Source organism: Lepidochelys kempii, chromosome 1, assembly GCF_965140265.1.
Source record: "Lepidochelys kempii isolate rLepKem1 chromosome 1, rLepKem1.hap2, whole genome shotgun sequence".
Taxonomy (NCBI): Eukaryota; Metazoa; Chordata; order Testudines; family Cheloniidae; genus Lepidochelys; species Lepidochelys kempii.
Window position 1 is genome coordinate 243,313,806 of NC_133256.1, and position 144,179 is coordinate 243,457,984.

The 144,179-nt window shown below is 44.3% G+C and overlaps 2 protein-coding genes across 11 annotated transcripts; one reads left to right on the forward strand and one right to left on the reverse strand.

The window, feature by feature from the left end:
• The first annotated feature begins 1,975 nt into the window (after positions 1-1,975).
• ETFBKMT (electron transfer flavoprotein subunit beta lysine methyltransferase) lies at positions 1,976-33,853 on the forward strand. Of its 5 annotated transcripts, none has more exons than XR_012155987.1 (6): positions 1,976-2,137; positions 4,740-4,882; positions 6,868-7,326; positions 12,807-12,937; positions 16,225-16,885; positions 30,760-33,853. XR_012155987.1 is itself a non-coding variant. In XM_073321549.1 (6 exons), exons 3-6 carry the CDS (start codon positions 7,007-7,009, stop codon positions 32,026-32,028), a joined length of 543 nt encoding a protein of 180 aa, XP_073177650.1. In that variant the 5' UTR covers positions 1,976-2,137; positions 4,740-4,882; positions 6,868-7,006; the 3' UTR covers positions 32,029-33,853. The 5 variants fall into 5 exon arrangements, 4 of the variants coding, with proteins under 4 accessions (XP_073177650.1, XP_073177618.1, XP_073177631.1 ...); XM_073321549.1 differs by lacking the exon at positions 16,225-16,885 and having other exon boundaries at positions 30,760-30,775; positions 31,953-33,853; XM_073321517.1 differs by lacking the exon at positions 30,760-33,853 and having other exon boundaries at positions 16,225-22,715.
• On the reverse strand, positions 27,891-88,772 carry AMN1 (antagonist of mitotic exit network 1 homolog). Of its 6 annotated transcripts, XM_073321503.1 has the most exons (9): positions 88,491-88,577; positions 76,726-76,858; positions 73,685-73,817; positions 72,926-73,109; positions 67,357-67,501; positions 46,559-46,776; positions 36,423-36,479; positions 30,877-30,988; positions 27,891-28,185 (listed from the first exon to the last, which is right to left on the reverse strand). In XM_073321503.1, the coding sequence occupies exons 4-9, from the start codon at positions 72,959-72,961 to the stop codon at positions 28,112-28,114; spliced, it is 642 nt and encodes a 213-aa protein (XP_073177604.1). In that variant the 5' UTR covers positions 72,962-73,109; positions 73,685-73,817; positions 76,726-76,858; positions 88,491-88,577; the 3' UTR covers positions 27,891-28,111. The 6 variants fall into 6 exon arrangements, with proteins under 6 accessions (XP_073177604.1, XP_073177576.1, XP_073177594.1 ...); XM_073321475.1 differs by lacking the exon at positions 72,926-73,109; XM_073321493.1 differs by lacking the exons at positions 72,926-73,109; positions 76,726-76,858 and adding an exon at positions 77,154-77,544 and having other exon boundaries at positions 88,491-88,572.
• Positions 88,773-144,179: the final 55,407 nt, after the last annotated feature.

Genomic DNA, 144,179 nt, shown 5'->3' on the forward strand with positions numbered 1-144,179 from the left:
TAATCGAGTGACCAAAGAGATTGAAGTGTTCTCCGACTGGTTTGAATGTTATAATTCTTGACGTCTGATTCGTGTCCATTTATTCTTTTACATAGAGACTGTCCAGTTTGGCCAATGTACATGGCAGAGAGGCATTGCTGGCACATGATGGCATATATCACACTGGTAGATGTGCAGGTGAACGAGCCTCTGACAGTGTGGCTGATGTGATTCGACCCTATGATGGTGTCCGCTGAATAGATATGTGGACACAGTTGGCAACGGGCTTTGTTTCAAGGATAGGTTCCTGGGTTAGTGTTTTTGTAGTGTGGTGTGTGGTTCCTGGTGAGTATTTGCTTCAGGTTGGGGGGCTGTCTGTAAGCAAGGACTGGCCTGTCTCCCAAGATCTGTGAGAGTGATGGGTCGTCCTTCAGGATAGGTTGTAGATCCTTAATGATGCGTTGGAGAGGTTTTAGTTGGGGGCTAAAAGTGATGGCTAGTGGCGTTCTGTTATTTTCTTTGTTGGGCCTGTCCTGTAGTAGGTAACTTCTGGGTACTCTTCTGGCTCTGTCAATCTGTTTCTTCACTTCAGCAGGTGGGTATTGTCGTTGTAAGAACGCTTGTTGAGAGACTTCAACAAAGAAACTTCAAAACCGGACTCCAAGGAGAGACTGCTGAATTGGAATTAATTTGCAACATGGATACAATTAACTTAGGCTTGAATAAAGACTGGGAGTGGATGTGTCATTACACAAAGTAAAACTATTTCCCCATGTTTATTCCCTCCCCCCACTGTTCCTCACACGTTCTTGTTGTTGGGGACACTGGGGCATGGCCGCTAGGTAACTCGAGGGGATGGAAGACCACGAGTGTCGATGAAGCCCCCTCGCACTAGGCCCAGGTGTCCTTGGCCCCCCCTCCTGCCTGGAGGCACTTGCAGCAGTTCTGCGTACTAGGCCCAAGTGTCCTTGGCCCCCCCGCCTGGAGGCACACACAGCAGTTATGCTGAGAATCTGCAACAATATGTTGCAGAGTCAGACTGCCTGAAACTAAGCAAGGCCACGCAGGCCAGATATGGAAAAACAATGCTGAATAAAGCAGCTTTATGTATAGTTTAACAAATGATACAGAGAATCAGGGAACTAGCTGGGAACTGGATTGGCTGGCTATATGGATACTTGGGGCAGCTTGCTATTGGATAAGTATGCTGGGAAAAAGGATGTATAAAAGCCTGTGTAACTTCCTGCTCGGTGTGCAGGATTTGAGATTTTATTCTCCCTGTACCTTTTTGCAGCTGCAAATAAACTTTTCTGCTTCTCCACCCCATTGTGATTATTGGGTGTAGCACACCGGGTAACGAACCAACTCAAGCTGTTGTTCAGCCTCTCGGCACTGGGTGCCGGCAACATTGTCAACTGCTGGAACTGGCCCACCTTGATTATCACTACGAAAGTTCCCCCCTCCCCCCCCGGCTCTCCTGCTGGTAATAGCTCACCTTACCTGATCACTCTTGTTACAGTCTGTATGGTAACACCCATTGTTTCATGTTCTGTATGTATATAAAATCTCCCCGCTGTATTTTCCACTGCATGCATCCGATGAAGTGAGCTGTAGCTTACAAAAGCTTATGCTCAAATAAATTTGTTAGTGTCTAAGGTGCCACAAGTCCTCCTTTTCTTATTACTGATTTTGTAATCTCAGTTGCTCTCTTTCACATCAGGAAGAACATCTGGCTTTTTTAAAAAATGCAATTTTTAGACAGACTATTCCTATATATAATCCCAATCTAACCTCACCAAGAATCACAGAACTTTAGAGATGGCAAGAGGCCTGTCTGATCTGTCTCCCTGCCATCGCAGGATTTTTCCTTTACACAGGCATCTCAAGGCAGATCCAGCAGCAGTTCTACTATATCAAACACTGCCCCCTTTAAGGGATGTAAGGGAAAAATCATGCACGTGGCTTCCAGAGCAGAGCACGAGCCTGATGATCTCACCATGCTGGTGCATGTGAAACAGGAAACAGAAAGCCAGGCAAATGCTATTTGCTAACCACAGCAACAACACAAGGTGCAAAAAAACAACAACAACAAAATGGAGAAGGACAGATTCACTGGGCAGACGGACTCCAGGTTTAAGCTGTCACAGTAATAACAAAGGTAGGCTTTTAAAAAACATTAAAAGTTAAAATCTTTTCTGCACTAGCATTAGCACAGTGTTAGCAGCACCTTCCTAAGGAGGACTGCTTTTACTAGCTCAGTCCCTACTCCCCTGGCCCACGAAGACAGGGGTGGAACTGTTAGAAGACTGTACAAAGCTCTGCTGAGCAGCAGGCTCGCTGCTCTCGAAGCCGTGAGTCTTTTAAGAGAGGCTGGGAAGAGAGGTACATGGTCAGTGATACAGACCTGGCAAGTCTCAATCTTTTGGATTAATTTTAAGGCAGTTTTAAGAATCCCTTATTTTTGGATTAATTTTATCCGAAGAACACAATTAATTTGAAATCTAATCAGTTAAAAAAAAGGTCGTGCTATTTGAGTCCTTCTGTCAGCGTATGTGGTTTTACGCTCACATTTCTTATATTTAAAAACCGATATTTTCCCTCTCCTGTTGCTGTAGGAGAAATCCATACAACTCGGAAATCTGACTAAACGGGAAATCATGAAATTGACCATAAAACAAAGTGCGGTCAAATGCACTGTACAAACCAACTGAAAAAAAAAAAGTCCTCTCTTTTTGATAGATTCGAAGATTTTAAGGACAGAAGTGACCATTAGATCATCTAGTGAGTCTGACCATCTGTACAACACAGACCACAGAATTTCACATAGTTGTGTACTGTCTCTCAGCTTCATAGATTCATAGAATTTAGAGCCGGAAGGGGCCATATTGTCATGTAGTCTGACCTCCAGTATATGAGCCATTAACGCTCACCCAGCTACTTTTATCCTGAGCCCAATAACTTGTGTCTGTCTCAAGCTTAAGTTATGTTTGACTAAAGAATATCTTCCAAAAGGGCATCCAGTCTTGATCTGAAGACATCAAGATATGGAGGATACACCACTTCCATTGGTAGTTAGTTCAGTGATTAATCACACACACTATTCAAAATTTGTGTCTAATTTCTCATTTGAATCTACCTGGCTTCAGCTTCCAGCCATGGGTTCTTGTTATGTCTTTCTCCGCTTGATTTAAAGAGCCCTTTTGTACCTGGTATTTTCTCCCCATGAAGGTATTTATACACAGTAATCAACTCACTTCTCAATCTTCTTTTTGATATTCTTAACGGGTTGGGATATTTAAGTCTCTAGCCCCCAAATTATTTTTGCAGCTCTTTTTGGAATCTTCTTCAATTTTGTTACCTTCTTTTTAAAATGTGAACACTGGACATGTACACAGTACGTGTCTTACATATGCTGTATTCAGAAGTAAAATCACTTTCCTACTTCTGACTACTTCCTTGTCTATACCGAGGTAAAATTACCTCCCTATATCTCAGTAGTGGCCAGTGATGCCAGTTCCCATGATTTTGTCATGGGTCTCATGATAATTGTTTTCCTTAAAGCCCCAGCTTCTGGATTCAGGTGGATATGTGATGATTTCAGCCTTCATTCTTAAAGAAAAGGACGTTTCTAGTCCTCGTGGCTATGGAGAAAGCTTCAAAATGTGACCCCAGTACACTGCATCCTAAAGGCTCAAAAAGCGGGAGGCAAATAAAAACAACATTAAATGTATTATTTTTACATAATCTCATTATTTTAAAGCCAATCTCATGATTTTTGGTGAGCCTGGCTCATGATATTTGACGATTTGGGGTTGGCAATACTGGAACTCCCCTATGTATACATCCAAGGATTGCATTAGCTGTTTTTAACCACAGCGTCTCATTCATGTTCAGTGGCTTGTCCACTACTAGCCTACAATGATCCTTTTCAGAGTTACTGCTTTCCAGGACACAGTCCCCCATTCTGTAGGCATCACCGGCATTCCTTGTTCCTAGATACATAGCTTTGCATTTGACTGTATTAAAGCATATTTTATCCCAGGTTATCAAGTGATCCAGATGGCTCTGTATAATTGTCGTGTTGTCATCATTTAGTGCTCCACTAATTTTTGTGTCATCTGCAAATTTTATCAGCAGTGATTTTATATTTAACTCCAGCTCATCGAGCAAAGTGTTGAATAGCATTGGGCCTACTACCGATTCCTATGAAACCTCACTAGCAACATCCCATTCAATAATGATTCCCCATTGACAATTACTTTTTGAGAATTGTCAGTTAGCCAGTGCTTAATTCATTGAATGTGTGCTCTATGGATATTGTTTAGTGCTCTTTCTTAATCAGAATGTCATGCAGAACTATACAAATGCTATACAAAAGTATATTATACCTATATAGTTACCTTTATCATCCAGACATAATCTTCTTAAAAAATAAAATCAGTTAATTTGATAAGACCTATTTTCCATGAAAGCATGTTAACTGGTGCTGATTATATTCCTGTCCTTTAATTCTTTATCGGTTGTATACTGTATCAGCTTTCCCATTATTCTGCCTGGTGTTGATGTCAGACTAACTAGCCTATAGTTACCAGGTCATCCCACTTGTAATAATATTAGCTGTAACTTGCAATACGATGTGTATAACATATTTTAGGAATGTAGGTTTTAAGTTAACAATGTCCCTTTAATGATTAAACTTTTGGCCTGTGTTACACTGATAGTTTTAAAACTAAGAGATTTTAAATGTCTCACTCATTCAGATTGTTCCCACCGTTTGACAGCCCACTCAGTGCAGGATTTTAAGCAACATTTACATGGAAATCCACAGGAGATTCAATAATAGAGCTCTTTCTTGAATGGAAAATAAGGTGCGTTGTTCCTACACCTGGAAAAAAAATTAGAGGTAAGAAAGACTTTAGATTTCCATCAACTTCAAAGGCAGCAAGAATTTTCAGCAGAGGTGTGAGCTAAGTGATAGTAGCATAGTCATTGCTCTCCTTAGTGTCCTGATTTGATTTTGACCGGAGGTTAAAAAAGCTTAAGGCATGAATTAAGATGCACTCAGGGCCCAGTCTTGCACTCCAGTGGCACCCCTGGGCACAGTTAGTGTTCTGGGTGTAGCAGAAATGGATAATCATGCCCTATGTGTACATTTTGGGTCAATTAATGCCTGTTCTACGCCTGCCAGGGACTTCCTCTACATTGTTGAAATTCCATAGGGTACAGAAAGGCAGCTTTTTGGCCCCTTTTTGCTGGCAGAGCTGGTGTAAGGTGGTTGTGGGGCATCAATGAATTGGGGTCCTCCTCCCAATGAGTAGTTCATATCTGTCCCACTTGGGGGCAGTGTGAAATTGACTGGAGTCACGCCAGTGTTGCTGCTACCCCCACAGTGTTTTGATTGGCAGCAGTGTTGTTCATTGTACTCTGCTGCTGCTTGGTAAAGCTACGAGCCTCAGCACAAGTGCTGAAGCCCTCCCTTTGCAGACCGCACTACAGTGGTTTTCATTCAGCTCACATATGGCTATCTCCACAACCCTGTGGGTTGGAACCTGCTCTTGTTTTAGTGAAAGCTTAAAGTCCCCAGAAATTGATGGTTTAATGCCCCCCCACTTGCCAGGGAATACTTCTTACTCACCCCTGGAGAGTAGATTAGTTAAGTACTGCACTATAAATATCTTAACAAAATTCAAAGCAGCCATTGAACCTTTAATTAGCATTTCTATAGCCACTTTAAAGTTCATGCCACATATAACAACAACGTGGGCTCTCTGCCATGCCTGTGCATAATTGCATAGATTGAACATTCACTGAAAAGCAATAGGTGTGAACATCCTGCTGTTGTGTTTATCTGTGGGGAGTAGGGAGGCAGACGCTAAAAACTGTGTGTATTTAATCTTTAAATCTGTCAATTCAACCACTGACATTGTATGTCCTTGGAAGTGTTTGAGACACTTCCCCATATGCAGTTCCCTGATTTGATTACTTTAATGGCTCATTCCCTTGAACGCCACCACTCCCTTCATGGATTTTATTTTAAGTATCCAAAGACACTGTAGTAGAGCACAATTCAAAGTAATACCCTTCCCCAAACCTTTTCACGGTTTTGTAGCAAAGGTGCCATTTCATGTTCACTCTCTTGCCTTCCCTATGGGAATACCTGCTGCAGAATGTGAGATTAGTAGCCGAGCCTTAGACCAGGTCTATGCTAAGAGCACACTGCCAGTATAGCTACTCTAGCATACTATACTGGACGCAGCCCCCTCCGCTTGCCCCCTCCAAGTAAAATAAGCTATGGTGCCAAACCACAGTTTTATTGGGAGAACTGCGTCTACACTAGGGACTTTTGCTGGCACAGCTCTGTCGGTCAGAGATTATACCTTCACACCCCTGCCTGACATAGGTATGCCAGTACCAGTTGCCATCCAAGGCCTAAAGTTGAAATTAGAAATCAAGTCCATCTAAACGGCAAGCCCAGCAGTAACAGTATGTGGTGTAATTTATGTTCAGTGCATGTTTATGTTTCCTTAGGGCCACTGAAGTCAATAAGAGTTTTGCCATGGACTTTAGTGGAGCCATGGTTTGGCCCATTGGGTTGACTTTGTCTCCTCCTGCCATAACAGAACTAGAGTAATGAGCTGTCACATGAACTGTTGCTTTCCATCCAAAGAAACTCACCCCACTGTCCTCTAAGTTCTCCACCCCTGTGTAGGATTTGCCTTTTCTGGAACTACATTGTAGACCTGTGACATGGGGAAATATGAGCCTGACAAACTTGAGATCTTTCATCCACGTATAGCAACTCCCATCCAGCTGCCGCCTCTTGCAGCATTGATGGTTGTTAACCTTGAAATAGATATTTTATCATTAATACGTTGCTCTTGCTTTCAGGAATCGCCATCCATTGCTACAAAACGAGACCGCTTCTGAGTTGGTTTCAAACACGTCTCCTCACACACTTACAAGATCAACCTTCGCTGTGCAGCTGCTTTGAATTCAGATCAGGAAGGATTTTTACCAAAGGGGAGGCATGGTATTCTGCTACTTGAAGTGGTTTATAGGCTTTGTCAGTAGGGATGTCCTCACAAAAGCTTCAAGGAGCAGTAACAGAAGCACCTCTTTGGTATGGAGATGCTGCTATCACAGGACTCCAGGAAGCTTCCTGGATCCTGAGATGAGAGCATTTCTGGAGGAGAACACTGAAGTCAGTAGCAGTGGGCACCTCACACCAGAGATACGACTGCGACTTCTGACGCCTCGCTGCAGATTCTGGCAGGAAAGAGCTGACTTGTGGCCCTATGGCGACCCCTTCTGGGCAATCTACTGGCCAGGAGGCCAAGCCCTGTCCAGGTACAGTGCCCAGTGACCACTAGAGTAAATATGTACTATCACCCCATGCTGCATCGGATACCAGATTTGCTTGTGATAGTACTGCTCTCTAGTGGCTGCAGCCAAAGGGGTTTGTAAGCCCTAGTACAAGTACACCTAACACAGATTCTCCTTCAGCTCAAGTGATAGAAGCCTGTGGCTTTGGAATAGAAGGTCCCAAGTACTATCTCTGCTGATGACTATGAAGTCTGTGCAGCTGCTGTATGTAGAATAACTGTTGGCTGTTAAATCTGTTGACTTCAATGGAGTAGCATGTGTTTACACCAGGGCTGAATTTGGATGTGTGGGAAAGTTTTGCATTTTCCACAAAAATATTGCAAGGTATTTAATCACATCATTTAGTGTCACTTCAAGAGGGGAATACTTAGTTCACAATAACTCAGGGTTATTCCAGGAGGAGACAAAACATGCTCATGGAAGCATATCTGTGTCCACTGAAAAGGGTAGAATTCTGCTGGTGCAACCTTTGAGTGTAGACAAGGCCTAACCTATATCCAGACTGGTTCTAAAATCCTAAATAAGGGGGCGGGAATGTACACAGACAGGATTATTTTATATTTATCTGACCGTGTTGCACTCATTTACAAACTGTATGCCATATTTTATTTCTGACAATTTTGCAGTCAAAATGCAGATGCTGTCTCTGATTCCCAGGGGCTGTTAATGTTCTTATATCACCCAGAAGTATCTTCTCCTACCTAAGAAGTCATGAGTCATTACTGCAAACAGCCAACCTTCAGCCATCTCCCATTAAGTTGAAAGGGAAAGGTTTGATTTGGGGTTGGGTTGGGTTTTTAATACTTTAAATTTTTATCATTTTATTTATTTTTGTCTGCAAGAAAGCAAAAATCAGAGGCTTTTTTAAGTTGGAAACAATATGAGTCTCACAGCTAAGTTATGAGAGGTGATTAGATGGACCTTCAACACAATTAAAGTGCTGCTAAAAACAGTAAGTCAATTAGGTACTGTAGTTAATCTCATCTCCATGGTTTGTTATCAAATGGTGCCTTTGCTACCTAACCATTTGGTTAGCAACATTAATTAATGCTCTGGCATTTCACCAGCAGATTTAACAACGATTTGCTGTTTTGCTGACCTGAGAACTTCAGTAATGAATTGCATAATCTGAAAAAGTGAAAAATGGACGGTGCGTAGGGGGGGAAATGCTGCTTCCGCAATTGTATGCTCTTTCAACAGTGTCTGTTTCCCACAACATCTGAGCTCTCTGATGACAAAGTTTCAGAGTACCCTTTTCAATATAACCTGAGATACCTTATTAACCTAGCCTTGCAGACAACTGTCTCCAGCACTAAGGCAATCTATTTCCACGCTGGGCTAGCATTTAGGCCCTAACTGTTTTCTGAACTTCTAAAGCGAACATCAATATTACAGGCAATCTGAGAAACACTGAGTTGGAATTAAGGTACTTAAAAATATTCTGGGCACAATCACCCTCTCTACTTGCATTACTTCAGATCCAAGCAGGGTTCTGCTGCATGCTCCTCCTTTTCTATGACCCCCCCTCCATATATAAGTTATGGGTTCATCTGAGAGAGAGCAAGGCTGCCATAGAGGAAAGGGTGTCAGCAGGGCTGGATTAAGGTTATGAGGGGCCTGACACTAATGGGAGGGAAGGGCCTAAGTATGAATTACATATTGCAAGAACAATTATGAAGTCATAAAACATTTATCGACAAACATATTTACATATTTATTTATTTATGTAAAATTAACAAGTTTGTTCTACTCTAACTACGCTCAATTCTTCAAACAACACCCCCCCCCCCCAGCTTTAGCAGTGGCAAAGTCATGAATGATGTCATTGTAATTCAAAGACCTGATGATTTCATTCTCAATGCTCAAGAGGGACAAAGCACTGAGATGCTCTTGAGTCATGGTGGATCGGAGGACATTTTTGACCCTGGTTAGAAGACAGAAGGAACATTTCTCCACTACAGTTAGTGATCATTAATGACAAATACAGCCGTAATGCAGTTTCAACATTTCAGAAACATTCTATCACATTGGTTTCAGTGATAACTCAGTACATCCAAATACAATTTGCTTTCATCATCTTTTCTCTCTAAATCTGAGAGTGATGCGAATTCAACAAATTGAAGAAATTCTTTAGTAAAATCGACAGGGAGATCATCTGGGTCCTTCTGACACAGACGTCTGAAACCTTCACTGACTTCAGAACTTGAAATGTTAGGCAAAAAATTTGTCAGTACACTATAGTACAGTTTTGTCAATATTTTCGTAAGCCTTGATCCAATGTCCTAATGAACTCTTCAGTTTGTCAATGATTGTGATGAAGGTATTAGCTCTGAAGGCCTCCTTGTCACTGAATGAGTGGGAAGCTGCATCGTCGCATGTCTTCTGTCTTTTGCGGCGTTTGGCTGACTCTTACTCATGGTTAGCAGTCTTTGCAGCCCCCTGAATTTCATACACATCAAACCTATCCTGCATTCGTTGAAAAACAGTTCCAAGACTCCTCATTAGGTTTACCGCAGTGGAAAGGTCAATTTGAGCACTTTGCAAGCATACACTGCACCTGCTGAATGGCTGAAGTATATCATTCCAGACCTCACACAAAATAGCAGTTTCCAAAGGGTGCATTGCATCACTCAGGATCTTCGCATCTTTTCTTGTTGCTGATTTTTGAGATTCATCTTCCTCGATGCTCTCTAGTGCTTCAAGGATGTTGGGGTATCCCAGAACAACTGCATTCTCAGCTTCAGTGTTAGTGCTCCACCGTGTCCCTGAGAGTGATTTGGGCACCCCTTTGGTAGTGAATCTCTAAGAATCATCCAACGACTGGTTGATGCAGAGAAAAAAGATTGTACAATTCTTGGACAAATCCAAAAAAAGAAACTGGTTCAACACAACAATCCACGGCAGATTGGCCAACAAGGCTGAGTGAGTGAGCAGCACATGGTATGTAATCAACCAAAGCACTGTGCTCTTTTATCTTTGCCTGCATCCCTGAATATTTGCCACTCATATTACTTGCATTGTCATAGCTTTGGCCACGACAAAGGCGGATGTCAATCCCATTTCTGGTAAGGAAATTGAGTAGGTGCGAGACAAGTTTCTCCCCTGTGTAGCTGGTGATGTTTATGAAGGTCATGAAACGCTCAACTGGTCCGCTGGGTAGCACATAACGCAAGATGACAGTCAGCTGATCTACGTGTGACACATTCGGTGTTGAGTCGACAGACACTGAAAAATATTCCACATCTTTGATCTCATCTATAATCACTGATAGTGTCTTTGCCAGCAATGGCCTTTTCCATAATTTGCATCTTCATTGATGTGCTGAGCTAAGAAAGGGTCGAACTTAGAGATTAGCTCTAGAATGCCAAGATAATTGCCATTGTGTTTCAATCCAACAGTCTCATCTGAGCCACGGAATGGCAGACCACGCTCAGCAAGAAAAACTATGGTTTTAACGACGCATCTGAGAACATTCTTCCAATAAGCACGAGCTTCCAAAAACTGATTTTCCATTTGTGTATCAATTCTGCCACTTACTTTCTTTCGGGCGTGGTAGCTGCTGGCGATGTATGCTGCTCACTCATTGCATGATTGATAATGTATGCAGTATTCTTCCAATCATTGAAGCCTTTGCAGAACATTCCCCACTTTTTGGTATGAGAAAACAGGCTGCAATAAAAACAGTACACTTTCTTCTTAGAAGGTGAATAGATGAGCCATTTGTTTGCCAATCTGTTTGTTAGACTTCACATATTCAAACATTGACTTGGTCAGGTAACAATTCTGATTGGTGTACTCTTGCTTTGTCAATGACAAGTCAGCATCTAGATTCTGGCATTTCTGTGGGCCCTTCTCTGTCCAATATGCAATGAGATCTTGAGAAGTCACGTCCCACGTGCCTGGATCGTTGGAGAAGGATATTTTTGTCTTACTATCACTGGGAAAGTCTTGAGAGGAGCAGGGTGAGACTGCAGCTAGAGAAGTCACAGGAGGCTGCTCCTTTTCATCAGACGCAGGCGCAACAGGGTCACGTGGGCTGGTATTCGCCTGGACTTCCTCACCACCAGACTTAGCAGGAGGAAAAAACGTTAGGAGCAAAGGAGATCTTTTCAGTACTGCATCTTGTCTTTGCCGTCTGTCTTTGGCCTCCTTCAATTTCTACCATCCTCCTTTCTTCAACATGGCTTCTATTGTTCAGTGTAGGCCTACTGTGTACAAAGTTCTATGTTGCTCGGCCCACAAAGACAAAATCACAACCACCGTAAATTGAATTCACAATCTTGATAGATTAATTTGTACAAAGCAATATCTAATGAGAAAAAATTTCTGATGGCCCCGTTACCGTCGCTCAGCTGTTACTTCAGTGTGGAATGGAGGGCCTAAAAATGAGAGCCTAAAGTAGGGCCTAAAAATAGGAGGGCCTAAGGCTATAGCCTTATTAGCCTATGGGTTAATCTGGCCTGGGGTGCCAGGAAATAGTGCTACTGGGCCATCACATAAATTCCATTGCTCTTTTTGTTGGTGCCCTCTAAGCTACAGAATATCCCTGTGGATCTCAGAACATCTGCACATTAGGAGGGTCGTGCTGCCTGCTCATTGTATGGAATAAGGGGAGGAGGGTTGGTTAAACCCCTTCCCCATGGCAGAATAGTGAAGAGTCTCACTGTTGTATATTGTCATAGCCCCTATGAAGCTAGGACAACTTTCATCCCACCCCCACACATAGGGGAGAAAATGACGCGCTGTATTTATTAATAATAATAATAATACCTGGCTCTTATATAGTCTTCAGGCTTTTCCTCCTCAGATCCAGGTTAGAGGTCTTTGTTTGCTGACTCTTCACAGCACAATGGTTCTGGCTGTCATGGTGCCAAGCATAATCTCACATTCACTGTTAATTCGTCTTATTTTTCCAGTCACTCTGGTGTAGCGTTTCAGTGGAATATGAGCATGTGGCTCTTTAAAAACCAGAAAAGGAGCTCGTGTTGCAAGTTGTCAGATAAATCATGTGGCAAGACATGAGTTGCTTTGAAGTTATAGAATTTACATCTCTCAGAGGCTGAGTGCTGCATCAAACTATCCAGACATTGCTGTTAAAACATTCATATTTGTACTGATAGTTGTAACTTTAATGTCACTACTATCAGCTACAGTTGTTCCATTTCCTGCTTTGAGTGTCAAGTTTCATAGCCACCATCCAATTTTAACCCATTCATTCCATGTTTTAAACCGAGAGAATGATCTGATTGATTGAAATGAAGGATGTAGCTTGTTGCTGTTGTCGCATGCATGCACCCTCTGGTGGTTTTTTGTGTTAGCACAGACATGCTGGTTTGCAGGAGAGACTGCGTGCAAGGCTTACGTGGAATATCTTCTGAATTAATATATCCTGCATCATTACGTCTATGAAGTGGACTCTCACCCAGTTTTCATTTTATACTCAGGTATATCTTAGATAACCCGGATGCTGTCAGAATGGGATCAGTACTAGATCTCGGAAGTGGATGTGGAGCAACAGCAATCGCTGCTGTGATGAGCGGTGCATCCCAGGTCCTTGCGAATGACATCGACCCCAGTAAGATACCTCTTTCCAAGCCCTGCAAAAGGACATTTTTCAAGCACATTTGAGGAGTAGCATTTCTTTCAGTTGTTCAGAGAAATTCCTGGTTTCAAGTAAAATTAGAAGGAAGCAAAAACGTTACGCGGGTCCTGCCCAGTGCTTCAGTTTACAGCGCTATCGGCAGAGCCGTTCCTGGGGGATGGTGCATCGGGGTGACCGCTCCGGGCGCCACGCTTTCGGGGCCCCTGCGGGCTGGTGCAATTGGCCGGTGCCGCACGGGCGGCAGGTGAACTGCTGGCTGGGGGAGGCTACCCTCAGCCCTGCCCCTTCCACCCGAGGGAGAGCGCGCCGGGAGGGTTAGAGTGCATGGCAGTGCGACTGCAGCCTCCCCAGTCCCAGAGCGCCGGGACGGAGAGCGTGTGGCACCGCCGGAGCCTCCTCCCCTCCCCCAGGAAGGCGGGCGCCATGGCCCCAGCCCGCTGGAGCCCAGGAGTGCTACCAAAGCAGTACCCTGGCAGGGCGGAGTGTAGGCTGGGCCACGCCTGGCTGTTTGGGGAGGCACTGCCTCCCTCAGCCTCCCTTACCTGCCCTCGGCACGGTCGGTCCCGGAAGTGACGTCACTTCCGCCCTGGGCCCCGCACCCCCTTAGGGAAGGCCCTGACTATCAGTCTAGCATCTTTGGCAAACATTAAGGACTAGATTCTGCCATCCTTACTCATGTGACTGAGGCCATGTCTACACTACAGAGCTTACAGCGGCACAGCTGTACCGGTGCAGCTGCGCCCCTGTACGGTCTCTCATATAGAGCTCTGTGCTGAGAGCTCTCCCATCAGCAGCCTGAAATCACCTCCAGTGAGCAGCGATAGCTTCTCCCGCCAACATAGCGCTGGGCACACTACCACTCATGCCGGCATAATTTATGTCGTTCAGGGGGGCGGAATAGTCACACCCCTGAGCAACAAGTTTTGCCGACATAAGTGGTAGTGTGGACATGGCCCAAGTAGTACCTCACTCTGTGCTCATGCCCATTGAAATGAATGGGAGAGCACATTTTCTAACGTACTGTCCCTAGCAAGAAGACCCTCCAGGGGAAGTGGGTAGTTTAGTCTCTATGCCGAATCAGGCCTTGACCTCTCTGCCAAGCCTGCCAATTTAAGTGTTGCTTTTTGTGTTGTGGGCACCAAGTCACTAGGAACTGGACTGCAGTGGAAGCCTGTCTCGCAATAGATCATAGGATTAGCAGGAGAACTGGGTTCTGTTTCCAGCACTTGCATTGAGTTGCTCATTGACCTTGGGCAAGTCACTTAACTACTCTGTGTCTAGTTTCCCTGGATGTAAAAATGGGGATAATATTTATCAGACTGGTGCCATGAGGCTTAATGTTTGTAAAGCTCTTGGAGTTCTCTGGCCAAAAAGGAAGTATGAGTGCACGGTAATTTTACACACACCTCTATTATTTTTTCACAATTGCCCTTGCTACCATCTGTCATGGGATAACAAGTATAAGTCATTAACAGCCTGGATCATGTCAAAATTGGTGATGCCTTTAATGTCTTCTGCGGCATTACAACTTGATGCAAAACTAGACCTGTGAATTTGCTCAAAGCCTCTTGTAACAATAAAAAAGTGAGACTTAGTATGTTATTTCAGATTTTTCACAGTCACCTTCAAACCTGACAGATACTTGGATGGTGATTTCTTTTATAAGAGATGTCAAAAATCCTCCCTGCCTGCCTCGCATACCTTGGCAAGTCTCTGCTTCTGTTTTCTGGCGATCTTGCCTAAATGTCTGCGTTCCCCTGGTAACTTGTGTATGCAGCTTTTTAACCACAGCAGTGCTGTATCTGACCTCAGCCTTGTGTAACACTCAGCATACACCATTGGTTAGCGGCTAAATGACTTCACCTAGAAGGTCAGTCAACAGGTGAACTTGCATTTATGAACCTTTCTTTGCTGATACCTTTTGGTAAAGAAATAGTTCTGTTCTCTCCAAATTCTACTGAAAACAATCTATTCAGTTTTTATCTCTATATTATCTTAATCAAATATTTTTTGTATCTGTTTTGAAACAGCTTATCACCTCTAGGATGGGATAAGTCTCGTCCTTAACAATTTGTTCTTTTCATACTTAGGTCAAAGAAAGCCAGACTCAATTTCTAAAGTATGTGCAAATAATCCAAGTTAATATTTGAAAGATGACTACTGATTATGACTACCAAAGCGTTCCCCACACTCTTCAGTCTGCTAGATTACACTGCTGTGGACTTGTAACAAAAAAAAAGTTTAATCATCAAGAAATTAAAGTTAAAGCAAGATTACACACGCATGCTCCCCTCCCTGCCAACACACACAACTTCTAGAGGAATTTAAAAATTAACACATTTTACATAGAAAATGTAGAACTACATATTTATTCTTTAAGGCTTGATTTATTTTCAAAGTGATTGATTTTGAGTGTCTCAGTTTTGGGGTGCCCAATTCGAGACACCTTAAAGGACTGATCTGAGTACCCATCTTCTGAAATTGGGTCCAGTCACCTTTGAGCATTTAGCTCCTGATTCCTAACTTTTATGCGCTTTATTCAGCACCTAAGTGAGTGACCTGATTTTCTAAGGGGTTGCACACCCAAAATTTTGACAACTGGCCTGTGTTTTTAGTTGCCTTACTTAGGGAAAGAGACTAATGAGATTTATTTTATGGATTTTATTTTTGAATAAACCACACTGATACTGTCTCTATCCCTGGGGTAAACTCTGACTTCTGGGAAGTTACACCAAGAATGATCTGTCCCATGTTTACATGTTTTGATAATTATTTTCTGATTATGTGGCTAACAGCAATTTACATGTCTTATTTTTACTTGTTTTCCCCTTGGCACCCTTTATATTTGATTTATTCTTATTAATTTACTTAACATTCTTGGTTGACTGGGGAGAAGGTATTGTCTCGTGGCAAAGGCACTGAACTGGGACTTGCACAAGTGAGTTCAAGTCGTGGCTCTGCCACAGTGTCCTGTGTGACCTTGGGCAAGTCATTTCATCTGCGCTGTGCCTCAGTTCCAATCTGTAAAATGGGGATAATACCTAACAGGGATGGTATGAGAATCAAATTCACCAGTGGTTGGGAGGTACTAAATTACTACCTTAATGAAGGCTATATAGATACCTAGTAGAATAACACTGATATTTAAGAGATTATCCAAACAAAGAATTTGTGAAAATATTAGAAGAGTTTACCACTACAGATGGCTTTTAAGTATAGAATTCTAAATCACTTCTCATGTATTTTGTGCTTGTTCTCAGTTGCAGGAATGGCCATGGTATTAAATTGTGAGCTGAACAATGTGAACCCCTTTCCTATTCTAACTAAGAACATCATTGATACAGAGCTGGACCACTGGGACCTCATTGTTTTGGGGGATATGTTTTATGATGAACAACTTGCAAACAGTCTTCATCGCTGGTTGAGGAAATGCATCAGTATCCATGGAACTAAAGTGCTAATTGGTGACCCTGGGAGGCCTCAGTTTTTAGGCCACCGCATTCACAGTCAATTGCACCAAGTGGTAGAATATTCACTTCCTGAATCCACTAGGCAAGAAAACAATGGATTAACCTCAAGCATTGTCTGGAGTTACCAGCCCTGACCTCTCGGTTTCTTCAAAAACTGGATTTAGAAGAAGTATGGCCTTTAAAAAAAGAAATCTGTTCTGTGTTTATAAAGTACGAAAATGGAACATTTGGGCAGATCCTCCCCTGGTGCAAACTGCTGTAGCGCCACTGAAGGGCACACAGTTATACCAATTCACTCCAGCTGCGAATTTGGCCCATCGTTTGAGAGAAGCCTTACAGGCAAATTCCACTCTTAGACATGCAGATGTCCCCCGCCCTGCCCCATTGAAGCCAATGGAAGCTAAGTGTGCGTGTTCAAAGGCTGAACAGGATGTAACCAAAGAAAATAAAGGTAAATGGGGAGAGGATAATAGAAATTCAGTGTAGCGGCATGCAGCTTAGTGGGCTACCACAGAATGTTCCTGCTCACTGCTGCACCAGTTGATAAGAATATAGTTTTCAATGTCTAGTGAAGATAAGTTTCAGAGTAGCAGCCGTGTTAGTCCGTTTTCGCAAAAAGAAAAGGAGGACTTGTGGCAATTTGTTAGTGAAGATAAGTGTGTTGAACTATCTGGCTGCTTCACAAATTTCCTTTGCTAATTATGAGGCTATTTTGTCCCAAGAAGTCACAGTTTTATCCAGCAGCACGTGCCTGCAGTTCCTCTGGGGGATTTAAATCTCCTTCCTGTGTGTAATCCAGTTATACATACCCTGGTGGATATAGCATTCTTGTGAGCTTTCTGTTCTCTGCAACTAGGATGTATTCACGAGAATAAAAATAGCGTAGTCCTGTTGATGTACGTGTTAATAGCTCTGCAGACGTCCAAACAGTGTAGCACTAGCCCTTTTAAGACCAGTGCATCTGTACTGCATCAACTGGCCCATATTAGGCTTTAAAAGAAGGCACTTGGGCCTGAGAAAGAGAGACACCAGGTGAGTCAGAGCTAAAAGCTGCAGGAAGCAGCAAGACTGTCAGAGTCCCCTGGCAGGAGAGACAGTGAAAGCCTGAGCAGTGAAGGGGAAAAGTCCCCTGGGGATTGTAGCTCAGGGTGAATTGAGGAATTGGGCTTGCTTGTTTTTTGTTTTAAGTTTGGTCAATAAAACTGCCCCAAAAGAGCCTGTGGACATGGCAGTGGATCCTAAACAAGCTGGAGAGAAGACGGGCCTCGTTACACACGTCTTCTGGATTGTGCTTAGGGTGAAAGTAGAAAAAATGGGAACACCATGTCTTGGGAGCGTTGGTAAATTGTGTTCCTCTTTTAAATGAGCTCTCCCATTGACCTGTGGTAAAGTGGCTTTAGGCATGACATCACTACTACTTCCTTGCATTAATCCCATCAAATGGGGTCTGCTTTATGAGTCCTCTCCCTCTGAAGTGCTCTGTTCAGTACCATGTCCTGTATCATACTACATGCTATCCAGTCTTCCTTTATGACAGCCACCACTGCTTCTTGGGGCGGCCTCAGTCTTTGTCTTTCAGTCTTGATCTCTTGGACTCTCTCACCTATGTCATTGTCACAGCTGCACTTTGCGAGACCAAACCTACTGTGCCTGCACCCCCCCCCCCCCGACCTCATTTTCTCATGTATGGATATTCCTTTGAGCCTGCATACACATTCCTCACATGGTCTTTCTTGCTCCTCCCCACTCATCCTTCTCAGCATTCGCATTTCTTCTTTGTTGCCCAACACTCGTTGCCAGGACAAGCCACCATTTTATAAGCTGTGACTTTTAATCTTGCTGGGTCTTGGCACGACACTTCTTTCCTAGGAACTTTTTTCCCAGCCTGCCTCTCTAGATTGGGCCTTTGAAGTCTGCAGCTACTTGATTTTGCCAAATTTAAAGTGATAATTCTGCACCTGGTAAGAACTTCTGTGTTCCCTCTCTTATGAGTGAAGAGCTGGCAAATTCTTATGTCAGAAGAATCACTTTGTCAGCATACAAGTGCTGCCTTGCATAGATCCTGCAGAGGCAGGAACTTCTGGCCAGAGATGAAGGGGCTGGTTCCAGGACCATGTCTGGCCCCTGTTGCCTGATTTTTAGAGATTAGTAGATTGTTATAGGCTCTCCAATTGATCTGACCAGAAGATAGGAAGGTTTTGTTCTAGAATCAGGCTACACTGCGTTCTATATCTTGTAAGGACCCTTTGGGGGCCTTAAACCTTGGGGTGCATGGCAAGAACACTCACACTGAGGACAAATCAGCCTTAGAAACTTTTATTAAAATAAGTGAAAAGGTTATCAAAGTTCCAAGCCACAGAACCAAAAGGAAATAGTACATTTCTGGGAGTACCTTGCAGAAGTTCCTAGATTAGCATACTCACACCCTTCCTTGGGGACCTGGTGGTAAGAGACGAAGGACCAGCCTCATCCCTGGAATGCCAACTGAGTCTGATGTTCCAGGTTCCTGAATGCTCAAGATTGATGGTGAATAATAGAGCGGAAGGGTCATAGAATCATAGAATATCAGGGTTGGAAGGGACCTCAGGAGGTCATCTAGTCCAACCCCCTGCTCAAAGCAGGACCAATCCCCAATTAAATCATCCCAGCCAGGGCTTTGTCAAGCCTGACCTTAAAAACTTCTAAGGAAGGAGATTCCACCACCTCCCTAGGCAACGCATTCCAGTGTTTCACCACCCTCCTAGTGAAAAAGTTTTTCCTAATATCCAACCTAAACCTCCCCCACTGCAACTTGAGACCCTTACTCCTTGTCCTGTCATCTTCTACCACTGAGAATAGTCTAGAACCATCCTCTTTGGAACCACCTCTCAGGTAGTTGAAAGCAGCTATCAAATCCTCCCCCGTTCTTCTCTTCTGCAGACTAAACAATCCCAGTTCCCTCAGCCTCTCCTCATAAGTCATATGTTCCAGACCCCTAATCATTTTTGTTGCCCTTCGCTGGACTCTCTCCAATTTCTCCACATCCTTCTTGTAGTGTGGGGCCCAAAACTGGACACAGTACTCCAGATGAGGCCTCACCAATGTCGAATAGAGGGGAACGATCACTTCCCTCGATCTGCTGGCTATGTCCCTACTTATACATTCCAAAATGCCATTGGCCTTCTTGACAACAAGGGCACAGTGTTGACTCATATCCAGCTTCTCGTCCACTGTCACCCCTAGGTCCTTTTCCGCAGAACTGTTGCCTAGCCATTCGGTCCCTAGTCTGTAACGGTGCATTGGATTCTTCCGTCCTAAATGCAGGACTTTGCACTTATCCTTGTTGAACCTCATCAGATTTCTTTTGGCCCAATCCTCCAATTTGTCTAGGTCCCTCTGTATCCTATCCTTACCTGCCACTGTATCTACCACTCCTCCTAGTTTAGTATCATCCGCAAATTTGCTGAGAGTGCAATCCACACCATCCTCCAGATCATTTATGAAGATATTGAACAAAACCGGCCCCAGGACCGACTCTTGGGGCACTTCCAACTAGACATGGAGCCATTGATCACTACCCGTTGAGCCCGACAATCTAGCCAACTTTCTACCCACCTTATAGAGCATTCGTCCAGCCCATACTTCTTTAATTTGCTGGCAAGAATACTGTGGGAGACTGTGTCAAAAGCTTTGCTAAAGTCAAGAAACAATACATCCACTGCTTTCCCTTCATCCACAGAACCAGTAATCTCATCATAGAAGGTGATTAGATTAGTCAGGTATGACCTTCCCTTGGTGAATCCATGCTGACTGTTCCTGATCACTTTCCTCTCGTGTAAGTGCTTCAGGATTGATTCCTTGAGGACCTGCTCCATGATTTTTCCGGGGACTGAGGTGAGGCTGACTGGCCTGTAGTTCCCAGGATCCTCCTTCTTCCCTTTTTTAAAGATTGGCACTACATTAGCCTTTTTCCAGTCGTCCGGGACTTCCCCCGATCACCACAAGTTTTCAAAGATAATGGCCAATGGCTCTGCAATCACAGGTCAAAAGTGCTCATTCTCAAAACCTGTTACATCTTGCCTGAACTGATTTCTGTTTGTTACTTCTGTGTTTCTGCAGTGTACTCTGTTGAAGGGTTCATGTTTAGTTAATCCACCTGGAAACAGTCAGGGCACACCCTGACTGTTTTGTAGAAGCAATGCACACATTGCTCTATCCAAGGACAAGGACTAGATATGAACCATGAGAAGTTGATTAAAAGACAGTGACCGTGGGAAGCTTTTTTAGCCTGGGCTCAAGGCCTGAGAACCAGGATTGTAGTAGATAAAAGTTGGTAAACAAGTATATTAATCAACGTCATACATTCCTTTGTGTGTCTTTTTGCGGTAGAAGTACGTAATGCATAGGGGGGAGAAATATAATAAAAGGGGAAGGTGGAAAGCTGGGGGGCAGCAGCCCATTTCAGCTGACCAGCCTGCTTGCTTGCATAAAGCTGTGTTCTGTCTCATCATTGAACCGCCACACTCTGTGGTCACTGTTAAGCCTCGACTTTCTTAGGTAAACACATCTAGTTCCCCAAAATCTCAAAGGGTGACTGTTAGGCCAGTTATATATGCCAAAGGTCACAAGCCTACTTAACCATACTTATGTTAACTTCCTTAAGATAATCATGCAGGATACAGGCCTGCAAGTTCCTTGCATTACAGACAAACAGACTAATTCAATACAAAAATACAAGCCAAATAAAATAAAATAATCAAGCTAGTAAATGAAGGCAAAATATAATAAAGCAAGCCAGCAAATTAACCCTATAAAGCAAGTCAGCGGCTTAAACCTATAGGCTACACCCCTTCCTGACAGCTCTAGGGGTTTGTCTACTCTACCGCTTAAGTAGATGTAACTTAAGTTGCTCAGGGGTGTAAAAAGCGAGTGCCCCTGAGTGACACCCGTTATACCAACGTAAAGTGGTGTCCACACTGTGCCATAGCCATGGAAGACACCCTCTCGCCGACATAGCTTCTGCCTCTCCTTGAGGTGGAATAATTATGCCCACAGGAGCGTGTTCTCCCATCAGCATAGCATGTCTTCACCAGATGCGCTACAGTGGCTGGTATAGCACACTAGTGTAGACTAGCCCCTAAGCGTCTCCAAGGACGGGACCCGATCAGTGAGTAAGAGTCAGTGGACATACTCGCTCGAAGGGGAATCTGATATTTTCAAAGAAAGCCTAGCACTATTGAGCAACCGTACGATAATAAAACTATTGTGCAAATACAGTGGAGGAACAATGATCGGAGCAGGAAATGGACCTTCTGTTTCAAGCTCCCACACAGTGATTACTGCAAGTTTAAAAAAAGCGGTGAAAATATTTGTCATTTTGATAACCATGCTGTCTGCGGTGGGAGCATCTGCCAACCTGACACACTGTTCTGGGAGGTGTGCTGCCTGCCAGGACCCTGTGTCTGAGATATTATGGAAAGGTTGCTGTGGCTCACCCATTGCTACCCGCTGCTGCTCATCCACCTGGGTACTAATAATACTGCCAGGTCTGTCCCTGAGCAGATCAGCAGTGACTACAGGCCTTTGGGAGCTAGACAGAAGGGATCAAGGGTGTAGGTTGTATTCTTGTCCGTCCTCCCAGATGAGGGTAAGGGCCCAGGCAAGGGCACACACATCCTGAAGATGAATGCATGGCTCTGTAGATAGTGTCAAAAGGAGGGCTATGGCTTCCTCAACCATGCAATGCTGTTCTGGGAAGAAACAGGGGGCCACCTGACCAAGAAAGGGAAGAGCATCTTTGTGCACTGACTCACCAACCAAGTGAGAGCTTTAAACTAGGTTCAAAGCCCACAAGTAAATATAAAAAAGTGATGTTAATGGAGGTTAGTTGTTGGTGGGACATGGAAAATTACAATAGGGCCATAGGAGCAAGAAGAAGGAAATCAGTGGGGGAAGCTGCTCAACATCTCAGATGTCCACACACCAATGCAAGGAGTATGGAGAATAAATGGGAAGAACTGGAAGTATTAGCGTACATAAGCTAAATTATGACTTAATTGGCATCACAGAGACTCAGTGGGATAAATCTCATGACTGGAATATTGGTATAGCGGGGTAGAGCTTGTTCAATAAGGACAGGCGGAGTAAAAAAGGGAGCAGGTGTAGCATTATACATCAAGAACGTATACACTTGTTCTGAGGTCCAGAAGAAGGTGAGGGGCAGACCCGTTGAGAGGTTCTGGTTAAAAATAAAAGAGGTAAAAATAGAGGTTAAAAAATAGATGTCATGGTAGGGTTGTCAATAGACTACCAAATCAGGAAGAGGAGGTGGATGAGGCAGATCTAGAACAAACAAGAGAAATATCCAAAACTCAAGACCTGGTGGTAATGGGCGATTTTAACTTCTGGGGTTATAGAGGATCACAAATTGAATGAGAGTCAACAATCTGATGCAGCTGCCAAAAAGGCTGGTATAATTCTGGGGTGTATCAACAGGAGTGTTATATGTAAGACGCTGTAGGTAATTGGCCTGCTCTACTCAGCACTGGTGAGATCTCAGCTGGAGCAATTCTGTCCAATTCTGGGCGCCGCACGTCACGAAAGATCTGGACAAATTGGAGAGAGTCCAGAGCAGAGTAACAAAAATGATAGAAGGTTTATGACAAATGGATGAAAAAACTGGCCACGCTTAGTCTTGAGAAAAGAAGACTGAGGGGGCGACGTGATAGCATTCTCCAAATATGTTAAGGGCTGCTATAAAGAGGACAATAATCAATTGTTCTCTACATCCACTGAAGGCAAGACAAGATATAATGGGCTTAATCTGCAGCCAGGCAGATTTAGGTTAGATGTTAGGAAAAACTTTCTAACGATAAGGGTAGTTAAGCTCTGGAACGTGCTTCCAAGAGGAGTTGTGGAATTCCCATCACTGGAGGTTTTTATAAACAGGTTGGACCGTATGGGGAGATGTCAGCAAACCAGTAAAGTGCCCGAAACCACTGTGGCTTATTGCTAAAAGCAGCCAAGTCAGCAGGCTGCAAATTGGCCATTCAGCAGTCTCAGCCCGACCAAGCCAGGAGGGGAGGGAGTTTTGGGTGCCACAGAAAGGGCAGCTTGACCCTGCGTCCTTCCTGATAAGAATTGTGTTAAAGTTGCTGATACATGCATTTTAGAAAAGCAGGATGTGCCCCATGTCTATTAGGGCTTCAAGGCTGCAAACTCTGGAAAAACCCACACCTGGTTAATCAATAATCAGAAGGAAACCTCTTGCTGACCACTGAAACTGCTTACTTAAGTTTCTTTTAAGGGACATGTCGTTCTATTACTAATGAAATAAGGCGAAAAGTTTGAGGTAGTTGGACTCTTTTGGACTCTCCCTCTGGATACATCTTGCGGTCCCCACCAGCAGACGGAAGATTTGGCCAACAGAAGCCTGCCGCTGTGTCACTCGAGAGCCACCCTCAAGGGTTGGGGATGTTTTACTAATCTGTTGCGCACGTGTGTAAGTGCTTGAGACTAAGTAAAGTTTAGCTTTAAGTGAAAGCACTCTTTTGTTGTCCTGTTTGTGCCAGCCATCTATCGATCGGACGGCCATGTCTCCCTTGATTTATTTCCTGACACCACCTCACACAGAGTAAAAGTTACCAAGAGCTTTGGGTTGAAAGAACCCTGGGTAACAGGACAAACCCCTGTCAGGGATGGTGTTTATTTGGTCCTGCTACAGCACAAGGGGCTGGACTTGATGAACTCTGAAGGTCCGTCCCTTGCAGCCCTACATTTCTATGATTCTGAACTGCTTTCAACTGCTTGGAAGTATACAAAAATGTCAATACACTTAAGCAACCTTTGAAAAAATACTTATCCAGCCCATCTAATTTAAAGGATTTAGTTTTCAATACAACACAATTTTTTTTTGCAGTGCTCCTCTCCAAAGTGCATAACCCAACACAACTTATCATAAGTAACAACAACTAGGGACAAAATAGAATATGAAGAATTAAACTAAATCTTCATATAAGTGCAGACAGTAGGCTAGGTTTCCATCCCCTCCCCCCCGCCCCAAAACACCAACATTTGTATACACAAGTATTTTATAGTGTAATCGCTGATCTCTGTTCCTGTGCAATGTATTAGTTACACAGGTTATGGAAGACCATGTTCAGTTCAATAACTCGCTTATATGTAACTGAGGGAACAATTTTTAAAGTTTGTCGCCTAAATCCCTATTTATTCACCAAAATCAGCACTAAGGCCTTGTGTACAGTGGGGAGTTGCTCTGATTACAGCCATTGGCATAGCTGCACAGGTGCCAACCCCCCTACTAGTGTAAGCAGGTAAAGTCGCTATTTGCACTCGGGCAGCTATACCCTTGGCTGGACCAAGATGGCTATAATTGGGGCAAATCTCCACTCTAGTTAAGTGCTTCGACGTCTGAATCTACATTTAGGGCCCTATAGGCACATGAATTTAAGTATCCAACCTTGAAAATGAGTTTCTTCCTATTTTGGGGCCTACTGATAGTTTATTGCCCTGCCACATGGGATTCCTGGCATTGATCTGGGCACCATACTCCCTGATGGGGAGGGATGTGCACTAGAATTGCCTTGCAATACATCCTGTGTGACTGCTGCAACCGATTAGGTTGCAGCATTTTAGAGCAGTGAACCGCAGCCACTGGGAGCTGCGGGTGGCCGTGCCTGCGGATGGTCAATGTAAACAAACTGTCTTGCGGCCCGCCAGCGGACTAACCTGACGGGCTGCATGCGGCCCATGGGCCGCAGGTTGCCCACCACTGATTTAGAGGCTCAGCAGGCATGAGAACCAGTAAGGCACAAGGATTGGTCCATCTCTGCTTGCATAAAGTAGTGCTCCCTAGAAGAATGAGCAGCTGCAGTAAGGAGCACTAACCGCTGTGAGGCTGCTATTCTTCCAGCTACTGAGCCAGGGAAGAAAGCTGTTATACAGAACCCCAGGATGGCAGTGAAAAGCCACCAAAGATGGGAGCTCCTCAAAGCTTCAAACAGAGGAGGAGCAATCTGCAAAGGGGGTGAAAACATTCCTTTCCAGTGGGACAGAAATGCTGCGAATCTCACAATAGGTTTGTTTGAAATTATTCACCATTCTTTGTTCTCATAGTGGGGCATGGAGTCATGTTAAAGGAAGATGCAGCTTATACTTGCTTTTAAATTTTGCATGCAGATCTGTTATGGTCTTCTATCATCTACCTCTAGTGTTTGACTTGGCGATATCTTGTCAACTTGTACTGTGTACAAATGCCTGCACGCCGAGATGAGCAAAGTCTCTTTCGAGGACACCCCCCCGTCCTGAGGATACTACTTTGACAGGGCAACACATTTTATTCAAACACACGTACGACCGGAGCCCGATCCTGACCTCTCACCAAGTTTTTAACCGAGTAACTCCATTGAGCCTCAGTGGAGTTATTCTTGATTCAAGCCAACGTCGCATTTAACAGCATACGTGCTGTGCTTTGGGGCGTATAAAAACCAAATAAGCTCAAATCAATGCCAAAAAGAGCAGCATTAAACGTATCTTAAGGAATAACACCTCAAGGTGAACATAGCTGGGCCTGTGGAAAACGGCAGCTACGCAGGCGGCAAACTGCGACTACTGTTTGTTAGGCAGAACATGCTTGTTTTACTGTTTCTGTCCCCTACTGTTGGGATGACCAGACAGCAAGTGTGGAAAATCGGGACAGGGGGTGAGGGATAATAGGAGCCTATATAAGAAAAAGCCCCAAAAATCGGGACTGTCCCTATAAAATCTGGACATCTGGTCACCCTACCTACAGTCACCTGTTCTATCCACCTGCTGTATCTAGTAATAGATTTAGGTCCCAATCCTGCAAACACTTATGCACGTGCTTAACTTTATGCTTGGGATTTCAAATGAAAGTTAAGTGTTTGCCGGCAAGCTCTCCAGGGTAGGAACTGCCTTTTTACCATGTCTGTACAATATCTAGTGTAATGGGATGCTAGGCATTACTGATTATTGCCCTGGGCCCCAAGGCATTACTGTAATACAAATCATAATAATTTTAAACTATTTTTTTAATGAAATACTGTTGGAGAATCAAAACATTGTAAGGTCATATTAACTACATATATTAAGTAAGAGTTAAGGCCAAGCCCAAACCTGCTGACCACTAGGACAAAGGGCCTATTGCTAAGATAAGATCTATAGTTAAGTGGACCAACCTCTTGGCAAGGTTTAAGAATAATATGTAATAATAATGTTAAGTTGTGTGGCCTTTATTAAGAGTGGATAATTTAGTTGTTTAATGTTAGCGTACTATCTGGTTTAAAATTGTCAATGTGTCTTTTAACTAAAAGTAAAGAAAAATGGATGCTTGCAAAATATCAAATAATAGGATGCTTGAGAAAAACAAACTATTGTGCACCCAAATCATCCAGGGCGCAAGAACAGATACATTGAGATTAACAGGAAACATCTGGATAACGTGAATGGGCAAGATAAGGAGTTTATTAAGCATGAACTGCATGTGATTGATTTGAAGGAACCAATTAGAACGGTTTTGTATAAAATGAAGCATGTACATAGCATGAAATATATTAAATATGGACAAAGGAAAAGAGTGATTAGATATGGGCATGCGTGATGTAGGGGTTATAAGCGTATAAAAGGATGTGAAGTGTTAAGAATAATTGGAGCAACACAGAACCCTTCCCAAAAGGCAAAACTTGTCTAGCCCTGGTGATGAAAGAAACAGCCGACTATGCACGAGGACAGGGGTCTCCAAACTTTATGAGATGAGGGCCATATTAGATTTTTGAAGGGGCTTCGCGGGCTGAAGCGACTGTGAAAGACATTAAATATATGCAAACTATATGCAAAATCGTTAAAAACACAACACTACTCTACTCAGCTGGTTGGGACTGTTTGGTTCTATTAGTGCTGTAGTTAAAATGTAACCATTATGAAATTGTTAATTTCCATCTTCTTTCCCCCATTTATTGGAGATGTAATTAAGCATCTGGCTTGTATTTTTACTCTAAGGCAGGGGTCCATGCCTGCTCGGCTGCAGCACCAACTCTCCCCAAATTGGCTACCCTTTCGTGGGGACACTGGCTCCCGGGGGCACTCACCCCTCCGCACAGCTCAGCTGTGCTGCCACCCAGCATGAGCTGCTGCCGGCGGCTCCTCCCCCTGCCTACTCAGCTGTTTGCTTCGCCCCTGTTGGTTGGAGGGCCGGACAAACGGAAGCCCCGGGCCAGATCCAGCCCATGGGCCGTAGTTTGGAGACCTCTGCACTAGGACTAGGGAACTGAGCACTCTCTGATCCTCTCCTGCTTTATCTGTTTTACATATGCTTTGTGCTATAATTAAGGCGCTAATATACTGCCCTAAATTTTTTCATAAAGCTTCAAAATTAATTATTCTCGTTAAATTGGTGTGAACTGTGTTTTTCACCCAAAAAGATGATCAGACTTGTGATGTAAAGAGAGCCGTTGCTTTAATTACAGGAAATATCATTTCACAGGGTATTGACAGGCACACCTAAGACATGAAAGGACTTGGATGCTGACAGAGAGCTCTAGTAGAAACAAAGAATGAAGGAATCTGGTATTACTAGACAGTGGATACCAGAGAGAAAGCTGTTCCCCAGAGATGGTTGTTTCCTGAAAAAGCTGTACCATCTGGAAACTTTATATACAAATCAATAAACAGTCCATGTCACTTGCTTAATTTTGTTTGGTCCAACTAATTGCTCTAAGGCTTCTCGGGAACGATCTGTAAAAAAAGCACAAGAAAAACAAACGTTATTAATTGTTTATAATGTACACAGATACTGTGCAAACAAAAGAATTTTGTAATACAATCAGATACAGGAATAATTTATTTCTTCATATTTGTTTAATTTGCCATTAGCACAAAATATGGATTTTTTTTTTGTTTGCTCCATATTCTGGGAATGGACATTTGAAAAAAAATCACATTTCAGATACTTTTATATCTGTAATAGTTCAAAATTGTGCAGTTTCTTCTTTATACCTAATAATAATAAAGCACCATCAAGAACCAGACTCTAGACTACAAGGATAGATGTTGGCAAGGTAGGGTTTTTTTCCTTTATTATTTAATAAATACACTCAACTACCCCTCAACCTATTCAGTACTAGTTGGCCTTTTTTTTTTGGTAGGCATCTGAATAGCTGTGGGTCTTGAGGTGGTTTGAAAGAGAAGAGCGTAGTGGCCTACAGATCAATTCAAGAATAGCATCCCACATACAAAGGGCAGCATGGCAGAAGGTGTGAAGTTGGTTATGGGAGGAATGAACCAATGGGCAGAGCAGGCTATCATCTGTGGTGGAGAGGAGAGGGCAGAGCGATAAAAGAAAATTCTGGGTAAGTAGTGAGGAGCGGAGTTGAGAAGAGCTTTGAAGGTGAAGACAAGAAGCTTGAGCTTGATGCAGAGGAAAAAGGAAAACCAGTGGAAGATAGAAGAGGATAGGGGTGGGAATGACACGATCAGAATGATAGGCAAAGATGATAACCTTAGCACCTTAAAAGGCTTTTCTGGTGGACTAATAAAAAAAAGATCTGCTTTTTTCTATGTTTAAAGTTTAAGTAATTCCTGGGCTAAGGCCAACATTGTATCACTATTTAACATTCATATTGTGCTAGCAGGTTAGGGCTTCATTGTTCCAGGCACCATACAATGGAGAAAGTGATAATCCCATGATAACCAGAAGGCCACATAGCACTAAGAAAAGAGCACCACCTTCTAATTTTTAAGGTAGAAACTCAAGAAGAAAATGAAAGGACCAACAAAACAATTACAAATTGAATCCAGCTGAACCACCTCCAGGGTAAATCCTAAGGCCTCGATAAAAGAGAACACTTAAGCCGGTGTTTAATTTTAAAGTATCTGTTTAAGCGCTTTCCTGAATGGGGGCTAAGATACTTTTCGTCTGATCCCCAAAGAAAACTGCTTTTTCCATCTTTTCATTGACTCAATTCAGTTCACATTGCTGGAATGACCAATTACTCTTGCACCCAGGAGTGCAACCATACTTTTCCTAAGGAAGATGCCCAAAGCTCTCCCTCCCCAGCCCTGCACCCAGCTCCACACACTGCCCCCCTGCTGCTCCCACACCAGGCTGAGCTCTCCCTGCCTCACACCCAGCACTGAGCTCTTACTCAGAGAGGTGATCAGGCTGAGGAGCACCAGCTCCAGCAGGGGCCAGAGGTCTGAGAGCCCCAGATCCCTTCCTCCTTCTGCATCTCCACTTCCCCAAAAGCCCAGATCCAATCTGCCTACCCTTCACGGGACTGGGGGTTCCCAGTGCCCATGGGTGCTGGAAGGACTGCAAAGGTGGTGGTGGGTGGGATGTGGGGGATGAAAAGCAGACACATGAGGCCACAGTGATACTCAGATTTGGTCTCGCCACCCCTCCTTGGTCATGACAGATGTGTGGCTGGGCCAAATTTCCAGCTCCAGTCAGGGGACAAGAAGAGGGGCTGCCCACTCCCCAATGCACCCCTGCCTGCATCATCAATTCCAACTGAGTTTATTCATAGCTTGCTAAGTGTTTATTCTTGATATTAGTTTTACCAAATGCAAAGCCACTATATTAATGCACAGTTAAAAACTGGCCTTTTCATAATCACAAAAGACTCAGGAAAGACAAAGTTATAGGTTCCCAAAGCAGCTGCAACAGTCCTCTTAAGCAGCCTGAATCTCCTCTCAAACTAGCACAACTTCAGTGGAGTTCCTCCTGATTTGCATCTGTGTGAAATTAGAATCTGGTTCTGCACAATGTATTTACTTACCAGTTTCTACAGAGCCAACCACTGTGTGAGGTGGGTGGTACATGGACACACCAGATAGGTCACATATGAAAACTAAGAACAAATGGGAGGTGGCATAGTCAGGTGAATAGTGGACTTGATTGGGAATCAGAAAACCTGATGTCCTATTCCCTGGCCTGCTTGGGGATCAAAAAAAGTCACTAGGGGGATATCAACCGCTATTGACACCAATACAGTTTCAGCTACATATAAGGACTGGAAACAAAGCTAAGACAAATCAAAGAGAAACTCATTAAACATGAAAGCCTTTTAAATAAGGTATCGATTTTGCACAGTAAATTTTCAGAGCAGAATGGCTCTTTAAAACCTACTACTTTTGCAATCTCTCCACCAATGCTGTGGCTACACCAACATGTGCCTGACCTGTTGTGTCTTGGTTTTGTCTTTGTTCAACTGCCAAGTCTCAGAGGCAGGAACATTGCCTTGCTGTTTTGGAAAAACCCTTGTATATTTACATCACTATCATTAATAATCATTTGTTATTTGTTTTCAGGAGCATCCACAACTTGGTAAGTGCTTTCAAGACAGAAAAAAGGCACGCTCCTTGTGCCATATGTTGGGCTGACTTTGGAGTGAATACTTTGCTGGCTACCTGCTTGATTTGACTAACCTGTTATCAGTGGGCATCCATGAAACAGCAGAATATATATCGCCGGACAGCAGGTAAGGACAGCTTCCACAGCTACATCTGTCAGAGTCACACAGCGTTCCATGTGGATTTCCTATTATGAGAACAAAAACCTGGTAACTTCTAAAGCACAACTTTTATGCTGTCCATTCTAATTTTATAGATCCGCACAGATGGTGATTATTAGGTTAAATATCCAGCTCTGTAAACTAACTATGAAAATGAAGTCCTTTTTTGTGCACAAAGATTTCTGAACAAACATATATGCACAAAGATTTATAAGAAATTCTTGGTACTTAGGTTGAACCTTAGTGGGTAACTATGACAGTCAGGATCCAGACACCCCAAGAGGAGAACAGAAGGTTTAAACTCCAAAAAAGAGCACTTGAACCAACTGATCGCATACTGTATTATTGTGCTGTAGACTTGTATTGAGCAAGGTCTTTTATGAAAGCTTATAATGTTTTGAACTTGATGATCCTTATGAGGTATGTATACAGACTGTGGCTATGTAGTTGTGTACATATAAAAACTGAGTTCATAAGTTGTGCTGCAACGTTCAGTGCCACCTCATCGTGAGGCAAGTCAGACAGGGAGGGGCTTCCTTCCCTGCCAGATGAGACTAGCTCCAAGCACCAAATATTGTACAACTCAGCAAAAGACAAATGATGGGCTATTCAAGTTAATGGGAAAACACTGAAACAACCTGAAACTGAAAAGAAACCCCAGTCTTGGAAAACTAAGGGTATGTTTGTTGTACCATGGGCACCGTGCTATAAAATTGTTTATATTTTGGCTATATACAGTGTATGTTTTATAGTAAGAATTAAGATATTAGAATAAATGAATAGGATAGTGGATACTAGTATTAGCCATTTTATTTTTATGCCTTGTAAGTAACAGACAGGATTTTGACTGTGTCTATGTTAATTAAATTAGAGGAATTTTGCAAGCCCAGGCCCCAGTGTGGGAAAGGACAGTTACAAAATTTAGTAAGGTCTAATTTATAATGCCTTTCTTGTTCAACATAAAACACTGCTATTTGTTACCTTTTGAAGGTCTCTGCAAAGAACTGTTTGTGTGAATAAGGAATGTATTCATCAGGGAAAAATAAAGCGTAAAGGTCATTTTTGAAGCCAGATGGCCCAGGAAGAAAAAGCGAAGAAACTAAAGAGACTGAAGAAACTCAAAGACGCCAGAGAACCATCAACGCGCATCCATGGTTGAGGAGGGGCAGACTGACGATTCTGGGGTAAAGGCTGGCACCCTTAAAACACAAAATAATTAATTAAATCAAAACCAGACAGAATGACCCTCTCTGAGGTGTTTTGGGCCATCAACAAATAACACCAATTAAGAAGTAACTGGTCACAAACTGACACAGCAAAATCCATAAATTTCAACTACAAAAAGACTATAAAAACAGAGTGCTTTCCCATGGGACTTTGGGTTCATCTTGCCACTACTCCAAAAGCATCAGATCGTGACCAACAGAGCCCGGCTCCCCTCTGCGACCAATCTGGCTGGCCACTAGATTGATCCAGACTCTGAACTGGTAACTATAAACAGCAACTGGCAGGACTCAGACTAAAAAGCATATGCTAATTGCTGTATTCTCAATAAATGCGGCGTGTTGCCATTTCCCCTATAAAAAAGATCTTGTCTGCTCTGTTTAAGCATAACGTGTTTATACTTAAAATGCTACAGCACTGTGGTCACACTTCAATGTAGACACTACCTACGCCGACGGGAGGGCTTCTCCCATTGGAATAGTTAATCCACCTCCCGTGGGCATAGGTAATCCACCTTCTGTTGACCTACCGTCGGATTTTTCACTATATCAGATGTAACTTCCGAGTGTAGACTAGGCCTAAGAAAGGAGGGAGTTTTCCCCACTTTGAGTATCTATAGTGGTTGAAGGAAAAAACCGTGCAAGCCATTAAAAGTGGAAGGGATTTGAACAGAAGAGTATCCAGAAATTGAGGGACAGCATGTAGGCTGGAAGCTGTCTGTAAAACGCTGGATCCTCCCTACAGTTAGGAGGTATACTGAAAAACTGTTCAAAGCCAATAGGTAACTTGTATTAGAAAAGGAATTATTAATGTAATTTAAAAGTGTAAAGCTTAAAGTTGCATTTTATGTTTGTTTTCTGCTCTTTTATATTTGTTTCCCTTGCTGTTTCATGTTTTAATCTGTGATTTTTTCTATTAAATGAACTGTTTGTTTTTATCTCAAACAGGTCTCTGGTGTGCAAACTGTATGGAATGTATGTGCCAAAGCAAGCTGGTGTCTGCGGGGCTGGTTTCACACCTTTGGGGGTGACTAACCAGAGGGGAAAAGTCCGAGTGCCTGGTAGTTGAGAACTTGGGATGGATGGATTTGGGGAGGCTTGGGACTGGACAGGCTGTTTGGATCACCCTGCCTGGGGTAACTAGGCTGGTGGAAGGCAGCGTGAGACCTATATGCGTGTGAGCTGGATACTGGTGTCCGGGCTCTGTGACATAGCAGCACAGCATTAGGACACTCAAAGTTACAGGGCAGGCAGTGACATAACCTCTTACTGGTCTGGGCGATCCCCAAAACGTCACAGTAATTAAATGAGGAAATATACATAGTCAATAAAGGAATTCGTATAATCTTATTCTCTATTCAGAATCTACTGATCTGTGAAGAATTGTGTCCAGATGTCCAAAGAGGGAACACTGGTAATTGGCAAAAAATGATGATCACACGTGTTCTGTGATTAATGAAACACCGGTGATTAACAAAGGTTGCCTATTACTAAGACTATGTTTTAGTCACGGGTATTTTTAGTAAAACTCATGGACAGGTCACGGGCAATAAACAAAAATTCATAGCCTGTGACCTGTCCAGGACGTGTACTATAAACACCCCTGACTAAATCTTAGGGGCGCCGGGGTGCTGCTGCGGCTTTTGGGATGGGGACTCCAGGGCGCTGCTGCTGCTTGGGGGAGGGGAGGGGCATGCCATGGCTGTTCCGGGGGTTGAGGGGGCAGCCCGGGGTGTTGCGGCTACTCTGGCATCTCCCGGGGCAAGCTGCCTGGGGCCATCCAAGCAGCAGCCAGTGCGGCTGACCCCAGGGCTGCCCCAGCTGCTAGGGCAGCCCTGGCGTCAGCCACACTGTGACTGCAGAAGTCAGAGAGGTCCCAGAAAGTCATGGAATCCGTGACTTCCTTGACCTCCAAGACAGACTCGCAGCCTTACCTATTACTAAAGATGTGTGCTGTGATTTACAGATGCTGGTCTGATGATCAACAAGGTCCCCTTATCAGCCACATTTTCTCTAATTGATGGGATAATGAACCACGGATTGATTTCCAAGTCAATAAGAGTCATTTGTTTACATGGATAGTTTTGGTAATAATGTATTAGTTACAGATGTCTTCTACAATTAAGTAAATAGAGACACCTAAGAGAGAACTCTCAGTTAAATCAATCATGAGAAAATAATTTCTTTGTTCAAACCCCTTCACAGGAAAAGAGTTTTGAGGCAGTTGAATTTGGAGTGAATTGTGCTGCACGCACTTCTTCGGTTGTCAGATCGGTTTGGTAAAGTACAATATGAGGCTGACTCCAGCTTTGGTCAGAACTGTTGGCTCAGCTGAAAACAGGAAGTTAGGCCAATCCACTTGTGTATTAGCAGATAATCAAAGGAGGCTGTTAAATGTCAGTGAATATGTTTGGTGTTTAAACTTCATAAAATTAATGAGATTCTGTATGTACTGTTTTCATGTACCCGTATCTTAACTTTTTGCATTGTATATGACCCCCAATATCTAAATAATCCTCCAAACATGGAAAAAGCCTTGTGTAATGCAAATAAAGTACTCTTTATCAGAAAGGTAATGCATCTCCGCACTTCAAAGCAATTGGTTATTGTGAGGGCATTCAGAGTTCAAAGACTCTAAAAGCATTCCTCTCTCACTGCTATCTAAGAAGAAATCACGGCACAGGGTAGCTATCCTGTCAGATTGTTCTAGGAGAACGAATATAAGTCTGGATATAAAGGAAATTCCTTCATCTCTGGAATGTTTGGATTCAAACAGGGCAGAATAACGGAACAAGAAGACAGAGATCCCCAGAATTATTCTGGGTAGCCCTAAAAGACTTTTGGGAAACTGGCAGATTACTACATCTCAGCTACCATTTGAAATGATAGACTGTGACTCACCTGTACATATATTTTGCCTGCTTTAACCTTTCAATAACTCTATTTTCTTTTTCTTAGCTAATAAACCTTTAGAACTGGCTACCAGTGTTGTCTTTGGTGTGAGATCTAGGATGCAACTCAGGACTCTTGGGACTGCAAGTAACCTGGAATATTTGTGATGTTAGGTGTAAGTAACCATTTATCACATAGTCCAGCTTGCCTCGGTGGCAACGTAGTATATAAGACTATTGTAGTACTCAGGGATTTCACTGGGTTGGTGAAATTAATTATAAAACATACCACCAGACTGGGGTGTCTGCCCTGCTTTTGACAGTCTGCCCTGAGGTAGGCACTCACAGTTGCGAGCCACTCCAGACAACAGGACATATACATTCATCTGAGTTCTGCTGTATAACTCTCTATTCTATAATCTCTGATTAAATATATTCCAATTAAGCTAATTATTTGGCATCTCCTATTATCATTATTCAAATTCAAACATGCAACATCAGAAAGGACTAACGCTACCTCCAAAGTCTGTTCGGGCCCTTCTTTCAGGGCACAGTTTTATTCTTCAGACGTAAAACTGACAAGGTAACACCCACACAAAGCTATCCTCCTAACCAAAGCAGGCTGCAGCAGCCGACGGGTCTTTCCCCTTGAACAGTCACAGATGAGGTTAGGCCCAACTCCCCCTAAAGGGCCAGCCACCCTGTGACATAGCCTCTTAGAGTTGTTAATTATAAAGAAGAAACTGATTTTTAAGTTTTGAATGCATTCCTATGAATTCAACCAGGCCTCAACTCTTCCTGCTCTGCTGACCCTTGTGTTGCTGAAGATTGCACCTTACTGCAGCTACACTGATGTAAAAACGACCACTGTAGAAAAGGCCTTAGTCTTTAAGAACAATTTTTTCTGTATGACTTGCTTTTTTTATTCCACTTTGGGCTGCTCTTCACAGAAAGCAGCACCAGGGCAGTGACATCACGGCAGCAGCCGGTGCCAGAGTGGCTGCCAGCAGCTGCTGGGGCTCCCCTGTTAAGCCATCCTGTCCCCCCCAGCACTGGCAACCCAGGTATCACTTCAGGCGGGGGGAGTCAGTCAGTGAACCACGCATGTGCGTTTGCCCCCACCCCCCCAAATATAGCACTCAAACTATGTCTCTGACAAAAGCTGGTGACCCGAAGGCTGCCTAATACTTGATTCATGCCCACAGTCGTGGTAATTGTACATGTAAATGTAAATGAGTAACCTGATAATATAAATAAGATTTTTCCTCTGGAATTTTAAAAATGTACAAATGTACCATATTTGCTTTTAACATTGCTTTGTGCTTGGAATAGGTTAGATGAGTTACCTTTAAATTCTTCGAACACATCCCACTAACTAGTGCTATGACACCATTATCAGTCACCTAGAAAAAAAAAATCGGTTATTGGCATATTGGATTAAAGAACGGCACGTACATATCTTTTTAAAAAGCAGTAATTTTGGAAGGACAACCAGAGAGGGTGCGATGACGCATCCAGTGCGGTAATGCAACTGATCCCAGAGAAGCAGGGAACGTATTTCCAGTCATTAAACTTACACACTTTTTACATGCCCCGTGCTTTAGACTACCCGGAAGCCACTAAAATCGTTTAGTTCTCCTCTGAACTGACACGGGAGAGTCATGCAAATATATATGTTTACTCTACTTAGTAGTTTCAAATCTAGACAACAAAGGCGTCCTGTTGTAGCATGTTCTTGCTGTCTGATCCAGGTATGGCTGCCACACTGGGGCTGTGTCTACACGAGCTTTCTGTTGAGAAATCGTCAGCTATTGAACTGCCACCAATGCAGTTCTACCAGAGGTAGCAACAACAGGAGCGCTCGTATAGCTGGAGCACGGGCATTTTTAACACAAGGGGTTGAAACATGTCATGCCGGTTTCTACCAATGGCTGAGTTTTCTGACAAAGGGTAGTCCAGGCACCTTTTTGCAGTCTTCTCTCGGCTTAAAATTTGATTTCTGCTAGTCTTGAACTAAACACAAAATTCAAATGACATGCACGCTTTTTAAAAATACAGAGCCAAATTCAAGGCTAGTTTAAGTAGGCACGACTTCACTGTCATTTACACCAAAGGTGAATTTGGCCCACTGCAGTTTTGAAACTGGCTCTTTTAAAATGGGGGGACAAGGTGGGTGAGGTAACGTCTTTTATTGGACCAACTTCTGTTGGTGAGAGAGACAAGTTTTCAAGCTACACAAAGCTCTTCTAGGTTTGAAAGTTTGTCTGTTTCACCAACAGAAGTTGGTCCAATAAAAGATCCACCTTGTCTCTCTAATATCATGGGTCCAACACAGCTACAACACTGCATACAACAATCTTTTAAAATGGGTCAGGCTGCCTTCAGCTGCCCAAACCAGGAGTACATTGTAATTTTAATCAGTTTTATAACTGGTTTGAAAATGTTTCCAATGCAGACATACATGCCCATGTAGTTCTTTACATCCAGATAAGCAGACATTTACAAGAAAGACAGTGTAATGTAAATCTTCAGAACTTTAATGAGAATTTGAAGTTTGCAAAATGTAATACATTCAATCAATGTAATTAACCTATTTATACAATACAGAGGAAAAAGACAGCCCACAAAACCATATCGGCTGCACTTGACTTATTTAAATCAGAATGTTTTGATGACAACAAACCACAAGAACCACAGAAATGCGCTTTGAGTAGTATGTATATTTCATCATAAACCAGAAGTGAGATAAAGAGATATTTATAAAAATGGTAAATTTTGCTTTGTTGATTCCCAATTAACCTAATGTTACCCCCATTTCACTCAACTGACTAGCCAAAAATATGGGATCTTGTCGATTGTTTCTGTTGGGAGGGTATCTTGGTGATGGAGCCAGGTACTACTTTAATGCAATTTTGCTTATTTACAAAAAACTGTACAAAGTCCTGTTTCCCTGAACACAAGAGGAAACAAACACCAGGAGGTTATTTCCTTGCTCACAGCCCCCAACCTCATGTAGCCAGCATCCAACCCAAAGGCACCCTTCCATGCTTCTCTCAGGCCACATAGTGGGTTTTTTCCATGCTGCATCTGGAGTTTCCTCCTTTGTTTCTGTGTGCCTCTCTGCTTGTCTCTCACCCACTCTCTTCACACTCAGAGATTACCTAGCAAGGCTCCTAGGCCTAACAATGCCAACATTGTTCAGTGGCCTTCCATGTACCTTTGTTTTGGGCAGGGACTGCTATTATTTCATCAAGGAGCTGAACTGTTTCAACTATCTTAAAGGAAGTGCAGGGGTAAGACCCACCAAGTTTAAATTAGGCTTAACCCAATTTATAACACCGTGAATTTTTCTCATGGAATTATTCAATAATGTTATATTCTGTGTATGTTAAATGAATTTGTTCTTTTTTGCTTGTCTACAAATAACACTAGTTGTTTTGCCATTTAAAACAATAAATCTAGCTCAGCTGACATTTAGCTGCTTTCGCAGTATGAGAATTTATTTTTAGTGAAAGTCTTGCCTAAGGAAGGAAATAGTAAAGACCACACAATTTGTCCGTTAGACTCTCAAAGTGTGATATCATTCTTTGAAACATTTATATGGCACATAAATCAACAGACATAAAACTGCCATACAATGAAACGAATACAAAACATTAGGGAAAGAACAAATTAAAAATTACTTAGACAAGTTATATGTCTTCAAGTCACCACGGCCTGATGAAATGCATCCTAAAATACTCAAGGAGTTGACTGAAGAGATATCTGAGCCATTAGCGATTATCTTTGAAAAGTTATGGAAGACTGGAGAGATTCCAGAAGAGTGGGAAAGGGCAAATATACTGGCAATCTATAAAAAGGGAAATAAGGATAACCTGGAGAATTACAGACCAATCAGCTGTACCTGGTTAGATAATGGAGCAAATAATTAAGCAATCAATTTGCAGATAATAGAAGATAATAAGGTGATAAGTAACAGTTGGTATGGATTTGTCAAGAACAAATCTTGTCAAACCAACCGGATAGCTTTCCTTGACAGGGTAACAAGCCGTGTGGACAGGGGTGAAGCGATAGATGTGGTATATCTAGACTTTAGTAAGGCTTTTGATACTGTCTCGCATGACTTCTCATAAAGAAACTAGGGAAATGCAACCTAGATGGAGCTACTATAAGGTGGGTGCATAACTGGTTGGAAAACCGTTCCCAGAGAGTAGTTACCAGTAGTTCACAGTCATGCTGGAAGGGCATAACGAGTGGGGTCCCGCAAGGATCAGTTCTGGGTCCAGTTCTGTTCAATATCTGTGTCAATTATTTAGATAATGGCATAGAGAGTACACTTATAAAGTTTGTGGAGTATACCAAGCTGGGAAGGGTTGCAAGTGCTTTGGAGGATAGGATTATAATTCAAAGTCATCTGGACAAACTGGAGAAATGGTTTGAAGTAAACAGGATGAAATTCAATAAGGACAAATGCAAAGTACTCCACTTAGGAAGGAAGGAACAATCAGTTGTACACATACAAAATGGAAAATGACTGCCCAGGAAGGAGTACTGCGAAAAGGGATCTGGAGGTCATAGTGGACCACAAGCTAAATATGGGTGAACAGCGTAACACTGTTGCAAAAAAAGCAAACATCATTCTGGGATTATTAGCAGGAGTGTTGTAAGCAAGACACGAGAAGTAATTCTTCCGCTCTACTCCGCACTGATTAGGCCTCAACTGGAGTATTGTATCCAGTTCTGGGCATGACATTTCAGGAAAGATGTGGACAAATTGGAGAAAGTCCAAAGAAGAGCAACAAAAATGATTCATGGTCTACAAAACATGACCTATGAAGGAAGATTGGAAAAACTGGGTCTGTTTAGTCTGGAAAAGAGAAGACTGAGAGGAGACATGATAATAGTCTTCAAGTACATAAAAGGTTGTTATGAGGAGGAGGGAGAAAAATTGTTCTTAACCTCTGAGGAGAGGACAAGAAGCAATGGGCTTAAATTGCAGCATGGGAGGTTTAGGTTGGACATTAGGAAAAACTTCCTAACTGTCAGGGTGGTTAAGCACTGGAATAAATTGCCCGGGGAGGTTGTGGAATCTCCACCATTGGAGATTTTTAAGAGCAAGTTAGATAAACACTTGTCAGGGATGGTCTAGATAATACTTAGTCCTGCTGTGAGTGCAGGGGACTGGACTAGATGACCTCTCGAGGTCCCTTCCAGTTCTATGATTCTATGATTAAAATAATAAATGAAGACACATCAACACAAATATAAAGCTAACTGAAACAAAGCAATCTGGCACAAGGGCAACACAGATAGCTCATGTGTGAGCCACCCCACCAGAAGAAAAGAAAAACTTCCCATATAACACCGGGCAAAACTGTGGCCTTTAGTCTTTGGCCTGCATAGGAGGGATTCAGAAACATCCAACTCCACGCAGAGTTTGGGGTGGGACTGTGCCTCCCTGAGCCTATCCAAGTGGCATCACATACATGGGAACTTTACATCCTGAACCATCCTTTAAGTTTGTCCCAGCTACTCTCGTCCAGAAGGCTGCGTGTAGGTATGTCTTTGTATACTCTCCCTCCCTACATGCGCCCATATAAGGGCTTAAATAATCTTACCCACAATGTATAACATGGTAGGCAGCAAATACACAATATGAGGACTGAAGAATACCTTTAGTTCTCTGAGGGGACAGCAAAGGAAAAGAATTAAGCTTATAAAAAAACTAATAATATAGTAGGCCATAGCTCTTAAGGGTGACCTGCAAGATTTTTTTAAAATTGGGCTTGTGCCTTTTTTGATTCTTTATGAATTTTACAGAAGACTTGAAAGAATTCAGTTTTTAAAATGAGGGAATTATTTTTTATCTTAGAAATATCATAAATGTCAACTCCAATCTTCCCTGATTTTGCTGGAGAAAGAAACTTCTCTACTATGCTAACTTGGGCTGGGAAAGGGAGCAATCTTACTATTATGGGAAGTGTGCATTTTGGGGTAGCCAGACCTGATGTTTTGGGAAAAGAGTGCTAAGGAGTTAGCACATACAGGTTTCCTGCTAAAAGGAGGAAACAACCAGCAATGTGCTCCAGCCAGGGACAATGTTAAGGCTGTATCTATACTGGTAACATTCAGCATCTCTCACACCATTGGCATAGCAAAGGTAGAAGTCAGTTTCTTGTGAAGGAGTTTATGCATGGTTAGATGACAGTGGTAAAAACAACACCTCCCGCCAGTCTCATAGACTTTAAGATCAGAAGGGACCATAGTGATAATCTAGTCCAGTGGTTCTCAAACCATGGGTTGGGACCCCATAATGGGTTGCAACCTGCTTTGAATGGGGTTGCCAGGGCTGGCTTAGACTTGCTGGGGCCTGGGGCTGAAGCCCGAGCCCCACTGCCCAGGGCCGAAGCCAAAACCTGGGAAAGAATTCTCTGTAGTAACTTGGAGCCTTTCCCATCTAGTGTCCCATCTTTTATGAGGTCCTCACTACTTACCAATACTAAATCTAAAATAGGTTCAGTGACTATGTGGTGAAGAAATCTGTCAGCTATCACATGCAGGACTATCTGGGCCCTACCATTAGTAGTAGCACTTGTCCTCCAATCTATATCTGAGAAATTAATCTCCCATAATCACACAATTCCCAGTTGTATTTATTTCATTAAAATATTAAATAGGTCTCTCTTCATATCCATATTGGATCCTGGGGGCCTCTAGCAGACCACAAGCACTATCCCAGTGCAGCCTCTGTTACCTGTCTTCCCCAAAGTAATTTTGACCCAAATAGAGTTCCTTTTTATCCATTCCATTGCTTCTTCTTTCTTTACAGTCTACCTCATCATTAACATACAAAGATACTCCACCACCTTTACCTTCACTTCTGTCTTTCCTGAGCAGCACATACCCTTCAATACCTATATACTCCAGTCATGGCTACTATTCCACCCTGTTTCTGTTACCCCTATGTCATCTGTTTTCACTTCCTGCACTAGTAGTTCTAGTCTTTGTTAGTGCTTCCATCACTAAGCAACAAATGGAGCTGCACTTATGCTAGACCAATGGTGGGAAAATTGCTGGTAATTCTCCTTATACCTGAGGGGACAAATTATTATCTCCAGACATCTCTCAATCAGTAGGACTCAGCTCCTACTTAATATCACACAGCACTGGAACACAAACAGTGTCATATTTCAACTTGTCTCTGACTCACGGTCCCATGCAACTGCAGGCTTGTTAGCCTTTCTGAACTAACTTTGCTTGGTAGAAACTTGAACAGAAGCCAGAGAAAGCACAAATCCCTAGCTTTCATAGCAACAGCATTTGTGAGGGAGCTCCACTGACAAATTTTTTCCAATCACAGCTTTCCCAAGATTGAGGCCAGGTTTACACTTCAGACATATCAGTATAACTATGTTGCTCAGGGGTGTGAAAAATCCACATCCCTGAACAATGTAGTTATACCAACTTAACCTCCCATGTACACAGTGCTACGTTGACAGGAGAGCGTCTTTCCTCGACATAGCTATTGCCTCTTGAGGAGGTAGATTAATTACACCGACTCCCATTGGTATAGTAGCATCTTCTTCTAAAGAGCTGTATGTGAAGACAAACCAAGAAATGATTCAGCACTTTGAAAGCTTGTGAAAGAATTTCAGATCTGACAGTGTCTATATTATTTGAAAAGTTATCAAAACCATTCCCAAGAACTATCCTCTTTAACAGTTTTGACGCGTGATAAACGAAAGCTAATTGTTTCCTTATATGGAGTCAATGAATGTTAAAGAGGAAGAGGAGTTGTAGCCATGTCAGTCCCAGAATATTAGAGAGATGAGGAGAAACGTTTCCCACACCTGAAGAAAAGCTGGTCTTTCTCACCAACAGAAGTCGGTCCAATGAAAGATATTACCTCACCCACCTTCTCTCTCTCTCTATTTCTGTTGACACTTTTACTAGTTTGAGGGTACCTCTTCCCTGGACATCTATTTTACCACAAACTTGGAGGCACCAGTCTTAACGAAGTGCAGTCTAATAATCATGTGAAATTCCTAAACATAGGTTACTCTCAGGTTATAAACCGACACTCTGGCCTTATTGTTCAAACACACTTTTTGCTAATACCATAAAGATTTTGGGAGAATAGTTAATATGTCAAGAATTAAAAACACAAAAAGGAAAAGGGGACTAAAATGGTTAATATCTACTAACAGGTACTAACAGTATTAATAAAGATACTAGAAGAGAAGTTCAGAAGGATTTCTGATTTTCTGCTTCTGGTGAAATTGAAGGAGATAAGAAGGGTATTTAAAATAAAAACCTGTTGTGTTTAGTCTCAAATCTCCGGGCTTGTCTCCACTTACTGGGGGATCGATGTATGGCAATCGATCCATCGGGGGATGATTTAGCGGGTCTAGTGAAGACCCGCTAAATCAACCACCGATCGCACTCCCGTTGACTCCAATTATTCACTTAGCTGGAGAAGCATAAGGTAAGTCAATGGGAGAGTTTCTTCCGTCGCAGCACAGTGTAGACACCGCAATAAGTCGACTGAAGCTACGTCGACTCCAGTTATTCACTTAGCTGGAGCTGTGTAAGTTAGGTCAACTTAGCCCTGTAGTGTAGACCTGCCTTCAGATTTCAACTCCATGACTTGCTTATACTCAACATAAAGAAATCCTTACATCAGTGTTGACTGAATTCCTTATCTTCCTCTGCCCCCTGCATCATGCCCTATCACAGTCCATAGTTCCACTATTCCCCAGTCACTAAGGCTTGAAACCTTGCTGTCATGTCTGACTCCTCTCTTTTCTTCTCCCTCCAAATCCAGGCTGTTGAGAAACCCTGTTGGTTCTTCCTCCACAATCTCTCCAACCTTTCTTGTCCATTCCTTCCACTAAAACCCTGTCCACGGTTTGCTCATCTCTTGCAACTTCTTGTACTCAGATTTCCAGTTTTCACCCTCAGTCTGCACAACAAATGCTGCAGCAAAAAGCAGCTCTCTCTCCCTTTCATTGCCCAGACTATGTCACTCCCCTGTTTTAAATCCTTCAGCAACTTTCCCTCACTTTCAAGACTCTGGTCCATGGCTTTGCTCTACACTATGGGTTCTCAAACTTTGTCATAGTGAGTCTCCTTAAGCTAAGGAAAAACAAAAACCAATTGTGCCTCCCCATAGTTTACTGAGAAAACACAAACTGAAATTCACATGTTCCAAACCTAAATGTGAGCAGCCAACTAGAACACCAATAATCTGACTTGTATAATATGATCTAGATGTAACAAGGCTTCCCCACCCTCCACTTGGAATGGAAATCACATGGCAACTTGCACTGCAAAACCACTGCAGGCTCCTTGCCTCACCTTTCAGTCAGATCTAGCAAATAATTCCTTCCCCCAAAACACAGAATCCCTCCATCCACTGCTCTTTCTGAGGCTGCAGGGTGCCTTGGCAGCAGCTCTCCCTCCTCCTAGCCCCCTCTCCTCACTCCATGTTCTCTTTCTCTCTCAGGCTGACGAGACTTGCTCTGCTGCTCTATCAGAAGCATGCCCAGGCCTCCCAGGCCTTACCTAGCATGGGTTTTCTCCAGTGCAGACTCCCATGCCTCCACCTCCCTTCCCCACAGGTCTGGCAAACGTCCTCCTGCTCTCAGTGCAGGCTCCTTCCCTCTCCTGCAAAGAGACAACCCACTTGGCCCCATCAATATACTTTCCAATGGTCTCAATAAATCAATGCTGTTACACAGACCAAAAATCCCCTCTCCCCCCCCCCCACCCTACTATTTTGGACTTGTTTTGCAAAACCTATTCAAATAAAATATGTTTTGTGTGTCCCTAATTGCATTACAGCTTTAATTATTACCACTATCTTAAGCACACTAGCATATGAATTTTTGTTAAGTTTAGATTAAGGGTCAACTGTCACCACTCTCCTTCCCCTGGTCTCTGAGGCAGCCCCAGTGTAGGCTTCCCACTCCACCCCCCAGACATCACAGTGTATTCTCCTCCCTTTACCCAATTATTTTTGTATGGTGATTCTCTCAGAGAGAGGGAGGGAGGGAAGGAAGCAGTGGTTTCCCCCTCTCCTCCCTCCCCCCGATTGGCAGCTGCGCCATGCCCAATCAAATTAAGGCCCGTGGTGGACTGGTCTAGTTGCCAGACCAGGAGATGCTCTCTCCTCTTTGCTCCAGCAGAGGGCGAAGGACAGGAAATCAGGGAACTGAGACATCCCTTGCCGCACATGAGAGCTGAGCCCCATTGTAGTTTGCAAACCTCTGCTCTCCACTGTTCCTGCATACAGCTCTGCTCTTATTTCTTCCTCATTCCCACCTCTCTCCTGCAAGTCCATTCAAGGCACCACTCCAACCACTCCTTCTCCCACTCTGGTTTTCATGCATTCTTCCATGCTCCCCCCTCTGATTGGCAATTTTCTCCTCCTTGTGCAGCAGTCAACTCAACTACCCTCTTCTCCTCCAAATCCTGTCTCTTAACACATACTTCTTTCACAAGCCTTTAAATGAAAAAAATCACCAAAGGAACCATTTCAACTGTGAGGTCTGTCTAAATTAGAGAGTTAACTCTGTGGGTCTGAGACAGTGCCTTCCACTACGCCTTGTACAATTCAGAACACTAAGAAGCTTCTCAAAAAGGAAAAAGAAAAAAAACCACTAGCTTTACATGGAACATAAAATGCCAGGACACTTATTATTTTGAAGAAAAAAAGTCACAAAACAGGACCAAAATCCCAGCTTAATCCAGTGCTTAATTTGTAATGAAAGAGGTGCCGAGGTTCAAGCAATTTTTTTTACTTTCATAACTGACGCAGCAAGCCTAGAAGTGCCGGGGCTATGAGCTGCCAAGCCTAGAGGTGCTGAGCCCTGGGCAAGCCCTGGCACAGATTAAGTGTTGTCTTGATCAGATTATGAATAACGCATAAATTTAGCGGAGGACTCAGAATACAATGCACTCAGACCTTTTGTTTTGCACATTCAACTCTTTCTTTCAAGAGTGACTGAACCTTGAGAAGTGAAAAATTAGTTATCATCAGGTGTTTATATTTGTCTTATGCTTTTACTGGTTGTATGACTCATACAATTCAGCATGTTATCCCCCACACAGACCAATTAGTCCTTCTGACCGGTGTAAGGTTATATTCCTATGGCACAGAGTAACACCAACAGCACAATAAGAACACTCGAATACCTGACAGGCTTTAATAAAAAAAAAAAAAAATGCATCTGTGCTCCAGGTTCGATATCGTTATGAGTAACTCTCACTTGGAGAGAATACGTTTACATTATCAGAAGACAGGACATATTTAATACCATTTCATTGGGAAAGAGTGTCTGGAACTATATGTGCCTTCGGCATTTTGAATCTTAAAAACCTGCTAAAACAGAGCTAAATTAAAATGCAATTAATAAAACTCACCTCTTCATTTTATTTATATCACTGTCATTGACATTTTTATTGGTGCCGTTTTAGTTACCTGAGTCGATGAAAAATCCACACTATGTAGAAATCTGCAGTTCTGTCCAAGCGCATGCAGGGATGCATCAGTGATGCCTGAGCAGCTGCCTAAGTTAACTATTTGTAGAAGATGGCAGTTGAGCGCCAGAGCAAGAACTCCATTGTCTGATACATTGCAGCATCTCTTAAATGAAGCTTCACGTAAATAAGGGCAAGACAAGGCCAGAGCTCTGACTCCTATTGAAGAAATAAAGCAAGTCATTCTTATGTAAATAAGCTTTAATCTATAAAAATATTTTATTGTGTAACACTTCTTTATAAAAATGAGTCTGTCAATTCAAAAGTCACATTCTGCCTGAGCTTTTTTTTTACAAATAACACAAGTAGAGAATATTTTCCAATTTATTTATTTTGCATACAGTTGGTTTACCTATTTCCCCTAGTGTCTGTGTGGGCTTTTGGCTTAGTTTACATTCGCAAAGTTGCACTGATTTAACTGAACTGATTTTTAAGTGGTTAAATCTCTGCAAGCCCCCAGCACACACACACAATTCAATCAGATAACCCTGGGGTTAAATTGGTTTAGCTAAGGGCATGTGTATGCACAGAAGTTGCACTAGTTTAGCAAATCAGTTTATTTAAACCACTGCAACTTTTGAGTTTGACCTCTCTTATATTGGTTTAAAACTGGTTATACTGATTTAACTTCTTAGTAAATGAACCAAACTACCATAACTCTTTTTATTCTTTGTAGGTGAACCAAAGTCCCAGCATGCCTTGTATTTATAATTTTTTGTATTCAAGCAGAACCTAAACTGAACTTTAAATGATCCGATGAAGTGAGCTGTAGCTCACGAAAGCTCATGCTCAAATAAATTGGTTAGTCTCTAAGGTGCCACAAGTACTCCTTTTCTTTTTTTTAAATGATCTAGTCCATATGCCCAGAAAGAGACTACTGGTAACCAATATGTTGCAGTTGTTTTCTATGATTAATAAGATAATGATCTATCAAGAGATACTTTTAGCTTATCAGGAATTACTCTAACAGATGATTTCTGTCATAATGACTCAGTTACAGATACTTTTGTAATTCATAAAACAATGGATGGTTGAAGCCACAGAATCATAGAAGTTTAGGGTTGGAACAGACCTCAGGAGGTACTTGTTGAGGTCTCGCGGGTCCAGGATGGGCCGTAGACAACCCATGGCCTTTGGTATTAAAAAGTACTGGGAAAGAACCCCTTGTTCCTGTACTTGAAAGGAACTTCTTACACCATACCCAGCTGTAGCAAACCCTTTACCTCCTGTGCAGGGAGACTCTTGTGAGAGGGGTCCCTGAAGAAGGATGGGGAAGGCGGGTGTGGGGAGGGATAGAAAGGAGGGTATAACCCTGGTCCACTGTGCTGAGGACCCATCGGTCCAAGGTTACAGTGGTCGAAGCAGGGAGGAAAAGGGAAAGGTGGTTTAAGAACACTGGGACAGATGGATCATGGGAATAGTCTGGTAGGTTGCCCTTGGGCGCACGCTTAAAATGACCATTTGGCCCCTTGCTTGGCACGGGTTGAGCAGATTGGCTTAGACGGTGCTTGTAGCCCTTGGCTCGTTTGTGGAGCTGGTCCTGCCAAGGCTTGCTCCCCTGGCCCTGAGGCTGCTGTGATTTGAACTGCTTATGCACCGAGGCTGGGACATAAAGACCCAGAGTGGTGTGGGCGTCCTTGAGGCCATGCAACTTGCTGTCTGTTTGCTCCGCAAATAGGGCTCAGCTGTCAAAGGGCAAATCCTGCATTGACTGCTGAGCCTTAGAGGAAAAGCCAGAGAGGAGCAGCCAGGAGGCTGGCCACATGGAGATAGCGGAAGCTGGAGTAAGAACAGTAGCATCAGCAGCGTCCGAAGCTGTCTGGAGGGCTGCCCTGGCCACGGTTGTGCCCTCATCGAGGACTGTTCGGAACTCCTTTTTGGAAGCCTCAGGGAGCGACTCTTCAAACTTGGCCATGGCTTGCCACATATTGAAGTCATACCGGCCAAGAAGGACTTGGTGGTTGGCCACTCTCAGCTGAAGGCTGGAAGATGAATAAATCTTACATCCAAAGAGATCCAGCCTCCTCGAGTCTTTATTTTTGGGGGTGGCCCCGGGTTGTCTTTGCCTCTCTTTGTGGTTAACCGCCTCTACCACAAGAGAATTGGGGGCAGGGTGGGAGTATAAGTACTCATGCCCCTTGATTGGCACAAAGTACTTGCATTCGGCCCTCTTAGAGATAGGGGCCAAGGAAGAGGGGGTCTGCCACAGGGCATTAGTGATTTTGGAAACCCCTTCATGAAGGGGTAGGACCACCCTGGCAGGAGCCAAGGACATCAAACAGAGTCCGAGGGCTCTTCCAGTTCCTCTGCCTGAAGCCCCAGGTTGGAAGCGACCCTCTTCAAAAGTTCCTGGTGCGCTTTGGCGTCATCCTGAGGAACCGGGTAAAGGGGCCCATGATCGTCCTTGTCCATGATCGGCCCATGATCGTCCTTGTCGTCGCCAGACGAGGCTATCACAGTGCCGTGGGAACCTCCACGTTCACTAGTGGTCCAGCACCTTCCTCCCCCGGGTCCTCCTGGACTTGCGGGGTTTACCCCTGAAGCCTCGAGCACCGAAGGGGGACAGAATACTGAGGCCACTGGTTTCTCCGAGGCTCCTGACACCGATTGGGCAGCCTGGGACGGTTCAGTGAATCCCCAAGGATTCCACAGGTACCATGGTGCCGGCAACTTTGCTATCGCTATGAAACCAGTTTCGGTGCCGTCGATGCTGGCATCACCATAGGTACCAGGGCTTCTCCCGCAGTCAGTGAACATTGCTGGAGCTGTAAGTTGAGTGGTCAGTACCGGGCAACCAGAAACGAGCAGAACGGTGGCTCTTGTCCAACTGGTGCCTGTCGCTTCAATCCGAAGCTGACCTGTCTGAGCGAGTCGGGTGCATTGGTCAGGGTTTCGGAGACCAATGGCGTTCAGCGGATCTGCGTCAGACACCTGGCAATCCATGCCTCACGCTGCTCAACCGGTACCGGGATGTCAAACGGGACCGGGAGCCACTATGGGCTGGCTGTCAGGAGGAATGTCCTGAGAAAGGCAATCTCCTCCTAGGAGATGGGTAATGACGATCGGGCAATTGGCGGGCTCTGCTCCCCGATCGGTCCTGTGATCAGTACCGGGCCCTTGCAGTTGGTCGGGGACCGTTCCACAGATCTTGCCAGGTGGCACATGCCCCAGAGGGTCTGCGCCAATCTACTGGTGAGGAACGGCTCAAGTCCTTCAATCGATGCCCCTGGTGCAAGGACCAAAGGGGGCTCCGCTGAGCCTGCCTCTTTTGTCCCGCGGTGTGACAGCTTCACAAAGGCAAGCGCTGGTGGGACGTCTCTCTTGATGGGGAACGGTGCCACTGAGGCTGGAACACACACACCGGCGCCGTCTTCCCCGCTTTCCCCTGGGTGCTCAAACCCCCACCCGTCGCCTCCAGCCCCGCCCCCACTCCACCCCTTCCATGAGGCCCCACCCCTGCCCCACCTCTTCCCACTCCCTTCCCTGCCCCCATTCCAACCCCTTCCCCAAAGTCCCTGCCCCAACTCCACCCCCTCCCTGCCTCTATTCCAACTCCTTCCCCAAATCCCTGCCCCGGGCCCGCCTCTTCCCCACCTCCTCCCCTGAGCATGCCACATTCCTGCTCTTCCCACTCCCACCTGGAGCATGCTAACACCAGGCGGGAAGTGCTGGGAGGTAGGCGGAGGAGTAGGGAGGCGGCACACTCAGGGGAGGAGGAGGAGGAGGAGGAGGTGGGGCACGGGGTGAGGGGAGCTTGGCTGTCAGTGGATGCAGAGCACCCACTAATTTTTCCCTGTGGGTTCCCCAACCCCGGAGCACCCATGGAGTCAGTGCCTATGGACACACACACAGAGGTCCCAAAGTGGGTTTTCCCCGAGACCAAGGTACCACGGGAGCCAATAAGGGCGGCACTGGGAGTGTCAGGATCACCTGAGTTGCCTGAAGCGCTTCAAGTGTCGATGCTATCTGAAGGTGGTCATGACCTGCACCACTATCTGGAGTTGCAGGCAAAGTACAGGATGGGCTGCACCGCTCAACTTGAGATGAGGCCCAACTTCCTGAAGGCTGCGTTGAGCTACCCCGGCATGGGTCGTGGCTCGCCCCCATCCCTCTCTTTCCTTTGAGGGAGGTAGGAGAGCATCCCATCACATTCTTCTTCGCCTTCATGACCAGAGCCATGGAGGAAGACCAGTGCTGGCTCATGGACAGCGCTGGTGGAGCACTGCGCATGGAGGCCACAGTGCTCAGTGCAGAGTCAGACCACTGCTCTGGTGCCGGAGTGAGTGCCAACTCCATTAGGAGCGCCCTTCAATGAGTTTCGCGCTCCTTCTTCATCCTAGGTTTAAAGGATTTTCAGATACAGCACTTGTCATTTGCAGATATGGCACATGTGCCCCTCGTCTAAGCACCTTAGGCAGCTGGTATGTGGATCGCTGACGGGCACAGGTTGTTTACAGCGATAGCAGGGTGTAAAGCCTGGGGACCGGGGCATGCCCTGTCCCCCAGCTGAGTCCCATTTGGGACTAACGAAGAGTTGAGAACTACTACTAAGGGTTTAACTAAGAAACTATACACACAACCATTTTACAGATTTTCAAAGTTTGCAAGAACAGAGAACAAAACAACACTAGCCGAAGCAGCGGACGTTCCAGCACCGTCACTGGTGACAAGAAAGAACTGAGGGTGGGGGGAGCCAGCGGAGCCCCTTATACTGCGCCATGCGGGCACCACTCCAGAGGGCAACAGAGCTGGTCCCCTACAGACACTGCTAAGGGGAAAATCTTCCAGCACCAGTGCATGTGGCAAGCAAAGACACCTAATATGGCATGGACGTGAGCAAGCACTCAAAGAAGAAATGTTAGACAGGGGTTCCAGGCAATAAAGAAAGATCAGCGATGGCATGTGTCCGCTGCTCAATGGAGAAGGTGAGCTGGAAACGGAAGATGATAAGATGGTGGAGCTGCTCAATGAGTACTTTGCTTCAGTCTTCACACAAAAAATAACATGTGACCAGAGACGAATGAAGGGGAAGGGATGCAGATCAGGATAAGTAAAAAACACATCAGAGATCTTCTGACTAATTTGAATGAATTCAATCAGCAGGGGTAGATGCTATTCCCCCAAGCGCTGGAGGAATTAGCTGAAGAAATCTTGGAACCACTGGCAATAATAACTGAAAACTCATGGATGACAGATGAGGTTCCGGAAGACTAGAGAAGGACTAACTTTAGTACCCTTCTCTAAAAAGGGGGAAAAGGAGGTTCCGGGGAACTACAGACCAGTCCACCTGACCTCAGTACCTGGGAAACTACTAGAGCACGATATAAAACATTCAATTTGCAAATATTTGGAGGATTAAGGGGTGATCACTAGCAGCCAGCACGGATTTACTAACAACAAATCGTGCAAAACAAGCTTGATTTCCTTCTTTGACAAGGTAACTGGTTTGGTGGATAGGGGAAATAAGGTGGACATAATATACCTGAACTTTAGCAAGGCTTTTGACACAGTCCCACATGACATGCTCACAAGTAAGCTGGAGAAATAGAGGCTTGGTAGAACTACACTACCATTAAGTGGATACAAAATTGGTTAAACAACTGCAAACAAAGACTAGCTATTAATGGAATGACATTATATTGAAAGGTCTCAAGTGGAGTTCCACAGGGATCTGTTCTGGATCCGGTGTTATTTAACATCTTTATTAATGACCTGGATGTAGGAATAGAGAGCATCCTGATCAGATCTGCATGACACAAAGCTGCAAACACTTTGGAGGATAGAACTAAAATTCAAAGGGATCTTGCTAAATTGGAGAACTCGGCTACCGACAACAAAATGAAATTCTACAAACACAAAAATGTAAGGTGCTACAATTAGGGAAGAAAAACCAAATGCACAGACACAGAATGGGGGATAACTGGCTTAGCAGCAGCACTGCTGAAAAGGATTTGGGAGTTGTGGTGGATCACAAGCTCAACATGAATCAACAATCTGATGCTGTTGCAAAAAAAGCAAATACTATTTTGGGTTGCATTAACAGAGGCAGTGGTGAGCTGGAGCCGGTTCGCTAGAACTGGTTGTTAAATTTAGAAGCCCTTTTAGAACCGGTTGTTCTGCGAGGGACAACCGGTTCTAAAAGGGCTTCTAAATTTAACCGGCCCAAAGTGGCGCCTTAGGCGCCGACTCCACGGGTGCTCCAGACCTGGAGCACCCAAGGGGAAAATTTGGTGGGTGCAGAGCACCCACGGGCAGCTCCCCGCCCCACCCCCAGCCCCAGCTCACCTCACCTCCGCTCCGCCTCCACCTCCTCTCCTGAACACACCGCCCCGCTCTGCTTCTCCACCCCCACAGGCTTCCCGCGAATCAGCTGTTCGCACGGGAAGCCGGGGTGGGCTGAGAAGCAAGCAGCGGCTTCAGGCTCAGGCCCAGGGAGGCAGAGCGGAGGTGAGCTCGGGCGGGGGGTGGGCATGAGGAGGGCCACCCACGCCACAGCAAGTAACCCGGGGGGGAGGGGTGCGCAGGGGAACCGCTCCCCGCCCTAGCTCACCTCCACCACCCTCGGCCTGAGCTGGAAGCCGCTGCCTGCTTCTCAGCCTTCCCCGGCTTCCCGCTGAACAGCTGATTCACGGAAAGCGGGGAGGGAGGAGGCAGAAGCGGAGTGGAGGTGAGCTGGGGCCGGGCGCAGGGCAGAGAGCTGCCGGTCGGCGCTCTGCACCCACCAAATTTTCCCCGTGGGTGCTCCAGCCCCAGAGTACCCAGGGAGTTGGCACCTAAGGCGCCACTTTTGATGTGATCAGTGGGGGGGAGCAGCCGCTCCCCCTGCTCCCCCCCAGCTACGTTCCCCCACCCCTAGGAGCCAGAGGGACCTGCCGGATGCTTCCTGGGATCTGCCCTAGGTAAGCACCGCCGCGACTCCCCCCCTCGCCCCCTGGCAAGTGCCTCTGGCTCTTAGGGGTGGGGTTGGCACCCACTACGGTGGCCCACGAGACCCTCCTGCCTGGTTCTGTGGGCAGGCGGGGGGGAGGGTGGATGGGGCAGGGATCCTGGGGGGTCGTCAAGGAACGCGGGGGGGTTGGATGGGGCAGGAGTCCCAGGGGGTGGGGGTGGGCAACGACACCCTCTTGGGGTGAGGATGGAACCCATTGTTAAGATTTTGGCAGCTCATCACTGAACAGAGACATATAATGCAAGTCATAGGAGGTGATAGTACTGCTCTATTCAGTGCTGGAGTAGTGTGTCCAATTTTGGTCACCGCTGTATAGAAAGGATGTAGAGAAACTGGAAAGGATCCAGAGGCAAGCGACAAGGATGATTAAAGGGATGGAATGCAAGCCATATGAGCAAAGGCTGAAGGAATTGGGTGTGTTTCATTTGGAAAAGAGGAGATTAAGAGGGGACATGATAGTTGTGGTGGAAAATTAAAAACACACTGTGTTTGGTTCAGAACAAGCATGCGCATACAGGGAAAGTCAGCCAGAGCTGCTCTCCTGTAAACAGAAATACTAGAGCTTATATGGCTGAAAACCACAATTTGCCAAACCCACTTCCTTCAACAGCATGTTCCTTATTTGGCATATAGTGCAAGCTTCAACAGTAGCTTTGCCTTACTTGGGAGTTTAGGAAAAACAAGCTTTTCCTTTTATTGACAGGTGTTTCCTTTGTAATAAACGGTTTTTCTAACTTCTAGCGGTTATGGTTACATTTCATAAGCTGTGCTGTTTTGCAATTGCCCCTCAATGGAATTTTCCTCACTCTTCTCTTATGCTTCATATACACAGTTAGCTTGACCAAAGTTTTAGGCCTAGAAGTTTAGGCCAACTAGATTTTCCTTCACATTGTGGTCTTCAAGTACTTGAAAAGCTGCGTTCAAACTACTGCATAGCAGATTTATATTAAATGTTAGAAAAAACTTCCTAAGTGTAAGAAAAGTAGGACAATGGAACAAACTGCCAAGAAAGTTATGGAATCTCCTTCACTGGAGGTTTTCAAAAAGAGGCTTGATAGCCATCTGTCTTGGATGTTTTAAACACAACAAATCCTCCATCTTGGCAGGGGACTGGACTAGAGGAGTCTTGTGGCCCCTTCTAACTCTATGGTTCTATGATTCTATGGCAACTTAGATGCTTTATTTCTTGATTTTTACACTTATCTTCCCCAATGCCTCTCCCTATTCACTCCTTTTAGCCACCATGATCACAGAAAGTCTCTGGCTGTGCAAAAGCTCTCCTTGCTGATCTCACTGAATGTAACATAAGCCAATTAGTTTAAAGAAAAGGAGTACCTGTGGCACCTTAGAGACGAACAAATTTATTTGAGCATAAGCTTTCATGAGCTACAGCTCACTTCATCGGATGCATTGAATGCATTAGATGAAGTGGGTTTTAGCCCACGAAAGCTCATGCTCAAATAAATTTGTTTGTCTCTAAGGTGCCACAAGTACTCCTTTTCTTTTTGAGGATACAGTCTAACACGGCTGCTACTCTGAAACCAATTAGTTTAGTGACACAGTTGGGGGAGGGGAGTTGTCTGGGACATGTTTTGAGAGTGTCATCATGTGACTAGAAAAGGAGGACTTGTGGCACCTTAGAGACTAACCAATTTATTAGAGCATAAGCTTTCGTGAGCTACAGCTCACTTCTTCAGATGCATATCGTGGAAACTGCAGCAGGCTTTATATATACACAGAGAATATGAAACAATACCTATTCCCACCCCACTGTCCTGCTGGTAATAGCTTATCTAAAGTGATTTCCAGCACAAATCCAGGTTTTCTCACCCTCCACACAAATTCACTCTCCTGCTGGTGATAGCCCATCCAAAGTGATAACTCTTTACACAATGTGCATGACAATCAAGCTGGGCTATTTCCTGCATAAATCCAGGTTCTCACATCCCCCCCACCCCCATACACACACAAACTCACTCTCCTGCTGGTAATAGCTCATCCAAACTGACCACTCTTCAAGTTAAAATCCAAGTTAAACCAGAACATCTGGGGGGGGGGGGGGTAGGAAAAAACAAGAGGAAACAGGCTACCTTGCATAATGACTTAGCCACTCCAAGTCTCTATTTAAGCCTAAATTAATAGTATCCAATTTGCAAATGAATTCCAATTCAGCAGTTTCTCGCTGGAGTCTGGATTTGAAGTTTTTTTGTTTTAAGATAGCGACCTTCATGTCTGTGATCGCGTGACCAGAGAGATTGAAGTGTTCTCCGACTGGTTTATGAATGTTATAATTCTTGACATCTGATTTGTGTCCATTTATTCTTTTACGTAGAGACTGTCCAGTTTGACCAATGTACATGGCAGAGGGGCATTGCTGGCACATGATGGCATATATCACATTGGTGGATGTGCAGGTGAACGAGCCTCTGATAGTGTGGCTGATGTTATTAGGCCCTGTGATGGTGTCCCCTGAATAGATATGTGGGCACAGTTGGCAACGGGCTTTGTTGCAAGGATAAGTTCCTGGGTTAGTGGTTCTGTTGTGTGGTATGTGGTTGTTGGTGAGTATTTGCTTCAGGTTGCGGGGCTGTCTGTAGGCAAGGACTGGCCTGTCTCCCAAGATTTGTGAGACTGTAGTCTCATACAAAGTGACTGTAATCTCCACTTTGCATTGTCACCTCCATCTTGGTTTAAAACATCTAGGTGGTGTTGGGAGGGTCAGTCTATTCTGGATCCTGTGTGATCATCCTAAGGGATGGGAGGAGAGGGCTAAGAAGGAGCAAGCCATTAACACCAATCAATACAAAATGACTCTTCCCAGCTGGAACAATGGGTTTTCTACCAACAGAGCCTTTGACTTTGAAGGGAATTTATTCAGAAACTAGTCTAAGGAGGAATGGGCTAGCATTCCCCTGCATAAACACATGGCTGGGAGGGATGCAGAGTCTACATTTGACAACCTGACTGAAGAGAGGAGAGGGAAATAATGGGTGAGGTAATATCTTTTATTGAACCAAATTCTGTTGGTGAGAGAGACAAGCTTTTGAGCTTACAGAGCTCTTCTTCAGGTCTGGGAAACGTACTCAGAATGTCAGAGCTAAAACACAAGGTGGAACAGATCGTTTAGCGTCCGTAATTAGCACATATTTCAAGGGACCACTCAAGGCGAAGTGGCCCATTTACATCCCTCCAGCCCTGGGGGAGTGTTAGTAGGTTACAGATGGTTGAAATAAGCCATACATCCCGTGTCCCTGTTCAGTTCATGGTTCTTAGGGTCTCGCAAAGTTATGAATGTAAGCTCCCAGGCTCAATTTTTGCAAATGTCCTTTGAAAACGAGGAGTGAGGGGTCAGCTACAAAGTGAAAAGTGTGTTCACCCACAGGTAGTAGGGTGCGGTTGTCTTTTATCATTTCCCTGTGTGAGTCCAGTCACGACTGTATTGATTGTCTTGTTTCAGCCACATAGTTATTACTGGAGCATTTCGTGCACCACCCCATGTGGCAGGCATATGTAGGACTCCTAGATCTTGCATGGTGTGTTGTGGAGGGTGTTGACCATCTTAGCAGTAGAGATTTGTCTACACACGTTTTGCATATATTATTCTGGCAGGGTCTGGTGCTGCTTTGATTGGCGTGTCCTTGTTTGTGGGTAGCTTGCTTCTGCTGATGAGCATGGAGTAGTAGCTGGGGTATTTTCTGACTGCCAGAAAAGGGGGTTCAGGAAAGATTTCTTTCAGGTTGTGGTCCCCATCAAGTATGGGCTGTAATTGTTTAATGATGCCCTGTCCGGGTTCCAGTGCTGGGTGGTAGATGAGAACTAAGGGTGTGCAGCTGATGAGGGATTTATTTCTGTACTGAAGCAGATTCTCTTGGGGTATTTAGATGACCCTTTCCATGATGTGATCTACCTCTCTGGTGGAGCGTCCTTGTTTGGTGAAGGCAGTTTTAAAGTGTGTTAAGGTGTGTATACTGGACTTTCTCCTAGGAGCATGGTACCAGAGTACCTGGCTGTAGATAACCGATTTCTTGGTGTATTTGAGGTGAAGAGACTTTATTTAAGGAGGCTGCTTCGCTGAGCGGGGGCCATTCCATTGCCACTTGACAGTAGAACATGTTGGGGAAAGTGAAGGCAGAAGAGTACTAGTGCTATAAATCAATGATACATATATTATATCTAAAAGCCCACAGTTATAGGCACTGAAACAGATATAATTTCTTTTAAAATATTTAGGAAGACATGTTCTATTTCTAATTCTATTACTGATAACCAGATTAAAACTTTGGATATCAGTCTTCCCCGAACTGACTTCATGCATTTAATCCAGTCTTGTCTCCTAATTGCTGTGGTCACGATGAATTGTTGTCTCCACTGTTTCAGAGTAACAGCCGTGTTAGTCTGTATTCGCAAAAAGAAAAGGAGTACTTGTGGCAAATAAATTGGTTAGTCTCTAAGGTGCCACAAGTACTCCTCTTCTTTTTGTCTCAACTGTGGTGGTTGAAACCCAATTTTCATCCTTTTTGTTCAACAGTTCAAACCACGTATCACAAAGATAATCGATATAAAAGTCCTAAAACTTTTTTTTTTTTTTTTAAATATTGTCCTCTGCTTCTTTGCTTAGTCCTTGTCTTGACTCTCACTGAACATCTGAGTGTGGAAAATTTACCTTTAAGTGGAAAAGTACAACTCTTTTCCGTTTTGGACCTCTCACACTTTGGAATAATGTGGCAATAGAGAAAGTGTGTTCTTGGGGGAATGAAATATATGCAAAAATCTATCATAGTCTGGACTAAATTTCTGGGATACCTTGAAAAAGCAGGATCCATTGCCCATGAACTCCAGATTCTTTATTATTAAAAAAAAACAAAAAAAAAACTCAATCTAGTTTTGACCACCCTATGCCCATTTCCAACTTCACATCATTCCCCCCAATCTACAGGAAATTTGGTTTAGTTTTTTTTTGTTTGTTTTTAAATTGTATATTGTTAATATCTGCTCTTTATATACGTTTTTATTTTGTTAAGGCTAATACTCCTTTTAACATTGAAATAGAATGAATGTATCTGGAATCCAGACTGTGATGGGGCGGCTGCCTCTCACTGGTAGGTAAGGGAGGCTACACAGGAGGCAGCAGATAAAGAAAAGGCTTGTAGTGCCAGCCAATTAGGGGAAAGTTTATTGGAAGAACCAATCAGGGCCAGGCTGGCTCATATAAGAAGGGGCTGCTGAGCAGAGCAGAGGCAGTCACTCCCTGGAGTTCAGGGAGGTGGACTGGCTGCTCAGAGGGCTGGAGCACCATGGACAGAGCAGTGTTGGGCAGGGTCAGCAGAGTATGAGAAAGCTCCAGGCTGACAGCTACCAAACTGAGGTCCTGATACAAGGGCAGAGGACCAAGTATCAGAGGGGTAGCCGTGTTAGTCCGTATCCACAAAAATAATGAGGAGTCCGGTGGCACCTTAAAGACTAACACATTTATTTGGGCAAAAGCTTTTGTGGGTAAAAACCCCACTTCTTCAGGACAGAGGAGGTGCTGGGGCTGCGGGGAAGCAGCCCAAGGAAGGAGACAGTGGAGTTGGAGGAGGGGCAGTATGTGGCTTGGCTGCCCGTGGGTGCAGAGCACCCACTAATTTTTTCCGTGGGTGCTCCAGCCCCGGAGCACCCATGGAGTCGGCGTTTATGTTCAGGCAACGGCTAGAGTCCTTGGACAAAAGAACATTTAAGTACTTTGGAAAAAATGAAATAAAATATCATTGTAGAGTTTCAGGGGAACTGCACTTGTATTCCCGCCTCACTATTGCCCCTGGCCCCTGCTGCCTCCCCCAGGTGCCCCCCCCGGCCCTCACCCCTGGCCCCTGCTGCCTCCTTCCCTGGGCTCCACACCCCACCTCCCACTGCCCCAGGCCTCCATTGCCTCCTCTGGGCTTCCCAGCCCCTCTGGCCCCACTGCTCCCCTCCCCACGCCATTGCCCTGAGCCCCCATCTGCAGCCTCGCCTGCACCTCAGGCAGCTCCACCGTTGAGCCTGTTGCCAGCCTGATCTTGCTTCCCTTCTCTGGGTGCCACCTACCAGGGCTCAAAGGGAGTGCATGTTGTCGGTGCCTTTCCCAGACACATCCCTCTCAGTCGCACTCAGCCCAACTCCCACCCTGGCAGAAATCTGGGGGAGGGGGATGTGACTCCACATGCCCCCCCCCAAAATGTGTTGCCTATGCCTTTGCAATATTTTTGTAAGAATAGTTATGTGCAGAATAGAATATTTTTAGGAAGCAATTTTATAAACATTGTACAAACCAATGTTTGAGTTAACAAAATGTAATGTGACCACCAAAAGGACATAAGTAAACAATATAATTTACTAAACATAATGAAAATTATATGTTGAAAAGTGGAAATAATAAGAATGTAAACAGCTAAGGTAGAAATAACATTCATAGATTCCAAAGCCAGAAGGGACTGTGAGCATGTAGTTCCAATTGTTAAGTATCCTCACTGTTAAAATTTTACACCTTATTTCCAGACTGAATTTGTCTAGCTTTGGCTTCCCGCCATTGAATCATGTTATACCTTTTTCTGCTAGGCTGAAGAGCACATTATCAAGTATGCAAAGCTGTAGGCACAAAACAGAACCAGACATTATAAAAAAATCGGACTGTAATCGGCTACAGGGCTTCGTCTTCCAGATTTTGGTAAGTACACCTTTCTGTTATGCAATGACTAACAACTGTTATTAACTCAATCAAGCTGAGTTATATGAGGTCTCTTTAATTACTGAATGAATTCAAACTAAAAAAAACATCACTTACTCATCAATTGTTACAGGGTCACCCTGCAATACATCAACCAAAGTACAAAATTGTGATGTTATTTGGTAGGGCTTAGCCATAATAGATGCTGGGGCCCACACAGACACAGGGACCCATTATGCAGAAGCAATTGCTGGGCTACAATTCTATGGTTATTAGTTCATTAATTTTAAGTAATGCTACATTTTAAACTTAAATAAAATGTTATACAGTTTATACTGGGCTTTCAGACAACAAAGAATCTAAAAGCAGAAGAACAACCTGGACAGGAACACATCCTCTGATAAAAGTCTCTTATCAAAACAAAACCATGTGGAGGATGCCAGATTCTTCTGTAGCTGAAATCCAGGAAAACAAGAAAGCAACTAGTAAGAGAAACTGCTAATAACCTTATCTGGAAGCAACTTAGGACAACCATATTTTCTAAGCCCTGGTCTACACTAGGACTTTAGGTCGAATTTAGCAGCGTTAAATCCATTTAAACCTGCACCCGTCCACACAATGAAGCCCTTTATTTCGACTTAAAGGGCTCTTAAAATCGATTTCCTTACTCCACCCCTGACAAGTGGATTAGCGCTTAAATCGACGTTGCCGGCTCGAATTTGGGGTACTGTGGACACAATTCGATGGTATTGGCCTCCGGGAGCTATCCCAGAGTGCTCCATTCTGACCGCTCTGGACAGCACTCTCAACTCAGATGCACTGGCCAGGTAGACAGGAAAAGAACCGCGAACTTTTGAATCTCATTTCCTGTTTGGCCAGCGTGGCAAGCTGCAGGTGACCATGCAGAGCTCATCAGCACAGGTGACCATGATGGAGTCCCAGAATCGCAAAAGAGCTCCAGCATGGACCGAACGGGAGGTACGGGATCTGATCGCTGTTTGGGGAGAGGAATCCGTGCTATCAGAACTCCGTTCCAGTTTTCGAAATGCCAAAACCTTTGTCAAAATCTCCCAGGGCATGAAGGACAGAGGCCATAACAGGGACCCGAAGCAGTGCCGCGTGAAACTGAAGGAGCTGAGGCAAGCCTACCAGAAAACCAGAGAGGCGAACAGCCGCTCTGGGTCAGAGCCCCAAACATGCTGCTTCTATGATGAGCTGCATGCCATTTTAGGGGGTTCAGCCACCACTACCCCAGCCGTGTTCTTTGACTCCTTCAATGGAGATGGAGGCAGTACGGAAGTAGGTTTTGGGGACGAAGAAGATGATGATGAGGAGGAGGTTGTAGATAGCTCACAGCAAGCAAGCGGAGAAACCGGTTTTCCCGACAGCCAGGAACTGTTTCTCACCCTAGACCTGGAGCCAGTACCCCCCGAACCCACCCAAGGCTGCCTCCTGGACCCAGCAGGCGGAGAAGGGACCTCTGGTGAGTGTACCTTTTAAAATGCTATACATGGTTTAAAAGCAAGCATGTGAAAGGATTACTTTGCCCTGGCATTTGCGGTTCTCCTAGATGTAGTCCTAAAGCCTTTGCAAAAGGTTTCTGGGGAGGGCAGCCTTATTTCGTCCTTCATGGTAGGACACTTTACCACTCCAGGCCAGTAACACGTACTCGGGAATCACTGTAGAACAAAGCATTGCAGTGTATGTTTGCTGGCATTCAACCAAAATCCGTTCTTTATCTCTCTGTGTTATCCTCAGGAGAGTGAGATATAATTCATGGTCACCTGGTTGAAATAGAGTGCTTTTCTTCAGGGGACACTCAGAGGAGCCCATTCCTGCTGGGCTGTTTGCCTGTGGCTAAACAGAAATGTTCCCCGCTGTTAGCCACAGGGGGGGGGGGAAGGTTGAGGGGGTAGTCACGCGGTGGGAGGAGGCAAAATGCGACCTTGTAACGAAAGCACGTGCTATGTATGTAATGTTAACAGCAAGGTTTACCCTGAAAGAGTGTAGCCACTGTTTTATAAAATGTGTCTTTTTAAATACCGCTGTCCCTTTTTTTTTCTCCACCAGCTGCATGTGTTTCAATGATCACAGGATCTTCTCCTTCCCAGAGGCTAGTGAAGCTTAGAAAGAAAAAAAAACGCACTCGCGATGAAATGTTCTCCGAGCTCATGCTGTCCTCCCGCACTGACAGAGCACAGACGAATGCGTGGAGGCAAATAATGTCAGAGTGCAGGAAAGCACAAAATGACCGGGAGGAGAGGTGGAGGGCTGAAGAGAGTAAGTGGCGGGCTGAAGACAGGGCTGAAGCTCAAATTTGGCAGCAGCGTGATGAGAGGAGGCAGGATTCAATGCTGAGGCTGCTGCAGGACCAAACCAGTATGCTCCAGTGTATGGTTGAGCTGCAGCAAAGGCAGCTGGAGCACAGACTGCCACTGCAGCCCCTGTGTAACCAACCGCCCTCCTCCCCAAGTTCCATAGCCTCCACACCCAGACGCCCAAGAACGCGGTGGGGGGGCCTCCGGCCAACCAGCCACTCCACCACAGAGGATTGCCCAAGAAAAAGAAGGCTGTCATTCAATAAATTTTAAAGTTGTAAACTTTTAAAGTGCTGTGTGGCATTTTCCTTCCCTCCTCCACCACCCCTCCTGGGATACCTTGGTAGTCATCTCCCTATTTGTGTGATGAATGAATAACGAATGCATGACTGTGAAGCAGCAATGACTTTATTGCCTCTGCAAGCAATGATTAAAGGGAGGAGGGAAGGGTGGTTAGCTTACAGGGAAGTAGAGTGAACCAAGGGGCGGGGGGTTTCATCAAGGAGAAACAAACAGAACTTTCACACTGTAGCCTGGCCAGTCATGAAACTGGTTTTCAAAGCTTCTCTGATACGTACCGCGCCCTCCTGTGCTCTTCTAACCGCCCTGGTGTCTGGCTGCGCGTAACCAGCAGCTAGGCGATTTGCCTCAGCCTCCCACCCCGCCATAAACGTCTGCCCCTTACTCTCACAGATATTGTGGAGCACACAGCAAGCAGTAATAACAGTGGGAATATTGGTTTCGCTGAGGTCTAAGCGAGTCAGTAAACTGCACCAGTGCGCCTTTAAACGTCCAAATGCACATTCTACCACCATTCTGCACTTGCTCAGCCTGTAGTTGAACAGCTCCTGACTACTGTCCAGGCTGCCTGTGTACGGCTTCATGAGCCATGGCATTAAGGGGTAGGCTGGGTCCCCAAGGATACATATAGGCATTTCAACATCCCCAACAGTTATTTTCTGGTCTGGGAATAAAGTCCCTTCCTGCAGCTTTTGAAACAGACCAGAGTTCCTGAAGATGCGAGCATCATGCACCTTTCCCGGCCATCCCACGTTGATGTTGGTGAAACGTCCCTTGTGATCCACCAGAGCTTGCAGCACTATCGAAAAGTACCCCTTGTGGTTTATGTACTCGGCGGCTTGGTGCTCCGGTGCCAAGATAGGGATATGGGTTCCGTCTATAGCCCCACCACAGTTAGGGAATCCCATTGCAGCAAAGCCATCCACTATGACCTGCACATTTCCCAGGGTCACTACCCTTGATATCAGCAGATCTTTGATTGCGTGGGCTACTTGCATCACAGCAGCCCCCACAGTAGATTTGCCCACTCCAAATTGATTCCCAACTGACCGGTAGCTGTCTGGCGTTGCAAGCTTCCACAGGGCTATCGCCACTCGCTTCTCAACTGTGACGGCTGCTCTCATCTTGGTATTCATGCGCTTCAGGGCAGGGGAAAGCAAGTCACAAAGTTCCATGAAAGTGCCCCTACACATGCGAAAGTTTCGCAGCCACTGGGAATCGTCCCAGACCTGCAACACTATGCGGTCCCACCAGTCTGTGCTTGTTTCCCGAGCCCAGAATCGGCGTTCCACAGCATGAACCTGCCCCATTAGCACCATGATGCATGCATTGGCAGGGCCCATGCTTTCAGAGAAATCTGTGTCCATGTCCTGATCACTCACGGGACCGCGCTGACGTCGCCTCCTTGCCCGGTATGGCGTTGCCATGTTCTGGTGCTGCATATACTGCTGGATAATGCGTGTGGTGGTTAATGTGCTCCTAATTGCGAAAGTGAGCTGAGCGGCCTCCATGCTTGCCTTGGTGTGGCGTCCGCACAGAAAAAAGGCGCGGAACGATTGTCTGCCGTTGCTCTGACGGAGGGAGGGGCGACTGACGACATGGCTTACAGGGTTGGCTTCAGGGAGCTAAAATCAACAAAGGGGGTGCCTGTACATCAAGGAGTATTTCAGGCAGGACTGCACGGAGGGTTCCAATAAGAAATGGTGCACTTAAGTTATCGTTGTTATTGGAACAAGGAGGTTAGCCTGGCCTCTGATTGATACATGGCTAGATTTACCTCGCTGCACCTTCTCTGTGAGTGACTGCAGTGTGATCTAGACAGGGGAGGAGGCAAATGAGTACAAAACAAATCTGGTCTATTTCTTGTTCTGACCCACTCCATCTATCTTTTACATCTTTGGCTGGCAGCAGACGGTGCAGAAGGACTGCATGCCATCCACATCTCATGGCTGCTCGGCAGAAGATGGTACAGTACGACTGCTAGCCATCTTCATCTCTTGCCTGCCTGGCAGAAGATGGTACAGTACGACTGCTAGCAGTCCGTATCGCCTGCCCGCTCACCATAAGACGTTCAATAGGACTGACTGCAGGACTAAAGAGAATGACCTGGTCAAGTCACTCCAAATTTAGTCCCTGCGCCCATGTCTGCCCAGGCGCTCCCAGCCGACGTGGCCAGGAGCACCTCGGACACGACGAGGACGACTACCAATCGTATTGCACCGTCTGCTGCCAGAAGGCAATGGGTTGCTGCTACTGTGCAGCAAAGCCGTACCGCGTCTGCCAGCACCCAGGAGACATAGGGTGATGGTTACCTGAGCTGGCTCCATGCTTGCCGTGGTATGGCGTCTGCACAGGTAACTCAGGAAAAAAGGCGCGAAATGATTGTCTGCCCTTGCTTTCACGGAGGGAGGGAGGGAACGGGGGCCTGACGACACGTACCCAGAACCACCCGCGACAATGTTTTAGCCCCATCAGAGTGCTCCATTGTGACTACTCTGGACAGCACTCTCAGATGCCCGATTGTTTGCCATTGCTCTGACGCTGGGAGGGGCGCTTACAGGGTTGGCTTCAGGGAGCTAAAATCAACAAAGGGGGTGGCTTTACATCAAGGAGTATTTCAGGCAGGACTTCACGGAGGGTTCCAATAAGAAATGGTGCACCTAAGTTATTGTCCTTATTGGAACAAGAAGGTTAGCCTGGCCTCTGATTGATACATGGCTAGATTTACCTCGCTGCACCTTCTCTGTAAGTGACTGCAGTGTGATCTAGAAGAATGAGTCCCCTAGACAGGGGAGGGGGGGAAGCAAATGAGTACAAAACAAATCTGGTCTATTTCTTGTTTTGATCCACTCCATCTATCTTTTACATCGTTGGCTGGCAGCAGACGGTGCAGAAGGACTGCATGCCATCCACATCTCATGGCTGCTCGGCAGAAGATGGTACAGTACGACTGCTAGCAGTCCGTATCGCCTGCCCGCTCACCATAAGACGGTTCAATAGGACTGACTGCAGGACTAAAGAGAATGACCTGCTCAAGTCACTCCAAATTTAGTCCCTGCGCCCATGTCTGCCCAGGCGCTCCTAATCGACCTCACAGAGGCGACCAGGAGCACCTCAGACATGACGATGATGGCTACCAGTCGTACTGTACCGTCTGCTGCCACAAGGCAAGGGGTTGCTGCTACCGTGTAGCAATGCCGTACCGCGTCTGCCAGCACCCAGGAGACATAGGGTGACGGTTACCTGAGCGGGCTCCATGCTTGCCGTGGTATGGCGTCTGCACAGGTAACTCAGGAAAAAAGGCGCGAAATGATTGTCTGCCCTTACTTTCACGGGGGGAGGGAGGGAGGGAACGGGGGCCTGACGATATGTACCCAGAACCACCCGCGACAATGTTTTAGCCCCATCAGGCATTGGGATCTCAACCCAGAATTCCAATGGGCAGCGGAGACTGCGGGAACTGTGGGATAGCTACCCACAGTGCAACGCTCCAGAAGTCGACGCTTGCCTCGGTACTGTGGAAGCGCTCCGCCGAGTTAATGCACTTAATGCACTTCGAGCATTTTCTGTGGGGACACACACACTTGAATATATAAAACCGATTTCTAAAAAACCGACTTCTATAAATTCGACCTAATTTCGTAGTGTAGACATACCCTAAATAAACTGAAAAACAGGCAGCTGTGGTTACTGGACTTTCTGTCATATGAACCAGAGGGAGACTATAGGCAAAAGAAAGTATCTGGTGTATCAGATTCTATAATTTCTTATTTATCTTCAAATTCTTTTTTGATTAATGCAATATACAGGTAAAATCCTGACTCCATTGAAGACAACGGGGGTTTTGCCACTGACTGGTGTAACCAGAATTTCACCTTTCCACTTTATAAAAATGTTTAAATATTAGAGCTGGTCAGAAAAGAGAATTTCAATTCTGCAGGGAATTCTGACATTTCAAAATGTGTTTTCATTTTAAATTGTAATAAAAGGTTGAAATTTTGAAATTTACAGAAAAAAAAATTTTTTTTTTTTTTAGGAAACTGAATCATTTTGATAATGTCAAACCAATATAAATATGATAAAATAAAAGTTTAAATACAACAAAGAAGTCAAAATTAAACATTTTGATGTTATTGATATAAAATGATAGTCAAAACAGTTCAACGCTTTTCTATGGAAAAGTTTGTTGAAATCGACACTTTCAGCAAAATATTTGGATTTTGACAAAACTGCATTTTCTGATGGAAATAGTCTGCTGAAAATTTTTTTTACTAGCTCTACTAAGAATTTACTTTAACCAAGCAACATGAACTTAAACAAATTCCTGAGGAGTGTAGTGTTTCTGTGTGTAATTGATTAAAATGACTTCGCCAACGTGTGTATTTAATATCATATATACTCTAATTGCTTTCACAATTTACTCCAACTCTCCCAACGAAAAGAAAGAAAATAGAAGGTAGATTCAAATTCTATCTGTACAGGAAACATACCTTCTGAAGTGATGGCTAGTCTGTTTTCTTTACAAGAATTTAAGTTAATTTTTTTCAGTTGCTTGCAATTACAAAGTTGCAGCAGGGCAGTATCTGAAATATCACAGTCTCTAAGATCTAGCGTCTCCACCGCTGGGTGCAGCACCTGTAATGCAAGCACAGTATTTCCATCAAATTATACATGGTGTAGCACAAATATGCACATTGAATCTGTGATTACTGCGTTAGAAATTACATATGACTTTTAAAAATGTTCTTTTGAAAGGTGCCAGGTTAACAGCCTGGGGAATGAAATCCTCTCTACAGAATGTACACAACTCTGAGGTGACGAACAACCTCCTGGGGTTAGAGAGCAGTCCAGTTTCTATGCATGATCAATTCTTATCATTCAAATAAGAAATTAATCTAATCACACACAAAAGCCCATTACAGGCACTTCTGGCAACAACCAGCTACAACGTTTCCACTCTTTGGCTCCCAGACACACAAGTCCCTTTGTCTAACAGATGCCAATAAAATCTCAAAATACTTGACCCCATTTGATCTTGCTGTCTTACTCTCTTGCACGCAGACTCACATGCATTCAGAAACACACACAACCGCTAACATTTTGAGGACCAAAAGGCATTCATTCCCCATTAACTAAGCCTCCTCAATCCCACAGGACTGTAGGTTGGCTTTCTTGTGGGGCCCCAAGCAGAGGTCTTATAAAAATAAGATCCAAGGCAATGGAAGGTCTGATACTTTAACATCAGCTTCATGTGGGGGAGGGGTGCTACATATACCACCTTTTTAAATTTCACCCCCCGCAGAACATCACTACAGGTTGAACCTCTCTAGTCCGGCACCCTCGGGACCTGACCAGTACCGAACCAGAGAATTTGCCGAACCACGGGAGGTCAGTATAGTAGTGAGCGGGTCTCTTTATTTTTATCTTGCCAAGGCAAATAAAAAGAACAACGCTGGCAATGCCGCTAGCCAAGGCTTACCGGCTCTCTTCATAACAAAGTGTTAGTGTTGTGACACAATTTTACTGTACTGGCACAAGGAAATAAGGAGATAAAACATAAAAAACATAAAATAAAAATAAAAATAAAATAAAATCATGCCAGACCACGGATGTTGCCAGACCAGAGTGCCAGACAAGAGAGGTTCAACCTGTACTATCTAACCAGATATACCACCGGTCTTCCAATCAGAATGTCCTCACCACACACACAATCAGCCCCTATGGTGAGATGTAATCCAGACCAATACTCAAACTGGGAAAAGACAAAAAGAAGGATTACCCAACTTTTCCATCAACTTATTCTTTCTTCAATCTGTAGTGATAAGGCACAGACATGTATGATAACTCTGGTATTACATAAGCAAATTCTGATTCCCAGACATGGCCAGGATACACTTTATTAGTTGGCCACCATGCGAAACTGGGTTTTAGATTTCAACACCTATAATCATACCACTACTGTAGTTTTGTTGACCTCTGAACCAGACTTTATAAGGCATATAGCTTGCCCCTGCGCCATACCTCTCCATGATGCCTTGGGAGTCACGCTAAGACAAGACAGTGCTAGCCTGTTAGAAGGAATAAGTACTTTTAACAACATACTGTACTAAAAAAAGAAGTGTGGGTGCTTACATTAGCAAAATTTGATGGATTTACGAAAAGATGTAAGTTTAAATAACAGATATCGGATTGTATAATTAGAAATTTATTGGAAAATGTGCTGAAAATAATGTCTGTCTGTAAAATAAAAGTATTCAAATACTGAGACTGAAACTATACCCAGTTCCTCTATAAGCATGTTAAGCCCTCATCCAAATTTAGAAGCAGACAAAGAGCGCAGTCTACCTGTCACTGGATTGGTTCTCACAGACTGTGGTAACTTACTCTGTTATGTGCTAACTAATTATCTAAAAAAATCCAATCAAGCTGACTGATCCTCAGCTCTCTTTGATTATCAAGTTCAAACTTTACTAAATGTGGCAACAAATTGGTAACAATTTTCATTTACTTTTTCAGTTCTTCATACATTAGCAGTATGAACAATCTCTTACCTAACTCGCATTAAAGTCTTATATCATTAAAATTTCTGAATCGTACCTAAAGTATCTCTCCCCTTTCTGTCCCCAGCCGCCCCCATCCCTCTTTGGTTGCATTATTTATTTTGCTGCTTGAAACAAACTTTATAGCTTTGCACTACAAACTATAGTTTTTCCAAGAAACCTTTACTGCACAGCAGGTACAGACATGTATAGACATATTTTTGGAGAAGTGATAAATGCGATAGGTGACATTTCAATTCACATAAGAGATAATGAAAACCAAAAAGTCATTGTGGGCTGTTTTTGTGAAAATTTCTGCATGTAAAGCATGTTTAAAAGTAACCAAATAATATCAGTTTCTGCTTTCCACTCAGCTTTACTAGGTAATATTTACTGAATATGAGTGTGCTCAGCACCATACAATGCACGAGGCAGGGACCACTTTTCCCTTCAGGCAGTTTAAGGTCTAAGCTAGATAGAAACAGTTCAGCCACATAATACACTAGATGAAGATTAATTCCTGAGGCAATGCAAATTTTTAATTTTATAAAGCAACACTAAAAGGCTTCACAGAAGTGTATTGTAAAGGTGGGACTGAAAGAAGAGATTGGCATACATGACATGAGAGACTGTTCCAAGCATAGGCGGCAACATGGATGGATTAAATCAAGAGCAGAAGGATGACACAATGGGGGTAATAAGAAAAGGAGTACTTGTGGCACCTTAGAGACTAACCAATTTATTTGAGCATGAGCTTTCGTGAGCTACAGCTCACTTCATCGGATGCTGTAGCTCACAAAAGCTCATGCTCAAATAAATTGGTTAGTCTCTAAGGTGCCACAAGTACTCCTTTTCTTTTTGCGAATACAGACTAACACGGCTGTTACTCTGAAACCTGTCATAATGGGGGTAATGTTAGCCAATCTTGAGGAAGAGCGGAGAGAAAAGAGATGGAATAGAAAAATACACAGAAGTGAAACTGAAGGGCTGTAAATGCAAGGACAAGAAGTCTAAACTTGATGGAGAAGATGAGAAGCCAGCAAAGGAGTGGGGGTGGGAGAAGATGCTGAGCAGCAACATTTTGGATGGGCTATAGGGGAGCAAGGCAACAGGCAGAAAGAGGGATATAGGAGTGAAGAAAAAAGATGATCAAGTTATGGGCAAGAAAATGTAGAAGTAGAAGTGAAGAAGGGAGAACAGCTCATAGAAATGTTGTAAATTAAGAAAAGGCAGGATTTTGTGACATCCTGGATGTGGGGAAAGGAGAAAATGAGGAGTCAAATATAAGTCATAGTTGTGAGTCTGGGTAATGGGGAAATACTGGAATTATCAGAGTGAGAAAGATATGAGAAGAATAATAGAGGATGGAGAGCAAGGGGTTGTGGGAATTTGAACTGGTATTTGCATATCCAAAAAGAGATAGACCATCAAAGATACAACACTCAACTACAATAACCACCTGCTGAAGTGAAGAAACAGATTGACAGAGCCAGAAGAGTACCCAGAAGTTAACTACTACAGGACAGACCCAACAAAGAAAATAACAGAACACCATTAGCCATCACCTTCAGCCCCCAACTAAAACCATCATCAAGGATCTACAACCTATCCTAAAGGACGACCCATCACTCTCACAGATCTTGGGAGACAGGTCAGTCCTTGCTTACAGACAGCCCCCCAAACCTGAAGCAAATACTCAGCAGCAACCACACAACAAAAACACTAACCCAGGAACCTATCTTTGCAACAAAGCCTGTTGCCAACTGTGTCCACATATCTATTCAGGGGACACCATCATAGGGCCTAGTCACAGCAGCCACACTACCAGAGGCTCGTTCACCTGCACATCTACCAATGTGATATATGCCATCATGTGCCAGCAATGCCCCTCTGCCATGTACATTGGTCAAACTGGACAGTCTCTACGTAAAAGAATAAATGGACACAAATCAGACGTCAAGAATTAGAACGTTCAAAAACCAGGCAGAGAACACTTCAATCTCTCTGGTCACTCGATTACAGACCTAAAAGTCGCAATTCTTCAACAAAAAAACTTCAAAACCAGACTCCAATGAGAGACTGCTGAACTGGAATTAATTTGCAAACTGGATACAATTAACTTAGGCTTGAATAAAGACTGGGAGTGGATAGGTCATTACACAAAGTAAAACTATTTCCCCATGTTTATTCCCACCCCCCTTCCTCAGACGTTCTTGTCAACTGCTGGAAATGGCTCACCTTGATTATCACTACAGAAGGTTCCCCCTTCCCCCCTCCTCTCTCCTGCTGGTAATAGCTCACCTCACCTGATCACTCTTGTTACAGTCTGTATGGTAACACCCATTGTTTCATGTTCTCTGTGTATATAAAATCTCCCCACTATATTTTCCACTGCATGCATCTGATGAAGTGAGCTGTAGCTCACGAAAGCTTATGCTCAAATAAATTTGTTAGTCTCTAAGGTGCCACAAGTCCTCCTTTTCTTTTTGCGGATACAGACTAACATAGCTGCTACTCTGAAACCAGACGGGAATGGTAGATTCAGAAGCTGTCAGCATTGAAGGTTAATGTGCACTTTACATGACAAGGAGGATAGGACCAAAGACAGAAACCCTGGGGATATTAACAGAGCAGGAAAGGGAAACAGGAACTGCTGAAGGAAGAGAACGGGAGTACTGAAAGTATAAGGAGAAAAGAGATTCCAAGAGAAGGCAGTGATAAGCTATTGAAAGCAGATTAAGGCTGAGACCAGAAAGAGGCAAAGAAGGAGACACTCTGTTAGAGAATATGGGGGTAAAAAAAGAGGGAGCTTGGAGTTTTCGTAAACTGCTTTTACTCAAATGTATGCACAGATCACATATGAAAAAATTATGCAAAGCACTTATGATGCTTAGAAATGTTTGTTCACTACAAAAATGACCCTTGCATGGCTCAAAGCAATTCAACAGGCGTGTTAAAAGCAACAATGTATAAGATTGACTCAATTTTAATTTTTTCTCTCTTTTTTACTACAGTTCAAGAAATATTGTGTGTTAAAGGTGAAGTTTTTGTTGTTCGGTTTTTCCCAACGATTCTGGTGCGCTGCCCTTCACCTCATAGTCTAATTATTCTGACTTTCAGGGACTGATAGTATTTGCCTGTCATGAGTCACAGATCAAAGCAAGAATGAACTGGGGAGTTGTTCATTCCTATTTCACCAAGGTCAACCTTTCGTTTTCCATAATTCTTACACCTCCCTTCGAGACTGAGTTGATATAAAAGGATACAAATGTCAAAACATCTCAATTTACAACTGAGGCCAAGTCAGTAATATATTTCATCCCAGAACACTGACAAGCATTAATGAGAAATTGGGATGAGAGAATTTTGAATCACTGAGCTCATAGCCCTCACCTCACCATCATATTTCAAAGAAGTGAGGATTTAATGGAATTTTATCCTAAATCATAGACCTAAAGCCCACCTAAGATTATAAGAATCTCAGATTTTCCTTGAGAACCTTACATTATTTAAATACCACCTTGTAGAAGCCCATTTTGGCAACCGCTCCTGTCATAGTGCTTTCCCATTGCTACCAGAAGAAACAGCAGTGTGGTCCAACACTTAGAGTCAATCTGCTGATCCTGCTGTATTGTAAAGGAAGCATTCTGTGCAACAGCCTCAGGAAACAGACGCAATCCAACACGACTCCTGCTGGGGATATTCTGCAGAAAGGTTTAAAAACAATGCTGCTTGGCTATTAGGCCATTGAGTTTGCAACTGAGATTAATTTGCATGTTACACACTTATTTATGTAAGTTAGATAACTTAATTAGAAACTGATAGCAACATGAAGTGCAAAGTGCTACTATTTCTGAATCGCCTCATAAATTGCACAGCATCTTATACTCAAGTGTGTACAATGAACAACAGTATCCCCTCAGATTAAACTGATCCAAAACAGGATGATATACAGGTCAACTAGAAAACTTTTTCATTGACTTGTGTCCATATTCATCTTCTTGATTTTTATGCAGGGTTGTAGGCATTTATGGAGCTTTACACACAGATAAAAGACACAACCCCCTCAATCAAGATTAGGCATGGCATGATATGAAATAGGAAGAGAAGTAATTAGGAGGAAGCAATGAGGCGAAGTTTACATAGTACGAGGCCCTGGGCTCACTTGTTGAACTGTATACATAATTTTAGTTGAGCTCATTATTTAATATTTTGCTGTGTAATAAACTGGCATGAATGTGAAGAGACAGGCAAAAGTGAATTTTGAATAGGTTCTTACCTCACTGATATTTGAATCAGTTATCCGACCTTGCATACTCATTAATTTTATCAGTTTATCTTTTATGTTGGGAGGTAAAGGCTTAATATCAGCAACATATCTGGAAATGTTCTTTGTCAAACACTGAAGACACCTGAAATAAATGTAAGTTAAATTCAGTCACACAGAGACACAATGTACTGGTACTACCCTGAATTAAATACAGCCATTAATTTAAAACAGTCGATTAATCGCAGTTAACTCATGGGATTAACTAAAAAAGTGAATTGCGATTAAAAATATTAATCGCAATTAACGGCAGTTTTAATTGCATTGTTAAACAATAGAATACCCATTGAAATTTATTAAATATTTTTGGATGCTTTTCTACATTTTCATATATATTGATTTCAATTACAACACAGAATACAAAGTGTACAGTGCTCACTGTATACTATTATTTTTTATTACAAATGTTTGCACTGTAAAAATGATAAAAGACACAGTATTTTTCAATTCACCTCACATAAGTACTGTAGTGCAATCTCTTTGTCGTGAAAGTGCAGCTTACAAATGTAGAATTTTTTTGTTACATAACTGCACTCAAAACCAAAACAATGCAAAACTTCAGAGCCTACAAGTCTACTCAGTCCTACTTCTCATTCAGCCAATCGCTAAGACAAACAAGTTTGTTTACATTTACAGAAAAGATAAGGCTGCCCACTTTTTACTTACAATGTCACCTAAAAGTGAGAACAGGAGTTTCCATGGCACTGTTATAGCCGGTATTGCAAGGTATTTACGTGCCAGATACTGTAAACATTCATATGTCCCTTCATGCTTCGGCCACCATTCCAGAGGACATGCTTCCATGCTGATGATACTCATTAAAAAAATAATACTTTAATTACATTTGTGACTGAAGTCTTTGGCGGAAAATTGTTATGTCCCCTTCTCTGTTTTACCTGCATTCTGCCATACATTTCATGTTATAGCAGTCTTGGATGATGACTCAGCACATGTTCATTTTAAGAACACTTTCGTTGCAGATTTGACAAAATGCAAAGAAGGTAGCAATGTGAGATTTCTAGAGATAGCTACAGCACTCGACCCAAGGTTTAAGAATCTGAAATGCCTTCCAAAATCTGACAGACATGAGATATTGAAAATGGTTTCAGAAGTCTTAAAAGAGCAACACTTTGATGCAGAAACTACAGAACCCAAACCACAAAAGGGGGAAAAATCAATCTTCTGCTGATGGCGTCTGACTCAGATAATGAAAATGAACATGTGTCAGTCCGCACTGCTTTGGATTGTTATTGAGCAGAACCCATCATCAACATGGACGCATGTCCTCTGGAAGGGTAACTGAAGCATGAATGGACATATGAATCTTTAGCGCATCTGGCAAGTAAATATCTTGCAATGCCGGCTACAACAGTGCCATGAGAACACCTGTTTTCACTTTCAGGTGACATTGTGAACAAGAAGTGGGCAGCCTTATCTCCTGCAAAAGTAAACAAACTTGTTTGTCTGAGCGACTGGCTGAACAAGAAATAAGATTGAGTGGACTTATAGATAAGAATCTGAAGCACAAACTTGTTTCAGGTCACAGGTGGAGGCTTAAGATTATGGGGGAGAAAGAAAAAGAGTGGTGGGTGACCTATTATTAGGAGGAGTTCCTGGTTCTCCAGCGTTAGTACCTGTTAGTAAATATTAATGCTTTATTAGTTCTTTCTTTCTGTATATTTGATTCATTTATATATTAACTATTCTTTAGAATCTTTATCTTCAACAAAGAGTATGTCTGAATTCTAAGGCAGCATTACCTCCTGCAAATTGTAACCAACCTTGTTTGTCGAGTGATTGGCTGACCAAGAAGTAGGACTGAGTGGACTTATGGGTTCTAAAGTTTTGCGTTGTTTTTATTTTTGAATACAAATATTTTTTGTACATAATTCTACATTTGTAAGTTAAATTTCATGATAAAGAGATTGCACTAAAGTACTTCTATTAGGTGAATTGAAAAATACTATTTCTTTTGTTTTTTATAGTGCAAATATTTGTAATAAAAAATAAATATTGTTGTGGTTCAAATGCAAGACAAACAAAGCTTTTAGCAAGCAAGCGGGAAGGTCTGCCGTGTCGGCTTTCCAGCCTCTCCTTTATTCTTTCTCCACTCATGCGCATTACATACTCCAACCGCAAAAGGAAACAACAAAAGGAATAATATGACTTTGATTAATATTCTTATTTACCAGCTTCTATCTACTACACTCCTTGCTCTCAGGCCTTGAGCCCAGTCCAAGGAAGCTTCCCACGGTTCATGTCCTCTGGGCGACTTCCCATGGTCCATGTCCTTGGAAGGAGCAGTGTGTGCACTGCTCCCACACAACACTCAGGGTGTGCCCTGAATGTTTCCAGGTGCATGAACCCTTCAAAATATAAAGTGAGCACTGTACACTTTGTATTCTGTGTTGTAATTGAAATCAATATATTCGATAATGTAGAAAACATCCAAAAGTATTTAAATAAATTGTATTCTATTATTGTTCAACGATGCAATTAATCACACGATTAATCTTGATTAATTGTTTAATCATGCAATTAATCGTGATTAATTTTTTTAATCGCTTGACAGCACTAATTTAAAATATTAAAAGGGATCTTTTTACAGCCTTTTTTTAAAAAAAAACTTCTACTCTGCAATGCCCACTTAGAGGCCTGAAAATATAACGGATGTTGCTCTTGATGTAGTCCTTTTCCATTAGATAGAAGTGCAAAGGGGATATTATTCATGATGCATACTTCTCAGATTTATTATTCCGGCCTGAAGAAACAGTTTTGTCCTTGCAGCTGGCTGTTCTTAATCTGAAGGCAGCACATGGTAGTGCATATTTGTACTAGTAACAATATCAACATGTCTTGTTTGAGATATTTTTCTCTATGTTGTAAATTCACTGCTCCCTACCTTTCCCACCACCCATGTCTCACAGTAGCTTTCTGTTTTGAGAGATTTACTGTTATAAATTTAATGGGTTCTCAAATACTTATGAATTTACCTTGCTCCAGATCCATGTCTTAATCAGAGTAGACTTGTATTTTGCTTTTTGAAACATCTATGAAATAGTGCTGGATGAGGAATAATGGTGCTTGTGCAAATTAATCCCATACATTCACACAGGTAAATACTTCCTTGGAATAGAAGGACCAGAGAACAATCAAATCCAAAAATGTGTAACACATCTTTATTAATAAATGTACACTTGCAGCAGAATTAAATACTCAAGTGCGCAAAATTCAATAGTATCTTAAACCAGGAAGGCTCCTATATTTTGGCAGGATCACTTCTCCCTCTTTTAAATAAGACAAGTTTAGTTCAAACATGCAGCAAGATAAGAGTCTCCAAATGAAATGGATCTTCTGGAAAATTCTCTTAAAACAATCCCCTCACATAGAGAAAACAAACAGATAACACTTATCCAGATACCTTTAGAATGGTGTCCAGAGGGAATACTTCGGTGATGCTGTTCCAGATCAACTGTACATGAAACTGTAAAAACTTCATTTTGCAGACGGAGGGGGAGACTTTCAAGCACATGTCCTACACCTGAGGAAGTGCTTCACACCTGGTTCAGTTCAGGCAGCATTTGCACACCAACTTCCCAGAGGTTATTTTAAATTGCAGTCAAGGCCCTTTAAGAATCCATTCAGCAGAGGCTAGGGGCTTGTCTACATTACCCGCTGGATCGACATGCAGCAATCGATTCAGCAGGGGTCGATTAATCGTGTCTAGTCTAGTGCTCTCCCGTTAAGTCCAGTACTCCACCAGGGCGCGAGGCGCAAGCGGAGTCGACAGCAGAGCATCAGCCATCGACTTACTGCAGTGAAGACACCACGGTAAGTAGATCTATGTACGTCAACTTCAGCTACGTTATTCACATAGCTGAAGTTGCGTAACTTAGATCGATCCCTCCCAGTGTAGACCAGGCCTACGCATGTGCAGATTTACACATCTCTGGACCATCTTGGCCAGATTTACACATCTCCAGAGCTAGCAGCACCCGATGATTGGAATATAGCAGGTGACTGCAAACTCTAAGTGAAGTAGAGGTTGTAAGCAACCTGCATCACCACAACTCCTCCTCTCAGGTCCAGTGTGCCACTGTAAACCAGGGGTGAATCTAACTGGCCAATAAAATAAAATAAAATGGAATTTCCATCCCGCACGAAATTCTGAGATTTTGAAATTTCATTTATTGCCAAATTGAGCCAAAAAGTCAAAATCTCAGAGTTGTTCATGAAATGTTTTGATCTTATCAAAACATTGTTTCATCTTTTCCATTTTGATTATTATAAGTAGCAAAAGTTGAAATGATAAAATTAAATGTTTCAACCCTAATTTACTGTCTAAAATGTTTAGCTGCTGGCCAATCAGTGACAAAATTGTTCCAACAAAGATTTTCAACCAGATCAACTCAGTAATGACAGCACACCATGAAGTCAAAGTCAATACCCCCATTTCATAGATAAGAATCTGAAGCACAAACTTGTTTCAGGTCACAGGTGGAGGCTTAAGAATATGGGGGAGAAAGAAAAAGAGTGGTGGGTGACCTATTATTAGGAGGAGTTCCTGGTTCTCCAGCGTTAGTACCTGTTAGTAAATATTAATGCTTTATTAGTTCTTTCTTTCTGTATATTTGATTCATTTATATATTAACTATTCTTTAGAATCTTTATCTTCAACAAAGAGTATGTCTGAATTCTAAGGCAGCATTACCTCCTGCAAATTGTAACCAACCTGTTTTTATCTGAGTGATCGGCTGACCAAGAAGTAGGACTGAGTGGACTTATGGGTTCTAAAGTTTTGCGTTTTTATTTTTGAATGCAGTTATTTTTTTTAACATAATTCTACATTTGTAAGTTAAATTTCATGATAAAGAGATTGCACTAAAGTACTTCTATTAGGTGAATTGAAAAATACTATTTCTTTTGTTTTATTATAGTGCAAATATTTGTAATAAAATATAAATATAAAGTGAGCACTGTACACGTTGTATTCTGTGTTGTAATTGAAATTAATATTTGAAAATTTAGTAAACATCCAAAAATATTTAAAAGAAATGGTATTCTATTGTTGTTTAACAGTGTGATTAATCACATGATTAATTTTTTTAAATTGTGCAATTGTTTTTAATCGCGCAACAGCCCTACAAATTAATTTTTTATTCTCCAAATATCTGAACAAATAAATTACCAGGTTGGATGCTCGTCTGATTCACGGTCTTTTTGTGTAGTTCCCTTTTTTGAAGTTAAATGCTACTGTGGTGGGCTTCTTGGGTATTTCCTCCCCAAAAAGGATGTTAAATTTAATTACATTATGGTTGCTGTTATCAAGCTAGTTCAGATATATTCACCTCTTGAACCAGATCCTGTGCTCCATTTAGGGGGTAAAATCAAGAACTCCATTTAGGGGGTAAAATCAAAATCTCCTCTGGTGGAGCCCAGGACTAGCTGCTCCAAGAAGCAGTCATTTATGGTGTCTAGAAATTTGTCTCTGCACCCTGTCCTGAGGTGACATGCAGCTGGTCAATATGGGGATAGTTGAAATCCCACGTTATTATTGATTTTTCTATTTTTGTAGCCTCTCCCATCTCTGTGAGCATTTCACAATCACCATCCTTGTCAGATAGTTGATAGTATATTCCTTCTGCTATACTCATTATTCAAGCATGGAATTTCTATCCATAGAGATTCTACGGTACAGTTTGATTAATTTAAGATTTTTACTATATAAGATTATAAAATAAGGTTATAAGGTTTTTACTGTTAGCTACTTATAGCAGAGCTAGAAGGAGGACCTACCACATCATCCAGGAGGTGTCCCATGGTCTTGGCTGTCAAATGGGCCCTTTAAGCAAAAACTCATTGTTCAAATTCCCCTTTCATATTCCCTACCTATGTATGGATCAATGTTCCACTTGTCTCGGATACATCCGCCCTCTCTTCCTTTAATCTTATAAAAACAACTTTAATTTGCCAAACAGCAGCAAAGCTAATTATAACCAATTTTACCTAACAACTACCTACTTTCTTATTTTTACATCAGGTTCCATCTTGCATTATCAATATTCCTTCACCCTTGTTAAAAATTTTGGCAACACATCACCACCTTATTCTATCCTGTACATTCTTCAAATTCCTGATCTTCCCTTGGGCTCTATCCTTCTAAATATTAGTTTCTTTGTTTGTTTTTTCTAACCGAAGTGTTTTACAGGGATAGTTGTGTTCTACTTCAGCTAAGAGGAACACCACAAAGACAAAAACATAGCTTGGAGTTTCACAGAGAATATTGTTACCATGACCTCATTATTATCTCTCATTTCTCTCTCTCTCCCCTATCTCTTTGATAGCCAATTTGCTCTACTCTTTTGGAGTGAGGGGAGCTCGGATACAATAATACATATAGTAATTGCCATATTTTTATAAACTTCTTAATAAAGAGTGAAGATACTATTATTCTGTATGGAGAAGTTGCAAAAACTGAAGTATCTGCTCCTCTTTGCTAATTTCTTACTGTTACTTCCACCGAGTTGCTGTCTGATGCTTCCTATAACAGTGGTTATGGTCAGTAAGATAAGACCTGTGGCTTTTTGGATACACATTGCCTACATGTGACATATACTTAGGTGCTCCTCTTCCATATTTTGTTTCCAAACGAACTTGAACGAGTTAGGAATAAAAATGGCAACAACCACAGTTGTGTAAAAATATTAACCTTTCCCCTCATTTTCCTATGACACTCTCTACAACTGCAATGACCTGATAAACTATAAAATCCCTCATTACATTTTTTCAGCTATTCTTCTCCCTCATCTCTTCTTGCACCATTCCAGCCAGGCTTCTAACACACAATTCAATTAGGCTTGTCTACAGCAAACAGTGCCCCTTCAGGGATGTCATTTATTTAATCCAAGGCCGAACACACCTGCAAGCAAGTCTTCAGACCCAGCATCCTAGCTAAAAGGAGCAAGTTAATATTAGTTTGTATTCCCCATCTAAGTCCACCTGTCTCCTCTGCCCAGGCTCTTCACCTCATTATTGGGACACCCATTCTGGAGTCAGGCCTACTGCCAACACCCAAGAATAGGGTTCCTTCCCTAGACTCAGGGTCCCTAAAGGGGTCAAACCATTGCAGCTATTCTCTGGAGTGGCGTATTATTCTTCTGGGATCAGGACCTCTTGTCACTGTCTGGAAAGGTCCTTCTGCTAGGACTAAGCCTTTCTAGGACTTTGCAACTCATAGTCCTTTTGGAACCTGCTCCCTGCCCCAGCAACACCTCTCCTAGATTCCCTTTTCTGGTGAGCTCTCTAACCAGCTCTCCTGACAAGTCTCTTTCCTCAGGAGCATCCTCTCTAAGTATTCTGGGGCTCCCTGCCTGAGCCCTCATAAGTCTCTATGAGGCCCTGTGTTCTATAGCTAATTAACTGCAGCCCAGCCACCTAGGTAATTAACTACTGACAGGTGGATCTGGGTTGGCTCATTCTCCTTAGCGGAGCCTGTCACAGGTAGACTAGTCCCTGACTCCCTGGAAATGGCCAGCTCCCATAACACAAAACGTGATATCTAGGCACAATAAACATTTAAGTTTCCAAGGAAACAGAATGATAGGTTTAAATATATAATTTTCAACATTCAGTGAACATTATCCACAAAATGTGTTGTCAAGTCAATCTTCAGTCTCAAACAAGTAATCAGGGTCCCTGGCAAGATAATTATAAATTTTGAGTGCAATTATATATCTATTGTTGCTACACAGGACAAATGCTCAAGGACATGAAATGATAAGACAACGTATTTACTAACGTCATCTATGAGGAAATCCTGTTATCATTTGGAATCAGAGCCAGTGTTAGAAAGAACTCAGAGGTACTTGATTATCCCTATATTCATTCCTCTCTAGACTCTGCTGCCTTTTTCCAAGTAGTCTGATTACTCCAAAAGTGAAAATGGAATACCTTAGGTCACCCTTAGGTCATCAATTGCTATCAAGTCCACGTTGCTAGTAGCAGTGATCAAAAAAGTCATCTTCTAATAGTTTTTTGGTGATTACAGTCTGGTTACCATTGAACAATTATCCACATTACAAATATCACCAGCATATGTGGAACTTAACTGACAGTCTCGTTAGCAGTCACAGCAGAGAAGCCAAGGATTCAATGAGCCATCAACAGTGAGAGACAATATTACCCTCATCAGGAGTGAGGGACATAGGACTGTGGAGAGGAAACTGCTCTGCTATTACCTATTCCTGTTTTTACAGATTAATAGAAGGTTTCAGTCTCCATGGCTCTCAGGCTATGAAATTCACTTGAATTAACTCAGACACCTTACCTCAGACTCATTATGCATGAGAAAACTTAATCACCTTTTTAAGGTTTTGAACCTACAACAAGCTCCACGCACACAGACCCCAGCACCTGTGAAGATCCTTGGCTCTAGGAGTCTGCCCATGTCTACACTGCAATTAAGAACCCATGGCTGGCCTGTGCCAGCTGACTCAGGCTAGTAGGGTGTGGGCAAAGGGGCTGTTTAGCTGTGGTATAGTTGTTGCAGCTCAGGCTGCTGTCTCAGCTCTAGGAACCTTCCATGTTACAGGGTCCTAGATCCTCGACTCCAGCTCGAGTCCAGGCTCCAGCCCAAGCCTGAATGCCTAAATTGAAATTAAACAGTCCATTAGCCCAAGCCCAACGAGCCTGAGTCAGCTGACATGGACCAGCTGTAGGTGTTTATTTGTAGTGTAGACATACAGATAGAGCTCACTGTATAGTTCCAGGGGAATTCTGCTCCATTGCATATGTGCAGAATTTGTGTCCCACGAAGATTTCTTTGCTTCCCTGCAGAAAAATGACTTTCTTGACAGGGAAGCAAAAGGAAGCCAGAAGAGTGGTCATAAGACCCGCCCCAGCAGTATGTTTTGGGTATCCTTCACCCAGTATCTGGACTTCCCTGCACTGAGCCCTCCACACCCAGGCCCCTCTGCCGAGCTCTATCCCCCCCACACCCAGACACCCCCTGCTGAGCCCCAACCACCTTCACCTGGACCCCCCTACAGTGTCCCATTATTGTTGCACCCAGGACCCCCCAACAAGACCCTGTGCATCCAGATCCACCACTGAGCCACCCACACCCATATTGTCCCACAAAGAACCCTCTCAACAAACAATGGATCCCCCCCACACTTGGATCTTGCCTGCTCACACCTGGTGGACCTGGCATGGAACGGCAGGGCCCTGGGGTGTTTCTGGGGCAGGCCTGATCCTTGCGTTGTGTCAGGGTTGGGTGCAGCCTCACCACTGAGTCCGTGTCCTGGGGGAGAGCTGCACAGTGATCTCCCACCTCTGTGCAGCCAGTGGCCTGTGCTCCCCAATGCCATGCTGGAGCCTCCACATTTATTTGACAAATAAAATATTGCAGAATTTTAAAATATTGTGCACATAATTTTTAATTATTTGGTGCAGAATGCCCTGAGGAGTAACTGTAGGATCAGGTCTTAAGTGTTTACAGGACAGAAGCCTTAATGAGACTGCACTAACTCAGCTTTCATGAAAATTACCAGCCCCAAATTAAAATCTCCTCATGCTCCCTAAACTACGGCAAAAGTTATAATAAATAAAATAATAAATAATAAAAGATATTTTACCTCCCCATTAAACATATTTTCTTGCACAAGATAAGAGCAAATTGATTTTTGCAAAGCTGAATTAATGTAATTTCCTGCACTTAATTTTCCTGGTTTCTTAAAAAACTGAACCACCACCACAACAGAAAACCTGAGCTTCATGATAAACCCTCTGCATACAAGCAAATCTCACTGGATCTGTTCTGATGTGACAGTTGCATAATCAGGATGCAGAAATTTGAGAATATACAATCAAATACACACACATTAAGTAAAAAGAAAAGGAGTATTTGTGGCACCTTAGAGACTAATCAATTTATTTGAGCATAAGCTTTCGTGAACTACAGCCCACTTCATCGGATGAAAGCTTATGCTCAAATAAATTGGTTAGTCTCTAAGGTGCCACAAGTCCTCCTTTTCTTTTTGCGGAGACAGACTAACACAGCTGCTACTCTGAAACCACACATTAAGTCAAAAAAAGAAAAGGAGTACTTGTGGCACCTTAGAGACTAACCAATTTATTAGAGCATAAGCTTTTGTGAGCTACAGCTCACTTCATCAGATGCATATCGTGGAAACTGCAGCAGACTTTATATATACACAGAGAATATGAAACAATACCTCCTCCCACCCCACTGTCCTGCTGGTAATAGCTTATCTAAAGTGATCATCAGGTGGGCCATTTCCAGCACAAATCCAGGTTTTCTCACCCTCCACCCCCCCACACAAATTCACTCTCCTGCTGGTGATAGCCCATCCAAAGTGACAACTCTTTACACAATGTGCATGACAATCAAGTTGGGCTATTTCCTGCACAAATCCAGGTTTTCTCACATCCCCCCCACCCCCATACACACACAAACTCACTCTCCTGCTGGTAATAGCTCATCCAAACTGACCACTCTTCAAGTTTAAATCCAAGTTAAACCAGAACATCGGGGGGGGGGGGGGTAGGAAAAAACAAGAGGAAACAGGCTACCTTGCATAATGACTTAGCCACTCCCAGTCTCTATTTAAGCCTAAATTAATAGTATCCAATTTGCAAAGCGTAAGCTTTCGTGAGATGCTTAAATAAATTGGTTAGTCTCTAAGGTGCCACAAGTACTCCTTTTCTTTTTGAAGTATTTGTACAGCTGACAAAAAGAATTTGGCCTGCCGACTTGTTATGCACAATGACATATTGCACCGCAATGTTCTTCTTGCATGTTTTGAGAAACATCAGCTACAGTAATAGGATGGGGGAAAAGCCTCTTTGAAGGATACTGAATTATTTGAAGAAGGGAGGAATACAATTGCATTGTGTATAGCTCTTGGAGGCAACAAGGTGTGCCTGGGCTGTGGTAAGAGCTGGGGCCCATCTACATCTGAAATCTTACCAGAAACAAAAAGTGAGCAACATGAGCAGGAAGCAGGACCTATTTATGTTTTTTAATTGTTTTCATATATGAAAACATTTTGATCTTTTATACCAAGTCCTTTAGATAACAGTGTAAAAAAAGATATAAATAACAACATGAAAAGGAAGCAGAGGTACAAGAACTTTTTCCTCTCAAACTCTGAATAATGAAACACCTTTCATTACAATCTTTAAATGTTTTAATCTTCCACATTACTGAATCATTCATGCTGTAGAACAAGGAGCCCGCTTTCCCTAGACTGGGAGGGAACATGATGACAATTGCAAAGGTTTATTTTTTTACTAGATGTGGCCAGTAGTAATACCCAGCATTTCTATAGCATTTTTCATCTTCAAAATACTTTGAGAGACATAAACTACTAAAGATACAAAGAAGGGGGCCACAATCAAATACATTTGAGAACCACTGGGATAATGGATGAGGAGATTTTGTTCAAATTATCGCGTACAAGGATGGTAACTAATAACATCTGGAATGTAATATGTAACTTGTTTGTATCAATGCGTAACAGGAGAGTAATGGGAAGTGTAGCTCTGTATTAGCCTAAGGGATAATGCTATGTTGATTGAGCTGATACCTTATCACTAGCATACATGTGTTAGCATACTCGTAGCCTGCTATACGGGATGCTAAGATGGTGCTTTGTTGACAATAAACCTAGCCAAGCCTTTGCCACAAAACCCAGCTGTGGCCTCTCTTTATAATGAACATTGAGGTCGACTGAATCAACAATTTATGCTGGTGCAGGGAACACTGGAGTTCCAGGAACAGCCAGGGGAAAAAAAAATTGATGCCCCTGAGCAATGTAGTAAGTCAGCCTAAGTCCTAATGTACACAGTGGTAGGTCAACGGAAGAATTCTTCCACCGATGTAGCTACTGCATCTCAGGGAGATGGATTTACCACAGCAATGGGAGAACCCTTCCTGTCACGGTAGTAAGTGTCTATTCTGAAGCCATGCCACAAGCATTTTAAGTGCAGACAGCCTGAGCATCTACACTTAGGCCTCATCTACTCTGCAGAGTTTTGTCAATGCAAGTTATGTTGACATACAGCCACTGCTGTAGCATGTCCACACTATACTCCTTGTGTCAGTGGAGCGCACCCGCACAAGCAGCTCTTGCACTATCTCACTGTTCAGCTGGCCACAGGGTGCTTTCGGAAGGGTTTGCAATGCCCCGTGGGGGCAGGTACAACATCACATGATGAAGGGTTCTCAATCCCATCATTCCATGGTCATTCTACTAGATTGCCAGATGCTTTTCAACTGCCCTGGTAACCTGCAACCCAGCCATCTCTGTCAGAAAGCATGGAACCCACACTGCCATTCAGTATTGGCTGTGCATTATAAACACAAAGCTATAAGAGGAGCCCAACTTGGGCGGGGGGGGCACTATGTGGCTGCGGGATGCCTTGAAGGAGCATATTAACTCTGAGCCACAGTAATGCATGTGGCTATAGTGTGCTGAGCCTGGCATTGTTTGTTTGCACCATGCTATGAACCTTGTAATGATTGCTGTGTGCACCGAAAAAGTAACACGTTTTAAATCACTTTTTAAAGTAGCACTCAGTAATATAACAAAATTGAAATTGCTCAACAGTGAGAGAGACAGAGACAGACACGAGAGTGTGTGTGTTGGGGGAGTGTGTATGTAAGAGAGAAAGACAGTGTGTGTGTGTTGGGGGAGAGTGACTGTGTCGGCATGCTGTCTCTTTAAGTTCAGACTGCAAGCAGAAGTAACCAATTCTGAGGCAGAAGCTGGTGCACAGGTAGCTGGTGTTCCCCTGTCCCCACATCCCAGCTCAGCAGAGATTGGTACGCCGGCAGTCGGAAGGGGAAGCCCTGACATCAGCCCCTGCCTCCCTCCCCAGTTACGCACAGCACAGCAGTTTTCCCCCCAACCCCTGTAACAGCAGCCTGCCCTGCCTGTTGTTGTGGTCCTATATGAGCTTTCCACACTGAGCAGTTTCAGAGCTTCCTGGGGCTTTGAAATGGGAAGGGTGCATGCCCATGTAGCTGGACGCAGGGCAGCAGAGTTCAAAACAGTGAGTAGAGCAGTCACAGTGGATATTGTGGGATACCTCCTGGAGGTCAGTTACTGCAGTGTAACAAACCGCAGCATCTACACTGATGCATTGTTGATCTAACTTTGCCGCAAAAAGCTCTATGCCTCTTGTCAAGGTGGTTTTATTTTGTCGGCAAAGCAGGAGAGTTTTGTCAGCAGGAGGAGCATTGTAGTGTGTACACCTCTATTCTTTTGCCGACAAAACTGTGTAGCGTAGACCAAGCCTAAGCCTTTGCCTATACTAGACAGGCCTTGTTGGAAGAGCTGTATCAGCAAGTCCTCATAGCATGGACATAGCTTATACCCACAAGAGTGTGCTTTTGCTGGTATTGCTTATATCAGTTCCCCAAACAAAATATGCTATACCAGCAAAAACACTTTTTTTGATGGTATAACTGTATCTATATTAGGCTTTTACCAGGACAAAAATGTCAAAATATATATATATCTCATCCCTAAGCAACATCACTGTACTGGCAAAAGTTTCGAGAGTAGACCAGTGCTCAGTATGCTGAACTGGTAATAATGCTAACATACTGAGCAAGTGCAAGATGTTATGCTATGTTCACTCAGCAAGTTTACTCCTTATATAGTTTTTCCTTCCAAACTTACAAAAACCAGCTTCACCCCATTGAGCAATAGGTACCAGCTGTATCGGAGGTTTAAAATCCAAACAGTTTGAGTCATCAGGGTGCAAACACCAAAGAGGAAGATGGGGGATAGTGGGGAACAGATGGACAGATTAAGGTGGGGGGAAAAGAGGGTTACCACTATGCATGGTAGTAGAGATTTAATGGGGGGATGGGTATGAGGGCAGAGGGGTTAAAAAGCAGGGTAGTGATGGGGGTATTACTGGTGTTGTCCAAACTGAATCAGAGTCCCATAAGGCTCTGTGGCTAGGACAAAAGTGAAGTGGAAAATTACTGTTTGGGAAGCCACAGTTAGATATAATGCAGACCTGGCAGTAGTAGTTTTACCATCTAAGAAAGGGAATTGTATGAAGGGCTGCGTGATTGGATCTTGCAAACAGATGCATTAACAAAAAATATTGAAACTATCTTACTGCTGTCACTACAAGCATGACTGGATAAGGTATGGTATGTAACTAAGGGTTGGTCTACACTAGGACACTAGGTTGATCTATGTCGCTCTGGGGTATGAAAATCCATCCCTCGAGCAACACAGTTCAACCGACCGACGCCTGGGTGTGGACAATGCTAGGTCACTGGGAGACAATAAGGGCGGAGGCATATAACATGGGGGAGGGCAATAAGGGGCTAGGGGAGGTATAACATGCAAGAGGTCGGGGCAATAAGAGCTGGGGGTAGTTATAACATGCAGGGGAGCATTAAGGGTCTGGGGATATAAAGTGCAGGGGATATGAAGAGGCTGGGGGGGTTACAGACTGGGGGGCAATAAGGGGGGATTAAGGAGTGGGGAAATGAAGGTGATGGAGGCATAACACACAAGGGGCCGAAGGCAATAAGGGGGGTAGAACACAGGGGGCCAGGGGCAGGGAGGAGGTGGGAGGTATAACAGACGGGGGGGGGGGCAATAAGAACTGGGGGTGGTTATAACGCACGGAGGGGGGCAATGGGGGGGCAGAACGCGCGGGGGGAGGGGGAAGAACGCGGGGAGGGGCCGCGGTCCGAGCCACTCACAGGTCCAGGAGGAGCCGGACGCCCCCGCAGGCCCCGTCCCAGCCCCCGCCCGGAGCATTCATGGCCCAGGCCGCTCGCTCCCGGCTCTGCAGCCCCGCCGCTCTTTAGGGACCATCCGCCATTTCCGTAAGACGCACAGGGCCGAACCGAGCCGCTTTTCACTCCCTCGCCTCACGTCTCCAGCGGGTGGCGAGCTACCGAGGCCCCCAGCGCGCAGGGCTTTCCGTGCGGTCATTGCCTCGCTGTGAAATCGTGGCTCCCCGTTTCTCAAGAAGGCGAGGAGTTTGTAGCGATCCCCTTAGGGGTGCTGAGGGATGATGGGAAATGTAGTCTTGTTAGGGAGCTGCTTCTTCCCTGAATGGCAGGAGGGCTCCTGAGAGCAGAGGTTTTCCCAGAGCTCTGGGGAAAGCCAGGCTCAGACCCACAGCTGGTGCTCAGTCCAATATTGCCAACCCCCAGGGGTCAGAAACAATGAGCCAAGCCCCCCAAAATCATGAGCTTGGTTTAGAAATAATGAGATTTGTAGAAATAATAGAGTCATAGAAATGTGGCTCGGGAAGGCACCTTTGAGAGATCATCAAATCCAGCCCCCTACGCTAATGTAGGCTCATAAACCTCGACCATCCCTGTGAGGTGTCTGTCTAACCTGTTCCTAAAAACCTCCATGCAACAGGGATTCCATAATAACTAATACATAGTTTTGGGTTCGTGTTGTTTTTTTAAAAAACAACAAGGAGTCCGGTGGCACCTTAAAGACTAACAGATTTATTTGAGCATAAGCTTTTGTGGGTAAAAAACCCACCTCTTCAGATACATGGAGTGAAAATTACAGATGCAGACAGAAATATACTGACACATGAAGGGAAGGGAGTTACCTCACAAGTGGAGAACCAGTGTTGACAGGGCCAATTCAATCAGGGTGGATGTAGTCCACTCCCAACAATAGATGGAGAGGTGTCAATTCCAGGAGAGGTAAAGCTGCTTTTGTAATGAGCCAGCCACTCCCAGTCCTTATTCAAGCCCAAATTAATGGTGTTAAATTTGCAAATGAATTTTAGTTCTGCTGTTTCTTTTTGAAATCTGTTTCTTAAGTTTTTTTGTTCAAGTATAGCTACTTTCAAATCTGTTATAGAATGTCCAGGAAGATTGAAGTGTTCTCCCACTGGCTTTTGTATGTTCCCATTCCCGATGTCCGATTTGTGTCCATTTATTCTTTTACGTAGCGACAGTCCAGTTTGGCTAATGTACGTGGCAGAGGGGCATTGCTGGCACATGATGGTGTATATCACATTAGTAGACGTGCAGGTGAATGAGCCTCTGGTGGCGTGGCTGATGTGGTTGGGTCCTTTGATGGTGTTGCTAGAGTAAATATGGGGACAGAGTTGGCAATGAGGTTTGCTACAGGGATCGGTTCCTGGGTTAGTGTTTCTGTAGTGTGGTGTGTAGTTGCTGGTGAGTATTTGCTTCAGGTTGGGGGGCTGTCTTAGTTCTTAAGGTTCATACAGATCATGCTTGTCATGCTTTTTTCCACTATTGTGAGGATTAGAAACTTGCTTTAAAAAAAAAAAAAGCTAAGATTCTCAGCTGCAGGAGTTGGTGCTTCAAGGAAAAGAGTAAATATTGTGAAACTCATGAGATTTGGCAACATCATCTTCCCCATCCCCGCAGTCTGACTCCACTGAGGCTCCACTAAGACTGTGGTCTATAGCAGGGGTGGGCAAACTTTTTGGGCCAAGGGCTACATCTGGGTGGGGAAATTGTATGCAGGGCCAGGGCAGGGCTTTGGGGTGCGGGAGGGAGTGCAGGGTGTGGGAGGAGGTGCAGTGTGCAGGAACGGGCTCAGGGCAAGGGACTGGGGCAGAGGAGAGGTGCGGGGTGCATGAGGGGGCTCAGGGAAGGGGGTTGGGGTGCAGGAGGGGTGCAGAGTGCAGAAGGGGGCTCAAGGCAGGGGTGCAGGAGGGGTACGGACTGCGGGAGAGAGCTCAGGGCAGGGGGTTAGAGTGCAGGGTGTGGCGGGGGCTCAGGGCAGGGGGTTCGGTGCAGGAGGGGTGCAGGGTGTGGCAAGGGGCTCAGGGCAGGGAGTTGGGGTGCAGGAGGGGTGTGAGGTGTAGGCAGGGAGCTTAGGACAGGGAGTTGGGGGGGCAGATGCAGGAGGGGTTTGGGCTCCAGCCCAGCACCACTTACCTAAAGTGGCTCTGGGGGGCAGCAGCGCACACAGGCGCCAGGGTAGGCTTCCTGCCTGCCTACCCTGGCACTGTGCCGCTCCGGGAGGGGGCGCACAGGGCTCTGTGCCTGGGGGAGGGGAGGCACAGGGCTCCACGCACTGCCCTTGCCACACCTCCAGGTACCTCCCCCAAATCTCCTATTGGCTGTGGTTCCCCGCTTCCGGCCAACGGGAGCGGCAGGGGGCGGTGCCTGGAGGTGCGGGGTCTGCGGCACCCCGGGGGGCAATCCTGCGGTGCGGATCCAAAGCCCTGATGGGCCAGATCCAACCCATAGGTCGTAGTTTGCCCACCCCTGGTCTATAGACTGTTTTTGCACCAATTTAACTAAATTTATTAATGCAAGATAAACACTTAAATAAATGAGAAAATAAGATAACTGCATCCACACCAGGGGATTTCATTAATGTAACTACATTGGTTGCTATATTCATTTAGTTGAATCAGTGCCAAGACTATGTCTAGACCAGCCCACAGTAACTGAGGAACTGAGATCAGTTTTAAGGAAGTTCACTCTGTTGCAAGCCTCATTTGTGAAAGATCTGCCTGTAGTGGAAAGAATAAGATTCCGATTTTCTTCTTAGAAAAAAATGCCTTTTTTTTTCCCCTGTGGCATTTGAAAAAATAAATGTTTGTTTTTTCAAACATCACAGAGAAACCCATGTTTTGTTATAGGTGGAAAAGCAGGCTTTAGGCAAAGGAAATATAAATCAGAAAAACAATATATCCCCACATTTTGTGTAAATTTGGACAGGGTGGGGCTTAAGCTCTTATTTCTTTGCGTTTCATCTGGCTAGGACCCAACTCTATTCCTCTTCTAGTCAAAGCCACTTGACTTTTATATCTGTCTGCAGGTGTGTTGCGCCACTGAAAGTACTAATATTTTAGAGGTAAGTTTCAGGGCCTGAGAAATCCCCCAAAAGTTAAAGTCTCCCACTCCTCTCTCTGTACCTTCTTCCACATTGGCTCCAACACTTGGAACCCTCTCCCTATCAGTGAAAATTCTACCCTCAGATGGGTATACACTCCAGCTGAAGTTACTGAGGCCTTATCTACATTAGGAACATTTGCAAATGTTCTTTTCAGCCCTAGTGCAACTTCATGGGTAGCAACAAAGGTAGAAGCTGTAGTGTAGAAAGATACAAGTGTTTTAACTATGTGTTGCCTAAACGCACAGCTTCCATTATTGCTACTGCTGGAGGAGCTATATTGGTGCCAAAACAAAACAAAAACAAAAAAACTTTAGCATTCCCCCAGTTTAGTGCAGGTTTGTCTAGTTTCCAGCTTGTGGCAAGAAACTTACAGCCTTTGCTGGCTCAACTTTCTGCCTACTTGCCAGATTTTTTTTCTGTGCCTTTGCCTGGCAGGTGAAAACACACAGAGCACATGGGGTGCTCTTGCTGTGAACTGTCTTCCCCTCACTTCTTTCACCTTGCTTTAGAGATGGAAGTTCAGAGCAGTAGCTGAAAGAGCCTGCATGGATATGCCCAGCTCTCAGAAGGAGGCAGGCCAAAGCTGTCATAAAGGGGAACTGAGCCCTAGAAGGTACCAGAAGGAGTAACTGATTTTGGACTGAGGAAGTTGATATATTTTGCGTGGAGAGTTAAATTTCAGGGTGGATAGGAAGAATTGATTTAGGGGAGGAGAGAATTTATTGCGTGGAGAACTAAATATTCTATGGATTGTGAAGGGGGTTTGAGAGGAAGGAGAGAGTTTAATGAGGTGGTTTTGCTTGAAAGGAGCCATTCACAAATTGTCTTGCCATCTTGTTGTCAACATTGGGAAGGAAAAAACTTCAAGGGTGGGGGAGTGGGACAGATAAGGGAAGGGCCAAAGGTAAAGATCTGTGGGGAATCCAGTTAAAGGGCAAAGACAACTTGGTGGGACCAAGTGGAGAAACCTCAACCGAGGAAGCGCAGCTGGAACTGAGGCCTTGTGTACACTCAAAATTTGGATCAACATAGCTACTTCGCTGAGGGTTGGGAAATCCACACCCCTGAATGCAGTGTCTATACTGTCCTAACCCCTGATGTAGATGCAACTTGGTTGACAGAAGAATGCTTCCATCGACCTCGCTACCCCTGCTTGGGGCACTGGATTACCTACAGTGACTGAAAAACCCCTTCTATTACTGTAGAAGCATCTATGCTACCTGCGGAGATAAAGGAAGAAGGAGGCACGCCTTGGGGCCCTAATTCACCCCGGGGTGTTCGCTACTTCCCACCACCCAACACAGATGTAATGAGGTTAAGTGGTGTCTGTATAAGATAAGTAAGAACTACACATTATTCCTCAAGGAACGTTTTTAATTATTTTAGACTATAGTGACAGCATAAACAAAACAAAAAAAGGAAAACCAAAGACCAGCACTGAATAAGAATTAATACAAATGGCAAATTATATTGAAGACAATATTGTGGACCATTTGCGAGTTCCTGAACAATGACTTTACATATGCTGGTCCTGGCAGGTTATAATAAAACCCCCGAAGACAAGCATAAGTAAAGCTCTTATTCACCAGTTTTACATTTCTGGTGACAGAGTATTCCAAAGACAAGCACAACTATATGTATAAGGAGCCAATGAACGACAGCATTACAGGCATCCGCTTGGACTACTGGAAAGATAAGCACAAATACATGCAAAGCTATTATGCATCAGCCACCTACTACTGGTTTTATGCTACAGTATCAATACAACTATGATCAATTCGTCTCGAGCAACCAGACTGCTTCACTCCGTAGACTTACCCTGCATTCGTTCGAAAATACGTTACCCTTCAGTCGGCCACTTTTTGCACTGGCCAGGTACAGAGAGTCGAGAAGTGCACGTCCTTCGGTTTAGGGGGTGTGGATACTGACACACACACAGTCCTGTGCCTTCATCCTTTTTATTTGATTTGACGGCCCTGTTTTAGAACAGAGCAACCAATCAGGGTGGGCCACATTGTTTATGTGGTTGCTGTAGTTGCATAATTGATGCATATTTAATTTTTATATCAAACTGTTCGTTGTTCGTATAATTTAGGCTTATTTATTTTTTGTAGCCAATTGGGTCTTAAATGTGGGTAATGTGGGTTTGATAAGTACATAGGAGTCAGCATAAAATGTTATTTGGCTGCAGCGTGTCCTGACCACAAGCTTAAGCTTTATTTTTGCAAGGCTTGCATTTTGTAGTATACGGAAGTTTGAGGCCTAACATTTACAATACTTCTATTTCGTTTAAGCTTGACAAGACAGTTCAATTTATTCACACTATCATGCTATAGCAGAGTAGAACATGCCTTACTGCAATTACCACTCCACAGTAAAGAAATTTAAGGATGCCCGGCAAGTCATGAGGGTAGTTGTCATGCTGTCTGGAGTTCCTCAACCCCTTGAGTGCTTACCTTAGGGCAGACTGTCAAAAGCAGGGCAGACATCCCAAACTGGAGGTATGTTCTAGAATTAGATTTCACCAAGACAATAACAAATGTGAACTCCTGTAACAGTCACTGTAACAGTCTTAATATGGTGTCAAAGACAGTCCCCTTAGACACTCCAGTCTATCTTGCCACCTGGACAATGTGATAAATGGTCACATAAAAAAATCACAAAATATTCTGGTTGCACACAGGCCCAAGAGACCAGTCACTTACCCAAGTCAATTTGTATCTCAGATCTCACACCAAAGACAATGCTGATAGCCAATTCTATAGTAAGCTAACTAAAGGTTTATTAGCTAAGAAAAAGGAATGCAAGTTATTGAGAGGTTAAAGTGGTTAAAAATATATGTACGGGTGAGTCACAGTCCATAATTTCAAAAGATGGCAGATGTCGTGATCTGCCAGTTTCCCAAAAGTCTTTTAGGGCTACTCCGAGTCACTCTAGTGACCTCTCTTCATTACACTAATAAAAATGATACTGACAGGCTCTTGTAAGAGGGACAAGGCAAATTGCCACATTTATTGTAAATACAGCAAAATATTCCTATATGCAATTTCTATATAGATCCATCCACACACACACAGACATTCACACACATTCATACAAAAAGGCTGTTACAGTTACCAGCCTAGACGTTGCTCGTGCCAAGTCAGTGGCCAGGTGGCCTGGACACGAGAGTGGAGCCGAGTCATTGTCAGATGCGCATCTGATGCTCCTGGAGGGTGGTCGTAGAAGCAGACTCCAAGAACACAGTCCCTGGACCCAATTTTTATAGGTCTCTGGTTCAATACAAGTCTATGGAGGTTGCTTCATCATGCTGAATTTACAATTGAGATGACCATCGATCAGCTCAATAAGCAGGTGGTAATCCATGACGACTCCATGATGGCTAGGTGTTATCTTCTTGTTCTTCCTTGATGAGTTTTGGGTGGATTCCGGTTCGCCCTCCGGGGTCATCTCGTTATCTCCACTTTGCATATTCTTTGGCCTATCGATACCAAGGTTGAAATTCTTAGGATTAGGCTGGCACCATTTACTAACCAATTATTTCCCTGCTTCAGGCTCTCAATTCCATGCACTCATCATCCATTCTTTTACTTAACAACACAATCTATGACTCTTGATTCATTTAACAAGTTTTATCCCACTATCTATTTTTCCCTCTTTGGATACCAAGATTTACATAGGCATGACAAGGGCCCCCAGCGGGGGAAGAGCATCAGAGTGTTGTTTTATCGAACAGCATTGTTTTCTCAAAGTTCTTATCACTTTCCAGCACAGACTCTTTGTCCTGTACCGACCTGAAATAATTAGCACTTTGGCCTTGCATTTGTTACAGAGTGAAATTCAACAGCATGGAACTGATGTTCATACCTTGTTACAATACCTATATACTCTTTTGTCTATCTTTATTTCTACAACTACATAATTATAATTCTATCATACTTATATAACTTTGAGGGCAACCCAACATCTTCTCACTCAGTTATTCTGCCCAGTTAGAATCCAAACAGTCCAGAGATGAAGAATTTTTCTGTGTCTTTATTTATAGTTTCTTCTCACAGAAACCAAACTGACAGCAACAGTTCCCACAGGGGTTCCTTCTTCATGGTGTGTGGGGAGGAATGCAATTAACAAAGTCTTTGATCCTTCATCTTGCACAATGGCTTAATTAACCAGGATTTAACATCTTCTTGCAAGACACTATCAGTTGCATTACACAGGGTTTTTTCTTATTTGATGTGTTATTTGGTACAGGGGTTTATACAATGCAAATGTTTGCTGTTACATTATAACTCGGGGTATAGTTGAATGAGAACAATACATGCAGCATCCAATTAGTTTTCATGAAGTTTAAACACCAAATACATTCTTATACAATAACTTAGATCTTCTATACACAAGGGAATTGGCCTGGCTTCCAGCTGTGAGTTTATCTCAGCTGATATCTAGGCCTTGGCCAGAAATGGCACTTGGCTTACCAATGTTCCAGCAGTGACCACAGTGGAAAAACATCTGTGTAACACAGATAAGCCCTAAATATCTAAAGAATGCTGATTTGGGAAAAACTCTCATGACAAAGTGTTTTTTTTTTCTTGGAGTGAGAGGTTCCATGGGAGTTGCATCTCCTCTGGAACATGAAGGGTTATTGCGATCATTAATAATTATATTAGAACTATGAGTAGTGTAATGTCCTACTGCTATTTAGTGCTTTTAAATGTAACTCCTTTCACTGAATTACCCGACAGTCTAGCTGACTCTTGTCTTTTCCTTTATGTCTGCCAGACTGAGAGGAAAAGTCTTCTTTTGTTTTGACCCATGTGTAAGTGTCATTCTTCAGCGAAAGCACCAAGTGTCAGATGACCACATGATTAATAGTTGGAGTACCACCGGGCTTGCATTCAGGGTTTGTGTTATGGTTGGCATAGCTATCAAGAGTGCCAAATTTCAGTGTGCCACTGCTCACGCAGACTCAGGTCTGTCTACTTTAAGGTCAATTATTTATTACTGAAATAATTTTTAAAGGCTCAATAAACCTTTGTAGTTCACTTTTAAATACAGAGGTTCTGATCCTGCAGTCTTTTCTTCAGAAAAACTTCAATGGGAGATCGGGATCAGGCTCCAAGAGAACAAGATTCATAATGGTTAATAGTTTAATATGGAAAAGTCTTTGTGGTAGGAGGAGAATCTATACCTAAAAACAAACCAAATGGCCTGGACTTGTGTTTAGAGTAAGTAGCCTTACTTCAAAGACCCAAGAGGCCAATCTGGTACTTAAGGAGTCAGGAGGTCACAGAGCTATATAAGACTAGATTGACAGAGATGTATTTTCTTTTAAAGATAAATCATCTCTGCTTTAGAGCCAATCACAAGAGAATTCAGCCTTTGCAAACCCATTGTGAAGAATTCTGTGATTCAGTCAACTAGGACTTTATTTTAAAATATTTTAAAAGAGAGATACACTCTGTTTAAATAAGCCACCAGGCATTGTTCCTTCTCAGGTTTTCTGAAGGAAAGGGCCCTAGGATATCACTGGTATCAGGAGGAGTATACAACCCTAGCAATCCAGCCATGCATGCATTAGCAAACAGTTGTGAATTGTGTTCACTGTTTCTCCTTTGTATAAACAAATGATTCAGTAAGCAGGTACCACCATATCAGTGGTTCTCAAACTTTTTTTTGTACTGATGACCCCTTTCATACAGAAGGCCTCTGAGTGCAACCCCCTTTATAAATTAAAAACACTTTATTAATATTTAAAATTATTATAAATGCTGGAGGACAACTGGGGTTTGGAAGTGGAGGCTGACAGCTCGCGACCCCCATGTAATAACCTCATGACCCCCTGAGGACTCATGACCCCCAGTTTGAGAACCCCTGAACTTCACATACCACCAAAACTAAAAAAAAAAATCAATTAGTAAGGACAGCTCAGGTAGGCAAACTCTTGGTAGCTATGAAGTCATAGATATCATTCTACACAAGATGGTATAATATCTATGACTTCATAGCTACCAAGAGTTTGCCTACCTGAGCTGTCCTTACTAATTGATTTTTTACTAGTACAACATTCACCCCTCCACAAGATTATACCATGTTGTCTAGTGGTGAATGTTGTACTAGTAAAAAGAGAAAGCTTGACAGGTTGGGAAACCAAAATCTTCTATCAACAGAAAAGTTGCAGCACCATGAGTTCCTTACTTTCTCTCACTAGTGTGCTTCAAGCCCGTCTCACTGGGTTTATCGGTCAACTAAGCTAGTTAGACGTATCATTCTTTTGTATTTACACCCAGGCACCAATATATTTCTCCCCATTTATTAGTTTTTTCAGTACCTACTGATTTACAAGTTTTCACTAGCCCACAGGGCTAGCCTGCTGGTTTGCTTTATTATATTCAGCCTTTATTTATTCGTTTGCTTGTTTGGTTTATTCTGCTTGTATTTTGATTTGGTTTACTTTATTATGTTTGGCTGTAACACAGAGAACCTACAGGCCAGTATCCTGTATGATTAGGTTAAGCGAGTTAGCATAAGTATGGTTAAATAGGCTTGTGATCTTTGGCATAGATAAATGGCCTAATGGTCATCTGTTTAGATTTTGGGGAACTAGACATGTTTACCTAAGAACAGGAACTTAATAGTGACCACAGGGAACACTGCAGGAACATGGAAGTAACAACCTTAAACCACTTTGGGCAAGAAGTGGCAGGTTTGAGAGTGAGCTAATTGGCATTAATGTGCACAGATATGATAGCCTGTAGAACAGTGGTTCTCAGACTTTTTTTTACTGGTGACACCTTTCACGTAGGAAGCCTCTGAGTGCGACCCCCCCTTATAAATTAAAAACACGTTTTAATATATTTAACACCATTATAAATGCTGGAGGCAGAGTGGGGTTGGGGTGGAGGTTGACAGCTCGCAACCCCCCCGTAATAACCTTGTGACCCCTTGAGGGGTCTCAACACCCAGTTTGAGAACCCCTGCTATAGAATAAGTGCACCCCAAAATTATGTGGGTGAGGAAGCTAGATTTGGGCATGAAAGGTTGAGCATTAGCATGAATACTCAGGAGAGTGCTCAGGCCCTATGAGAGAGAAAACCACCGTGGGTAGGGAGCTTTTTCTTCTTCAGCTTTTGAGTCTCTTAGCTGTCTATTGTTAACTTAGCTACTCAGCATTTGACCCTTCAGCTCTATTATTCACTATTAAATCTCGAGGACTGAGGAACTTGGATCATCGGACTTGTCACGGTTCCTCCCCCACTCTGAACTCTAGGGTACAGATGTGGGGACCTGCATGAAAAACCTCCTAAGCTTATCTTTACCAGCTTAGGTCAAAACTTCCCCAAGGTACAAAATATTACCCCCGTTATCCTTGGACTGGCCGCTACCACCACCAAACTAATACTGGTTACTGGGGAAGAGCTGTTTGGACGCGTCCTTCCCCCCAAAATACTTCCCAAAACCTTGCACCCCACTTCCTGGACAAGGTTTGGTAAAAAGCCTCACCAATTTGCCTAGGTGACTACAGACCCAGACCCTTGGATCTTAAGAACAATGAACAATCCTCCCAACACTTGCACTCCCCCTTTCCTGGGAAATGTTGGATAAAAAGCCTCACCAATTTGCATAGGTGACCACAGACCCAAACCCTTGGATCTGAGAACAATGAAAAAGCCTTCAGTGTTTTACAAGAAGACTTTTAATAAAAAATAGAAGTAAATAGAAATAAAGAAATCCCCCCTGTAAAATCAGGATGGTAGATATCTTACAGGGTAATTAGATTCAAAAACATAGAGAACCCCTCTAGGCAAAACCTTAAGTTACAAAAAAGATACACAGACAGAAATAGTTATTCTATTCAGCACAATTCTTTTCTCAGCCATTTAAAGAAATCATAATCTAACACATACCTAGCTAGATTACTTACTAAAAGTTCTAAGACTCCATTCCTGTTCTGTCCCCGGCCAAAACGACTACAGACAGACACAGACCCTTTGTTTCTCTCCCTCCTCCCAGCTTTTGAAAGTATCTTGTCTCCTCATTGGTCATTTTGGTCAGGTGCCAGCGAGGTTACCTTTAGCTTCTTAACCCTTTACAGGTGAGAGGAGCTTTCCCCTGGCCAGGAGGGATTTCAAAGGGGTTTACCCTTCCCTTTATATTTATGACAGGATTCATTTGTAAAGCCCTGAAAATCAGCAGATATCAGCAGACTGCTTTTGCTGATCGTGGATTGGATGTGGATAGAAATTTTGTATCCACGCAGGGCTCTACTCATTTGGCATGCCAGGGATGAGACTGGTCTTTGATCTTGTACCCCACGTCCACAAGGAAGGGTGTGAGTATGCTAATCTAAGTAGCTTCTGTAAGGGATGATACCACCGGTACCCCCCAAATTGTACTATTGTGAGTGTTCTTGCCATATACCTCAAGGGTCCTTACAAGATATTGAACTCACTATATTTAATTCTGTCTAGCCTGATTCTGAGATAAGAACTTTCTTATCATCAATTGGTGAGCCTATATAATGTTAGCCTCTAAAAACTAGGCAACACCTGATTGGAACATGGTAAACATCTCAGTCCATAGATTGAGCTGGCTGGAAAATTCTTTAAATATTGACAGAATTCTAAATTCAACTTTTATGTTCTGACTTTGTTGCCACAAGTTTCCACCATCTCGATGGAACAAACTTTTACACAACATATTTGCAAACACAGATTTGGGACAAAAATTTAGATTTCTAATTTTAAATGCAAGAAGAGAAGGAATGCAGGATTCCATTCCTTCAGTCACATTTCATTCTGCCCTGATCTGATATCAGTCAAGTTAGCTAATTAAGGTAAAGGTTCCATAGCTTCTCTGTATCAGTTTTGTGCATGTGTAGTTACAATTCTTCATTGTTTCCACTTGAGCTGGAACAGTAATCCCCTCAACCTGACCTGTCACTCTCTTTGAATGCTTTTTTCAAGTGCTTTTATAAATTGTGCTGCTGTGCAAAGTCCCTGGGCAAAATGCATGTTAACTCCAAATTTCAACAGGCTTATGGTAGTTGGATGCTAATATAAGGACCATCTTTTTCAGAGTTCCTGGACCATCAATCCTCTATTTTCAATTAACCATCCATAAGGTTGATATTTATTGCTGAATATTTTTTTAAAACTTCTATAATATGCTTTGAGACTGTTTTCTGCTAGCTTAGGAAGGTTCAGATTGTGTACTGAGCACTCATAGGTCCTAAATTCAGGATGACAGCTTCTGACGTTACCTCAACTTCTTCATTTTATTCTAATTGACTACATAAATGGCAAAGACCTCCTAGTCATACTTTTTTCTGCATTTTGAGCTGGCTTCTTGAGCAATTTTGACATAAGACTGGTCTTTTTAGATGTAGAATCAAGAGCATTAGATAGGATTACATTTATTACTTATATCGTCATAGTCCTTAGGAGCCTCAGTCATGGACCTGGATTCCATTTTGCAAGGTGCTGTACAAATAGAAGAAAAAGAAACTCCTTGGGGCAGAGCCTACAATCTAACTATAAAACAAGAGACAATAGGTGGATATAGACAGATGGGGGAGTACAAGGAAACACTAAAATAATATTAGTCAGCCTGATAAGCAGTAGTCTCATCGCACCAATTGTTACCAAATTTTGTGAGCATTACAGAAGTCTTTAGTGAGGCTCAACTGTTTTGCATTTTTGCCAGTGTTGATTCTTTTAATTCTGTTTCTTCACTTGCAACACCAAGTAGCAGACCTCTGGGTTTGTTTGTCTGTACAGATATATCCCAGGTGAAATGCCTCAACCATTTCTTTAATTTATTCATTTTATGCTACACCAAAGGCACAGCAACCAGAGGTGAGGCAGGGTCTAGATTCCCTTTCAAACCACTCCTCTCCCCTGACTCTCAAGGGACCAGCCAAAGACTCACATGTTCAAGAACTCTGGGGCTATGTCTGCAGGAGCACAGCTGGGCAAAAATTGCATCAATCATTTATTTAAATTGCTAATATTGTGCTACAGTTATGATTGTTACTATGAAAGAATGCTACAACTTTCTTAACAATTTCAAAGTTTTGCCTTTCAGTTATTTTGGTGGCATAATCACTGATTGACCCTTGGCTGGTTTTTGCGTGTTGAAGACAAACAAACTACTCCTGAAGGAAGCGGATATTGAAGAGCTGCTAGAAGGCCTAAAATCAGGGTTTTGAATGATCATTCTGACTACATGTGAATGAAGATTGTGTAGTAAATATTCATCTTCAATTCTTTTCTGTATAAAATTTTCATGTTTTGTTGACCACACATCCCAGAATCTTTTCTGTGTTAGCCACAGAAGTCCTGGCTAAACTTTACTGGTATGGATACAGTGGCAAAATGAGGACAAACACATGCACAGAATTAAGTGGCAGGCTGCAACTTTTATTAAGCTTCTAACACAAGGGAGGGGCACGACCTGCCCATCACCCAGACTCTCCTATACCAGGCATTTAATTGGCTCCAGTGCAAGGCTTACAGGGCTCCTTAATGTATAACCTAGTGTTAGACCTGCAGCAGGAGTCTCCCTACGAGATGGGGGAGCAGGCAGATACCGGACACAGTGTTAGTATGGTCACCCGTTCTTGGAACCAGCCAAGAAATAACCACTGCTGCGAATTACACCTGGTAGGTCACGCACACAACTGCTGCGAATTACACCTGGTAGGTCACGCACAGTTCGAATCTAGGCTGAGGCACATAAACCAAGTCCACAACTGCAGACTTCCCAAAAGACACTAAGTTTATTACGCTCGAGCATGGTGCCCCACCGCTAGCCAGGAGGGGACCCTGAATACAGATTATACAAAGGTTATATACTTTTCAGCAAAGCATGTTGCCCTTGTGCATTGGAAAGCTTAGCCAATAAACAAACCCTTTTCTTATTTACCACCTATCCCTGCTTGGTGCATTCCTCATGCTAAACCAGTATGTTAATTACACAGCATGGTCCTAAAGCCATGCATCAGAAACTTTTATTATCAGGATGGGAGGCCTCACATCAAAGGCCAGGAGATAGGGAATTAGAGACTGACAAAACAGATACTGGGAGTCAAGGCAGGCTGGAGACAAGGGGGAGGATTGTCACAGGGATGCAGTATCTAAGGAACACTCCTCCTGGTGCATGATGTGCTTGCTTTTAAACAATGGTGGGCCCCAAACCAAAATGGAGTCACATGTGCTAACTTTTCCTTAACACCACAGACAAAGGTCTAACTAGAGCAGCACTGAGGGTTAATTTATTGCTTCTCTTACTTGCACACGTATGCTCACACACAACACATTCATGCCAGCAGGCTGCAGGCGTGGGTTTTGATTTTGCAAGTGGCTGAGGCTGGCCAGGCGACAGCTACCTGGAGATCGGCCGTGAGGCGACATGAGTCCCCAAAGTCCCTTTGGATCCACAGGAGGGCTCTACTGCTTCCGGTCCAGTAGCGAGTTTAGCGTGCTGTTCATTTCCTTGTTGGTACCCCTGACCTGGCTGGGTGTCTTGAGATTTATACAGTCACCAAGATAATACCAAAAAGAAAAGGAGGACTTGTGGCACCTTAGAGACTAACCAATTTATTAGAGCATAAGCTTTCGTGAGCTACAGCTCACTTCCTCAGATGCATATCGTGGAAACTGCAGCAGGCTTTATATATACACAGAGAATATGAAACAATACCTATTCCCACCCCACTGTCCTGCTGGTAATAGCTTATCTAAAGTGATTTCCAGCACAAATCCAGGTTTTCTCACCCTCCACCCCCCCACACAAATTCACTCTCCTGCTGGTGATAGCCCATCCAAAGTGACAACTCTTTACACAATGTGCATGACAATCAAGCTGGGCTATTTCCTGCATAAATCCAGGTTCTCACATCCCCCCCACCCCCATACCAGATAATACCATGGTTCCATAAAAGGTGACATTTGCCTCTTTGTTTTGCCACTGGCTGTAGGGTGACTAGATGAAATGAAGAAAATATCGGGACACATGGGGGAAGCAACAAACAGCAACTAAAAGCAGTTACTGGAGTTCCCTAAGCAAAAAAAAAAAAAACAAAACGAAAAAACCAAACCACACGCCGGAGCAACCAAAGCCACAATATCAGGACAAATTGCGTCCTGACCATGCATTGGTTGGGATGTGAGACAAAGACCTAAAAATTGGGACAGTCCCGATTTTATTGGGACATCGGGTCACCCTAATTGGCTGTCACTCATACTATCTCACTCATTCCTTACAATAACTGATTACATATCCATAAGCATGAATACAATTGATCTAGAGCAATGCAGCTTTAAGCAAGTATCTATCATCAGGGAGCTTTTGCTGCTTGTGGCTTTGTAACAGCCTAACAGGAAACTGCAGACTGCACACAAAACAGCAAATGTGGGGGGGGGGGGGAAGGAAGGAGGGGGGCATCCAGCTACAGGTATATAATCCACAAATACTCTTTATTGCTTACAAAATAAAGCACTCACTCCACATTCTTAACCCAAGCATACTACACCAGAGTCTGAAGATCAGAATTGAAGTCCCGATGGCTAGTCAACATTCAGTCCAATCACAAGATGTGGGGAGCCAGCATTACCACATCTTAATCTAAATAGGGCTCTGGATCCATGAACGACTCCAAGTTGCAAGTGTATTGAACACCTTTTATAATCCACTCCATCACATCAGTTGTCTGGGCAATCTCAAAGAGACAGTTCTGGGCAAATTGCCAAAGCCTAAGATGTTTAGAAACAGTCCCAGGCCCAAGATGTTCTTCTTTCCCCAGTTCTCATTTACAACTGCAGCAGATACAACAGGTGCATTGCCATGGCAATACCCTCAGTGTTATTCCTTTGTCTGATATTTTCCCATCTTTCTCATAAGAGTTATTTTTCCACAGTCAGCTCTTGACCGCTTAAAACCTTGCTTCTGTTGTCACACAACTCATGTCAAGCACACTTCATCCACACTAGGCCTATAACATATTACATGGATATAATATATGTATCAATACTGTAACTGGCACCAGGGTTACAGGACTGCTTATCATAGAACCCAATGCCTACCTGCCAGTACTCAGCTGTCTGAATCCTTGCACCCTCCTATCCTGAAGGTGGACAGACGATGCAGTAGGGTGGGGATCTCTGCCTGTGAGGGCCAGAAGGTCCATCACCAAAATTCCAGGTCTTTTTCCTCTAGGAACCGTTCATTTTATTCTCTTAACCACACTGGAAACTGATCACAGGGGGCACCAGCAACTAGCTTGGTCACTTCCCCACCCCCACCCACGCTACCTGGTACAATTCTTGTCCAATTGTAATGATCCCCACTTGGGCTCTGGTTGGGAAGTGTGGTCTAGTGGTCATGGCCACAACCCTGGACTGCCAAAGGTTGTGGGGAGGGGAGCCCAGGCCCTCTCACGCCACTGGGCTCTGACCCAGGGCCCTCCGGGCTACCAGTAATCTGGCAACCAAGGTTACTTAAGGCTGTCTTCCCTGGGCCTCTTCCTCATCTCCCCCCCCGGGGTCAGCTCAGTCTAAGGCCTTCACCTGGTGGGGAAATCCAAATTTAAAAACAAAAAAAAGGGAGTTGCCACTGTTCAAGGCCACATGATACTTCTCTCTCTGTGGTGGGTCCTCCCTTACCTCAAGGAGGGCCCCTTTGGGCAGCTGTGTCTGAGCCTTTAGGTTTTACTCTACTCTGCTGGAGCTGTGGGCTGCAGGTCTGCTCACTTCCAGCTCTTCCTCCCCAAATGAGCTAATTCAATGCCTTTTAATTCTGCCAGAAGATGGAGCATTTGCTGCAGGTGTGGGGCTAGCTGAGCCCAGAATGAGCCCTTAAACCCTTGTTGTTCAGTGCGGGTGTAGCAGTGCGAGACTCACCGGCATGGTGCCTCCTGCTGGTCATCTCAGCAATTAGCTCTTCCAGTCCAGAGCACCCCCTGCAGGCCAATGTCTCTCCTGCCACTGGGCCCAGTGTCCTTCCCGGACCCCAGTGCCCCTTTACCTTGGGATGCTGCCCCCTGGCAGTACACCTACATTCTGGGTCTCCCCACCCAGGGGAACCCCCAACCCTCTAGCCCCACCTTGCCCCAGTGGCTACTGCCAGTCATCATCTAGCCCCTGCTCACTGGGGCAGACTGAAGTCTGTAATGGCCACTTATCACAGGCAACGGGGTAGGACCAGCTGCCTCTGCCTAACCCTGGGATGCACCTCTGTAACCCCAGTATGTGTATAGGCCCTCACCAAGGCCTGCAGTCGGGGGGTTGACCAGGCAGGAGCTCCCCAGCCCTGCTCCACTCAGGCACCTTCAGCTCCTAGCCCTTCTTCCTCAAGGCTAGAATGAGACTCCTCTGCTTCTGGCCCACAGCCCTCTTATAAGGGCCAACTGGGCCCTGACTGAGCTGGCCACAGCTGTGGTCAGCTACTCACTCAGATTCCCCAGCTGTTCTTAATCCCTTTTACCCAGCCACAGCCCTCTCCAGGACTGCTTTTAACCCCTTCAGGGCAGGAGCGAGGTGATCATCCCGCTACAGTTGGGTTTGTACATCCCATCACACCAATCCATTCCCTCACAGCCTGTAGCCATATGTCAGCAGCTCCATCTGACAAATCATCTCTGAAAACTTCTGGCTGACTGTAACAGATGTGCCTATCCTGTACCATTGAACCCCCTGTTTCTAGGAATATCCTGGTGATGTCTCTATTTACTTTCTTTCTAGCCTTGTCAATGTGGGTTGGGTCTGCTGCTCCCTGCCAGACTCGCCTTGCGAGCATTTCTGACCATAGTAGCCTCATCTCCAGCCATGATTACCTAATTTAGTTAACATCTGTGTTAGGGGGCTTATTCCTTCACCCACTTACTTCCCTGGTCCTTCTCGCATGAACAGAGAGCAACAATACCCAAAGTCCAAAGGTGCAAACAATTCGATGTTTATTGGGGTGAACTTCCAGCAAGCATGATTCCAGTTTCCTTCCTTAGTGTCCCCCTTCCCAGCTCTGACACCACAGAGCCCTACACCTGTGTCCCTGTTCCCATTCCTGCCCTTAGCCAAACATGATTCCAATTTCCTTACCCCCATTCCCTGTTCTCATCTCCCACCCCCACCCCCTCACTTCCTGATTGACTGCAGACTATGTAGTAAAACTTGAGTTCTGCTTAGCTATACCTTAACCAATCATTTTCCTGAAATTTAACTAACCAATCCTAACATAATGTAACATGATTATGTAACCAATTATATCCCACCACCTTAATTAGTTTACACCCAGCAAAATTAATTATACAGCAGACAGGAACAATCACAGAACCAGACAGAGATTATACAGACAAAAAATAGCAAAGTGGGAACTATAATGACAAAACAATACAGAAGTGAGGATTTCACATCCCAGCTATTGATAAGTGAGTTCTTGCCAGACAGGATGCTGTCAAACTAAGTTTCCTTTTACATTTTCTAGGCACTTCCCTTTCTCTGGAGGTGATAGGCATTATCAGGACAGGATTGTATTCCTAACAGCCCAATAGCACCTTATTTCAATGTGACTAGTTTGGAATGTGAGGATGTGACTGGTTGCTTCCCAGTTTATGGCTGCCTCTGCTGCTTAGCCAAAGGCCTTAGCCTAAGAACAGGGCCTCAGACTGTCACAGTAAGAGAAGGACCTTACACTGGCAGACAGTGATTTTGATTCTTTCTTTTATACCTCTATAACTAGCCAAGTGATAAGAATACACCTAAATTCTTCGAGTACAGGCCTTTACAGACAGACCTGAATATCTATATCCTAACAATCTGTCTGGATCCTGTCCCTTAAGTTACCTTGTATACAGCCTCTGAGATTATCTCCCCACGGTGAATAACCAGGACATGAGGTAGGTGCACTTTGCTTGTCAGCGAGTGCAGAAGTGGCATGAGCTGATACACCTCTTCTGCCGAACTACTGGATGCCAACTGCTTCGGCCCTGATGCCTAGCTGAAATCCAGCTCCCATCCTGGCTACCCTCTTGCGGGCCCAAAGCACTGTAGCGTGCCTGGAAATCCAGATATTTCATATGTTCTGTATAGCTCCTGAACCCAAACACACACACATTAGGTTAGATATGTTTTGCTGTTCCCTGCCATCTTTTCCTTGGTGCAGACGCAAGTCCTGTAACACCTCGATTTCCAGTGTCCTATTCCCTGCACCTGTTGTGGGCCAAAACTTCTGCAGCTGCTGACATCTCTTCCCCAATCCTGAAAGAAAGAGTACCAAATGGGGGGGGAGGGGTTTGAAGAAGTGGTTTTTCTGAATACTCCGTTGAATTGGTACCTTGTCAGGCAGCTGCCATCACCATGTATGAAAAGCGGTCCTAGCTGCAGGCCCTGAATTTTTATTCCCTATTGCATTTACAGGGCACAAGTGCCATCTGCACATTTCTTCAACACCACATAAGTCCCCTTTCCCTTCTGGTATGTTTTCAAGTACCTTAAGGGCAGGGACACTACTCCTGCAGATAGTTGTACGCAGGGTGGATTTGATTTAAATAAATCACTAGTCAGGAAGACTCGATTTAATCCTGGATTTCTACATAAAAATGCATTCTTGTTGGCTGTTATAACCTTAATACATATTCTTCACAACTCAGAGATAGATGTAGGTTTCATTTTTAGAAGGTACACACACTATACATTTTTAAACAGTGATTTATTTTGGAAACTTTTTCAAGTAGTTTTATAGCTATATCAAAAAATGAATGATTGTTTGGTTATTTCATTTCCCAAAGGTAATTCAAGCAGATATTTATGAAGTCACTGGGAGGTGAACGATCGCCAATTCAACAGGCTAATCATTAATATTTGGAGGATTTTCTTGCCATGTTGTATTAGGAGAAGAACATCACCAGACATACATTTAAATTGTTTTATTTAACTAAAACAACAACGTTAAGTATTCTGGATTTTTTTCTTCAACAGCAAACATATAATATTTTAACAAAACAAGCATATGTCCCTCGCTTCTCACATTTATCTCCAGACTTCTTCTTGTCCCAATCTATTCCGCCCTCAACAATCTTCTATTCATTGAACTTTTTGACAGTTTGCACTTTTAGAGAGAGGTAAGGGATTGACTCTGTGTACACAAATTTGCAGAGGGACGATAGAGTTGAGGTCTGTTATTTCTCACCTCTATATATTATTTATTTATTTTAAAACATTTTTGCTGTTAACAAACATGTTACCTCTGGAGACACAAATCCGCAGTTTGAGAACTGCAAAACTAAGCATCTCTGATGGTATCTTCTAGAATGAGCACTGAGTCCCATTGGGTAGATAGAAAGATTAACCTAAATAATCTATACAGAAGCCCGTGGAACCCCATACGATTGGGTCCCTAATCCATGAACTATTGGAACTCATTTACAAAACTTTTCTTAAACATTACATGAATATATCGTCTCATACTACAGAATTAGAATTTATAATTCCTATTCTGTGATGAGATATCTTTGAGCTATGATGTGTCTTAATTAAAACTATCTTTAGATAGTTTTCCTCAAAGAGCATTTTATAAAAAAAATCCAATTTAAATAAAAAAAATCCATTTTTGATTTTTTTTTAAAAAAATCATTGATTTTTATCCACCGTGGTTGTATGTCTGTTACATTTAACACATGCTGGGACCTGTCTGCAGCTGCCATAGGCACCAGCTCACTCAATCTAAAAGCACCAAAGATAACAACAAATGCTGCCTTAAATAAAGTGGCCGCGTTCCCACATTTGCAGACCCATGGTAGAGCCTGTACTAATCCTGTCACAACCTGTAATCCCTCTGGCATCCAGCTCTTCTGGCCCACCCGTCTAACAGTTTCTGCACTATAAAACGGTCACATGGGTCTGGGAAACCCACTAACCTACTCCAGTAGGAAAGACCCACTAGCCGGTCAGAAATAGCGGAAGGAGCCAAACCACAGTGGGTCAAAGACACCACATGTTGCACCTCCTAATTCCATGAACTCTGAAAGACTAGCCTTATAGGACCACAGAGCAACACAGTCCTCTTCTAGTCCCACTGCTACTCTTGAGCCAAGGTTCCAGAGTTGTTGGGCCATTGCCCGAAGATCCTTGCTGGCCAGTGGAGCAAGTTCCTGGAATCTGTTGTCCTGAAATCAAGATAGTTGGCCACCTCTGTGCACGCCACTCTCCTTGAAAGTAAACCCCAAAATGTATGCCTCCTGAGGCATCAGACTGTACCTGCCCTCAGTTTTGAGTCACCAGTCTGAACGCCATATTGAAACGCCATTAAACTCTTCCAGGAATCTTTCCCACACTTCTAAAGTCTTTTTTTCATTCCCCTTGTCATTCTGATAAAGTGGTAGGGTTTTCACACTCCAGAGGAGGCAGACACCAGACGGGCACAGAATGCCCAACCAGGAACCTTCCCGCAAATAAGAAGTCATGAGAGTGCACCACATGAGGCAGGCCAGTCTCATGTACGATTGCCCACCCCAGCATGGAGCTGACTCATTCAAAAGCTACACGAAACATCAAGCACCCCATGGGCATGGCTTTGTCAAAATAGTAATGGCCCTCAAACTGAAACCCAAGCAGGTTAAAGTCCCTAGGATGCACTGGAAGCAACTGGAATGCAGACTTGATGTCACAGTTTGTCAACAGTATCCCAGCGCAACGCTCACTAACCATGGCTCCTGCAGCATCAAATGATGAATATCTCACTGAACGCAGCTGGGGGGTCAATATGGTCATCTGCCAAAAAGCAGGTGATAGATCTGCCTGTATTCCCCCTTCTCCTTCTTTGGTACCATGCCCAGGGAAGTTATGCACAAATCTGGCATTGGAATACATCGGAAGGGGGCTGCCACTCTCCCTGCTACCACCTCTGAGGTGAGCTTTGACTTTACTATATTTTCAAAGCCTTTGAGCTTGGACTTCAAGTTCTCTGCCCAGGAGTGGCACCTCCTGCCTTCATAAGGGATTTGAAAACTGGCTGTAAATCCACTCCATAAATAAGCAGCATCTGTTTTCTTATAATAGTCAAATAACAAGTTCCATAACGCCTGCATCTTAATTGGAGAAGAAGCCTTTTCCATGATTATTGCCCTCCCCGTAGCATCTCTTGAAGCAGTGGGACCTTGCAGATGGCCTTTCCTACTGCCCTGTTGGAAGCACCCTTTCCTCCCATATCCGGGGAGTGTGCTGTGCTGGCCCCTGCACCTTCTACAGAGGTGTTTGTACTTCCATTGGGAACAAAATCATTTCCTGTAGTTAAATGCAGAGCACACGTTGGCTTTTATACCTGCATTTTGAAGCTGAAGTTTTGGCACTGGCAACCCGCTGTCTGTGAATGCCAGCTGAGTGGGGCAATAAAGCCATTCCAGCCAAAGTTCCTGATCTATTTTACCCCAAGGTAAATCAGGCTTCTCTGCTGCCCTCTGCTTAAATTCTCTCTCATACCTTACCCATGCTACCCACCCATGTGTAGCATAAACCCGTGCTATTAAGTCTGCATACCTAAACAAGGAAATATGCCTTTCACATAAATATATATGGGAGATCTACTCACATAAATGTGAAAGGCTGCAGGCCAGTTCTCAACAGTTTAATGTACCTTATGTCTATGGCATTTGTCCTCTTTGTTTTTGTGCTTTTTGCCCCCTTCCTCTGTCTGATCTTCCCTGAACAGCAAGGTAAATAAATCCACAAATTCCCCTTTCCAAATGTGAATATTTTCTTTAGCCCCTTCAGACAGATGATTTCCAAGTGGTCGACTGGATCCCACATAAGTTCTAAGGCCATCAGCTTTTGTGTCTTCTGCCCAGGGCCGGCTCTACGCACCAGCAAAACAAGCAAGTGCTTGGGGTGGCACATTTCTAGGGGCGGCATCCCGGCGCCGGCCATGCCGCCCCTGGCAATGTGCCCCCGCTCGCCTCCGCTCCGCCCGCGGCTGTTCCCCTGAGCGCACCGCTGCCGCTCCGCTTCTCCTCCTTCCCGCCCAGGCTTGCCGCGCGCCAAACAGCTGTTTTGCCCGGCAAGCCTGGGAGGGAGGGAGGCGAAGCGGAGCAGCGGCACGTTCAAGGGAGCAAGCGGAGCAGAGGTGAGTGAGGGCGGGGGGGGGGAGTCTCGGGAAGCAATGCGGGGCAGGGAATGCGGCATGCCCAGGGAAGGAGGCGGGGCCAGGGATTTGGGAAGGGGCAGAGTTGGGGACGAGTAGGGAGTGGGGGGGCACCAAAAAAAAGCAGAGGCCGCTGTAGGATTCTTGCAAGGTTCATGCACTTGGCAACATTCAGGGCACACCCGGAGTGTTGTGTAGGAGCAGTGCACATACGGCTTCTCTCAAGGGCATGAACCTTGGAATCTCGCTCAGATGACTTGAACTGTGGGAAGCCTCCCAGGACTGGGCTCAAGGCCTGAGAGCAAGGAATGTGGTAGATAGAAATTGGTAAATAAGAATGTTAAACAAAGCCAGTGTATTCCTTTTATCTGTTGGAGAATGTAATGCGCGGGGGGAGAGAAAGAATAAAGGAGAGGGTGAAAAGCTGACAGGCAAAGCAGTCCGTTGGCAGACCAGCCTGCTTGCTTGCTTAAAGCTTTGTGCTGTCTTGTATTTGAACTGCAACAGGCCGCCAAAAATCTTTTTGCTTGGGGCGGCAAAAATCCTAGAGCCGGCCCTGCTCCTGCCCATATTACGTTAGGAGTGATGCCACCTGGCAATGGGAGGGGTGGGGAGTCCCTCTCTAATTGGTCTGTATTGGTTTGCGGGATATCAGTCCCACCCCAAACCTGTGACTGTGCTAACCCCTCATCTGAGAGGGTCTCACTCTTACCAGGCAAACAGCCCAACCTATGCGCCAATGTCAATGATTTTGCCAGGTCAGCCCATATCTCTTGGGGTGGGGGCACATCTGAAGGAGGAGGGACCTGGGTAGCCACCCTTGCCCTAGTGTGCCACGGTTGGGAATCCCCCCCTTCAGTGCATGAGGGCTGCTGATGAACTCCATAGCTGCATCCTGAGGATGCCTGGGGGACTCCTGTCAGGTGGTGGGAGTGAGGTGCAGGCCCAGGCAGGGGCACTCACCTGCTCCTCATCTTCTTCATTCACCTCTATAAGTCTCAGACCCTCACTATCCTCCAACTCAGTCCCCAGATCCATCCCGTGGGCTTCCTGTGTGCGGGGTTCTGGGTCCCAGCCAGGAAGGACACACTCTTCTGACTCAACACCATCTGCAAAATGAACAGTCCGTGCTGATGTCAAAGCTCCAGCCCAGCTGCTCGCCTTGACCTGTGACTCTCCTCCTGCTCCTGTCGCAGGCCACTGGTTCTTGCTGAGCACATCCTTCCCTGCAGGACTGTGCTCTGAAACACACGATTCCCCAGCAAAGTTGCTTGAATGAGCCCTCACCCAGCACTGAGGCCAGTACTCTCAATGCCTCCATTAGGGCAGGGCTACACAGGCACTGAGTTTCTGATTTTCCTCGGGGTGCTCAACCCTCACTCTGCCCGAGGCTGCGCCCCCACTCCAGTCCTTCCCGCAAAGCTACACCTCCGCCCCGCCTCTTCCCACCCTGTTCCACCCCCGCTCCTCCCCCGAGTGCACCCTGCTCCTCTCCCTCGCCCCCAGCACCTCCTGCCTCCGGCTTCTTGCCACAGATTCAAACCTGGCAGGTCTCAGCTGCTCAGGGGGAGTGACCCTGGCATTTGCTGCTGCGCTGATGAAATTCACCCCTCGGGAGCCTGACCCTTCTGCGAGGGGTTTGCATCAGCTTGGAGGGCCAGGGTCAGTTCTCCAGGGTGATGGTTCATAAGTTACTGGCTGGGACACCCACCAGAGCCTGGTAATCCCAGCTGGGCCCAGGCGCCTCACCAGGTAAAACTGCCCCGCTCCCAGGCCTGGTGTGCTGTGTTTGGACACACGGAGAGCTTTGTGCCTGGGGGTTGGGGCACAGCCCAGGCTGGGGACAGCCAGCACTGGATCAGGCAGACCCAGGTAGTGGGTCTGGCTCCCCGGCTGCCTTGGCCATAGTCTGGCTCTCTGCAGCCTGAGCTCCGTCCCACAGATGTGGGCTGTTTCCCCCCCCACAAACACACACACACTGCCCCACTGCCTGAGAGATCCTGGCTGGGGCGGCGGCTTCTGCTCCCTGCCCAGGCTCAGCTGCTGGGACCACGGCTGAGCGAGCCAGAAACGTGCCAGGGAGGAGGGGGAGTTCCGGCTTGCTCTCCCCTGGTTCCCGGCACCTGGGCAGGGAGCGGAAGCCGCCTCCCCAGCCAGGCTCTCTCAGTCAGCCGCCAACCTGCCATGGTGAAAAGCAACATCTCAGCAGGTCCCACCCCTTTCATTCCCCGTTGGTGGGTGCTGAGCACCCACTATTTTTTTTTCTGTGCATGCTCCAGCCCTGGAGCACCCGCGGAGTCAGCGCCTATGCAGGGCTGGGTCAGTCCTGTGACTGTGGAAGAGGACCCCTACTCCCGGTGCCCCAAGTCCTGCTGCCTCGCTCTGAGGGGGTGGGGGAGATAGGGACTGTGCATCCATCATGCCTGGCTCCTTCAGAGCAGCTCTTGGAGCAGGCACCTGAAGGCAGCCAGCTATATCCTTGGTCCAAACCCCAGAGCCCTTCCCCACCCCCCACCAGAAACTGGATGTGGGGGAGATGTAGTAGTACACAACGAGCAGTGCACTCCCATGGCAGGTGCAGTACACCCACGGCCCCTCCTCCCACGTGCAGGGGCAGGAGCAGCAGACCCAGCTCCATCAGGGATACCCGGGTACCCGAGGCCCTCCACAGCCACAGTAGCAGCACTATGTGACCCCCCTTCCCCTCCCCGGTGAGTAGTGGGAGGGGCGGGGGCCAAGGCAACAGCCCCAGCTCAGGCAGGACTGCCCCCACCCTCATAGATGCAAAATGTGACCCTCAGAGTCCCACCCGGTGGGTAGGGGATAGAAGGGTCCTCTAGATCTGCCTGCAGCAGGGCTGCCTGGGCGTATTGAGCCAGGGCCTTTCCTGCCAGTGTAATGGTGCCTCCAGCAGGGAGAGCGGAGAGGGCCGCAGCAGGAAACTCTGCTCTGGCTGGGCCATTGGCAGCTGTGCCATGTGGCCCCTGATCTGTCCCCTCCCCCACCCCTCATGAGGAGGAGGGGATTTGCTGCAGGCCCAACCCAGGCCGCACCCTTCTGGGACCCGGAGGCTGTGGCAGCTTCCCCAAGCAGCCCCTGGCCCCCTGCCCCTCTAGCAGGGAGGGCCACCAGGGAGCCCGCATGGTATCCATCCCCAGGGGCACTCTTGCCCTGATAGCAAGCAGAGTCTCCCTGCTGGGGGACAGGAGTAAATGCCCCACAGCTGGGGCAGACCCTCTGCCTCCGGGATCCTCACCCATCTTCCTTTGTATCCTGAAGAGGAGATCAACCTGCTGGAAGCTGGTGAGTAACCCTTTCCCTGCTGAAACAGATCCACATGGCCCCTGCACTGGGCTAAATCCCTGGAGCTGGCCAATGCTGGCAAATCAGCACCCCTCCTCCTCAGCAAGTCAATGTGTGCCAGAGACTCCCATGGGAGGAGCTCTTGTCCCTTGCCAAGTGCCTCCCTCCCTTGCTACTGGACCGTCCCCCTTTCACCACTGGCCCCATCGATTTCCCCCTGCGGGTGGGTGGCATATGTTGGAGTGTTTTTTTTGTTTTGGACTAATGAATGTCCGTAATCATAGAAAGCCTCTACTCAGTGGTCCCCTCTTTTTATTCTGAACTTTAGCTGACCCTATCAATAAACTGAATTTTAGCTGGACTTTAGTGTGTTATTAAATAATGGATTGTGTGTCCCTTTGCCCTAACCCTTCACTCTAAGGGAAGTGTGTCCAGGTGGCCAGAAAGGAACCACTTGTAACTGTTATGGGGAAGGTGTTAAACACATACCAAAGAGTTTCAAAACAGTCTAATTTTTCCCTTCCTCTCTCAATTGCTTCAGTTTCAGTGTCTTGTTAAGAAATAGGCCTTGTCTACAAACAAACTTGCACCGGTTTAGTTAAATTGGTGCAAACCAGAGTTATTTCAGCTAAGCTTAAGCCTCTTTCTAAATGACTTAAGCTAAACTGTGTTAACACATAGCTCAGACTCCCATGAAGCTTTTTGTGTGGTTATACAGATCAGTTTTGTATTGGGTATAGAATGGAGGTATATCTAGGGCATGATCCATTTTTGCAACTGCACAGTATGTTCCAGTGTTAGGGGAGATTTTGTTAGCCAAACAAATGCCTAAGCCACTGCCAGTAATTGAAATATTGATTACCACGCTTATTGCCACAAGCTGCTATAAGGCCTTTGGAGCAACCTTAGCATAGCTAGGCAAGCCAGAGAGAGGGGGTGAGTGACCACGAGAGTTGACCATAACCCTGCTGCCAATCTGTTGATCTTCTCTTTCCAGACTGGTGAAGAGTGCGGCTTTGAAAAACAGGAAGTCGAGCTATTTTTGATGTGGAAATACAGCTGAATAGCTAACGTCTGGAAAATTGCTTGCTTAACTTATTTATTCATTTATTTATTTACATGTTATTGATGTTATTGTAACACTTGCTAGCATAAAAAGGGTAAACCTGTCTGAGTGAGTCAGATTTGACCTTCTGGGCAACTCTTGAGATCCCCAGCGACAGGTAGATGGTTAGCCACCTGAACCTTGTGATTTGACCACTCGAAAGTACTCCAGGCTGGAGGTAACTATAGATTCAGGGTGCTCTAACCTTTTGCATATCTGTGTGTGCTTGAGATCTAATAAAATAATAATTTTGGATGAAAGCACTCTGGTTTGTGCCAATCTTTTAATCAGATGGATATGCTGTGTCCTCCTTTGATTTATTCCTGACACTGCCTTGCAAAGGGTACAGTTACTAAGAGCTTTGGGTTGAAAAAACCCTGGGTAACACCAGTTGCAAAGGGCAAAATGAAATGCAGTGTGAATGTCACCTTAGCGCTATTAATAGATTCAAATTAATTCCCCCCTTTTTTTCTTTTGTTCATGTTTTTTGTGGATTAGATTTATGTATATAAATCTGATTTTTTTAAGAAAAGGAAGAAAAACTGGGCATAGGTTCAGGAGAAGTGGAAGACATGGTAGAAACTGCCTCAGAATATTTTACGGTTTACTACTAGGATTATAAATGAACAAGGATACTACATAGATATGAAGTGTAGAAACCCTTGGCTACTGGGGAGCCCTACCTAGTCAGATGTTTGACTGTAGTGTATTTAACATGATAACACAGGTATCCCTGGACTTGCCAATTAAGTTTACTGAATTGTAATTTGCAACTGTTTGATCCACCATCCAAAGCAACCTAGCTTTACCACGACATTCTCTCTTCCTGCTGCAGTATCTTCTTGTAATGCTTTAACAAGCAGCACAACCACCCCCTTAAGTGGCCCCAAACTTCTTACTACCACTTGATCACTTACCAAATCTCTCTCTTCCCCAGCCTTGCTCTTTCCAACAGATGTGTATTCCCCATTATAGTGACTAAGGTAAGGTGACCATATTTTGTAAACCAAATCTGGGACACACAGGAGTGGGAGCACAGCAAAATGGCCAAGACAGAAAATGTAAGTTGCGGAATGTAGCAAAGCAAAAACATTTTAGTAGCTTATATTTTAACAGTTGCACATATACAATACAAATACAAAACAAATATGAATATAACCACCATGGATGTGACGGCATACTAAAGAAGCACATTCAGACACTGGTTACAAATAATACAAAAACACTGTTCAGGGCATCCAAGGTCTATCACTTCCCTTTTTAAGCTCATCTTTACTTTGGTGTACACATTTTCTCTTCCATGTCTGTATAGGCCACCAAAGTTTGTGTTTGTATTATCTACTAGAATGCTACAACCTTATTTTCAATTCCATGCTTATTCATAACATTTATTATCTCAGCTGCAATAAGTTTTGACGTCTCATCTTTAAGTTTGACAAAATCCACAAGTTTAGTTTGCACACACAAACTGCCTTCATAAGCCTTGAAATAAGACAGGAAGCAATTTTACATGTCTGTGATTTGATGCATCAACAGATAGTGACACCTATTCAACATCTTTCAAGTTGTCAACTTGTTCATCATTTGCCCATGGAGCAAAAACGTTTGCAATCATTGCTTCAGACTTCGTCCACACACTGGAGTATTTTGGGTTGCTGAATTTTTTATTTCACTTGGAAATACATTCCATTGACCTGAAACTGTGATTATGTCTAATGGTATGATATGCATATATTCCTTCTTGCAAAGCAAGGTCATACTCACTCTGTGTTGGCTCAATTTTGCGAAAAAAATCAGTAACAGAATTTGAACTAGCACATACGTTAAGAGCAGCTTTATGTTTAGTGGTATCTTCATGTTCTTTTATAGATGTGCTTCCTCCACTTGAAATGAAAAATACTGACTGGCATATTGAACATAATAAAGCTGTTTCTTTTCCAGTAGGTTGTAAATATGGAAAATCCTTTTGAAGCTTGTTGTTAAAACAGCATTTATGCTTTTTTGACAATGCCATTTTCACTTTACATCAAATCTCGAATCTTGCTTGTGTTCTACATCATATGCCATTCAGTCAGTGTAGTAGCTTTGGCAACTGCAATCGTGCTGTGCCATCTATGTTATAGCTAATAGTAAGAATAACAACAATAGAAATGTTCTGGATATTTCTCTCTAACGCATTTATGCATTGGACACATTAACTAACATGAGAAATAAAAAGTAAGGGTATTCAAGGATGAGTTTTCATGAACCGGGGACTCTTCTGGGTACATTGCCTGGAGATATAGTACTTCATCTGGGGACTGTCCCCGGAAAACAGGGACATATGGTCACCCTAGACTAAGGCCTCAAAATTACTAATTATTACTACTTAAGAATTGCCCAGGTCTCAAGGCTTGTTAGGAAAGAAAGGACAGAGACCTCAAAGTCTAGTGGCAGTGTTTCTTCAGACTTTCTGTATAGTCTGAGGAAACTCAGAGTTCCTGCAGCCTTTCACAAGCTTGGAGTACAACCCAAAAAAGGTAAGATAGGAAGCTTGTTAACCACACCATTGATGTAGCTGAACTGAAGATAATTCTCCTTTTCCCTTCTCTAGTATACTGCGAATGAATACATCGAAATATAGATACTAAATATTAAGATATTATGATATTGCCAGATACAGTAGTAGTAGGAAATTAGGGAAGAAGACTGAATAAAATATCTTGATTAAATGAAGTTATATGTAAAAGAGGAGTCAACTAATCGTGCTGCAGCTTTGGGCAAAATATTGTAAACTTTAATGACAGGGTTTATCTCCTGGCCAATCCTGTTAGGAAAAGAAGGGGGTTATGTTTTTATTTATTTCTTTTAGTTTAGTGATAAAGTGAAGAAGTAAGGCTAATATTTGCAAACACAAATGATTACGTTATCAAGTTAGTGAAATACACCCATGCTGGAAGAGGTACTAAATAAAAGAGAAACCAAACAAAATGTCTGTTATAAGGACCCTTGGTCACAGAGTTGGATAATCAGAAATATAATTGTTTGATCAGTAATGTACAGATGCAGCTCCACCATACATACAAGCTTCCCACCATTATTGTTAAAATAAGGAGAACATAAATGGAAGATTTAAACAGCTGTTCTGGCTTGCAGGAGAACAGCACTTCTTGACGTGACTTTGTGATTGTATAATGGACAGTTAAAACAAGTTTATAGGGGGTTAGACTAGATGACCCTTGTGGTCCCTTCTAACCCTATGATTCTATAATTCTACAAAAGAACATAAAAAAATATGGAGGGACTTTGTATAAACTCTGCAGGGCTAACTTAGCTGACATGAGCAGGCCCACCTTAAGAAAAGACAAGTCTGAACAAGTAACCGTTGAACAAGCAGGAACAAGTAATTGCTGAAACAACTAACTACTGTGAATATGTTTATAGTAAATAAGGGAGGCAGAAACTGAATAAACTAACTATTGTGGGGAGGGGCGGCAGGTTTGTATCATTTTTGGTGGTGCTCAGAACGGGTCCAAGTCCCCCCACGCTCCCCGCTTGTAAGCCGATACATATTTTTTAAAATAATGTAAAAATGGACTGGAAACAGTAAGCGTTTAACAGTTTCCCTCTATTGCACAATAGCACTATCATAAGAAAAATTTATTTAACTAAGAATATCAATTTTATTAATACTCTTTTGAATACAGAAACAACCAAGCACTCTTGGATCAATAACCCTCAAAAGCAAATACTTTCTAAAATTAAAACAAATGTAGCCCCTTCTTTTGCAATGTTCTTCAGGAAGCAGCAAACACCTTTCATCGTTGTTCGGTTCTTGAAATGAAGTCATCCAGGAGACTTGCAATGTCCAATTAAGAGGTAGAGTTCTTATGAATGTGCAGAAATGCCAAGTGATTTAGACATTCTTGGCCCATTGTCATTCACAAATAATTTTTCATCCTGTGAAGGCAACTGAAAGATTGCTCAGCGGTGCAGGTTGTAGTCAGAATTGTGTAGAATAATTTCAGGAGAATTGTAACTTCTGACAACATGTCACTCAAGCCTTCATTTTGTTTCAGAAATTGCTTCACTTTGCTCACCAAATTAAGCTGGCAATTTCTCAATCTGCAAATAACACTCAACATTTCTAAATGAAGAGAGAGCCTCTCCGTGTTAATGTCACCATGGAAAGCTTCACTTACTGGGACAATGTCCTGTTTCGAGCCATTTGCTGTATCAGTTATATGCTTCTCCAATTGTACTGCAAATGTAAAGCTTTCTGTTGAAAACCTCTGTTCAATGGCAACTTTGCAAGCATCAATGATCCCGAAATATATTTGATGAAAATATTCTTTGGGGTCACTGAAGGTGGGGCGGGGGGGGGAGCAAGGGGGGAGAGATTGCTCAGTGGTTTGAGCATTGGCCTGCTAAACCCAGGGTTGTGAGTTCAATCCTTGAGGGGGCCGTTTAGGGATCTGGGGCAAAAATTGGGGATTGGTCCTGCTTTGAGCAGGGGGTTGGACTAGATGACCTCCTGAGGTCCCTTCCAACCCTGATAGTCTATGATTCTATTCTATGAAGGTGTAAGGAAGGCTTCCATGGTCAAGCCATCTCAGCAGCTTGCATTTTCTCAGGAGTGTAGGATCATCTAAATAAAGATTTCTTGCCTTCTCTACTGTTGTTTCCCAGAAGTGATTGTATGACCACTCGGTGCGCATCCCACTCAACACCTATTGCAACAGGCCAACTTTCTTCATAACGCTTGCCAGTGACACATTTGGCCTTTGAATTTTTGTATTAGCTTCTTCTAGAGAACCCATGGCTTTCTCAAGAACTGTTAGTACGTTGAAAATGATTGAAGGTACATTGAAAAAGATTGAAGTTGCTTTGAGAATACTCTACATTTTGAGCCAAATTCACCTGAAGAGTAACTAAATTCATTTGGGCAGTTCATTGTGGCCTCGTAGTTGTGGAGCAGTGATTTAATGCTACTGATCCTTGGTGCCCATCTTGTTGGGCACAATGTTCATAAAGAAGGCTCCCCTTCACTCTAAAACTCTCTGAATGCTGCCATATGCTTTGCTGACTCCCTGAAGGCATTGAGATCTTTCACCATCAAAAACATATCACGACATTCTGGAATATTATGCAGGGCATCCTGCGTGACAAGTTTAAGGGAATGTGCAGAATAGTGCACAAATTCCGCTCTTGGCTCTTGATCCTTCACTCTGGCTTGGACCCCAGTAATTTTGCAGGACACATTACTGGCTCTGTCGTAACGCTGCCCCCAGCAATCAGAAAAGTGCAAATCACACCTGAGAAGTGTATCTCCTACCTGAGAAAAGAGAAGCAGCATCCATTGCGTTAGTTTGGTAAAACCCAATAAACCCCTTATAAATCTCCCTGTCTTCACTAGAAAAGAACCTTAAAGAAAAACTTACTTGTTCTTTTCTTGACAAATCAGTAGTCTCATCCATTACAATGGCGTAAAATTTTGAAGCCTTTATCTTTTGCACAATTTGTCTTAGCGCCATCATTGCCATCATTTCAATTATTTCGTTAATAACCTCATGTGACAGCTACTTGTATTTTGTGCGACTAAGCCACTGTCTCAGTTCCTCTGAATCTGTAGTGTGTAGCAACAAGAACTACATCGAATCTGAATCACTCTCATTATGTCCACATAATGTTATTCCTTGCTAAGCTAGGTACTAAACACTGTTAAAAATTCTGTGCAGTGCATTCCTAGCAGATTGTGATTCTTTTCTGTAACTGGCCAACGTTAGTGCACAAACATTTACCTGCGATTGCAGAGCAGCATATTTCATTACCACTTCCTTGTGACAGGAGGATTTTTTGTGTGATGTAAAACCAATGTGTCTCCAATCTTGAAATCCGGACAAAATAAACGTTGGTTCGGCCTTCGTAGAAAATATTAAGATCTTCTTCTCAGAACAGTTTTTGCGGACTGAGCAGAAAGCTCTGTCTAATTCATTATTGTACTCCAAGCACGTAAATCTTGATAGCCAAGATTGCTGAAAACTCCTTTTCTTATCTTGTAGATTTACCGCATCTTTCTTTTGTATAACTTCAGTTTGAAAGCTGGGTGTCGAACTCAGGCCGTCACTTGATGAATTATCCTTTTCTTCTTTTTCTCTGGGTAACTTTATTAAGAATTTATCCATTGTTGATTATTACTGTTCCTACAAATCAAGAATTTGTTGCTGGGAAAAAATGAAGCTACAATACGCCAGCATCACAAGATTACAAGGGCCAATTAAAAGTGAAAAGTCAGAAGCAGTACTCGCCTGCTTCAAAACATAATATTTTGTTGTACCCATATACAACCAATTACAGTAACTCTTCACTTAACGATGTCCTGGTTAACGTTGTTTTGTTGTTACATTGCTGATCAGTTAGGGAACATGCTTGTTTAAAGTTGCACAATGCTCCCTTAGAACGTCATTTGGCAGCTGCCTGCTTTGTCCACTGCTTGCAGGATTCTCTGGAAGAGCAGCCCTTCCTCATGGAGATTAGAACCAGGGGGGGCCAGCAGTCTCCCCCATCAGCTCCCCTAAATTCCCTGTAAGGTATGTGGCTTGGCAACTGCCCAGGAGCAGTTCAGGTGGCCCTTCCCCTGCTCCCGCCTGCTGTGCTGCTCTTGCCCTGCCCTCTGCTTTGGAGCTGCTCCCAGGAGCTTCCTACTTGCTGGGGGAGGAGTGGAGAGGGATGCTGATATCAGGATGTCCCCCTGTTCCTGCCCCCCTCCCCCGCCGCTCCATACCCTCTCTCCACAAAGTGGAGGAGGGGACAGTCACAGGACTCAGGGACAGAAAGGGGGGGGAGCGGGGGAGGGGAAGCTTGCAGGAAGCTGTTGATTCCTGTCTGAACTGGCTGATCTGCTTAAAAGGGCAAAGTACTTGAAGTGTGATCAGTGTACTTAAAGGGGCATGCACGTCTCTCTCACTCATGCATGCACCCACCCCCCAGCACTTTGGAAAGTCAGCACCTGTGCAGTCGTGCGTGTGCTGTCAGGAGGAGGGAGTGGTGCGCTCCATCTGGATAGCGTGGGTTCATCATCATGTTCACTTTTCGCAGGGAAGTGTTTGCAGCTACTGCCCTGCATCTATTGTGTTTCCTCCCTCCTGCCTCAGTCCATGCTGCCTTGTAGAGTGTGAGGCTACATTAACAACAGCGTAAACCCTTGAGGGCTCAGCCGAGTGCTAGTTCATCATTTAGCAGCAAGGCATTCCCTGGAAAATATTCCTCCCTTTTATTCCACCATCTCACCCAAGCTTTACAATCATTCATTGCTGTGTATAATATTAAACTGTTTGTTTAAAATTGTTTAAAACTTATACTGTATATGTATATAATGTCTTTTGTCTGGCAAAAAAAATTTCCCTGGAACCTAACCCCCCCATTTACATTAATTCTTATGGGGAAATTGGATTCGCTTAACATCGTTTCGCATAAAGTTACATTTTTCAGGAACATAACTAGAATGTTAAGTGAGGCATTACTGTATATACTTTAAAGGGTGTAAAATAATCAAGTATTGTTCTGAACACGATCATACCCCAAACTGACTGCCGAATATAAATTGTGTGTTTTTTCCCTCAGGTGAGGGCTCTGGGATGGGGCTGGGGATGAGGTGTTCATGAGGTGCAGATAGGCTGGGGATAAGGAGCATGAGGTGCAGATAGGCTGCCCCGGGGCTATGGCTAGAGAGGAGGACTCCTCACAGCCCTCTCCCTGCTGGCAGCAGTGAGCTCTGGGGAAGGGACCCCCCCCTTAATCTGCCCCAGCAGCACACTCACCCTCCACCACTATCACTGCACGTGCTCCTAGGGCCCCTCTCAGGTCCAGGAAGCCTCCTCACCCCCCTTTTGGTGGGTGCCAGTGGGGGGCTGCCATCACATGTGGCCTCCTCCCCTTCTACTGCCCCTCACCGTAGCCTCACTGGGGGTGGGAGATGTGGCTGCCCCTTGCCCAGCATGGGGCAGGAGCGGTGGCTGCGGGCAGGGGCAGGGGAGACCTGATCACATGGTTGGACACTCACCCAAGTCCCAGCAGCTGTTCAGGTGAAGTCCAGATTCCATCTCCTGGAAGCCCGCTCTGTGTCACCTCCTGGTGGGTGCCAGGGGAAGAGACGGCTGACAATCATGTGCGTGCCTCCTCCTCTCCTCCCTCCACCGGTGCAGCAGCCGCCTCAGACTGCTGCCAGTGCCACCTTGTGTTGTAGGCAGCAGCGGCCTGTGGCGGCGACAAGGGAGCGCAGCGCAGAGTGGCAGGGCAGCTGCCCGCTTGAGGCATGGACACTCTGCAGCCCAGGGGGAGGCGCGCAGAAGAAGCAGGTGGGGCCTGGGGAGAGACCCGGCTCCGAACATTGGTGGAGCTGGGCCCCCAGGCCCTGAATATTCCTGGAGCCCAGGCACCATGGGCCCATACAACTCGTCACCCCTGATTGTGGGTATTTTTATAGTAAACAAAGTGGGCAAGAACACCCTGAACTAATAAACTTGCCTTGCACAATCTACAGAGCAATTGGTCCTTAGGCGATCTGCAAAGTGATTGGTCATAGGAAAGATGTATGTAAACTGTGCAGTGTGTGACGTGAATTGGAATTGTGGTATCACCCTGTACCTAAACCCACTGCATCTGGTCCTAGCCAGCATGGACAAAGAGTTACATGCCTAATAAAGGTTTCAGAGTAACAGCCGTGTTAGTCTGTATTTGCAAAAAGAAAAGGAGGACTTGTGGCACCTTAGAGACTAACATTGTATAGGTTCCTCGGTGCTGGGACACTGTGCTGCTATGTAAATTGGTTAGTCTCTAAGGTGCCACTAGTACTCCTTTTCTTTATGCCTTATAAAGTAACCTGAATGATGAGCTGCAGTTGAACTGAGTGTTTTGGATCCCAGAGAACTGAATTAAGTGTTTTTCCAGAGATGTACAAGGTTTTCTGGATAAGCTGAGTGGAAAGGTCTTGGAGGGAATCCCAGCAAACTCTGTGTGAACTTTAAATGGGATGTTCATCAGCTAACAGTGCTTATGCAGAAACTGCAACTTAATCAAGCACATCATGCCAATGGAAGCACTGCTAGGGGGATTCAGGGAAAGCGATTTGAGAAAGTAATTTGCTGACCAGTGCTAACCAGCAGTTGTTCAGTTTGTGCCCCAAGATGGTTGTACCAACAATTATGGCTTAACTTGTCTTACACAAACTGGTATGACAAGATGTTTTGCACAAAGAGATGGGAATATTCCAGCCCCAGATGCAAGAATTTAAAAGTGATGCCTCATTCTCTGATTGGATGGTTAATTGGACATTTCATAACTTTATCACCAGTCACCATCTGATTGGTGCATGCCAGCATTCCCAAGAAGAGGAACCAAAATTGGACCACCCAGCAGAAATGCAATAGAACAGCCTGTCCTCTTCAGCACATTACTTCCCAAAAGCTGAAGACACCTTTGAAAGGGAGAAGACTGAGGTCCTGGGTTGGCCACCTGGGAGTACTTCTGCTAATATCAAATACCTTATTTCGGATAGGCACCCTTAACTGTCTTTCCCCCCGCCCACCACCTCCTCCAGCAATTCAGGTTGCCCACTTGCACACAAGGAAAAGACCAGAGTTGTGTCTGTCGTCCACTGCTCCTGCATTTGCAATGTACACTCCTACTGTTTGAGGGTTTAAAACTGATGATAATTGAATTTCATGAGACACCAGGTAGCCCAAGCTCAATCAGGTTTATTGTTAAGATACAGTATCAGTAAAACAGAAAGCCATATCTGTTATCAATCCAGGGAAACCCTTTGCAGTGTAGCCAGACCTATAGATTATGTATTAATTACACTGATTACTCAAGAATTCCCAGATGTCACTGTGAAGATTGACAGGTTCTTGTCCCAAGATCAGGCCCAGTATTATTCAAATTATTATATAGTTTGGAATCCTGACGTGCACAGCTGCAACACTGCCACTGTAGGAACTCTTCTATATTTACAAATAGTTTATTAATACATTTAGCACAGTTGAAACACTCTAACTCAGTAAGGTAGGTAGAGATATTACAGAATGTACACCTGCACATCCATATACTCACACCATCCCTTGCAGAAAAACTTGAAATGTTAGCTATCATCGTCTTCATTACCATCACCTTCACCCGCATCACCAGTGGCCATCATTCTTGCACTTCCCAAGGGCTGCATCTCTCTCTCCTTCAGTTCCTAGGTTGGGATGCCACTTTTATAATCTGTTATGCTGACGCCACTATGTTTGATGCAGTAGGGGTTTTCCCCCTTTTCCTTATTTGTATGTCCTCTCCTCACTAATGTTGAAGTGTCCTTCTATAAGTTAGTAGATCAACGTTATCAACTTATTATCATATACATCAATTCGTTGCCATGGCCTTCTTGTGGTTAGGTATCCGAGGATGTAGGTCATATTCCTGTTATTGTTATGTACATCAGTTAGTTGCCATGACATTTTTGTGGTTGCACTCAAGTTCCTGTGGTCGGAAATTCCCCTTAAACACTATATTTTCAGATCCTCAATACTTGGGGTTTTCTGTTGAGCCATTTATCGGTGCCACATAGGCCTCAAGCCTTATGCTAAAACTGATGAAGCCAATGTCTTACAGAGTACAGGCCGGTAGGTTCCTTGCATTACGTCTGAATATAATGAAGATAAGCTAGCCCTATGGGCTACACCAACTCACATATTTCAAGATGTTTCAACTTGGTTACATTTTTGTGGGGTTTTATACCCTACCTAGAGGTATACAGTCACCGAGTTTTGGGTTAGAAGGGACTACCAGATCATCTAATCTGAACTCCTGTATATCACAGGCCACCAGTATCACCCAGTTTATGCACACTAAACGCAACAACCAAAACTGGACTGAAGTATTACAACCGTTACAGAAGACTGAACTATTATTTGCTGCAGGACTGAGACGTACCAATGCTGGAGCCCCTGCAAAGTCAGGGAATTCTATACCCAGATTATCCTGGCAAGTGACCCACATTCCATGCTGCAGAGGGAGGTGAAAAACCATGAAGGTCTCTACCCACCTGACCCAGGGAAAACTTCCTTCATGACCCCCGCATATGGTGATCAATTAGACCCTGAGCATATGAACAAGGACCATCCAGCTAAGCATATGACAGAGAGAATTCCCAGTACTATCTTGTAGCTTCGGCCCACACCATCCAGTGTCCCATCTCCAGCTCTGGCTATCCCTGATGTGTCAGAGGAAAGAGACAAAAACAAAAAAACAACAACCCAGAATACAGAGAAGGGGCAAAACCTTTCCTGACGCTTGTGTGGGGCTGGCTGAAGACCTGAAGGATGAGTTTTACAAACATTAGGAAGAAGAAGCCCTCAGGCTGCCAAGCCCTGTCTTCACCATCAGAAGCAAACCCGTCATACAACCCCACTCATAAATTTGTCCAGCTCTCTCTCAAAACTAATTAAGTTGTCGACTCTCAGTTCCTATTGGGAGGCTGTTCCAGAACCTCACTTCTCTGGTTGTTAGAAACCTTCTTCTAATTTCCAGCCTGAATTTGTTCCTGGCCAGTTTGTACCCACTTGTTCTAGTCTTTTATCTTAAATAGGTCTTCACCCTCCCTGGTATTGACCCCATGATGTAGCGATAGAGAGCAATCATATCCCCTATCAGCTTTCTTTTTGATATAGACTAAAGAAGCCAAACTTTTCAGTCTCCTGTCATAAAATAGGCGCTCCATTCTCCTGATCATCCTACTAGCTCTTCTCTGCATCTGTTCCAATTTAAATTCATCTTTCTGGAACATGGGTGACCAGAACTGTACACAGCATTCCAGATGAGGACTTACAGGTGCCTTGTACAATGGCATTAATTTCTTTATCTCTACTGAAAATGCCTTTCCTGAAACATCCTAGGATTGCATTTGCCTTTTTCGTAGCCACATCACATTTGTGGCTCATAGTCATCCTGTGATTGATCCAAACATGCAGATCTCTCTCCTCCTCCATTGCTTCCAACTGATGAGCCCCCAGCTGGTCAGCTTGTAGCAGAAATTCTTATTATTAGACCCATAAGAACATAAGAACAGCCATACTGGGTCAGATCAATGGTCTATTTAGCTCAGTATCCTGTCTTCTGACAGTTGCCAATGCTAGGTGCTTCAGAGGGAATGAACAGAACAGGTAATCATCACATGACCCATCTTCTGTCACCCATTCCCAGCTTCTGGCAAACAGAGGCTAGTGATGCCAGCTCTGCCCATCTTGGCTAATAGCCATTGCTGGACCTATCCTCCATGAACTTATTTAGTTCTTTTTTGAACCCTGTTAGGTCCTGGCCTTCACAACATCCTCTGGCAAGGAGTTCTACAGCTTGACTATGCATTGTTTGAAGAAATACTTCCTTTTGTTTGTTTTAAACCTGCTGCCTATTAATTTCATTTGGTGACCCCTAGTTTTTGTGTTATAAGAAGGAGTAAATAACACTTCCTTATTTACTTTCTCCACACCTGTCATGATTCTATAGACCTCTATCATATTTAGTTGTCTCTTTTCCAAGCTGAAAAGTCCCAGTCTTATTAATCTCTCCTCATACGGAAGATTGTTCCCATTTTTGTTGTCCTTTTCTATACCTTTTCCAATTCCAATATATCTTTTTTGAGATGGGGGGACCACATCTGCATGCAGTATTCAAAATGTGGGCATATCATGGATTTATATAGAGACAATATGATATTTTCTGTCTTATTATCTATCCCTTTCTTAATGATTCCCAAAATTCTGTTAGCTTTTTTGAGTGATGCTGCACATTGAGTAGATGTTTTCAGAGAACTGTCCACAATGACCCCAAGATCTCTTTCGTGAGAGGTAACAGCTAATTTAAGCCCCATCATTTTATATGTATAGTTGGGATTATGTTTTCCAATGTGTATTACTTTGCATTTATCAACATTGAATTTCATCTGCCATTGTGTTGGCCAGTCACCCAGTTTTGTGAGATCCCTTTGTAACTCTTCGCAGTCTGCTTTGGATTTAACTATCTTGAGTAGTTTTGTATCATCTGAAAATTTTGCCACCTCACAGTTTACCCCTTTTTTCAGATCATTTATGAATATGTTGAACAGTACTGGAAACCCCTTTGTTTCCTATCTTTTAACCAGTTACTGATCCATGAGAGGACCTTCCCCCTTATCCCATGACAGCTTACTTTGTTTAAGAGCCTTTGGTGAGGGACCTTGTCAAGGGTTTTCTGAAAATCTAAGTACACTATATCCACTGTGTCCCCCTTGTCCACATGCTTGTTGACCCCCTGTAGCGAGGCAGTGTGGTTCTCCACCGTCCCGGAGAGGGGAGAACCCCTCCCGACACCAGAGTGGGTGGAGCCAGCGAGTCCTGTGCCTGCCCCCCAGAGGTCAAGGCACAGGACAGGAAGTATAAAAGCCTGACCCAGAGCTCACTCGAGGAGTAGCTGCCAGAGAGGCCAGATGCCTCCGGCCTAGCTCCTGGTTGGGAGACCCCAGTGATCTACAGCAGACCCGAGAACTGGTCTGACCTGCTGACACCCAATGCCGACCAGAACCCAGAGGAGCTACCCAGCCTGCCCTTCGCCAATTACCCAGAGGACCCTGTGGTGCTTGACCCCCTGGAGGACACCGTCCGGACCCAGGTACCTCCAGAGGGGGAGTTTGGAAGTAGCCCGCAGGCAGCCAACCCTAGTCTGGCTGCAGGACTGCCAGAGCCTATGTCAGTGTGTTGCGGCCAGGATCCCCACTGACTCAGCAGCTGGCCTTCTGCTGCTGCTAGGGCCCTGGGCGGGGAAGCAGTGGAGTGGGTGGGCCTGCATTCCCTCTGCCACTTAGCTTGTGGTGGCTGTCTCCCCCTCTCCCAGGCCCTTCTGAGCCTAGAGCCTTGGCTTGTTGTTTACCTGCCTTTGCTCAGCCCCTGCCTGAGGGCCTGAGTCACTGACTCATTGCTGCCCTGCCCTAACCCAGGGCCTGGGCCTGATAGTTAAATACTGTTTGCTCAGCCCCTGCCTGAGGGCCTGAGCCCTTGACTTGCTATTGCCCTTCCCTGACTTAGGGCCTGGGCCTGCTAATTGTATAAACTGTTGCTCAGCTCCTGCCTGAGGACCTGAGCCCTTGACTCGCTATTGCCCGCCAACCACAGGCCGGGTACGAATAATTGTCTGTGTTTGCCTGTATTGCTGCCGCACTGAGAGACTCCCGCAGCCAGGCTAATTCCCCGTCAGCAACTGGAAGGACGTAGCGAGGCAGTGTGGTTCCCTGCTGCCCCAGAGAGGGATGAGTCCCAAGCAAACCCCTCTACACCCCCCAAAAAATTCTAGTAGATTGGTGAGGCATGATTTTCTTTTACAAAAACCATGTTGAATCTTCCCCAAGAAATTATGTTCCTCTATGTGTCTGATAATTCTGTTCTTTTCTATAGTTTCAACCAATTTGCCCAGTATTGAAGTTAGGCTTACCAGCCTTTAATTGACAGGATTGCCTTTTAAAAAAATTGGTGTCACCTTAGCTATCCTCCAGTTATCTGATACAGAAGCTGATTTAAATGATTGGTTACATACCACGGTTAGTAGTTCTGCAATTTCACATAAGAGTTCTGAAGGAACTCAAATTTGTCACCTAAAAGGAATGGCTCAGATTTGAGAAGCTCCCTCACATCCTCAACCATGAAGACCAATGCAAATAATTCATTTAGTCTCTCCACAATGGCCTTATCATCCAAGAATGCTCCTTTAGCATCTCGACCATCCAGTGGCCCCACTGGTTGTTTAGCTGGCTTCTTGCTTCTGATGTACTCTTTTTTTGCTGTTTCTTTTTGAGTCTTTGGCTAACTATTCTTCAAATTCTTTTTTGGCCTTCCTAATTATATTTTTACACTTCACTTACCAGAGTTTATGCTCCTTTCTATTTTCCTCACTAGGATTTAACTTCCACTTTTTAAAGGATGCCTCTTTGCCTTTAACTGCTTCTTTTACTTTGTTGCTTAGCAACAGTGTATAAAGGAAAAATTGGGTAGGCCTAATCTTTGGTCAAGCTAACTGAGTATGTGGAAAGAGGGCATGAGAAGAAAGTGAGGAAAATTCCATTGTAAGGCAATTGCAACAGCCCAGCTTAAGAAATGTAACCATAACAGTTAGGATTAGGAAAACCATTAACTGTAAAAGAATAACCTGTCAACAACAGGAAAAGCTTGTTTTTGCTATATTCCTAATAAGGTATTAGACTGCTAAGGTTTGAAAAAATACTAATGAGGAAGTATGAGTAATTGAATATTGCCTGTAACCTATATAAATTTCTGTGTGTTCCTGTTTGGGGAGAGCAGGTAGGCTTTCTGACTCTCCCTGCATGCACATGCTTGAATAAAGTAGCCTCAGGCTGTTGTGATCCAAACACAACGCGTGGTTAATTTTCCACAACAAGTGGCACTTTTTTGGTTCTCTTACTTTTTTAACTTGGGGTATACATTATTATGGTGTCTTTAAAAAGTTTCCATGAAGTTTGCAGGGATTTCAGTTTTGGCATTGTACCTTTTAATTTCTGTTTAACTAATTTCCTCATTTTTGTGTAGCTCCCCTTTGTGAAATTAAATGCTTCCATGGTGGGCTGCTTTGGTGTTCCCCCCATTCCCCCCATTCCCCCAAGTATGTTAAATTTTATTATGTTATGATCACTATTACCAAGTGGTCCAACTATAGTCACCTCTTGGACCAGATCCTGTGCTACACTTCGGACTAAATCAAGAATCGCCTCTCCTCTTGTGGGTTCCAGGACTAGCTGCGCCAAGAAGCGGTCATTTAAGGTGTCAAGAAACTTATCTCTGAATCCTGTTCTGCGGTGACATGTACCCAGTCAATATGGGGATAGTTGAAATCCCCCGTTATTATTGAGGTTTTTTTATTTTTATAGCCTTTCTAATCTCCCTGAGCATTTCACAGTCACTGTCACCATCCTGGTCAGATGGTCGGGTAGTATATCCTTACTGCTATATTCTTATTATTCAAGCATGGAATTACTAACCATAGAGATTCTCTGGATCTATCCATAAAGATTCTATGGACCCTAAGTGCTTACTATTAAATTTCATGCCATTTCTGTCACTCCTTCCTTCAAGGTCACCCAGATCTTCCTCTATAATATTCCAGTCCTCCTTTATATTGACTATACCTCCCAACTTCATATCATCAAGAAACTTCATTGGCACACTCCAACTTTTTGTTCCAAGGTCATTAATAAAAAATATGGAATGATTGGTCCCAAGACCTATCCTTGAGGAACTCCACCAGTAACCTCCATCTAGTGTGATAGTTCCCCTTTAGCCCATTCCTTATCCACCTTACAATTCTTGTACTAATCCCCATCTTCTTTAGTTTAACTAATAATTTCCCATGTGGCACCATGTTGAAAGCTTTACTGATATCCAAGTATATTAGCTCTAACACATTTCCCTTATCTAAAAAATCAGTTATTTTTTCAAAGAAGGAAATCAAAGAAGGATAATCTGCCATGATCTACCTTTGTTCATTACAAGCCCCTTTGTATTTATCTCATGAAATAATTATTATTATCTTCACAATTTGTTCCAAAGTCTTGCATGGTACTGAGGTTCAACTAATAAATATGTAATTGCCCGGATCACTTTTTCTTCCCTTTCTTAAATATATGTAAGACATTAGCTATGCTTGAGTCATGTGGTTCTACCCCCAAATAGATTTATTAAAAGTCCTTCCTACTGGACTAGCAATCTCATGTACCAGTTCTTTCAGTATTCTGGGATGGAAATTATCCTGTCTCTCTTCCCTCTTGCCTGTCCCCCACCCCCGAAGTCTGAGCTCATTAAGTTTTTCTTCCACCTCAGATGTGATATTTCCATTTCTGTATACTAATTTCCATTATCCACCCTGCCTTCATGCCTATGTTCCATATTATCATTCTTATTGAAAACTGAGGGAAAGTATTCATTTAATTTTTGTGCCATACCAAGATTATCTTTAATTTCCTCCCCATCAACATCGCACAGTGGCCCAACCTCATCCTTCCTTATTCTCTTTTTTCATATAACTAAAAACCATCTTATTTATTTTAATTTCCTTGGCAAGAGTTAATTCAGCTTAACTTTTAGCTATTTTCACTTTATTTCTATGTTTTCTAACCTCCAAGATGTAGCTTTCTTTGTAGGTCCTTTTCCTTTTCCCCATTACCTGTAGGCTCTCTGCTTACTCCTAATAACCTGTCTGAGATAGTTATTTGTCCTGCTGGGTCTGGAGACTTTCCCTTCAAGTATTTTCCTTTTGCTTGGACTGCAACATGCAGTTAGTTTTTATATATTTGATTTAAAGAATTTCCTCTATATTTATAGACTTGAGCTCTTCAGTCCAGCTGAGTTCTTTAACGAATTTCCTTCATTTCCCAAGGTTTGCCCATTGGAATAAAAAACCATAGTTGGCAACCTGTTTTTGACTATCCTTCCATTTAATTTAAAGGGAAATAACTTGTGATCACTTGATCCCAGATTATTTCCTATGACCAACTCTTCTGTGATAGAATCATAGACATGTAGGGCTGGATGGGCTCTTGAGAAGTCAAAGTCCAGACCCCTGTGCTGTGGCAGGACACCTAGACCATAGTTGACAGGTGTTTGTCCATCCTGTTTTTAAACACTTCCAATGATGGGGACTCCAGTGATGTCCTTGCTACTTATCAAATCCAAGTCCAAAATTACATCAGCTCTTGTTGGTTCAGTGACAATTTGAGGAAGAAAACTGTCATCTATCACATCCAGAGATAACTTGGCCCTACCAGTATTAGTAGCATTTATTCTCCGATCTGTGTCTGGGAAGGTAAAGTCTCTCATTATGACACAATTCTGAGTAGTATTTATGTCTCTAATAATATTAAACAGATCTTTATCCATATCTGAGTCTGTCCCTAGGGGTCTGTAGCCGGCCTCTAACACTATCCCAGTAGAACCTCTCTTACAATCCTTCCCCAAACTGATTTTGACCCAAACAGATTCTGTTTTGTTCATGCTAGAACTTCTTGTTTCTTTACAGTTTACGGCACCTTTACCTTTATTTCTGTCTCTCCTAAACAGCACATACCCTTCAATATATGTGTTTGGGGTTTCAATTTAATTCAGTAACTAGAAATGTAAAATAGCTAAGCTTAATCAACTTTATTAATCAGTGATTAACACAGAAAGGAAAAACTGATACACTACCAACCCATCTGGAAGACAGCAGCTGTAGCAGTCAAACTGTCAAAATTGTGTGCTTACTCCTTCTGTATTTATACCTAACTGGGAGGCATTTCACAATTTTCCCTATATCCCTTTACCTAATACATCTTTCTTACCTATTTTCTTTGACATGTTTCTCACAGACAGTAAGGCACCACTAGTTGCTACCCTGGTATGTGGGGCATATATTGTAAGTTTCAACATAGCTATATTTTACATTTTGACAGTTACACAGACCCCACACATTACACAAAAATAGAGATGCACATACACAAGACAAGATTCTTTTTTCTGAATGTTCCAGGCATAGTATTTCAGAAATCAGCAAAGATTAATGGTATCTTACTTTTTGCTAAGCTTGCATTCTCCAGCACAGATAGAAAGCAGGAGTTCATACAAAGGTCACAGTATTTACCTATTATACAGTTTAGAGAATTTAACATGTATAATAGGACTTCACACATAATATGCTTTACTTATTCACTATTGACTGCTTCCTTATTTTGGCTACACAGCACCCTTTCCATTTATTCTTACCCTTGCTATAATTCCCGTATTTTAATCAATACCTTTCAACCTTTTACTTATAAGAACTGATTTCCCAATACATTCTATCCACAAAAATTAGTATTCCATAGGAAAGCAAATTACATTCCTTGTTAATAGTTCTGATTGTAAGAGTTCAGGTTTGCAGACTTCAGATAGCTCTGTTTGTGAGAGCTCAGGTTTAGTAAAATTCCATTTTCTTGTATATACTCGCTGTCAGTGCAACACCAGTGCTGTGGTTTCACTGGCTGTATTTGTTCACTTTGTCTTTGGCTTAGCTGCAAAGTATATTGATTCAGTTTAATCAATAGCTCAATTGCAAAGCACTCTCGTTCAGTCTGGTCAACCAGTACCATGAAGAATTATGGGTTCTAATTTAATTTGGTCAACGCTTGTATTTCAGTCATGAGTGCTATTCCACCATTTTCCTGCAAGTGCTCGAATATCTGTTTTGACTTCATGCACCAGTAGTTCCAGTTCCTCTCTTTTATTGCCCAGACTCCTTGTATTTGCCTACAAACATTTCAGTTGTTTCCCTTGCACCTCATACAGTTTTCTAGCCTGATTAGCTCTAGCCCTTTCACTGATCGTAATACCTACCTGACTACTATTTGAATCAATATTTATACTTTCTTCTTGCTGTCCATACTGTTATCTTCTGGTGTTTCTTTATACATTTCTATTTCTGAATTTAGCTGACTTTCCACCTCCTATGTATTGAAGTTGTTACCCCATGAACAGACTCAGGGACGACAAAGTAGCCCTCCTATTGCTTACTTCTGGGTTCCCATGATGTTGACCTATTAATCTGTTCCTGCAAGGTGAAAGGAGGGGGCCCGCCCTAGTAGAATTGCCAGGGTTTACCAAGGATCTCCCTATGCCCTTCAGGAAATTCCCCAAAACAGACTAGCTCTGTTCACCATTGGGAGGACATGGCTACAGACTTCCGCTCAGAGGATTGACACACAGGCAGTACTTTTTCAAAACAGTAACATTTTTATTATTACTGACAAGAACTGGTTCAGCAATAATTCAACTATTAAATGTAAATCCCAGTTTTGAACACTGAATATAAGTTGCATACGTTATACAAATTATCAGTACTGTACATAATGCAGCACAGGAATACAAGTTGAAGCACCCAATACTGTAATGTCATGCAGTTGGAAAGGCTAAAGTGATTATTGTTAGGATATAGATATTCAGGCCTGTCTGTAAAGGCCTATACTCGAAGAATTTATGTGTATTCTTATCACTTGGCTAGTTATAGAGGTATAAAAGAAAGAATCAAAATCACTGTCTGCCGGTGTAAGGGCCTTCTCTTACTGTGACACTCTGAGGCCCTGTTCTTAGGCTAAGGCCTTTGGCTAAGCAGCAGAGGCAGCCATAAGCTGGGAAGCAACCAGCCACATCCTCACATTCCAACCTAGTCACATTGAAATAAGGTGCTATTGGGCTGTTAGGAATACAATCCTGTCCTGATAATGCCTATCACCTCCAGAGAAAGGGAAGTGCCTAGAAGATGTTAAAGGAAACTTAGTTTGATAGCATCCTGTCTGGCAAGAACTCACTTATCAATAGCTGGGATGTAAAATCCTCACTTCTGTATTGTTTTGTCATTATAGTTGCCACTTCGCTATTGTTTGTCTGTGTAATCTTTGTCAGGTTCTGTGATTGTTTCTGTCTGCTGTATAATTAATTTTTGCTGGGTGTAAACTAATTAAGGGGGTGGGATATAACTGGTTAAATAATCATAGGTTTCAGAGTAGCAGCCGTGTTAGTCTGTATTTGCAAAAAGAAAAGGAGTACTTGTGGCACATTAGAGACTAACCAATTTATTTGAGCATAAGCTTTTGTGAGCTACAGCTCACTTCATCGGATGCATTCAGTGGAAAATACAGTGAGGGATTTATATACACACAACACGAAAAAATGGGTGTTATCATACACATTGTAAGGAGAGTGATCACTTAAGATGAGCTATTACCAGCAGGAGAGCCGGGGGTGGGGGGAAGAAAACCTTTTGTAGTGATAATCGAGGTGGGCCATTTCCAGCAGTTAACAGGAATGTCTGAGGAACTGTGGTGGTTCAATACAAGACAGGACACAGCTTTAGGCAAGCAAGCAGGCTGGTCTGCTGACGGGATTCCTCCTGTCAGCTTTTCCACCTCTCTTTTATTTCTCTCCCCCCTGCGCATTACATACTCCGACCGCAAAAGGCATCAACAAAGGAAATAATATGACTTTGATTAATATTCTTATTTACCAGCCTCTATCTACTACAATCTTTGTTCTCAGGCCTTGAGCCCAGGCCAAGGAAGCTTCCCACGGTTGATGTCCTTTAATTGACTTCCCAATGGTCCATGTTCCCATGGTCCATGTCCTTGGACAGAGCAATGTGTGCATCGCTCCTACACAACAGTCAGGGTGTGCCCTGACTGTTTCCAGGTGCATGAATGCTACATGAACTCTTCATCCCCCCTTTTTTGTTATTTGTGCTCAGCCATCTCATGGTAGCCATCAATTTGCTTTTGCAAGCGATTTAACTCCCGGACAGACAAGGACATAACTTGGGGAGCCTGCCAGGGTGGGTCTCCACAAAGCCTTAGCAAAGAGGGAATACATTGTATACAGCAGCAGCAAAATATAAGCCCAACAATCACAAACACAGCATAACCGAAAAGTTGTCGCAGCCATCCTAGAGAGGGCAGCCAACCTGTAAGCCAATTCCAAAAGCCCTCAAACCCCAGATCTTGGCATATGTGTGCCGTAAGATTGGCTAATTCGGCCAGTCTAGTTTCTATGGAGCGACTATTATCAGTTAAATTAAAGCAACACACATGCCGAAACGTGGAACAGCCTAGATGGTGTTTCAAGAGCAGAAAATCAGTGGCTGCTCTGTTATCTAAAATTGCATCTCTTAATTCGTGTTGCTCTGTGTTAAGTAGGGCAGTCGCCTGGGATGTTGTATTAATTGCCTTTGCCGCAAAACACGCCAGGTTATTCAAAGTTCTGGCTGTATAAGTGGCAAGCCCGGGGACTCCAACAACAGAGGCCGCTAAGGCGGTATACTCAGCGCGGCTAAAAAGATCAACATCTGCAACAGTCTTCTGAAAGGGGTACACCTCTTTTACTGCGCTTTTGGCCGGCAAAAGGCAGAATGAGTGTCATTCTGCTGAGGCAGCAAAGGGTGTCATCGCTTAAATTTGCGGGAATATAACTAAAGGTGCATGAGCCGCAGGTAAAAAACCACGCTGATGGTCGGATGATATGGCCATAATTGTATGAAACATTCACGGCGTGGGAACAATTTAAAAAGGGTTGAGAAATTTGCCGACAGCCTAAGGGCACCTTTGTACTAGTGCAGTTGATCACACGCGCACAGGTGACATTGTTGACCCCGGCCGAGTACGGTGTGTGGAGGGATATGGCCATGTGAGGCAAAGTATAATTGGCCGGGCCCCAATTAGCCATGCCAGAGTACTGGGAAGAGAGATTCGCGTAAGCAGCGAGCATCGTCTCATTCCCTATTTCCTCAGGGTGATGACATACTGGAATAAGGCATGTACCTAACAATTCTCCAGCTGCTACAGAATCAGATAAACAAAAGTAGGTAACATTTGCTATTGAAGCCAATCTTTCCCATAGGTTATATGTCATTCGGGCCCGTAACGGAGAAAGCGCTCCCGAGCCAACCCCTACAGGAAATAGCAGGCACAAAAGGCATACAATCAATACAGAATTAACAGTAATTTGGGCGAGAATTGCCACAAACAAAGTCTCAGGAGTCTCTGGCTGTTGGTTTGCTGCCAGTCTTCGTTGAGCCGCGGCGACCAATGCTTTTACTGCTCCCCATGTCACGGGCTGGCTTGGGACACTACGTCTCCTCCGTCTCCGTCCCGCCGTTGTCGACCCGGGAGGCACCGCGTTCTCCTCCAAGGTCAGCTGAAACTCCGGTATGGGGTTCGATAGCCCCTGGTGCCATGCCATGCTGCTTCAGTGCCGGTCGCACACACCGGGCCGGAACCCACAACGGTCCTGCAGGGAGAGACACAGCAGCATATCCCCGACCCCAAGTGATTAGAGGTACTGGACCCAGCCATTGCGGATCGGGCAGCTGACGGTAATAGACACGCGGTCTTTCCAGTACCTCGGATTTATGAAAATGCCGATCCGCAGGGGTCTGCTGATCTGCGTTCAGCGTTAAGTTATTTAAAGTGAACAAAAGGATATGCAATTGCTGCTGAATGTCTCCTAAGGTTCGGAGACGCAGCTCCCCTTGTTTTAATTGTTTGTCAAGCAAGGTTTTTAGCGTGCGATTTGCACGTTCAACAATGGCTTGGCCCGTGGAATTGTAAGGGATCCCGTGTGTGAGACGGACATCCCATTGGGCACAAAAGGTGGAAAGGGCTGTGGAGCAATAGGCTGGGGCATTATCTGTTTTTATCTGGCCCGGGCGACCCATACCAGCAAAACAGGCTAGCAAATGGTGAATAACTTTGGGAGTGGCTTCTCCACGCTGTGGGGTCGCCCAGAGGAATCCCGAATAGGTATCAATGGAAACATGTAAAAACGAATAGGGGCGGAATTGTGGCACGTGAGTGACATCCATTTGCCACAGCTGATTCGCTGCGGTACCTCTGGGGTTAACGGCATAAGAAAAGGTAGGGGCAGCAGTGGCACAGTGGGGGCAGGAACGAACAATAGAACGTGCATGATCAGCAGGAATGTGAAACTGCCGGGGCAAAACAGAGGCAGACTGATGAAAAAAGGCATGGCTTTCAATGGGGTCAGAAAAAAGGGAATTTACCTCACCATGTAACGTGCGATCGGCGCACGCATTGCCCTCAGTAAGGTAGCCCAGGCAGAGGGGTATGACTGCGAATATGAGCAACAAAATAAGGGAAATTACAAGTGATGATGAGATACTGTAAAGACAAAAACAGGCGAAGAAGGTCCGCATCGACGTGAGGGGTGATGAGGGCAAGGGGTAAATGATCAATTACCTGATAAACATAATGCGTGTCCACGATCAAATTAAAGGGACAATCAGCAAAAAGTTGAAAGGCCAAAATAACAGCAGCTAGTTCCAAGGACTAGTGAAGCTCTCCAAGTGCTGTGCATGCAAATATTGTTGTACAAGTGAATGAAGCGCTTTCAGCTTTTCTAGGGGAAGGGGCCACTGGTCAATCCATACGGGCTCTAAGGATTGCCATACCAATGGTAATGCGGATGGCAAGGTGGGTGAGGGAGGATTTCGGGCCATTATATATTAATATCGAGGGTGGTGTCCAGCTTTACAAGTAAGTCACGGCCCCAAATATTGAGGTGGACAGGGAGTACAAAAGGGCGGATTGTAGCAAGGGCACAGCCTCCTGGTTTAGAGACTGTGACCCAAGACAAACTTTGGCGCTCGGGTTTGCTACCCCCGATCCCCCACAACTCTTTAGAAGGAACTGTTGGCCAACCGACCAGCCACTCCGGATCACAAATCACCGTAATGTCAGCTCCAGTGTCCACCAGTCCTGTAAAAGGAACATTATTTAAGAGAAGTGTTAACTGAGGTTTCGAGGAGCGGACCGACATGGTTAGAGCAACAAGTGGAGAGCACGTGTTGTGAGATGGCGACTGAGCCAGCGTCGATCCAAAGCCGCCTCCGCCCCGGGCTCGATCCTCTGCAGCTGGCACCTGATAGGGGACTAAAATCAATTGCGCAATTGACTGTCCACGCGGGAGCGACTGTGGAAGGTGGGTCCATACCTGAACCTTAATAACACCGGTGTAGTCGGCGTCAATGACCCCTGGGATGACAAAAAAACCCCTGTTTCCCAGCGTGTGAGCGAGGGAGAACCAGACCCACAAATCCGGCAGGGAGAGGTCCCGTCACCTGGGTAGGTATGGCGCAAACCTCCCCCGGCAACCGAAAGTCAGCGTCCTCCTGCATAATCAAATCAAGCCCTGCACTTCCGGCAGTCGCCGCCTTCATGGAGTCTATGGGTTTTAAAGCAGAGGAACAATTGTCTGAGTGGGAAACACCCCCGTTTGGCCCTGGGTTCGGGGGGGACCCGTCGTGCGGTTCCCCGACCCGCTACGACACTGATTAGCCCAGTGATAGCCCTTCCGACACTTGGGGCACTTCTTTGAGGGGCGAGCGGGCGCCGTTGATGAGCGGCACTCCCGCTGAAAATGACCCTCCTTACCACAGCGGTAACAACGCTTCCCCTCCTTCCTGCTTTTCCGCAGGGCAGCAGCCAGAACTCCAGCCTTATGGGCTTGGGTTCCGATGTTTTGGCACCCCCGCAGCATGTCCGACAACTCTAGAATCCCAGAGGCTTGTGTTGCCTGGAGGGCACGGCGGCAATCCTCGTTCGCATTTTCGACTGCCATTTTTAACAGGATCTCCTGAGCTGCTGCAGGGCTATCCACCTGTCGGAGGATCGCCTCCTGCAATCTGTTGGTAAAATCCATAAAGGACTCTGACGCACTCTGACGGATACTGGCAAAGCTTTTGGTAGGCTTGCCCGAATCCGGGACCTTCCGGAAAGCATGCTGGGCACAGGTGGAAATAATGGGGAAGATGGCCTGAGGGAGTTGAGACTGCATCTGAATGGTAGCAAACTGGCCCTCCCCTACCAAGTGCTCATAAATGATACCTTGCTCTCTATATACCTGGGCTTGGCGTTCCGCCATCTGCCGATACTCACTAAGCCAAATAACATACTGACTGGGCGTCAGCATCATGCACAACAGCGCCTTCCAATCTTCAGGGATCAGGGTGTACCCAGTAGCTAGCCCTTCAATGAGACCACTTACATATGTGCTAGTGAGGCCGAACTCGCGAATCGCTTTCTTTACGTCTCTGATCACCGAGTAGGGCAAACTGACCCAGTTTGCAACCTGGTTGCCCTGGCCATCATCCTGCCAGGTCACTGGACAGACTGAGACCAGATCAGCCAGCTCCTCTGCTGTAATATCTGAGCGAGTCTTCGCTGCATGAACCATTTGTTGCACCAGCGAAAGCCCCTGAGCAGACGCGGACGACCCTCTGGGGGGCCCCAGAGCATGGGGCCCCACGAGGGGAGAGCGATCACACACCGGCTCCGGTGGGGAAGGCCAGGGAGGTGGTGGTAATAGAGGCACTGGGGGCGAAGCAAGGGGAGGGATGGCTGCAGGAGCAGACGGGGGTGGCGGGATCGGCAGCCCCTCTGTTGGCGCGGGAGAGGGCCTTTCCGAGGCGACACGCTGTGTCGCATCGCCAGGAGGGGGGATGGCTGCAGGAGCGGACGGGAGTGGCAAGAGCACCAGCCTCGCGAGGGAGGGCCTGTCCGAGGCGACACGCTGTATCGCGTTGCGGCAGAGGTGCCAGGCATGTAGAGCCTGCACGGGCGCCTGAGGCTCTTTATGCAATGTCTGGCCCAACCACTCCCAGTCTGCTAGCTTAAGGGTTCCAGCTTCAGGGTATCACGGGCACTGGGCACTCACCTCCTGTAGCAGGAGAGTGAGTTCTCGAGTGGGGCAGTCATGCTGAGCCTTACACAGCAAATACTGTAGCTCACAGCGGTGTTGCACTTGCAAAGCAGAGAGGGAGCTTCCCATACTTACCACAATGAAAAATACTCACTGGGATCCGCGAAGCGGATGAGTGACGCGTCTGAAACCCTTGCCAGGAGAGGTGAGTGCTGAGGGCCCCACATTTGGGCGCCAGTTGTGGCGGTTCAATACAAGACAGGACACGGCTTTAGGCAAGCAAGCAGGCTGGTCTGCTGACGGGATTCCTCCTGTCAGCTTTTCCACCTCTCTTTTATTTCTCTCCCCCCTGCGCATTACATACTCCGACCGCAAAAGGCATCAACAAAGGAAATAATATGACTTTGATTAATATTCTTATTTACCAGCCTCTATCTACTACAATCTTTGTTCTCAGGCCTTGAGCCCAGGCCAAGGAAGCTTCCCACGGTTGATGTCCTTTAATTGACTTCCCAATGGTCCATGTTCCCATGGTCCATGTCCTTGGACAGAGCAATGTGTGCATCGCTCCTACACAACAGTCAGGGTGTGCCCTGACTGTTTCCAGGTGCATGAACGCTACATGAACCCTTCAAGGAACAGTGGGGGGTAGGGAGGGGAATAAACATGGGGAAATAGTTTTACTTTGTGTAATGACCCATCCACTCCCAGTCTCTATTCAAGCCTAAGTTAATTGTAGCCAGTTTGCAAATTAATTCCAATTCAGCAGTCTCTCCTTGGAGTCTGTTTTTTGAAGTCTTTTTGTTGTAATATTGAGACTTTTAGGCCTGTAATCGAGTGACCAGAGAGATTGAAGTGTTCTCCGACTGGTTTATGAATGTTATAATTCTTGATGTCTGATTTGTGTCCATTTATTCTTTTACGTAGCGACTGTCCAGTTTGACCAATGTACATGGCAGAGGGGCATTGCTGGCACATGATGGCATATATCACATTGGTAGATGTGCAGGTGAACGAGCCTCTGATAGTGTGGCTGATGTGATTAGGTCCTATGATGGTATCCCCTGAATAGATATGTGGACACAGTAGGTGACTTCTGGGTACTCTTCTGGCTCTGTCAATTTGTTTCTTCTCTTCAGCAGGTGGGTATTGTAGTTGTAAGAATGCTTGATAGAGATCTTGTAGGTGTTTGTCTCTGTCTGAGGGGTTGGAGCAAATGCGGTTGTATCATAGAGCTTGGCTGTAGACAATGGATCGTGTGGTGTGGTCTGGGTGAAAGCTGGAGGCATGTAGGTAGGAATAGTGGTCAGTAGGTTTCCAGTATAGGGTGGTGTTTATGTGACCATTGCTTATTAGCACCGTAGTGTCCAGGAAGTGGATGTCTTGTGTGGACTGGTCCAGGCTGAGGTTGATGGTGGGATCGAAATTGTTGAAATCATGGTGGAATTCCTCAAAGGCTTCTTTTCCATGGGTCCAGATGATGAAGATGTCATCAATGTAGCGCAAGTAGAGTAGGGACATTTGGGGACGAGAGCTGAGGAAGTGTTGTTCTAAGTCAGCCATAAAAATATTGGCATACTGTGGGGCCATGCGGGTACCCATAGCAGTGCCGCTGATTGAAGGTATACATTATCCGCAAATGTGAAATAGTTATGGGTGAGGACAAAGTCACCATGACATTATCAGGGATACTGTTCCTGACGGCTTGTAGTCCATCTTTGTGTGGAATATTG

Coding starts and splice junctions, on each gene's coding strand:
- ETFBKMT (XM_073321517.1), top strand. CDS start 7,007: ATGGTATTCTGCTACTTGAAGTGGTTTATAGGCTTTGTCAGTAGGGAT. Junction 7,327..12,806: donor GGAGGCCAAGCCCTGTCCAG/GTACAGTGCCCA, acceptor TTTTATACTCAG/GTATATCTTAGATAACCCGG. Junction 12,938..16,224: donor TGCGAATGACATCGACCCCA/GTAAGATACCTC, acceptor GCTTGTTCTCAG/TTGCAGGAATGGCCATGGTA.
- AMN1 (XM_073321459.1), bottom strand. CDS start 88,552: ATGAATGCTCCGGGCGGGGGCTGGGACGGGGCCTGCGGGGGCGTCCGG. Junction 46,777..67,356: donor ACTAGCCATCACTTCAGAAG/GTATGTTTCCTG, acceptor TTTCTTCAATAG/GAGTCAGAGCTCTGGCCTTG. Junction 36,480..46,558: donor TGGATTTTTCATCGACTCAG/GTAACTAAAACG, acceptor TTTTTTTTCTAG/GTGACTGATAATGGTGTCAT.